General features: G+C 40.2%; 3 protein-coding genes across 5 annotated transcripts; 2 read left to right on the top strand and 1 right to left on the bottom strand.

Annotated features, from left to right (window-relative positions):
- Positions 1-11,149: 11,149 nt before the first annotated feature.
- On the top strand, positions 11,150-12,781 carry LOC117519418 (phospholipid phosphatase-related protein type 3-like). Its single transcript, XM_034180767.1, has 2 exons — positions 11,150-11,278; positions 12,521-12,781. The coding sequence occupies exons 1-2, from the start codon at positions 11,150-11,152 to the stop codon at positions 12,779-12,781; spliced, it is 390 nt and encodes a 129-aa protein (XP_034036658.1).
- A 13,858-nt stretch (positions 12,782-26,639) lies between these two features.
- LOC117518223 (phospholipid phosphatase-related protein type 3-like) lies at positions 26,640-83,666 on the top strand. Its single transcript, XM_034179295.1, has 7 exons — positions 26,640-26,730; positions 27,974-28,159; positions 45,894-46,020; positions 49,904-50,099; positions 81,309-81,366; positions 81,466-81,639; positions 81,975-83,666. The coding sequence occupies exons 1-7, from the start codon at positions 26,641-26,643 to the stop codon at positions 83,352-83,354; spliced, it is 2,211 nt and encodes a 736-aa protein (XP_034035186.1). The 5' UTR covers position 26,640; the 3' UTR covers positions 83,355-83,666.
- A 7,032-nt stretch (positions 83,667-90,698) lies between these two features.
- rtca (RNA 3'-terminal phosphate cyclase) lies at positions 90,699-107,205 on the bottom strand. Of its 3 annotated transcripts, none has more exons than XM_034179291.1 (11): positions 107,046-107,205; positions 106,838-106,938; positions 102,494-102,637; positions 102,095-102,218; positions 96,529-96,587; positions 96,305-96,446; positions 94,052-94,170; positions 93,837-93,895; positions 92,098-92,192; positions 91,916-92,020; positions 90,699-90,835 (listed from the first exon to the last, which is right to left on the bottom strand). In XM_034179291.1, the coding sequence occupies exons 1-11, from the start codon at positions 107,085-107,087 to the stop codon at positions 90,746-90,748; spliced, it is 1,080 nt and encodes a 359-aa protein (XP_034035182.1). In that variant the 5' UTR covers positions 107,088-107,205; the 3' UTR covers positions 90,699-90,745. The 3 variants fall into 3 exon arrangements, with proteins under 3 accessions (XP_034035182.1, XP_034035183.1, XP_034035185.1); XM_034179292.1 differs by having other exon boundaries at positions 96,305-96,451; positions 96,534-96,587; XM_034179294.1 differs by lacking the exon at positions 102,494-102,637.
- Between the last annotated feature and the right edge of the window lie 1,777 nt (positions 107,206-108,982).

Here is a 108,982-nt window from a genome sequence, read left to right as displayed (position 1 = left end):
TGTGTCTGTTACTGTGTGCCACTGTGTCTGTTACTGTGTTACTGTGTGTCTGTTACTGTGTGTGTCTGTTACTGTGTGCCACTGTGTCTGTTACTGTGTGTGTCTGTTACTGTGTGTTACTGTCTGTTACTGTGTGTGTCTGTTACTGTGTTACTGTCTGTTACTGTGTGTTACTGTGTGTGTCTGTTACTGTGTGTTACTGTCTGTTACTGTGTGTGTGTGTTACTGTGTCTGTTACTGTGTGTTACTGTCTGTTACTGTGTGTGTGTGTTACTGTGTCTGTTACTGTGTGTTACTGTGTGTTACTGTGTGTGTCTGTTACTGTGTCTGTTACTGTGTGTGTCTGTTACTGTGTGTTACTGTCTGTTACTGTGTGTGTCTGTTACTGTGTGCCACTGTGTCTGTTACTGTGTGTGTCTGTTACTGTGTGTGTCTGTTACTGTGTGTTACTGTCTGTTACTGTCTGTTACTGTGGGTGTCTGTTACTGTCTGTTACTGTGTGTGTCTGTTACTGTGTGTTTGTGTCTTACTGTGTGTTACTGTCTGTTACTGTGTGTGTTACTGTGTGCCACTGTGTCTGTTACTGTGTGTTACTGTGTGTCTGTTACTGTGTGTTACTGTCTGTTACTGTCTGTTACTGTCTGTTACTGTGTGTGTCTGTTACTGTCTGTTACTGTCTGTTACTGTCTGTTACTGTCTGTTACTGTGTGTGTCTGTTACTGTGTGTTACTGTCTGTTACTGTGTGTTGCTGTGTGTCTGTTACTGTGTGTTGCTGTGTGTCTGTTGCTGTGTGTTGCTGTCTGTTACTGTGTGTTGCTGTGTGTCTGTTACTGTGTGTTGCTGTGTGTCTGTTACTGTGTGTTGCTGTGTGTCTGTTGCTGTGTGTTGCTGTCTGTTACTGTGTGTTGCTGTGTGTCTGTTACTGTGTGTTGCGGTCTGTTAGTGTGTTGCTGTGTGTCTGTTACTGTGTGTTGCTGTGTGTCTGTTACTGTGTGTGTCTGTGTGTCTGTTACTGTGTGTGTCTGTCTGTTACTGTGTGTGTGTGTGTTGGTGTTGCTGTGTGTGTCTGTTACTGTGTTGCTGTGTGTCTGTTACTGTGTGTTGCTGTGTGTTGCTGTCTGTTACTGTGTGTTACTGTCTGTTACTGTGTGTTGCTGTGTGTCTGTTACTGTGTGTTGCTGTGTGTTGCTGTCTGTTACTGTGTGTTACTGTCTGTTACTGTGTGTTGCTGTGTGTCTGTTACTGTGTGTTGCTGTGTGTCTGTTGCTGTGTGTGTGTGTTGCTGTGTGTCTGTTACTGTGTGTTGCTGTGTGTCTGTTACTGTCTGCCACCGTGTCTGTTACTGTGTTGCTGTGTGTCTGTTACTGTGTGTGTCTGTTACTGTGTGTTACTGTCTGTTACTGTGTTGCTGTGTGTGTCTGTTACTGTGTGTTACTGTGTGTTGCTGTGTGTGTCTGTTGCTGTGTGTCTGTTACTGTGTGTTGCTGTCTGTTACTGTGTGTTACTGTCTGTTACTGTGTGTTACTGTCTGTTACTGTGTGTTGCTGTGTGTCTGTTACTGTGTGTTGCTGTGTGTTGCTGTGTGTGTCTGTTACTGTGTGTGTCTGTTACTGTGTGTTGCTGTGTGTCTGTTACTGTGTGTTGCTGTGTGTCTGTTACTGTGTGTTGCTGTGTGTTGCTGTTGCTGTGTGTGTCTGTTACTGTGTGTGTCTGTTACTGTGTGTTGCTGTGTTGCTGTGTGTGTCTGTTGCTGTGTGTTGCTGTGTGTGTGTGTTACTGTGTTACTCTGTGTGTTGCTGTGTGTGTGTGTTACTCTGTGTGTTACTCTGTGTGTTACTGTGTGTGTTGCTGTGTGTTGCTGTGTGTGTGTGTTACTCTGTGTGTTACTGTGTGTGTTGCTGTGTGTTGCTGTGTCTGTTACTGTGTTGCTGTCTGTTACTGTGTGTTGCTGTGTGTGTCTGTTACTGTGTTGCTGTCTGTTACTGTGTGTTGCTGTGTGTGTCTGTTACTGTGTGTTGCTGTCTGTTACTGTGTGTTGCTGTGTGTGTCTGTTACTGTGTGTTGCTGTCTGTTACTGTGTGTTGCTGTGTGTGTCTGTTACTGTGTGTTGCTGTCTGTTACTGTGTGTTGCTGTGTGTGTCTGTTACTGTGTGTTGCTGTCTGTTACTGTGTGTTGCTGTGTGTGTCTGTTACTGTGTGTTGCTGTCTGTTACTGTGTGTTGCTGTGTGTGTCTGTTACTGTGTGTTGCTGTCTGTTACTGTCTGTTGCTGTGTGTGTCTGTTACTGTCTGTTACTGTGTGTGTCTGTTACTGTGTGTTGCTGTCTGTTACTGTGTGTTGCTGTTACTGTGTGTTGCTGTGTGTGTCTGTTACTGTGTGTTGCTGTCTGTTACTGTGTGTTGCTGTCTGTTACTGTGTGTGTCTGTTGCTGTGTGTGTCTGTTACTGTGTGTGTCTGCCACTGTCTGTTGTGTGTGTGTGTTACTGTGTGTGTCTGCCACTGTCTGTTGTGTGTGTGTGTTACTGTGTGTCTGCCACTGTCTGTTGCTGTGTGTGTGTGTGTGTGTGTTACTGTGTGTGTCTGCCACTGTCTGTTGCTGTGTGTGTGTGTGTGTGTGTTACTGTGTGTGTCTGCCACTGTCTGTTGCTGTGTGTGTGTGTGTGTGTGTTACTGTGTGTGTCTGCCACTGTCTGTTGCTGTGTGTGTGTGTGTGTTACTGTGTGTGTCTGCCACTGTCTGTTGCTGTGTGTGTGTGTGTGTGTGTGTGTTACTGTGTGTGTCTGCCACTGTCTGTTGCTGTGTGTGTGTGTGTGTGTTACTGTCTGTTGCTGTGTGTGTGTGTGTGTGTGTTACTGTGTGTGTCTGCCACTGTCTGTTGCTGTGTGTGTGTGTGTGTGTTACTGTCTGTTGCTGTGTGTGTGTGTGTGTGTGTTACTGTGTGTGTCTGCCACTGTCTGTTGCTGTGTGTGTGTGTGTGTGTTACTGTGTGTGTCTGCCACTGTCTGTTGCTGTGTGTGTGTGTGTGTGTTACTGTGTGTCGCTGTGTGTGTGTGTTACTGTGTGTCGCTGTGTGTGTGTGTTACTGTCTGTCGCTGTGTCTGTTGCTGTGTGTGTGTGTTACTGTGTGTTGCTGTGTGTGTGTTACTGTGTGTCGCTGTGTGTGTGTGTTACTGTCTGTCACTGTGTCTGTTGCTGTGTGTGTGTGTTACTGTGTGTCGCTGTGTGTGTGTGTTACTGTGTGTCTGTTGCTGTGTGTCTGTTACTGTGTGTTGCTGTGTGTGTGTGTTACTGTTACTGTGTGTTGCTGTGTGTGTGTGTTACTGTCTGTCACTGTGTGTGTGTGTTACTGTCTGTCACTGTGTGTGTGTGTTACTGTCTGTCGCTGTGTGTGTGTTACTGTCTGTCACTGTGTCTGTTGCTGTGTGTGTGTTACTGTCTGTCACTGTGTCTGTTGCTGTGTGTGTCTGTTACTGTGTGTCGCTGTGTGTGTGTGTTACTGTCTGTCGCTGTGTGTGTGTGTTACTGTCTGTCGCTGTCTGTTGCTGTGTGTGTGTGTTACTGTGTGTCGCTGTGTGTGTGTGTTACTGTGTGTCGCTGTGTGTGTGTGTTACTGTGTGTCGCTGTGTGTGTGTGTTACTGTCTGTCGCTGTGTGTGTGTGTTACTGTCTGTCGCTGTCTGTTGCTGTGTGTGTTACTGTCTGTCGCTGTGTCTGTTGCTGTGTGTGTGTGTTACTGTCTGTCGCTGTGTGTGTGTGTTACTGTCTGTCGCTGTGTCTGTTGCTGTGTGTGTGTGTTACTGTCTGTCGCTGTGTGTGTGTGTTACTGTCTGTCGCTGTGTGTGTGTGTTACTGTCTGTCGCTGTGTCTGTCGCTGTGTGTGTGTGTTACTGTCTGTCGCTGTGTGTGTGTGTTACTGTCTGTTGCTGTGTGTGTGTGTTACTGTCTGTCGCTGTCTGTTGCTGTGTGTGTGTGTTACTGTCTGTTGCTGTGTGTGTGTTACTGTCTGTCGCTGTGTCTGTTGCTGTGTGTGTGTGTTACTGTCTGCCGCTGTGTCTGTTGCTGTGTGTGTGTGTTACTGTCTGCCGCTGTGTCTGTTGCTGTGTGTGTGTGTTACTGTCTGCCGCTGTGTCTGTTGCTGTGTGTGTGTGTGTGTGTGTGTGTGTTACTGTCTGTTGCTGTGTGTGTCTGTTACTGTGTGTGTGTGTGTGTTACTGTCTGTCACTGTCTGTTGCTGTGTGTGTGTCTGCCACTGTCTGTTGCTGTGTGTGTTTGTTACTGTGTGTGTTACTGTGTGTGTCTGTTACTGTCTGCCACTGTGCCTGTTGCTGTGTGTGTGTGTGTTACTGTCTGCCACTGTGTCTGTTGCTGTGTGTGTCTGTTACTGTGTGTTACTGTGTGTGTGTGTGTTACTGTCTGTCACTGTCTGTTGCTGTGTGTGTGTGTTACTCTGTCACTGTCTGTTGCTGTGTGTGTGTCTGCCACTGTCTGTTGCTGTGTGTGTGTGTTACTGTGTGTGTCTGTTACTGTCTGCCACTGTCTGTTGCTGTGTGTGTCTGTTACTGTCTGTCAGTGTCTGTTGCTGTGTGTGTCTGTTACTGTCTGTCACTGTGTCTGTTACTGTCACTGTCTGTTACTGTGTGTGTGTGTTACTGTCACTGTCTGTTGCTGTGTGTGTGTGTTACTGTGTGTGTGTGTTACTGTCTGTCACTGTCTGTTGCTGTGTGTGTCTGTTACTGTCTGCCACTGTGTCTGTTGCTGTGTGTGTGTGTTACTGTGTGTTGCTGTGTGTGTCTGTTACTGTCTGTCTGTGTCTGTTGCTGTGTGTGTGTGTTACTGTCTGTCGCTGTGTCTGTTGCTGTGTGTGTCTGTTACTGTCTGTCACTGTCTGTTGCTGTGTGTGTCTGTTACTGTGTGTGTGTGTGTGTGTGTCTGTTACTGTCTGTCACTGTGTCTGTTGCTGTGTGTGTCTGTTACTGTGTGTGTGTGTGTGTGTGTGTGTGTGTTACTGTCTGTCACTGTCTGTTGCTGTGTGTGTCTGTTACTGTGTGTTACTGTGTGTGTGTTACTGTCTGTCACTGTCTGTTGCTGTGTGTGTGTCTGCCACTGTCTGTTGCTGTGTGTGTGTTACTGTGTGTGTTACTGTGTGTGTCTGTTACTGTCTGTTACTGTGCGTGTTACTGTGTGTGTCTGTTACTGTCTGCCACTGTGCCTGTTGCTGTGTGTGTGTCTGTTACTGTCTGCCACTGTGCCTGTTGCTGTGTGTGTGTGTGTTACTGTCTGCCACTGTGTCTGTTGCTGTGTGTGTCTGTTACTGTGTTACTGTGTGTGTGTGTGTGTTACTGTCTGTCACTGTGTCTGTTGCTGTGTGTGTCTGTTACTGTGTGTTACTGTGTGTGTGTGTTACTGTGTGTGTCTGTTACTGTCTGCCACTGTCTGTTGCTGTGTGTGTGTGTTGCTGTGTGTGTGTTTTACTGTGTGTGTCTGTTACTGTCTGTCACTGTGTCTGTTGCTGTGTGTGTGTGTTACTGTCTGTCACTGTGTCTGTTGCTGTGTGTGTCTGTTACTGTCTGTCACTGTGTCTGTTGCTGTGTCTGTTACTGTGTGTTACTGTGTGTGTGTGTTACTGTCTGTCACTGTGTCTGTTGCTGTGTCTGTTACTGTGTGTTACTGTGTGTGTGTTACTGTCTGTCACTGTGTCTGTTGCTGTGTCTGTTACTGTGTGTTACTGTGTGTGTGTGTGTGTTACTGTCTGTCACTGTGTCTGTTGCTGTGTGTGTCTGTCACTGTGTCTGTTGCTGTGTGTGTCTGTTACTGTCTGCCACTGTGTCTGTTGCTGTGTGTGTGTGTTACTGTCTGTCACTGTGTCTGTTGCTGTGTGTGTGTTACTGTCTGCCACTGTGTCTTGCTGTGTGTGTGCGTGAGAGAGAGAGACCTTGATCACAGAGAAACTGGGGAGAGATGACATTTGCCGTTTGGTGTGTTTATGTATTTTGGGTCAAGGATGAATGTTACAAAAACGGCATGTTAATAAGACAAATATTTTTGGAGAAATTAGCTATGTTAGCTAACACCAGTGAACAATGGACATTGCGCTGTAATGCACTATGGGGGTTTGGGGGTTTTAAATGTTATTGTGGTTCATGTTAATTTAACATTGTTTAGTGTTATTGATTTATTGTTTTTGTAGTTTAATTGGTTTAGTCAGTTTAGTTAAGTGTCATGTTGCTGTTACCATGAGCGACATGATGTGTTGTGCGTTTGCTGCCACCGTCTCTGTTTGTAGGTGTGTAAAAATAAGTCTGCGTGATTTTATTTAGTAAGTTCAATGTAAGTACATAATACGAGCTTCGTGCCACACAGCGGCGCCATGCTCACCAACCGCTTCTGTAACGGCTTCACTTTGAAGCATGAACCAATGAAGCAGTGCTCCGACCCGCTGCTTCGTTGGTTCATTGCTTCGCTGCTCTTCAGAAGCAACAAGTCGGCTTCTTAACTCCTCTCAAAGCCATTTAAAGATGTCAATCGTGAGTCACTTTTGTGTGGATTAAAGTCTCTAACTGGGACTCTTGTCTTGTTGCAGTTAAGAAAAGAGAATCATTCTCTGTTCCGTTTTGCACAGGTCCAAACACTGCACGGTTCTCTGCCGAGTCACGTTTAGAGTCCGGCTGGAATTAATAACTTCAAAGTGAATCACGGTTTAAATGAAATGACACCTCTTACAAATGTTTTAATACAGACAAACTACAACAGACTAAAATGTTTTTCTTTTCCTCCTAAAATGAGACGTTCTGCGTTCTTTATGAATTACACTGATGTTGACGTGCAGCCGGCTGAGATCAGCTCAGAGATAAATTTGTGCCATTAATGTCTGAAAGGAAATGTTTTTGACAAAAACTACAGACTTTGTTTATTTCTATTTATGTCCAGAGATCAAGGATCCAGTGACCAATTTCATATTTATTTACTTTAAGACTCAATAAAATGTTGTTGACATAGAAAACCTGTAAAGTCTACTTTTGGTACACAGAAAATTCACAGGAGATATTGATAAGGGAATCGATAAGGAATCGGATCGATAAGCAGAATTGATAATGGCATTGATATCAATAAAATCTTATCAATACCCATCCCAAGACCTAAATGACATGGTGAGATGCTGAAGAGCTTCACTCATTTATGTCCGTGACACACATTATAATTGTAAATATGTTAAAAATTCATGGATGACACAAGAAAGTGAAAACATTTATTTCCATTGTGGTCCATTTAAAAATGTGTCTTTCCTGCAGTTCATGAACTCATCATTCACTTGTCTTCTTGGGTAACCATGGTTACCCAGTGAATTAATTTTTGACATTTGTTCATCAGTTTGGTGAAATTTTGTTTCTTTCAAGAGATTCACAAAGTGAGACAGTTAAAAAAAAATGTTTGACATCATTATGTTGTTTAACATCTCGACGGGATTCAGAACATCTCATCATCATATTTACATCAAAAACAAAAAAACCAACCATGTTCCAGTAAGAATGTGGTGGTTTATTTGTACTGAAGGATCAGGATGCCCAGAGAGAGTGTCAAATAAAAACTGGAACAGCAAACTGAGAAACATAATCAGGTACCTGGCATGAGGACAAACTGGACGTCCAACAATCCACATGGGAAGGACCACCAAAGATTGTTGAGAATGTGCGAGTGAAGATCCTGTGGGACACAGTGAGCCGACGGTCGGCCGTTTGGCCTCTCGCGAGTCGAGGACGCGGGTCGGATCAGTGTGTCCTGTGCTTTTTTTTTTTCTTTTCTTTTTTTTTGTGGCGTGGTACTTTACCTATGTTCAAATTATCAAAGTCAAATTATACAAAACATTGTTTTCTTTGGAAAATATTATGGAATGTGTCACAGTGGAAATTATATGTGAAAAAAAAAACATAATTGTGAGTTGTGTTTATAGAACTTTGGGATCAAATTTAAATATTTTTGTGGATAAATTAACTGAAATGTGCAACACAGTTAATAATAAGCTTTTATTTGCTTGTGGAGATTTTAATATTGATTTACTTAATCCTCATGGTCAGAAACATATAACAGATTCATAAACTCTGTGCTTTGTATGGGCTTGTTTCCAGTAATCACACTTCCAACTACAAATACATCAACACTTATCGACAATATATTAACAAATGTTACTGTAGGGAACTTAACAGGTGGACGACTCATTAGTGACATCATTGATCATTTACCGGTTTTCGTAGCTTTCAATTCATTTGATAAAAAGGAACAAAATGAAACAGTAAATTTTAAAAGGAAAATAACTTATGTTAGTATTAAGAACCTCAGAAGGGACTTAATGCATCATAATTGGTGTGATATTTATAGTGAGGATATTGACAAATCATATGAATGATTTATTTCCAACTTGTATGACAAACATTGCCTGTTTGTGCAATGAACATTATGCGATTGTGTAAGAAGCAGTTTTATTGCAATTTATTGGAAAAAATAAAACCAACACTAAATGCACTTGGAAGCTTTTAAATGAAATTATCCATCTTACTTTCATATTGATTCTGACAAAACTGTAAAAGAAAATAAAACTGTTGCTGATCATTTAAATGATTATTTCATTAATGTTGGTAAAAACTTAAAAATTAATTATATCCTCAAAAACATGCTCTCTGGACAACAGCAAAACAATTAATACAACTCTGGATTCAATGTATATTAAACAGAATAGATGAAATTGAAATTATTGACATAGTTCGCAAGTTAAAAGGGGGAGAAAAAATCAGTTGATAGTTACAACCTTGATATGTTCTTGATAAAAACCATTATTGATTGTATTGTTAAACCCTTGACTTATATTTGTAATTTGTCATTGATGAGCGAGAAATTTCCTTCTAAGATGAAAATAGCTAAGGTGATACCATTGTTCATATCTGGTGACAAATATGTTTTTTCAAACTACAGGCCAATCTTGTTACCACAGTTATCAAAAATTCTGGAAAAGATATTTGTAAAGAGGTAGAATGATTTCACAACTAAACAATGCATTCTTAGTGAAAGTGAACATCAGTATGGTTCTAGGAAAAATCACACTGCTTCATTGGCTTTGGTCGATTTTGTTGAACAGATTACAAATGCAATAGAGAAGAAGAAATACACTAGGATTTTTTTTTTTTTTTCTTTTTCGATTTGCAGGAAGCATTTGATACCATAGATCACACCTTACTATTGAATAAATTACAAGTACGGTATTAGAGGACTGGCCCTTGATTGGTAACTAGTTATTTAGAAGATAGGTACCAGTGTGTTCATTTTGGGGGGGATAAACTGAATTTTTGAGGATTTCATGTGGGGTTCCCCAAGGTTCAGTCCTTGAGCTGTTACTGTTTTTATTGTACATTAATGATATAGGTTTAGTTTCTAAGTTTGTGAGATGTATTTTGTTTGCTGATGATATGACTGTGTTTGGTAGTGTGGGTCATTTGGGACAGCTCCTGGACATGATGGACAGGGAACTACAAAAATTTAAACATTGGTTTGATTTAACTAAGTTATTGCTTCATTTGGGTAAAACCATGTGTATTATATTTGGAAATAAGCCCAGGAACTTAAGTAGAAATTTATTATTGAATGATGTTGAAATTGAACTGAAACTGAAACTAAGTTTCTTGGTGTTTTTATCAATGACAAATTAAGTTGGAAAACTCATATAAGTTATGTTAAATCCAAAATCTCATCGCGATTCTGTACAAAGTACAGTACCTCCTCCCCCAGCATTCGTTGGTTATGTTGTATCATTCTTTGCTTGTTCCATATATGACCTACTGCATTGAGGTTTGGAGAAATACATATAAAACAAATATAAATCCAATATTTCTGTTAAAAAGAAAGCTATAAGAGTTATAAGTAAAAAAAAAAAAACATATTGTGAGCCAACAAATCCACTGTTTGCTTGTCTACACATCTTGAAATTTTGGGACTTGGTTGATTATTTTACAATACAATTCATGTATGAAGTTAAAACGAACTCTTACCTCAACATGTCCAGGAGCTGTTTAAACTGAGGGAGTTCTGCTGTCACCTGAGAGGAAATTCAGTATTTGACTGTTTAAAGTTTTGTACTACTGTAAAAAGTCAGTGTGTCTGTTAAAGGGGTTAAAATCTGGAACAACTGCCCTGATAGTATTAAATTATCTGGTACTGTGTCTGGCCTGAAACGATCTTATAAAAATAATAAAATTGCTTATTATAGTACAATAAATTAGGTAAATTGTTTTTGTTTCTGTTTTATCTGTGTGTTATACTGCAGATTGTTCCGATATGTTAGATGATTTGGTCTATTGATTAATCTACAAACATTTGCTTGTCTTTTGTCCTTTTTCATTTTTTGTAGATGCTGTTATGAGTGTGTGTGTGTGGTATATAATATATATATATATATATATAGTATATATACTGAACAAAAACTATAAATGCAACACTTTGTTTTTGCTCCCATTTGTATGAGAGAATCAAAGATCTAAAACTTTTTCACATACACAATATCACCATTTCCCTCAAATATTGTTCACAAACCACGTCTAATCTGTGATAGTGAGCACTTCTCCTTTGCTGAGATAATCCACTCCCACTCACAGGTGTGCCATATCAAGATGCTGATTAGACACCTGATTAGTGCACAGGTGTGCCTTAGACTGCCCACAATAAAAGGCCACTCTGAAAGGTGGTTTGTGAACAATATTTTGAGGGAAATGGTGATATTGGTATGTGGAAAAAGATTAAGATCTTTGAGTTTATCTCATACAAAATGGGAGCAAAACCAAAAGTGTTGCGTTTATATTTTTGTTGAGTGTGTGTATATATATATATATATATATATATATACATATATATACGTGTGTGTGTGTGTATAACAACTCATAATAGTGTGTGGGGGGGGGGGCGTTTTAACCTTTGCTTCGGCCCACACCCTTTTGGGAATTTGTTTTTTGAAATTGTTTGAGGTTTTGTTTGCTTTTGTTTTTCTTTAAGTTTTGTGTGTGTCAAATAAAAATTCATAATTCAGTTCAGGACTCGAGCTTCAGACCGCGTGATGTCATGTTGTGACACCACATTGACAGTGTCTTTGATCTGTCACACGTTTCAGAAAATGACGAGTTCTTCTGTGTTCCAGGTGTTCAGGATGATGATGATGATGATGATGACCTCCACTGAGAAAATGAAGAAGAAACCCGTGAAGGACAGCATGACCCTGCTGCCATGTTTTTACTTTGTGGAGGTGAGAGATTGTTTCACGTCCTAACATTTCTCAGTCACGTGTGGGCTCGTGCTCAGAGGTACCACAAGGATTCAGCCATGGCAAGAGGTCCTCGAGCAGCTGGACCATTACCAGTGATGTTCTGTGTCCAGATCTGAGAGGAAATAGACATGAAGTTTGTGTTTGTTTGTCAAGGACAAAGAAGACGGACAGTACCCTGGAACATAAACATAGAGACCCAACGGAGCCAGAAGGGTCCACCTGAAGTTCCACAGAAGCAAACTGTGTTCTAGACTGTTCCTCATCAAAATGTTCCTCATTCAGGACTGGTGATCTGAGGGATCAGCTTCTGTGCTGGCACCCCATCAGAGGGGTTTCAGTAATGGATTCCAGACCAGGTGACTCATCACTTCCACACTCTGTGTCCTGGACCACAAGAATCCCCGACAGGAGGCACCGCTGAGTCCTGGCAAACAACAAAATGACAGTGAGACACGCACCGTTCTTCACCTTCCACACGCTTTTCAGGTTCAGATTGAACCTATGACCTTCTTTAAACACTCCACACATTTGAGTTCACAAAGCAGCTCTGTTCAGAACTGTTTTAATGAGACCAAGACACTGACACCAACCCTGACCACAAGATCTGTGTCTTCTAACAGATCAGAAATGTTCAAAGATGTCATCTGGAGTTTTTCCATCTTCATTACAGTGACAAATGGAACCGCGAATAAGTCAGTTCACTTTAAACATTTTGAATCCTGGTTTTATTTCTCAGAAGAGTTGCGTAAAATGCGTAGCTGAGATGGCGCTGGGACACCAGTGATTGACTCACCAGGAGACTCATGAGCCCTGAACACACGACCAAAAATATAAAAAAATCCTGTCCAAGATGTCTGCAAACTGGACTTGTTTAGTTACTTGAAGATGTTTTGCTCTTCATCCAGAAAAGTTTCATCACTTTTGAACTGAAGGCTGAGTCCAGAGCCCGCCACCCCCCCGTGTCCAAGGCTGAGTCCAGAGATCCTCCCCCCATGTCCAAGACTGAGTCCAGACCTTCTCGAGTATTGATCCAGTGTGTTGTCTCATCTCTATAGTTATTTATTGCTACATTGTGGCTGTTTTAGCTCAGAGAAATGTCACGATGGCAGATTAAGATGATCCGAGTCTGTTTCTCTGTGATACTGAGCCTGGTTGAGATGGATTTAGAGTCGAGGATTTGGAACTTCTCAGCAGCACCTGTTGTTGTTTTTGTGTCGGCAGCTGCCCATTGTGGCTTCTTCCATGGTGTCTCTCTACTTCCTGGAGCTGACAGACTTCGTACAGCCGGCTCAGGTCGGCTTTCGTTGCCATGACCGTGACCTCAGTATGCCCTACGTGGATGGAGGAGATGAGTTCATCCCCCTGCTGATGCTCCTGAGCCTCGCCTTTGCCGGACCTGCTGCCTCGGTAAGGAATGAAATGTCAGCATTCTCTCAGGAGAAGGATGAACACCTTCACTGGCACACAGCTGTCCCACACTGACAGCTGAACTCAAACACAACATGAGCACCTGATTGACTCCTTTAGGATAAAACTAGCCAATCAGAGTGCAGGAACTGACTTTTGTGCTGTAGTTATGCTGACGCTAAATATTCATGTTAACAACTTAATGCACTTTTGAAGTCACAGTAACATTGAGCACAAATGTCACCAATATTTACACTCACACTGTACATCTGAAAGTGTTATTGAAGTTATTGATGGTGCGCATGCTGTCCATCACACTGTGTCACGCTCAACGTCTGCACAGGTGCCGTTTTGTGGCGCATTTCAGATCTTATATTGGATTTTCTGCACTGATGGCGTTTTGTGATGCGTTTTAGATCTTATATTGGATTTTCTGCACTGATGGCATTTTGTGGCGTGTTTCAGATCTTATATTGGATTTTCTGGACTGATGGCGTTTTGTGGCGCATTTTAAGATCTTGTATTGGATTTTCTGCACTGATGCCGTTTTGTGATGCATTTCAGATCCTATATTGGATTTTCTGCACTGATGACGTTTTGTAGCGTGTTTCAGATTTTTTTCTTGGATTTTCTGGACTGATGTTGTTTTGTGGCGTGTTTCAGATCTTATATTGGATTTTCTGCACTGATGGCATTTTGTGGCGCGTTTCAGATCTTATATTGGATTTTCTGCACTGATGGCGTTTTGTGGTGCATTTCAGATGCTATATTGGATTTTCTGCACTGATGACGTTTTGTAGCGTGTTTCAGATTTTTTTCTTGGATTTTCTGGACTGATGTTGTTTTGTGGCGTGTTTCAGATCTTATATTAGATTTTCTGCACTGATGCCATTTTGTGGCACGTTTCAGATGTTATCTTTGATTTTCTGCACTGATGGCGTTTTGTGGCGTGTTTCAGATCTTTTCTTGGATTTTCTGCACTGATGGCGTTTTGTGCCGTGTTTCAGCTCTTATATTGGATTTTCTGCACTGATGGCGTTTTGTGACACGTTTCAGATCTTTTCTTTGATTTTCTCCTCTGATGGCGTTTTGTGGCGTGTTTCAGATCTTATATTGGATTTTCTGGAATTCTGAGGTTTTGTAACAAACTATTGTTTGTTAGCTAAACTGTCAGTCAGAGCTGCGTCAGTCACAGTCAGTCAGAGCTGCGTGTCGTCAGAGCGAGCTGCAAAAAGTTTGTACCTGAGTTTTCAGAGGTGGTGTTTGTAGTTGCCATCTGCCACGCCGGTGTTTGCCAACCCGGACAGTGGGAATATCACCTCAACCGGCAACTTAGCCCCGCGACTGGACAGCAACAACGTCCGAGGCCCAACGTGGTGAATTCACTGAGGCCGCGCGCTGCGTCATTAAAGCCGCGCGTCACGAGTGCCGCTTCCCCGAGGCCTCGTGCAGCCACCGCGGATCCATCAGCGCGGAAACACCGAGGCCGCGCGGCACCAGCGCAGTGCAGATCCATCCCGGTGACAAACAACGCAGGCTGTTAACATCGGCGATCGACAAGCTGCTCATAAGCCGACCATGGGGCCTAAGAAGGTTCTGACAGTGGAGGAAGGTGACGATATTAAAAAATCTCTGGACTTTTTATCAGAGGAGATTTTTGTTGTGAAGCAGCAACAGAAATCAATTATGGATCTGGTGGAGGAGGTGAAGGCATTACGGCTCCAGAATGCCGAGAAAGACCGGCATCTGGTGCAGCTGGAAAATAGAGTGGCTGAATTGGAGCAGTACACCAGAATTAACGACGTCATCATCACAGGTCTTCACATCAAACCACGGTCCTACGCACGGGCGGTAACAGATGAGAGCGGAGGGGAGCCCAGTGAACAGGAGGTCAGCTCTGTGGAAAAACAGGTTGCTGATTTCCTCCTATCTAAAGGTATAGAAATGGATTTAAACAACATTGAAGCGTGCCACCCTCTGCCCCGGAGAAATGACGGTGATAAACGAACCGTCATCATGAGATTCATCAACAGAAAACACAAAACAGCACTGTTAAAACAAGGAAGAAAACTGAAAGGGACAAATGTATTCATCAATGAACATCTCACCAAACGGAATGCCGACATCGCCAGGAAAGCACGCTTCTTAAAGAAACAGGGAAAAATCCAGCACACATGGACTTCAAACTGTAAAATATTCATCAAACTGAACGGATCACCAGAACAAGCAAAAGTCATGGCAATAAGGAACATCGAGGAGCTGGACAAATATGAACAATAGTGTTTCTTAAAGTGAGGATCTGGACAGATATGACCAATAAGGTATGAGGACACAAACACATCACAACACCATGACACAGACCAGAGGAACCTATTCATCTACTACCTATTCATCTACATCTGGAGACAAGAAGGATATAACTCAAAGGATTGCTGATCATGGAAAAGTAGAACTGAGAACATTTAAATACACAGACCACAATGTACTGGACTTGGAGCACGATATAGACCCGGACAATAATTTCTTCTCAAATATCAATGACAGTTGTTGCTATTATACAGATGAACAGTTTAATCGGATCATTAGAACGGATAACAAATGATCAATAATCCATTTCAACAGCAGAAGTCTATATGCAAACTTTAAACAACATTAAAGAATATTTAAGTCAGTTTAAAAAAATATTTAACATAATTGCTATATCAGAAACATGGATCAATGAAGATAAAGGAATGGATTTTGAACTGGATGGATATGAATTTATTGTGTAAACAGAAAGAATAAGAGTGGAGGAGGAGTGGCTGTGTATGTGGATAAGAACATGGATTATAAAATAGTAGACGATATGACAACTGTGATTGATAACTTATTAGAATGTATAACTATTGAAATATGTGAAGAAAAAAGCAAAATGTATTAGTCAGCTGTATATATAGAGCACCAGGATCTAGTATTGAAACATTCACTGACTGTATGGGAAAAATGTTCTCAAAAACTAATCAAAAAACTGTGTTCATTTGTGGTGACTTAAATATTGATCTGATCAATCCAAATAAGCATAAAATAACAGATGAATTTATCAGTATAATGTACAGTATGAGTTTTATATCCAAAAATCACCAGGCCAAGCAGAATTACATCCATAGTGCCACCTTAATTGATAATATATTCAGCAATGATATTGAGAATAACACTGTGAGTGGATTATTAATCAATGACATTAGTGATCATCTACCAGTTTTCATCGTTATAATAGAAACCATCGGCGGAATCAACAGAGGAGAAAATAAAATACAGGCGAGTGCGGACAGAGGAAAACATGAACACACTAAAGAAGGATTTACAGGAGCAAAACTGGGAAAAGGTATACAGTGAAAGTGATGTTGATAGTGCATATGAAACTTTTTTACAAATATTTACATCATTATATGATAAAAATTGTCCAATTAAAACAAGACTACAGAAAACAAAAAATCCAAGCTCGACCATGGATGACGAAAGGGTTACGAAATGCATTAATAAGAAAAATACACTGTATAGAGAATTCATAAAACTAAAGACTAAAGAGGCAGAAAATAGATATAAGAAATACAAAATAGATTAACTCATATTATACGGGTATGTAGAAGGAATAAAAAACAGAGTTACCCTCAGTATTTCATTGATAATAATGTCAAGAAGGAAAATAAGGATGAGGTAGTCAACGGTTTTAATAATTTTTTGTAAATATGGGACCAAGCTTGGCAGAAAAAAATTCCCGATTCCCAACCTGAGGATTGGGATAATAATCTCATAGAAAGAATCCCTGTTCATGTTCCTCACAGCAGTGGATGGAAAAGAAATTATAGACATGTGAATAATTGTAAATATAAAACATCTACTGATTTAAATGAAATTGATATGGTGGTGGTAAAACAGGTCATTGAATGGATTGTAGAACCATTAACATACATCTGTAACTTATCATTTCAAACCGGTAAATTTCCCAATCAAATGAAAATAGCTAAGGTTGTGCCGCTGTATAAGACTGGGGATAGACACCACTTCACAAATTATAGACCTGTTTCTTTGCTTCCACAATTTTCCAATTATTAGAAAAGTTATTCAATAATAGATTAGACAAATTCATAAATAAACATAAATTACTTACTGATAGTCAATATGGATTCAGAGCACATAGTTCAAACATCACTTGCATTAATAGAATCAGTTGAGATTACAAATGCCATAGACCACAAATTACATTCAGTTGGAATATTATAGACCTTAAAAAGGCTTTTGATACAATTAATCATGACATATTAATCAATAAACTTGAACAGTATGGGATTAGGGGGTTGGTGTTGCACTGGGTGAGAAGCTACTTAAGTAACAGAAAACAGTTGTGAAGTTGGGGGAATATACATCATCATGCTTGGACAATGCTTGTGGCGTCCCACAGGGGTCAGTATTGGGTCCAAAACTGTTTCTAATTTATATAATGATATTGTCAATGTTTTCCAAAATATTAAATTAGTATTATTTGCAGGATGACACGAGCATTTTTGTTCAGGGGGGGATTTGCAGGAGTTTACTGAGGAGGATTCAGTATAGAAATGGGAAAATTGAAATATATGGTTGACAGAAACAAATATCATTAAACTTAAGTAAAACAAAATACATGTTATTGGCTATTGTAATACAGCCTACGAGGTCAAGTTACAAGTCGAGGGGGTAGATATTGAAAGGGTACATGAAAATAAGTTTCTGGGAGTGATAATAGATGATAAGATAAACCTGGAAGACTCATATAAACATATACAAAGTAAAACTGTCAAGAAGCATTTCAGTTCTAACAAAGCAAAACATATTCTGGACCACAACTCACTCCGCATTCTTTACCTGCTCACTGGTTTTACCATATTTACAGTACTGTGCAGAGGTATGGGGTAATACTTATAAAGGTACAACACAATCACTATCAGTAATGCAGAAAGAGCTATAAGAATTATTCATAATACTGGCTATAGAGATCATACAAATCCACTATTTTACAATCCAAATTCTTAAAATTCACAGACGTGGTTCATTTTCAAACAGTACAAATCGTAGTATAACGCAATAAACAATTTACTTCCAGCAAATATAAAAATATGTTTTTAAACAGATCAGGGGATTACAGTCTGAGGGGGAAATTTAATTTAAAGCATCAGTGGGCACGAACAACATTAAAGGTTTCTGTATTTCTGTCTGTGGGTGAGGATGTGGAACAGATTGGGAGTGGGGCTCAAGCAATGTCCAAGCATGAAACAGTTCAAAACAGCGGTACAAAAATGTTTTTTTTTCTAGGTATAGGGAGGAGGAAGGGTAATGAGGGTTTAGGGTGTTTTTGTTTTTTGCTTCGGCTTGTAAATCTATAGTATTTGTATGTAAGTAGGTATGTGTAGGTGTATATTTATGTTTGTGTATATATATATGTGTATATGTATATATATATGTGTGTATATATGTTGAGATATATATATATATATATATATATGTGTGTGTGTATATATGTTGAGATATATATATATATATATATATATTGATATCGGTTTAGGTGTGTAGGAATCTATGTGTATATGTGGCAAAGGGTATTACTGGTTGTGGGGAAGAAGGGGTAGGGATAAATAAGCTGATGCTTCACCCTACCCCTTTTCGGACATGTTGGGTACACAGTAGGAACTTTTTTGTTGTTGTCTTTACTGATCTATCTTGTAATTGTTGTTGTATCAAATGTTCGAAATAAACAGTTTTCATTCATTCATTCATTCATTCCTTCTGCACTGATGGCATTTTGTGGCGCGTTTCAGATCTATATTGGATCAAGGCGAGTGAATTTGCCTCTTGCTTGCCTCTACTGGTGGTTGGCTCTCACTGCGGTATGTATCACTTCCTGTTCCGGAGCACAGCTGTTTTTTCTGTATCTGTAGCTGTTTAATCTGCGCAGTTAGATTGATCTAGTATCTAGATTACGATTTGTTTCCCAGTGTAATCTTTACGTGCCTTAACTAAAGCACTCCTTCTGCTGAATCACCTCTAAATTATTTACACATTATTCACTTTGCGTGTTTTAGGAATCCGCTAGGTTAGCGTAGCTACTAGCTCTTAGCCGATTTAGCATGGCGGCTTTCCTGTCTCTCCTGCACTTTTCTGCTCTGGGTGTGAAATGTTTAGTTATCCTCGGCCTCCTTTAGCAGTAACGGTACTTGTAATAAGTGTAGCTTATTCGTAGCTTTGGAGGCCAGGCTGGGCAAATTGGAGACTCGGCTCCGCACGTGGAAAATTCTACAGCTAGCCAGGCCCCTGTAGTCGGTGCGGACCAAGGTAGCTTAGCCGCCGTTAGTTACCCCTGGCAGATCCCAAGCAGCCGGGAAAGCAGGCCGACTGGGTGACTGTGAGGAGGAAGCATAGCCCTAAACAGAAGCCCCGGTACGCCGCAAACACGTTCACATTTCTAACCGTTTTTCCCCACTCTGACGACACACTCGCCCGAGGATCAAACTCTGGTTATTGGCGACTCTGTTTTGAGAAATGTGAAGTTCGCGACACAGCAACCTATAGTCAATTGTCTTACGGGGGCCAGAGCAGGCGACATTGAAGGAAATTTGAACCCTGCTGGCTAAGGCTAAGTGTAAATTTGGTAAGATTGTAATTCACGTCGGCCCAGTAATGACACCTGGTTACGCCAATCGGAGGTCACTAAAATTAACATTAAATCGGTGTGTAACTTTGCAAAAACAATGTCGGACTCTGTAGTTTTCTCTGGGGCCCCTCCCCAATCGGACCGGGAGAGTGACATGTTTAGCCCGCATGTTCTCCTTGAATTGCTGGCTGTCTGAGTGGTGTGCAAAAATGAGGTGGGCTTCATAGATAATTGGCAAAGCTTCTGGGGAAAACCTGGTCTTGTTAGGAGAGACGGCATCCATCCCACTTTAGAGGGAGCAGCTCTCATTTCTAGAAATCTGGCCAATTTTCTTAAATCCTCCAAACCGTGACTATCCAGGGTTGGGACCAGGAAGCACAGTTGTAGTCTTACACACCTCTCTGCAGCTTCTCTCCCCCTGCCATCCCTTCATTACCCCATCCCCGTAGAGACGGTGCCTGCTCCCAGACCACCAATAACCAGCAAAAATCTATTTAAGCATAAAAATTCAAAAGAAAAATAATACAGCACCTTCAACTGCACCACAGACTAAAACAGTTAAATGTGGTTATTAAACATTAGGTCTCTCTCTTCTAAGTCCTGTTGGTAAATGATTAATAATTGATCACATATTGATTTATTCTGCCTAACAGAAACCTGGTACAGCAGGATGAATATGTTAGTTTAAATGAGTCAACACCCCGAGTCACTAACTGTCAGAATGCTCATAGCACGGGCCGAGGAGGAGGATTAGCAGCAATCTTCCATTCCAGCTATTAATTAATCAAAAACCCAGACAGAGCTTTAATTCATTTGAAAGCTTGTCTCTTAGTCTTGTCCATCCAAATTGGAAGTCCCAAAAACCAGTTTTATTGTTATTATCTATCGTCCACCTGGTCGTTAGTTGAGTTCTCTGTGAATTTCAGACCTTTTGTCTGACTTAGTGCTTAGCTCAGATAAGATAATTATAGTGGGCGATTTAACATCCACACAGATGCTGAGAATGACAGCCTCAACACTGCATTTAATCTATTATTAGACTCTATTGGCTTTGCTCAAAAAGTAAATGAGTCCACCCACCACTTTAATCATATCTTAGATCTGTTCTGACTTATGGTATGGAAATAGAAGACTTAACAGTATTCCCTGAAAACTCCCTTCTGTCTGATCATTTTTATAACATTTACATTTACTCTGAGGACTACCCAGCAGTGGGGAATAAGTTTCATTACACTAGAAGTCTTTCAGAAAGCGCTGTAACTAGGTTTAAGGATATGATTCCTTCTTTATGTTCTCTAATGCCATATACCAACACAGTGCAGAGTAGCTACCTAAACTCTGTAAGGGAGATAGAGTATCTCATCAATAGTTTTACATCCTCATTGAAGACAACTTTGAATGCTGTAGCTCCTCTGAAAAAGAGAGCTTTAAATCAGAAGTGTCTGACTCCGTGGTAACTCACAAACTTGTAGCTAAAGAAGATAACCCTAAGTTGGAGAGGAAATGGCGTCTCACTAATTTAGAGATCTTCACTTAGCCTGGAAAAAGAGTCTGTTGCTCTATAAAAAAGCCCTCGTAAAGCTAGGACATCTTTCTACTCATCACTAATTGAAGAAAATAAGAACAACCCCAGGTTTCTTTTCAACTGTAGCCAGGCTGACAAAGAGTCAGAGCTCTATTGAGCTGAGTATTCCATTAACTTAACTAGTAATGACTTCATGACTTTCTTTGCTAACAAAATTTTAACTATTGAGAAAAAATTACTCATAACCATCCCAAAGACGTATCGTTATCTTGGCTGCTTTCAGTGATGCGGTATTTGGTTAGACTCTTTCTCTCGATTGTTCTGGTCTGTCACTGTGTCTGTTGCTGTGTGTGTGTGTTACTGTCTGCCACTGTGTCTGTTGCTGTGTGTGTGTGTTACTGTCTGTCACTGTGTCTGTTGCTGTGTGTGTGTTACTGTCTGCCACTGTGTCTTGCTGTGTGTGTGCGTGAGAGAGAGAGACCTTGATCACAGAGAAACTGGGGAGAGATGACATTTGCCGTGTGTGTCTGTATTTTGGGTCAAGGATGAATGTTACAAAAACGGCATGTTAATAGACAAATATTTTTGGAGAAATTAGCTATGTTAGCTAACACCAGTGAACAATGGACATTGCGCTGTAATGCACTATGGGGGTTTGGGGGTTTTAAATGTTATTGTGGTTCATGTTAATTTAACATTGTTTAGTGTTATTGATTTATTGTTTTTGTAGTTTAATTGGTTTAGTCATTAGTTTAGTTAAGTGTCATGTTGCTGTTACCATGAGCGACATGATGTGTTGTGCGTTTGCTGCCACCGTCTCTGTTTGTAGGTGTGTAAAAATAAGTCTGCGTGATTTTATTTAGTAAGTTCAATGTAAGTACATAATACGAGCTTCGTGCCACACAGCGGCGCCATGCTCACCAACCGCTTCTGTAACGGCTTCACTTTGAAGCATGAACCAATGAAGCAGTGCTCCGACCCGCTGCTTCGTTGGTTCATTGCTTCGCTGCTCTTCAGAAGCAACAAGTCGGCTTCTTAACTCCTCTCAAAGCCATTTAAAGATGTCAATCGTGAGTCACTTTTGTGTGGATTAAAGTCTCTAACTGGGACTCTTGTCTTGTTGCAGTTAAGAAAAGAGAATCATTCTCTGTTCCGTTTTGCACAGGTCCAAACACTGCACGGTTCTCTGCCGAGTCACGTTTAGAGTCCGGCTGGAATTAATAACTTCAAAGTGAATCACGGTTTAAATGAAATGACACCTCTTACAAATGTTTTAATACAGACAAACTACAACAGACTAAAATGTTTTTCTTTTCCTCCTAAAATGAGACGTTCTGCGTTCTTTATGAATTACACTGATGTTGACGTGCAGCCGGCTGAGATCAGCTCAGAGATAAATTTGTGCCATTAATGTCTGAAAGGAAATGTTTTTGACAAAAACTACAGACTCTGTTTACTTCTATTTATGTCCAGAGATCAAGGATCCAGTGACCAATTCATATTTATTTACTTTAAGACTCAATAAAAATGTTGTTGACATAGAAAACCGTAACGTCTACTTTTGGTACACAGAAAATTCACAGGAGATATGATAAGGGAATCGATAAGGAATCGGATCGATAAGCAGAATTGATAATGGCATTGATATCAATAAAATCTTATCAAGCCCATCCCCAAGACCTAACTAGACATGGTGAGATGCTGAAGAGCTTCACTTATTTTATGTCCGTGACCACATTAAATTGTAAATATGTTACAAATTCATGTGCTTGGACACACGGAAAGTGAAAACATTTATTTCCATTGTGGTCATTTAAACATGTGTCTTTCCTGCAGTTCATGAACTCACTCATTCACTTGTCTTCTTGGGTAACCAGGTTACCCCAGTGAATTAATTTTGACATTTGTTCATCAGTTTGGTGAAATTTTGTTTCTTTCAAGAGATTCACAAAGTGAGACAGTTAAAAAAAAATGTTTGACATCATTATGTTGTTTTAACATCTCGACGGGATTCAGAACATCTCATCATCATATTTACATCAAAACACAACAACCAACATGTTCAGTAAGAATGTGGTGGTTTTATTTGTACTGAAGGATCAGGATGCCAGAGAGAGTGTCAAATAAAAACTGGGAACAGCAAACTGAGAAACATAATCAGGTACCTGGCATGAGGACAAACTGGACGTCCAACAAATCCACATGGGAAGGACCACCAAAGATGTTGAGAATGTGCGAGTGAAGATCCTGTGGGACACAGTGAGCCGTCCGGTCGGCCGTTTGGCCTCTCGCGAGTCGAGGACGCGGGTCGGATCAGTGTGTCCTGTGCTTTTTTTTTTTTCTTTTCTTTTTTTTTTGTGGCGTGGTACTTACCTATGTTCAAATTATCAAAGTCAAATTATACAAAACATTGTTTTCTTTGGAAAATATTATGGAATGTGTCACAGTGGAAATTATATGTGAAAAAAAAACATAATTGTGAGTTGTGTTTATAGAACTTTGGGATCAAATTTAAATATTTTTGTGGATAAATTAACTGAAATGTGCAACACAGTTAATAATAAGCTTTTATTTGCTTGTGGAGATTTTAATATTGATTTACTTAATCCTCATGGTCAGAAACATATAACAGATTCATAAACTCTGTGCTTTGTATGGGCTTGTTTCCAGTAATCACACTTCCAACTACAAATACATCAACACTTATCGACAATATATTAACAAATGTTACTGTAGGGAACTTAACAGGTGGACGACTCATTAGTGACATCATTGATCATTTACCAGTTTTCGTAGCTTTCAATTCATTTGATAAAAAGGAACAAAATGAAACAGTAAATTTAAAAGGAAATAACTTATGTTAGTATTAAGAACCTCAGAAGGGACTTAATGCATCATAATTGGTGTGATATTTATAGTGAGGATATTGACAAATCATATGAATGATTTATTTCCAACTTGTATGACAAACATTGCCTGTTTGTGCAATGAACATTATGCGATTGTGTAAGAAGCAGTTTTATTGCAATTTATTGGAAAAAATAAACCAACACTAAATGCACTTGGAAGCTTTTAAATGAAATTATCCATCTTACTTTCATATTGATTCTGACAAAACTGTAAAAGAAATAAAACTGTTGCTGATCATTTAAATGATTATTTCATTAATGTTGGTAAAAACTTAAAAATTAATTATATCCTCAAAAACATGCTCTCGGACAACAGCAAAACAATTAATACAACTCTGGATTCAATGTATATTAAACAGAATAGATGAATTGAAATTATTGACATAGTTCGCAAGTTAAAAGGGGGAGAAAAAATCAGTTGATAGTTACAACCTTGATATGTTCTTGATAAAACCATTATTGATTGTATTGGTTAAACCCTTGACTTATATTTGTAATTTGTCATTGATGAGCGAGAAATTTCCTTCTAAGATGAAAATAGCTAAGGTGATACCATTGTTCATATCTGGTGACAAATATGTTTTTTCAAACTACAGGCCAATCTTGTTACCACAGTTATCAAAAATTCTGGAAAAGATATTTGTAAAGAGGTAGAATGATTTCACAACTAAACAATACATTCTTAGTGAAAGTGAACATCAGTATGGTTCTAGGAAAAATCACACTGCTTCATTGGCTTTGGTCGATTTTGTTGAACAGATTACAAATGCAATAGAGAAGAAGAAATACACTAGGATTTTTTTTTTTTTCTTTTTCGATTTGCAGGAAGCATTTGATACCATAGATCACACCTTACTATTGAATAAATTACAAGTACGGTATTAGAGGACTGGCCCTTGATTGGTAACTAGTATTTAGAAGATAGGTACCAGTGTGTTCATTTTGGGGGGGATAAACTGAATTTTTGAGGATTTCATGTGGGGTTCCCCAAGGTTCAGTCCTTGAGCTGTTACTGTTTTTATGTACATTAATGATATAGGTTTGGTTTCTAAGTTTGTGAGATGTATTTTGTTGCTGATGATATGACTGTGTTTGGTAGTGTGGGTCATTTGGGACAGCTCCTGGACATGATGGACAGGGAACTACAAAAATTTAAACATTGGTTTGATTTAACTAAGTTATTGCTTCATTTGGGTAAAACCATGTGTATTATATTTGGAAATAAGCCCAGGAACTTAAGTAGAAATTTATTATTGAATGATGTTGAAATTGAACTGAAACTGAAACTAAGTTTCTTGGTGTTTTTATCAATGACAAATTAAGTTGGAAAACTCATATAAGTTATGTTAAATCCAAAATCTCATCGCGATTCTGTACAAAGTACAGTACCTCCTCCCCCAGCATTCGTTGGTTATGTTGTATCATTCTTTGCTTGTTCCATATATGACCTACTGCATTGAGGTTTGGAGAAATACATATAAAACAAATATAAATCCAATATTTCTGTTAAAAAGAAAGCTATAAGAGTTATAAGTAAAAAAAAAAAAAACATATTGTGAGCCAACAAATCCACTGTTTGCTTGTCTACACATCTTGAAATTTTGGGACTTGGTTGATTATTTTACAATACAATTCATGTATGAAGTTAAAAACGAACTCTTACCTCAACATGTCCAGGAGCTGTTTAAACTGAGGGAGTTCTGCTGTCACCTGAGAGGAAATTCAGTATTTGACTGTTTAAAGTTTTGTACTACTGTAAAAGTCATTGTGTGTCTGTTAAAGGGGTTAAAATCTGGAACAACTGCCCTGATAGTATTAAATTATCTGGTACTGTGTCTGGCCTGAAACGATCTTATAAAAATAATAAAATTGCTTATTATAGTACAATAAATTAGGTAAATTGTTTTTGTTTCTGTTTTATCTGTGTGTTATACTGCAGATTGTTCCGATATGTTTAGATGATTTGGTCTATTGATTAATCTACAAAACATTTTGCTTGTCTTTTTGTCCTTTTCTTTTTTGTAGATGCTGTTATGAGTGTGTGTGTGTGTGTATATATATATATATATATATATATATATATATATATATATACTGAACAAAAATATAAATGCAACACTTTTGTTTTTGCTCCCATTTTGTATGAGATGAACTCAAAGATCTAAAACTTTTTCCACATACACAATATCACCATTTCCCTCAAATATTGTTCACAATACCAGTCTAAATCTGTGATAGTGAGCACTTCTCCTTTGCTGAGATAATCCATCCCACCTCACAGGTGTGCCATATCAAGATGCTGATTAGACACCATGATTAGTGCACAGGTGTGCCTTAGACTGCCCACAATAAAGGCCACTCTGAAAGGTGGTTTGTGAACAATATTTGAGGGAAATGGTGATATTGTGTATGTGGAAAAAGTTTAAGATCTTTGAGTTTATCTCATACAAAATGGGAGCAAAACCAAAAGTGTTGCGTTTATATTTTTGTTGAGTGTGTGTATATATATATATATATATATATATATATACATATATATACGTGTGTGTGTGTGTATAACAACTCATAATAGTGTGTGGGGGGGGGGGGCATTTTAACCTTTGCTTCGGCCCACACCCTTTTGGGAATTTGTTTTTTGAAATTGTTTGAGGTTTTGTTTGCTTTTGTTTTTCTTTAAGTTTTGTGTGTGTCAAATAAAAATTCATAATTCAGTTCAGGACTCGAGCTTCAGACCGCGTGATGTCATGTTGTGACACCACATTTGACAGTGTCTTTGATCTGTCACACGTTTCAGAAAATGACGAGTTCTTCTGTGTTCCAGGTGTTCAGGATGATGATGATGATGATGATGACCTCCACTGAGAAAATGAAGAAGAAACCCGTGAAGGACAGCATGACCCTGCTGCCATGTTTTTACTTTGTGGAGGTGAGAGATTGTTTCACGTCCTAACATTTCTCAGTCACGTGTGGGCTCGTGCTCAGAGGTACCACAAGGATTCAGCCATGGCAAGAGGTCCTCGAGCAGCTGGACCATTACCAGTGATGTTCTGTGTCCAGATCTGAGAGGAAATAGACATGAAGTTTGTGTTTGTTTGTCAAGGACAAAGAAGACGGACAGTACCCTGGAACATAAACATAGAGACCCAACGGAGCCAGAAGGGTCCACCTGAAGTTCCACAGAAGCAAACTGTGTTCTAGACTGTTCCTCATCAAAATGTTCCTCATTCAGGACTGGTGATCTGAGGGATCAGCTTCTGTGCTGGCACCCCATCAGAGGGGTTTCAGTAATGGATTCCAGACCAGGTGACTCATCACTTCCACACTCTGTGTCCTGGACCACAAGAATCCCCGACAGGAGGCACCGCTGAGTCCTGGCAAACAACAAAATGACAGTGAGACACGCACCGTTCTTCACCTTCCACACGCTTTTCAGGTTCAGATTGAACCTATGACCTTCTTTAAAACACTCCACACATTTGAGTTTCACAAAGCAGCTCTGTTCAGAACTGTTTTAATGAGACCAAGACACTGACACCAACCCTGACCACAAGATCTGTGTCTTCTAACAGATCAGAAATGTTCAAAGATGTCATCTGGAGTTTTTCCATCTTCATTACAGTGACAAATGGAACCGCGAATAAGTCAGTTCACTTTAAACATTTTGAATCCTGGTTTTATTTCTCAGAAGAGTTGCGTAAAATGCGTAGCTGAGATGGCGCTGGGACACCAGTGATTGACTCACCAGGAGACTCATGAGCCCTGAACACACGACCAAAAATATAAAAAAATCCTGTCCAAGATGTCTGCAAACTGGACTTGTTTAGTTACTTGAAGATGTTTTGCTCTTCATCCAGAAAAGTTTCATCACTTTTGAACTGAAGGCTGAGTCCAGAGCCGCCACCCCCCCGTGTCCAAGGCTGAGTCCAGAGATCCTCCCCCCATGTCCAAGACTGAGTCCAGACCTTCTCGAGTATTGATCCAGTGTGTTGTCTCATCTCTATAGTTATTTATTGCTACATTGTGGCTGTTTTAGCTCAGAGAAATGTCACGATGGCAGATTAAGATGATCCGAGTCTGTTTCTCTGTGATACTGAGCCTGGTTGAGATGGATTTAGAGTCGAGGATTTGGAACTTCTCAGCAGCACCTGTTGTTGTTTTTGTGTCGGCAGCTGCCCATTGTGGCTTCTTCCATGGTGTCTCTCTACTTCCTGGAGCTGACAGACTTCGTACAGCCGGCTCAGGTCGGCTTTCGTTGCCATGACCGTGACCTCAGTATGCCCTACGTGGATGGAGGAGATGAGTTCATCCCCCTGCTGATGCTCCTGAGCCTCGCCTTTGCCGGACCTGCTGCCTCGGTAAGGAATGAAATGTCAGCATTCTCTCAGGAGAAGGATGAACACCTTCACTGGCACACAGCTGTCCCACACTGACAGCTGAACTCAAACACAACATGAGCACCTGATTGACTCCTTTAGGATAAAACTAGCCAATCAGAGTGCAGGAACTGACTTTTGTGCTGTAGTTATGCTGACGCTAAATATTCATGTTAACAACTTAATGCACTTTTGAAGTCACAGTAACATTGAGCACAAATGTCACCAATATTTACACTCACACTGTACATCTGAAAGTGTTATTGAAGTTATTGATGGTGCGCATGCTGTCCATCACACTGTGTCACGCTCAACGTCTGCACAGGTGCCGTTTTGTGGCGCATTTCAGATCTTATATTGGATTTTCTGCACTGATGGCGTTTTGTGATGCGTTTTAGATCTTATATTGGATTTTCTGCACTGATGGCATTTTGTGGCGTGTTTCAGATCTTATATTGGATGTTCTGGACTGATGGCGTTTTGTGGCGCATTTTAAGATCTTGTATTGGATTTTCTGCACTGATGCCGTTTTGTGATGCATTTCAGATCCTATATTGGATTTTCTGCACTGATGACGTTTTGTAGCGTGTTTCAGATTTTTTTCTTGGATTTTCTGGACTGATGTTGTTTTGTGGCGTGTTTCAGATCTTATATTGGATTTTCTGCACTGATGGCATTTTGTGGCGCGTTTCAGATCTTATATTGGATTTTCTGCACTGATGGCGTTTTGTGGTGCATTTCAGATGCTATATTGGATTTTCTGCACTGATGACGTTTTGTAGCGTGTTTCAGATTTTTTTCTTGGATTTTCTGGACTGATGTTGTTTTGTGGCGTGTTTCAGATCTTATATTGGATTTTCTGCACTGATGGCGTTTTGTGGCGTGTTTTAGATCTTATATTAGATTTTCTGCACTGATGCCATTTTGTGGCACGTTTCAGATGTTATCTTTGATTTTCTGCACTGATGGCGTTTTGTGGCGTGTTTCAGATCTTTTCTTGGATTTTCTGCACTGATGGCGTTTTGTGCCGTGTTTCAGATCTTATATTGGATTTTCTGCACTGATGGCGTTTTGTGACACGTTTCAGATCTTTTCTTTGATTTTCTCCTCTGATGGCGTTTTGTGGCGTGTTTCAGATCTTATATTGGATTTTCTGGAATTCTGAGGTTTTGTAACAAACTATTGTTTGTTAGCTAAACTGTCAGTCAGAGCTGCGTCAGTCACAGTCAGTCAGAGCTGCGTGTGGTCAGAGCGAGCTGCAAAAAGTTTGTACCTGAGTTTTCAGAGGTGGTGTTTGTAGTTGCCATCTGCCACGCCGGTGTTTGCCAACCCGGACAGTGGGAATATCACCTCAACCGGCAACTTAGCCCCGCGACTGGACAGCAACAACGTCCGAGGCCCAACGTGGTGAATTCACTGAGGCCGCGCGCTGCGTCATTAAAGCCGCGCGTCACGAGTGCCGCTTCCCCGAGGCCTCGTGCAGCCACCGCGGATCCATCAGCGCGGAAACACCGAGGCCGCGCGGCACCAGCGCAGTGCAGATCCATCCCGGTGACAAACAACGCAGGCTGTTAACATCGGCGATCGACAAGCTGCTCATAAGCCGACCATGGGGCCTAAGAAGGTTCTGACAGCGGAGGAAGGTGACGATATTAAAAAATCTCTGGACTTTCTATCAGAGGAGATTTCTGTTGTGAAGCAGCAACAGAAATCAATTATGGATCTGGTGGAGGAGGTGAAGGCATTACGGCTCCAGAATGCCGAGAAAGACCGGCATCTGGTGCAGCTGGAAAATAGAGTGGCTGAATTGGAGCAGTACACCAGAATCAACGACGTCATCATCACAGGTCTTCACATCAAACCACGGTCCTACGCACGGGCGGTAACAGATGAGAGCGGAGGGGAGCCCAGTGAACAGGAGGTCAGCTCTGTGGAAAAACAGGTTGCTGATTTCCTCCTATCTAAAGGTATAGAAATGGATTTAAACAACATTGAAGCGTGCCACCCTCTGCCCCGGAGAAATGACGGTGATAAACGAACCGTCATCATGAGATTCATCAACAGAAAACACAAAACAGCACTGTTAAAACAAGGAAGAAAACTGAAAGGGACAAACGTATTCATCAATGAACATCTCACCAAACGGAATGCCGACATCGCCAGGAAAGCACGCTTCTTAAAGAAACAGGGAAAAATCCAGCACACATGGACTTCAAACTGTAAAATATTCATCAAACTGAACGGATCACCAGAACAAGCAAAAGTCATGGCAATAAGGAACATCGAGGAGCTGGACAAATATGAACAATAGTGTTTCTTAAAGCGAGGATCTGGACAAATATGACCAATAAGGTATGAGGACACAAACACATCACAACACCATGACACAGACCAGAGGAACCTATTCATCTACTACCTATTCATCTACATCTGGAGACAAGAAGGATATAACTCAAAGGATTGCTGATCATGGAAAAGTAGAACTGAGAACATTTAAATACACAGACCACAATGTACTGGACTTGGAGCACGATATAGACCCGGACAATAATTTCTTCTCAAATATCAATGACAGTTGTTGCTATTATACAGATGAACAGTTTAATCGGATCATTAGAACGGATAACAAATGATCAATAATCCATTTCAACAGCAGAAGTCTATATGCAAACTTTAACAACATTAAAGAATATTTAAGTCAGTTTAAAAAAATATTTAACATAATTGCTATATCAGAAACATGGATCAATGAAGATAAAGGAATGGATTTTGAACTGGATGGATATGAATTTAATTGTGTAAACAGAAAGAATAAGAGTGGAGGAGGAGTGGCTGTGTATGTGGATAAGAACATGGATTATAAAATAGTAGACGATATGACAACTGTGATTGATAACTTATTAGAATGTATAACTATTGAAATATGTGAAGAAAAAAGCAAAAATGTATTAGTCAGCTGTATATATAGAGCACCAGGATCTAGTATTGAAACATTCACTGACTGTATGGGAAAAATGTTCTCAAAAACTAATCAAAAAACTGTGTTCATTTGTGGTGACTTAAATATTGATCTGATCAATCCAAATAAGCATAAAATAACAGATGAATTTATCAGTATAATGTACAGTATGAGTTTATATCCAAAAATCACCAGGCCAAGCAGAATTACATCCCATAGTGCCACCTTAATTGATAATATATTCAGCAATGATATTGAGAATAACACTGTGAGTGGATTATTAATCAATGACATTAGTGATCATCTACCAGTTTTCATCGTTTATAATAGAAACCATCGGCGGAATCAGCCAGAGGAGAAAATAAAATACAGGCGAGTGCGGACAGAGGAAAACATGAACACACTAAAGAAGGATTTACAGGAGCAAAACTGGGAAAAGGTATACAGTGAAAGTGATGTTGATAGTGCATATGAAACTTTTTTACAAATATTTACATCATTATATGATAAAAATTGTCCAATTAAACAAGACTACAGAAAACAAAAAATCCAAGCTCGACCATGGATGACGAAAGGGTTACGAAATGCATGTAATAAGAAAAATACACTGTATAGAGAATTCATAAAACTAAAGACTAAAGAGGCAGAAAATAGATATAAGAAATACAAAAATAGATTAACTCATATTATACGGGTATGTAGGAAGGAATAAAAAACAGAGTTACCCTCAGTATTTCATTGATAATAATGTCAAGAAGGAAAATAAGGATGAGGTAGTCAACGGTTTTAATAATTTTTTTGTAAATATTGGACCAAGCTTGGCAGAAAAAATTCCCGATTCCCAACCTGAGGATTGGGATAATAATCTCATAGAAAGAAATCCCTGTTCAATGTTCCTCACAGCAGTGGATGGAAAAGAAATTATAGACATTGTGAATAATTGTAAATATAAAACATCTACCTGATTTAAATGAAATTGATATGGTGGTGGTAAAACAGGTCATTGAATGGATTGTAGAACCATTAACATACATCTGTAACTTATCATTTCAAACCGGTAAATTTCCCAATCAAATGAAAATAGCTAAGGTTGTGCCGCTGTATAAGACTGGGGATAGACACCACTTCACAAATTATAGACCTGTTTCTTTGCTTCCACAATTTTCCAAATTATTAGAAAAGTTATTCAATAATAGATTAGACAAATTCATAAATAAACATAAATTACTTACTGATAGTCAATATGGATTCAGAGCACATAGTTCAACATCACTTGCATTAATAGAATCAGTTGAGATTACAAATGCCATAGACCACAAATTACATTCAGTTGGAATATTTATAGACCTTAAAAAGGCTTTTGATACAATTAATCATGACATATTAATCAATAAACTTGAACAGTATGGGATTAGGGGGTTGGTGTTGCACTGGGTGAGAAGCTACTTAAGTAACAGAAAACAGTTTGTGAAGTTGGGGGAATATACATCATCATGCTTGGACAATGCTTGTGGCGTCCCACAGGGGTCAGTATTGGGTCCAAAACTGTTTCTAATTTATATAAATGATATTGTCAATGTTTCCAAAATATTAAAATTAGTATTATTTGCAGATGACACGAGCATTTTTTGTTCAGGGGGGGATTTGCAGGAGTTACTGAGGAGGATCAGTATAGAAATGGGAAAATTGAAAATATGGTTTGACAGAAACAAATTATCATTAAACTTAAGTAAAACAAAATACATGTTATTTGGCTATTGTAATACAGACATAGAGGTTCAGTTACAAGTCGAGGGGGTAGATATTGAAAGGGTACATGAAAATAAGTTTCTGGGGGTGATAATAGATGATAAGATAAACTGGAAGACTCATATAAAACATATACAAAGTAAACTGTCAAGAAGCATTTCAGTTCTAAACAAAGCAAAACATATTCTGGACCACAACTCACTCCGCATTCTTTACTGCTCACTGGTTTTACCATATTTACAGTACTGTGCAGAGGTATGGGGTAATACTTATAAAGGTACAACACAATCACTATCAGTAATGCAGAAAAGAGCTATAAGAATTATTCATAATACTGGCTATAGAGATCATACAAATCCACTATTTTTACAATCCAAATTCTTAAAATTCACAGACGTGGTTCATTTTCAAACAGTACAAATCGTGTATAAAGCAATAAACAATTTACTTCCAGCAAATATTAAAAATATGTTTTTTAACAGATCAGGGGATTACAGTCTGAGGGGGAAATTTAATTTAAAGCATCAGTGGGCACGAACAACATTAAAAGGTTTCTGTATTTCTGTCTGTGGGGTGAGGATGTGGAACAGATTGGGAGTGGGGCTCAAGCAATGTCCAAGCATGAACCAGTTCAAACAGCGGTACAAAAATGTTTTTTTCTAGGTATAGGGAGGAGGAAGGGTAATGAGGGTTAGGGTGTTTTTGTTTTTTGCTTCGGCTTGTAAATATATAGTATTTTGTATGTAAGTAGGTATGTGTAGGTGTATATTTATGTTTGTGTATATATATATGTGTATATGTATATATATATGTGTGTATATATGTTGAGATATATATATATATATATATATATATATATATATATATATATATATATATATATATATATATTGATATCGGTTTAGGTGTGTAGGAATCTATGTGTATATGTGGCAAAGGGTATTACTGGTTGTGGGGAAGAAGGGGTAGGGATAAATAAGCTGATGCTTCACCCTACCCCTTTTCGGACATGTTGGGTACACAGTAGGAACTTTTTTGTTGTTGTCTTTACTGATCTATCTTGTAATTGTTGTTGTATCAAATGTTCGAAATAAACAGTTTTCATTCATTCATTCATTCATTCCTTCTGCACTGATGGCATTTTGTGGCGCGTTTCAGATCTTATATTGGATCAAGGCGAGTGAATTTGCCTCTTGCTTGCCTCTACTGGTGGTTGGCTCTCACTGCGGTATTGTATCACTTCCTGTTCCGGAGCACAGCTGTGTTTTTCTGTATCTGTTAGCTGTTTAATCTGCGCAGTTAGATTGATCTAGTTATCTAGATTACGATTTGTTTCCCAGTGTAATCTTTACGTGCCTTAACTAAAGCACTCCTTCTGCTGAATCACCTCTAAATTATTTACACATTATTCACTTTGCGTGTTTTTAGGAATCCGCTAGGTTAGCGTAGCTACTAGCTCTTAGCCGATTTAGCATGGCGGCTTCTCCTGTCTCTCCTGCACTTTTCTGCTCTGGGTGTGAAATGTTTAGTTATTCCTCGGCCTCCTTTAGCAGTAACGGTACTTGTAATAAGTGTAGCTTATTCGTAGCTTTGGAGGCCAGGCTGGGCAAATTGGAGACTCGGCTCCGCACCGTGGAAAATTCTACAGCTAGCCAGGCCCCTGTAGTCGGTGCGGACCAAGGTAGCTTAGCCGCCGTTAGTTACCCCCTGGCAGATCCCAAGCAGCCGGGAAAGCAGGCCGACTGGGTGACTGTGAGGAGGAAGCATAGCCCTAAACAGAAGCCCCGTGTACACCGCCAACCCGTTCACATTTCTAACCGTTTTTCCCCACTCGACGACACACTCGCCGAGGATCAAACTCTGGTTATTGGCGACTCTGTTTTGAGAAATGTGAAGTTAGCGACACCAGCAACCATAGTCAATTGTCTTCCGGGGGCCAGAGCAGGCGACATTGAAGGAAATTTGAAACTGCTGGCTAAGGCTAAGTGTAAATTTGGTAAGATTGTAATTCACGTCGGCAGTAATGACACCTGGTTACGCCAATCGGAGGTCACTAAAATTAACATTAAATCGGTGTGTAACTTTGCAAAAACAATGTCGGACTCTGTAGTTTTCTCTGGGCCCCTCCCCAATCGGACCGGGAGTGACATGTTTAGCCGCATGTTCTCCTTGAATTGCTGGCTGTCTGAGTGGTGTGCAAAAAATGAGGTGGGCTTCATAGATAATTGGCAAAGCTTCTGGGGAAAACCTGGTCTTGTTAGGAGAGACGGCATCCATCCCACTTTAGAGGGAGCAGCTCTCATTTCTAGAAATCTGGCCAATTTTCTTAAATCCTCCAAACCGTGACTATCCAGGGTTGGGACCAGGAAGCAGAGTTGTAGTCTTACACACCTCTCTGCAGCTTCTCTCCCCCTGCCATCCCTTCATTACCCCATCCCCGTAGAGACGGTGCCTGCTCCCAGACCACCAATAACCAGCAAAAATCTATTTAAGCATAAAAATTCAAAAAGAAAAAATAATACAGCACCTTCAACTGCACCACAGACTAAAACAGTTAAATGTGGTCTATTAAACATTAGGTCTCTCTCTTCTAAGTCCCTGTTGGTAAATGATATAATAATTGATCAACATATTGATTTATTCTGCCTAACAGAAACCTGGTTACAGCAGGATGAATATGTTAGTTTAAATGAGTCAACACCCCCGAGTCACACTAACTGTCAGAATGCTCATAGCACGGGCCGAGGAGGAGGATTAGCAGCAATCTTCCATTCCAGCTTATTAATTAATCAAAAACCCAGACAGAGCTTTAATTCATTTGAAAGCTTGTCTCTTAGTCTTGTCCATCCAAATTGGAAGTCCCAAAAACCAGTTTTATTTGTTATTATCTATCGTCCACCTGGTCGTTAGTGTGAGTTTCTCTGTGAATTTTCAGACCTTTTGTCTGACTTAGTGCTTAGCTCAGATAAGATAATTATAGTGGGCGATTTTAACATCCACACAGATGCTGAGAATGACAGCCTCAACACTGCATTTAATCTATTATTAGACTCTATTGGCTTTGCTCAAAAAGTAAATGAGTCCACCCACCACTTTAATCATATCTTAGATCTTGTTCTGACTTATGGTATGGAAATAGAAGACTTAACAGTATTCCCTGAAAACTCCCTTCTGTCTGATCATTTCTTAATAACATTTACATTTACTCTGATGGACTACCCAGCAGTGGGGAATAAGTTTCATTACACTAGAAGTCTTTCAGAAAGCGCTGTAACTAGGTTTAAGGATATGATTCCTTCTTTATGTTCTCTAATGCCATATACCAACACAGTGCAGAGTAGCTACCTAAACTCTGTAAGGGAGATAGAGTATCTCATCAATAGTTTTACATCCTCATTGAAGACAACTTTGAATGCTGTAGCTCCTCTGAAAAAGAGAGCTTTAAATCAGAAGTGTCTGACTCCGTGGTATAACTCACAAACTTGTAGCTTAAAGCAGATAACCCATAAGTTGGAGAGGAAATGGCGTCTCACTAATTTAGAAGATCTTCACTTAGCCTGGAAAAAGAGTCTGTTGCTCTATAAAAAAGCCCTCCGTAAAGCTAGGACATCTTTCTACTCATCACTAATTGAAGAAAATAAGAACAACCCCAGGTTTCTTTTCAGCACTGTAGCCAGGCTGACAAAGAGTCAGAGCTCTATTGAGCTGAGTATTCCATTAACTTTAACTAGTAATGACTTCATGACTTTCTTTGCTAACAAAATTTTAACTATTAGAGAAAAAATTACTCATAACCATCCCAAAGACGTATCGTTATCTTTGGCTGCTTTCAGTGATGCCGGTATTTGGTTAGACTCTTTCTCTCCGATTGTTCTGTCTGAGTTATTTTCATTAGTTACTTCATCCAAACCATCAACATGTTTATTAGACCCCATTCCTACCAGGCTGCTCAAGGAAGCCCTACCATTATTTAATGCTTCGATCTTAAATATGATCAATCTATCTTTGTTAGTTGGCTATGTCCCACAGGCTTTTAAGGTGGCAGTAATTAAACCATTACTTAAAAAGCCATCACTTGACCCAGCTATCTTAGCTAATTATAGGCCAATCTCCAACCTTCCTTTTCTCTCAAAAATTCTTGAAAGGGTAGTTGTAAAACAGCTAACTGATCACCTGCAGAGGAATGGTCTATTTGAAGAGTTTCAGTCAGGTTTTAGAATTCATCATAGTACAGAAACAGCATTAGTGAAGGTTACAAATGATCTTCTTATGGCCTCGGACAGTGGACTCATCTCTGTGCTTGTTCTGTTGGACCTCAGTGCTGCTTTTGATACTGTTGACCATAACATTTTATTACAGAGATTAGAGCATGCCATAGGTATTAAAGGCACTGCGCTGCGGTGGTTTGAATCATATTTGTCTAATAGATTACAATTTGTTCATGTAAATGGGGAATCTTCTTCACAGACTAAAGTTAATTATGGAGTTCCACAAGGTTCTGTGCTAGGACCAATTTTATTCACTTTATACATGCTTCCCTTAGGCAGTATTATTAGACGGTATTGCTTAAATTTTCATTGTTACGCAGATGATACCCAGCTTTATCTATCCATGAAGCCAGAGGACACACACCAATTAGCTAAACTGCAGGATTGTCTTACAGACATAAAGACATGGATGACCTCTAATTTCCTGCTTTTAAACTCAGATAAAACTGAAGTTATTGTACTTGGCCCCACAAATCTTAGAAACATGGTGTCTAACCAGATCCTTACTCTGGATGGCATTACCCTGACCTCTAGTAATACTGTGAGAAATCTTGGAGTCATTTTGATCAGGATATGTCATTCAAAGCGCATATTAAACAAATATGTAGGACTGCTTTTTTGCATTTACGCAATATCTCTCAAATCAGAAAGGTCTTGTCTCAGAGCGATGTTGAAAAACTAATTCATGCATTTATTTCCTCTAGGCTGGACTATTGTAATTCATTATTATCAGGTTGTCCTAAAAGTTCCCTAAAAAAGCCTTCAGTTAATTCAAAATACTGCAGCTAGAGTACTGACGGGGACTAGAAGGAGAGAGCATATCTCACCCATATTGGCCTCTCTTCATTGGCTTCCTGTTAATTCTAGAATAGAATTTAAAATTCTTCTTCTTACTTATAAGGTTTTGAATAATCAGGTCCCATCTTATCTTAGGGACCTCGTAGTACCATATCACCCCAATAGAGCGCTTCGCTCTCAGACTGCAGGCTTACTTGTAGTTCCTAGGGTTTGTAAGAGTAGAATGGGAGGCAGAGCCTTCAGCTTTCAGGCTCCTCTCCTGTGGAACCAGCTCCCAATTCAGATCAGGGAGACAGACACCCTCTCTACTTTTAAGATTAGGCTTAAAACTTTCCTTTTTGCTAAAGCTTATACTTAGGGCTGGATCAGGTGACCCTGAACCATCCCTTAGTTATGCTGCTATAGACGTAGACTGCTGGGGGGTTCCCATGATGCACTGTTTCTTTCTCTTTTTGCTCTGTATGCACCACTCTGCATTTAATCATTAGTGATCGATCTCTGCTCCCCTCCACAGCATGTCTTTTTCCTGGTTCTCTCCCTCAGCCCCAACCAGTCCCAGCAGAAGACTGCCCCTCCCTGAGCCTGGTTCTGCTGGAGGTTTCTTCCTGTTAAAAGGGAGTTTTTCCTTCCCACTGTAGCCAAGTGCTTGCTCACAGGGGGTCGTTTTGACCGTTGGGGTTTTACATAATTATTGTATGGCCTTGCCTTACAATATAAAGCGCCTTGGGGCAACTGTTTTTTGTGATTTGGCGCTATATAAAAAAAATTGATTGATTGATTTTCTGGACTGATGGCGTTTTGTGGTGCATTTTAAGATTTTGTATTGGATTTTCTGCACTGATGGCGTTTTGTGGTGCATTTCAGATCCTATATTGGATTTTCTGCACTGATGACGTTTTGTAGTGTGTTTCAGATTTTTTTCTTGGATTTTCTGGACTGATGTTGTTTTGTGGCGTGTTTCAGATCTTATATTGGATTTTCTGGACTGATGGCGTTTTGTGGCGTGTTTTAGATCTTGTATTGGATTTTATGCACTGATGACGTTTTGTGACGTGTTTCAGATCTTTTCTTGGATTTTATGCACTGATGACGTTTTGTAGTGTGTTTCAGATTTTTTTCTTGGATTTTCTGGACTGATGTTGTTTTGTGGCGTGTTTCAGATCTTATATTGGATTTTCTGCACTGATGGCATTTGTGGCGTGTTTCAGATCTTATATTGGATTTTCTGCACTGATGGCGTTTTGTGACACGTTTCAGATCTTTTCTTTGATTTTCTCCTCTGATGGCGTTTTGTGGCGTGTTTCAGATCTTATATTGGATTTTCTGGACTGATGCCGTTTTGTGGTGTGTTTCACATCTTATATTGGATTTTCTGCACTGATGGCATTTTGTGCCGTGTTTCAGATCTTATGTTGGATTTTCTGCACTGATGGCGTTTTGTGACACGTTTCAGATCTTTTCTTTGATTTTCTCCTCTGATGGCGTTTTGTGGCGTGTTTCAGATCTTATATTGGATTTTCTGGACTGATGCCGCTTTGTGGCGTGTTTCACATCTTATATTGGATTTTCTGCACTGATGGCATTTTGTGGCGCGTTTCAGATCTTATATTGGATTTTCTGGACTGATGGCGTTTTGTGGTGCATTTTAAGATTTTGTATTGGATTTTCTGCACTGATGGCGTTTTGCGGTGCATTTCAGATCCTATATTGGATTTTCTGCACTGATGACGTTTTGTAGTGTGTTTCAGATTTTTTTTTCTTGGATTTTCTTGACTGATGTTGTTTTGTGGCGTGTTTCAGATCTTATATTGGATTTTCTGGACTGATGGCGTTTTGTGGCGCGTTTTAGATCTTGTATTGGATTTTATGCACTGATGACGTTTTGTGACGTGTTTCAGATCTTTTCTTGGATTTTCTGCACTGATGACGTTTTGTAGTGTGTTTCAGATTTTTTTTCTTGGATTTTCTGGACTGATGTTGTTTTGTGGCGTGTTTCAGATCTTATATTGGATTTTCTGCACTGATGGCATTTGTGGCGTGTTTCAGATCTTATATTGGATTTTCTGCACTGATGGCGTTTTGTGACACGTTTCAGATCTTTTCTTTGATTTTCTCCTGATGGCGTTTTGTGGCGTGTTTCAGATCTTATATTGGATTTTCTGGACTGATGCCGTTTTGTGGTGTGTTTCACATCTTATATTGGATTTTCTGCACTGATGGCATTTTGTGGCGCGTTTCAGATCTTATATTGGATTTTCTGGACTGATGACGTTTTGTAGTGTGTTTCAGATTTTTTTCTTGGATTTTCTGGACTGATGTTGTTTTGTGGCGTGTTTCAGATCTTATATTGGATTTTCTGCACTGATGGCATTTGTGGCGTGTTTCAGATCTTATATTCATTTTCTGCACTGATGTTGTGTTGTGGCGTGTTTCAGATGTTTTCTTGGATTTTCTGCACTGATGGCGTTTTGTGGCGTGTTTCAGATATTATATTGGATTTTCTGGACTGATGGCATTTTGTGGCACATTTCAGATCTCATATTGGATTTTCTGCACTGATGACGTTTTGTTGCGTGTTTCAGATTTTTTTCGTGGATTTTCTGCATTGATGGTGTTTTGTGGTGTGTTTCAGATTTTTTCATGGATTTTCTGGACTGATGCCATTTTGTGGCGCGTTTCAGATCTTATATTGGATTTTCTGCACTGATGACGTTTTGTGGCGCGTTTCAAATCTTTTCTTGGATCTTATGCACTGATGACGTTTTGTGGTTCGTTTCAGATCTTATATTGGATTTTCTGCACTGATGCCATTTTGTGGCGCGTTTCAGATCTTATATTGGATTTTCTGCACTGATGGTGTTTTGTGACACGTGTCAGATCCTATCTTTGAGTTTCTGCATTGATGCCATTTTGTGGCACGTTTCAGATCCTATCTTTGATTTTCTGGACTGATGGCGTTTTGTGGCGTGTTTCAGATCTTATATTGAATTTTCTGCACTGATGGTGTTTTGTGGCGTGTTTTAGATCTTGTATTGGATTTATTGCACTGATGACGTTTTGTGACATGTTTCAGATCTTTTCTTGGATTTTCTGCATTGATGGCATTTTGTGGCACGTTTCAGATTTTGTATTGGATTTTCTGCACTGATGGCGTTTTGTGGCGCGTTTCAGATCTTATGTTAGATTTTCTGGACTGATGGCGTTTTGTGGCATGTTTCAGATCTTATATCGTATTTTCTGCACTGATGACGTTTTGTGGCGTGTTTCAGATTTTTTCTTAGATTTTCTGGACTGATGGCGTTTTGTGCCATGTTTTAGATCTTATCTTGGATTTTCTGCACTGATGACGTTTTGTGATTCTTTTCAGATGTTATCTTTGATTTTCTGGACTGATGGCGTTTTGTGGCGCGTTTCAGATCTTTTCTTGGATTTTCTGCACTGATGGCGTTTTGTGGCGCATTTCAGATATTATTATCTCCGATTGTTCTGTCTGAGTTATTTTCATTAGTTACTTCATCCAAACCATCAACATGTTTATTAGACCCCATTCCTACCAGGCTGCTCAAGGAAGCCCTACCATTAATTAATGCTTCGATCTTAAATATGATCAATCTATCTTTATTAGTTGGCTATGTACCACAGGCTTTTAAGGTGGCAGTAATTAAACCATTACTTAAAAAGCCATCACTTGACCCAGCTATCTTAGCTAATTATAGGCCAATCTCCAACCTTCCTTTTCTCTCAAAAATTCTTGAAAGGGTAGTTGTAAAACAGCTAACTGATCATCTGCAGAGGAATGGTCTATTTGAAGAGTTTCAGTCAGGGTTTAGAATTCATCATAGTACAGAAACAGCATTAGTGAAGGTTGTTACAAATGATCTTCTTATGGCCTCGGACAGTGGACTCATCTCTGTGCTTGTTCTGTTAGACCTCAGTGCTGCTTTTGATACTGTTGACCATAAAATTGTATTACAGAGATTAGAGCATGCCATAGGTATTAAAGGCACTGCGCTGCGGTGGTTTGAATCATATTTGTCTAATAGATTACAATTTGTTCATGTAAATGGGGAATCTTCTTCACAGACTAAAGTTAATTATGGAGTTCCACAAGGTTCTGTGCTAGGACCAATTTTATTCACTTTATACATGCTTCCCTTAGGCAGTATTATTAGACGGTATTGCTTAAATTTTCATTGTTACGCAGATGATACCCAGCTTTATCTATCCATGAAGCCAGAGGACACACACCAATTAGCTAAACTGCAGGATTGTCTTACAGACATAAAGACATGGATGACCTCTAATTTCCTGCTTTTAAACTCAGATAAAACTGAAGTTATTGTACTTGGCCCCACAAATCTTAGAAACATGGTGTCTAACCAGATCCTTACTCTGGATGGCATTACCCTGACCTCTAGTAATACTGTGAGAAATCTTGGAGTCATTTTTGATCAGGATATGTCATTCAAAGCGCATATTAAACAAATATGTAGGACTGCTTTTTTGCATTTACGCAATATCTCTAAAATCAGAAAGGTCTTGTCTCAGAGTGATGCTGAAAAACTAATTCATGCATTTATTTCCTCTAGACTGGACTATTGTAATTCATTATTATCAGGTTGTCCTAAAAGTTCCCTAAAAAGCCTTCAGTTAATTCAAAATGCTGCAGCTAGAGTACTGACGAGGACTAGAAGGAGAGAGCATATCTCACCCATATTGGCCTCTCTTCATTGGCTTCCTGTTAATTCTAGAATAGAATTTAAAATTCTTCTTCTTACTTATAAGGTTTTGAATAATCAGGTCCCATCTTATCTTAGGGACCTCGTAGTACCATATCACCCCAATAGAGCGCTTCGCTCTCAGACTGCAGGCTTACTTGTAGTTCCTAGGGTTTGTAAGAGTAGAATGGGAGGCAGAGCCTTCAGCTTTCAGGCTCCTCTCCTGTGGAACCAGCTCCCAATTCAGATCAGGGAGACAGACACCCTCTCTACTTTTAAGATTAGGCTTAAAACTTTCCTTTTTGCTAAAGCTTATAGTTAGGGCTGGATCAGGTAACCCTGAACCATCCCTTAGTTATGCTGCTATAGACGTAGACTGCTGGGGGGTTCCCATGATGCACTGTTTCTTTCTCTTTTTGCTCTGTATGCACCACTCTGCATTTAATCATTAGTGATCGATCTCTGCTTCCCTCCACAACATGTCTTTTTCCTGGTTCTCTCCCTCAGCCCCAACCAGTCCCAGCAGAAGACTGCCCCTCCCTGAGCCTGGTTCTGCTGGAGGTTTCTTCCTGTTAAAAGGGAGTTTTTCCTTCCCACTGTAGCCAAGTGCTTGCTCACAGGGGGTCGTTTTGACCGTTGGGGTTTTACATAATTATTGTATGGCCTTGCCTTACAATATAAAGCGCCTTGGGGCAACTGTTTGTTGTGATTTGGCGCTATATAAAAAAAAAATTGATTGGTTTAATTACTGCCACCTTAAAAGCCTGTGGTACATAGCCAACTAACAAAGATAGATTGATCATATTTAAGATCGAAGCATTAAATAATGGTAGGGCTTCCTTGAGCAGCCTGGTAGGAATGGGGTCTAATAAACATGTTGATGGTTTGGATGAAGTAACTAATGAAAATAACTCAGACAGAACAATCGGAGAGAAAGAGTCTAACCAAATACCGGCATCACTGAAAGCAGCCAAAGATAACGATACGTCTTTGGGATGGTTATGAGTAATTTTTTCTCTAATAGTTAAAATTTTGTTAGCAAAGAAAGTCATGAAGTCATTACTAGTTAAAGTTAATGGAATACTCAGCTCAATAGAGCTCTGACTCTTGTCAGCCTGGCTACAGTGCTGAAAAGAAACCTGGGGTTGTTCTTATTTTCTTCAATTAGTGATGAGTAGAAAGATGTCCTAGCTTTACGGAGGGCTTTTTTTATAGAGCAACAGACTCTTTTTCCAGGCTAAGTGAAGATCTTCTAAATTAGTGAGACGCCATTTCCTCTCCAACTTACGGGTTATCTGCTTTAAGCTACGAGTTTGTGAGTTATACCACGGAGTCAGGCACTTCTGATTTAAAGCTCTCTTTTTTAGAGGAGCTACAGCATCCAAAGTTGTCTTCAATGAGGATGTAAAACTATTGACAAGATACTCTATCTCACTTACAGAGTTTAGGTAGCTACTCTGCACTGTGTTGGTATATGGCATTAGAGAACATAAAGAAGGAATCATATCCTTAAACCTAGTTACAGCGCTTTCTGAAAGACTTCTAGTGTAATGAAACTTATTCCCCACTGCTGGGTAGTCCATCAGAGTAAATGTAAATGTTATTAAGAAATGATCAGACAGAAGGGAGTTTTCAGGGAATACTGTTAAGTCTTCTATTTCCATACCATAAGTCAGAACAAGATCTAAGATATGATTAAAGTGGTGGGTGGACTCATTTACTTTTTGAGCAAAGCCAATAGAGTCTAATAATAGATTAAATGCAGTGTTGAGGCTGTCATTCTCAGCATCTGTGTGGATGTTAAAATCACCCACTATAATGATCTTATCTGAGCTAAGCACTAAGTCAGACAAAAGGTCTGAAAATTCACAGAGAAACTCACAGTAACGACCAGGTGGACGATAGATAATAACAAATAAAACTGGTTTTTGGGACTTCCAATTTGGATGGACAAGACTAAGAGTCAAGCTTTCAAATGAATTAAAGCTCTGTCTGGGTTTTGATTAATTAATAAGCTGGAATGGAAGATTGCTGCTAATCCTCCGCCCCGGCCCGTGCTACGAGCATTCTGACAGTTAGTGTGACTCGGGGGTGTTGACTCATTTAAACTAACATATTCATCCTGCTGTAACCAGGTTTCTGTAAGGCAGAATAAATCAATATGTTGATCAATTATTATATCATTTACCAACAGGGACTTAGAAGAGAGAGACCTAATGTTTAATAGACCACATTTAACTGTTTTAGTCTGTGGTGCAGTTGAAGGTGCTATATTATTTTTTCTTTTTGAATTTTTATGCTTAAATAGATTTTTGCTGGTTATTGGTAGTCTGGGAGCAGGCACCGTCTCTACGGGGATGGGGTAATGAGGGGATGGCAGGGGGAGAGAAGCTGCAGAGAGGTGTGTAAGACTACAACTCTGATGCTGTTTTGTGGTGCATTTCAGATCTTATATTGGATTTTCTGCACTGATGGCATTTGTAGCGTGTTTCAGATCTTATATTCATTTTCTGCACTGATGTTGTGGCGTGTTTCAGATCTTTTCTTGGATTTTCTGCACTGATGGCGCTTTGTGGCGCGTTTTAGATATTATATTGGATTTTCTGGACTGATGGCATTTTGTGGCACATTTCAGATCTCATATTGGATTTTCTGCACTGATGACGTTTTGTGGCGTGTTTCAGATTTTTTTCGTGGATTTTCTGCATTGATGGTGTTTTGTGGTGTGTTTCAGATTTTTTCTTGGATTTTCTGGACTGATGGCGTTTTGTGGCACATTTCAGATCTTACATTGGATTTTCTGCACTGATGACATTTTGTGGCGCGTTTCAAATCTTTTCTTGGATCTTCTGCACTGATGACGTTTTGTGGCGCGTTTCAGATCTTATATTGGATTTTCTGCACTGATGGTGTTTTGTGACACGTGTCAGATCCTATCTTTGATTTTCTGCACTGATGCCGTTTTGTGGTGCATTTCAGATCCTATCTTTAATTTTCTGCACTGATGCCATTTTGTGGCACATTTCAAATCTTTTCTTGGATCTTCTGCACTGATGGTGTTTTGTGGCGTGTTTCAGATCTTTTCTTGGATTTTCTGCACTGATGGCGTTTTGTGGCGTGTTTCAGATCTTATATTGGATTTTCTGGACTGATGGTGTTTTGTGGCGTGTTTCAGATCTTTTCTTGGATTTTCTGCAGTGATGGTGTTTTGTGGCATTTTTCAGATCATGCTGGTTGAGGGTTTGATCTACTGCATGCAGTCCAGACTCAAGCTTCGTCGAAATGAAGGAAGCATCAATGCAGGCGGCTGCAACTTCAACTCCTTTCTGCGCAGGACTGTCCGCTTTGTAGGTAAGACTGAAGCCAGATTTAGACAACCATGATGTTTTTGAGTTTGTTGTTAAGGTTGAAGCTTACCAATCCGTAGAGCAAGTACACAGGTGACAGTGGTAAGAAAAACTCCCTCTGATGATATTGAGGAAGAAACCTCAAGCAGACCAGACTCAGAGGGGTGACCCACTAACAGTTGCAAGGTTTTTGCAAAGTTTTACAATACTGAAGAAACAGACAACAGGAAGTCAAAACAGCATCTGCTTCAGGCATGACATCTCACGGTCAGTCCAGCATCCCATTGTCCACTGATGCCTATCCTGTGCAGTGCCCTCTGTACCTTGGACAGAGAGAAAAAGAGCAGAATCAGTTGGCCGGAAAAACTACATCTAAGGTAAAATTCATCAGCAGTAAATCGACAGGTGATCGCCAGCTGCTTGCCCTAAGCTTCACTAACACAACCAGAATTTAGATAAAGTTGAGGCTGAGACCTGTTCCATTATAAATAAAATGAAATTAAAAGGATAGAAAGCATAGTAACATACTATGCCAGTATGCTAGCCATACAAAAGGAAAAATAAGTGCGTCTTAAGTCTGGACTTGAAAGTCTCCACAGAATCTGTTTTATTGATGCAGGGAGATCATTCTACAGAACAGGGACATGACAAGAGAAAGCTCTGTGACTCAGACTTTTTATTTACCCTAGGGACACAAAGTAGTCCTGCACCCTGAGAACGGAAAGCCTGGGCCGGTACATAAGGTTTAATTAGGTCAGCTAGGTAGGGAGGTGCCAGTCCGTGAACAGTTTTATAGGCTAGTTGCAGAACCTTAAAATCTGATCTCACTGGGACAGGAAGCCAGTGAAAAAGTCTGACAGCAGCATTTTGAACCAATTGGAGAGCCCTAATGCTGGACTGTGGTAAACCAGAAAATAGAACATTGCAGTAGTCCAATCTAGAACAGACAAATGCATGAATTATGGTCTCAGCATCAGCCATAGACAGGATGGGACGAGTCTTCACTATATTTTGCAGGTGGAAGAAAGCAGTCCTCGTAATATTTCTAGAGTATGGGCCAGGTGGCCTACATACGATCTTTATTCTTCTGACCTTGGCTATACGTAGTATCATGGGCAGAGCAGAGAACCAGATGTTCAAACTAATTATATTTGTGACCCTCAACAGCTAATAAGCTAAACCTAGATTTATAAATGAGAGCAAGACCCCCGCCTTGCTTCGCATCACGAGGGACGTGACTAAATGTGTATGCCGGTGGGCAGGGCTCATTTCAGGGGAGGACAGCAATAGGTTTTAGCCAGGTTTCACATAAACCAATCATGTCTAAGTGATGATCCATAATTAGACCATTAATCAACAGTTCTCTAATCACCCCCTCCATGGCCTTCTGTAAAGTCTTAATGTTACCTTCCCTGTAGAGTTCTATCTATGTTTGCAAATAAGAAGGTGAAGGCCACCCGCCATCAGCAAGCAACGGCGACCCCAAAAAGAAGGCCAGTTATCAATGAACCTAAAGCCTTGCTGACTACAAAATTACGCCAGCCTCCTATTCAATGACGTCATCCTGCTAAACGCCTCATCATTACCCCAGGAGGGGAGGGGACCAGAGACTATTAAGGCCCCATTAAAAAAACATTGGCTTATTCACCTTGACATCAGAAAAAAGTGATGAGGGAGGGGGGATTCTTTTTTTCTATCTTTCTATCTTTATATTTTTTTTTATTTTTAGTTTTCTTTGATCTAAGAGAGAAGGAATTTCTTCAAAAGAAGATGTGAAATTTCAGCTACAGGTTGCCAGAAAGTGCACAGAATAGAACGTGTCAGCACAGAGCTACAACACCCTGAGGAAAAACTCTGCATCTGTTGTATTTAGCATCCAAGGTACCTCCACTGTCGAGTAGCAAGTTTTGGACCCGGCTCAGTAAATTTTGGCATGTTCAACCAAAGCATGTCACCACCTAGCAGACATGCCAATTCTTGCACCACCTATAGCACCGTCAATGAAATTTGCAAAAAAATAAAACAATAATAATAATAATAATAAAATAATTGATGTGGGCTGATTTTGGCATGTGGATAGGGATGATAAACTCATGTTTTTTATGGGGTCTAATTAATGCCGATATATTTTCCTGCAAGGTCATAAGTCCTTTCTATGTCCATTTTTGTGACCTCCAAGTGTCTCATCCTAATATCATTGACGCCGACATAAACAACTATGTGGCTATATTTAGGTTCATGTTCCTTTGGTGGACTATTCTTGTGCAACGTCAGCCTCCTAAGGTTTATTTGTTTATTTATTTGGATCCTCATTAGCTGCAGCAAAGCTGCAGCTACTCTTCCTGGGGTCCACACAAGTTTCAAACACAAACCAAAATACATTGAAAAATATATATAAAAAGACAAAAAAAGAGGAAGGAAAAAAAAAAACAAATTCCAATCAAATTAAATTAATCATCACACATGGTCAGTCTATATACACACAAAAAACATGTCTATACATGATCAAAGGTGAGAGGCAATGTCTCCAGGAATACATTTAATGTCAGCTGGTGTTTGTAATCTAACTTTGTGGGTGATAGAATCCCCTATCACTAACACATGGCGTTTTGGCCTGGAGAAAGGGGTAGAAGTCACCTGTGGACTTGGAAGACTATCAACAGGCATGTCAAAGGCTAAAAACTGTTCACAGTTTGCAGTGGCGACTGTGATTCGGGTTCCACAACTGGGCACCAGGCCCTACGTGACTTCTTCTGCCTAACAACAGTCCAAAAACCATTGTCTTTAGCTGGCGTTGTTAAGCTAATGTTAACGGACGTGCTAGCCGGCCTGACACTGAGTGCCCATAACATCTAACTCCACTGAAATAAGAAGCCACTCTAGCTTACAGACACGGCTCCCAGAAAGAGCCACCCTATCTGTAAGCATCGTGTAAGATTAATGGAAAGAGTAATGTAATGTAATGTGATACAGTAGATCTGTCTGAGGCAGGTCTCAAAAACTGTGCCCGTGCAAGAAGGAGACGAGTGAAGGAAGCCACCAAGACTCCACCGAGTCTTGGTGGAGAACTGTGCACAGTGCAGCTTTTGTTTGTTGCATCAACTAACCCTAACCCCAAGACGAGTGCTGTAATGTCCTTTAGGCCAGATATCTGCAAGGGTTGGATGTGCCATTGTTTAAACTAAACGGTGAAGAACTGAAAGAAGCGGACTCCTGTAGACACCTGGGACACATAGTCAGTAATGACCTAAGTGATGACCTTGATACAGACAGACAATGCAGGCAGCCACATGCTCACGCAGGTTCCATATGTGTCATCTTGATGTTAAATGAACCTTGTTTTGTTCATCCTGCTCTCCTGTGGACACAACTCAACTTTGGTGGAACTTCAAGAAATCATCTATAAATAAACTGTGTGATCATAACGTTATTTTAAAAGATTCAAATATGAGAGTAGAAGTCGACTGTGCACAGTCTGTGACACACAGTGATGTCAGGCTGTGATCAGGAATCTGGTCTGTGGGTTCCTGCAGAGTCTAGATGAGTCTGTGAGTCCCATCATATGTGGTGTTCTTCACCCAGCTTCACATACAGGTCCAGGATCAGGACCCGCTGGTTACCAATGTTACATACAAACCTCACTGTACAAGTCTGTACATATCATGTATCTATGTACTCTCCAGTCTGGAATAAAGTCATTGTTATTGTTATTAGGTGGACTGAATTATAACTTAAAAATAATTATGGTAGCAATTTTTTTTAAACTTTAACATCACATTCAGACTGATGTTTGTCTTGAAATGTTCAGGTTTGATCGGTCACAGAGATTCTGTCGCTCACATTGATTGATTTAAGACTTGAGAGTGGTACATGTGCGCCCCCTGCAGGTGTGCATGTGTTTGGACTGTGTGCCACAGCCCTGGTGACGGACATCATTCAGCTCGCCACGGGTTACCACGCCCCGTTCTTCCTCACAGTCTGCAAACCAAACTACACTCTGGCCGGTGTCTCCTGTGACAAAAACCTGTACATAACCAAAGACATCTGCTCCGGACACGACCAGCACGCCATCATGGCCGCCAGGTAGGAACCCCACACCTCTCAGCCCATAGTTTAAGACCCAAAATGTTGCCGGGTTCCAGCCGTGACCCTGGTGGCACGGTGGGCTCCTCTCTGAATCTGTGTGTTGTTGGTGCAGCAGCACAGTGCAGCTGTGATGTCGTGTTGATTCTGCGTCCCGTGAACGCGGACGAAGTACTGTAGAGAAAAAAGCATCATGTGAAGAAGAGACACAGCAGGATGCTCACACGTGGACGTTTTGTGTTTCTGCAGTGTTTTTTTCATGCACGTCTTTAGCTGGACTCCCTTCAACAGTTTCTTCTTTTTAACTGTGTTTTACTTTTGCACAAATGACAGCATCCAATAAAACCTCACTCTGTACAGATTTGAAATCACTGTACACAGTGTGGCCATTTGTACTTGGCCACATGGTGTGTGCAGCCAGTACACTCTGAGTGCGCGTCCCAAGCCCGGATAAATGAGGACGGTTGTGTCAGGAAGGACATCCGGAATAAAACATAGCAAAGTAAAGATGCAGACCACAATTGAATTTCCATACCGGATCGGTCCAGATCCAGGTTAAAAACAGCCACTACCGGAGCCATTGGCCAACAGGGTGCCGGCAGAAATTGGGCTACTGCTGGGCGAAGAAGAAGAAGAGGAGGAGAATGTGTCCACAGACAGCAGGAGGAGAGGAAAACTAGAAGGTTGGAAGAGAGAGTGGGGACTTTGAATGTTGGCACTTTGACTGGTAAAGGGAGAGACCTGGCTGATATGATGGAGAGGAGAAAGGTAGACATATTGTGTGTTCAAGAGTTCAAGTGGAAGGGAAGTAAGAGCAGGAGCATCGGCAGTGGGTACAAGTTATATCATGGTGAGGACAGGAAGAGAAATGATGTTGGGGTCATTTTAAAGGAAGAGTATGTTAAGTGTGTTGGAGGTTAAGCGAATTGAAGGGGTGATGATGAATATCATCATTGCATATGCCCCACAGGTAGGTTGTAAGATGAAGGAGAAAGAAGATTTCTGGAGTGTGTTAGATGAGGTGGTGGAGAGTGAACCCAAGCATGAAAGAGTGGTGATAGGAGCAGACTTCAATGGGCATGTTGGTGAAGGGAACAGAGGTGATGAGGAAGTAATGGGTAGATATGGTATCAAGGATAGGAATGGGGAAGGACAGATGGTAGTTGATTTTGCAAAAAGGATGGAAATGGCTGTGGTGAATGCCTACTTTAAGAAAAGGGAGGAGCACAGGGTGACATATGATCACAATCACTTGTGTTTGTAAGTGTACATATGTAAATAACTGTAAATATTACACCAGCTGTTTTTCATGTGTGTAGTTGTATCCAGATGTTATGAGTTTCAGATCAAAGCCTGATTAATATCGATCAAATCATGATTAAGTTCCTGCGGTGTGCAGGTGGTGCGCCTTTCCAGGTATTTAATTCAAATTCCTGTTGGGAAGGTGTAGTGACACGGACCCACAACAGGGGGCATAAAATGAACAGGCAATGGATAAGCCAAACAGTAACAATTTAATGTTGTGAAGTGCACAACGGAATACAGACAAATACGGTTTTAGTACCACAGACAATTATAAGTAGAGTGACGTGTGGGCAGGCTTGAGGATAGGAGACGTCCGTCCAGAATCGAGCTGGACCCCACACGGCCCTCACTGCCAACGGGTCTGAAGAACACCGGAGCCGCCAAGTCCTGGATCCCCAGGTGGCCACCGTCTCCAGCTGTCAGACCTGGTACTGCTGGCAGAGAACAGAAACAGTATTGATGAGTGTGAGTTCGCACACTCAGTAATCCCGCAGATTGTGTTCGTTAGGGAGGGAGCACCTCCACCTCCAGTCACACACTCGTGCAGCTCCTGTCTAACCACTTATCTGGTTGGGGTGTGAAACAAAGCCGTTGCTGTTCACACCAAACGCCAATCCCACAGATAAGGCAACACCACAGGAAAACGGCTGCAAAAAGAGTTCAGACTATGACACAGTTTTAGATACAGCAGAGAATTACCTCTTCTGGTGGCTGATTTCTCAGTGAGGAGGTGGAGTAGCAGTCCGGCCTTTATGGTGATGGGTTGGATGAGTGACAGCTGGTGCTGATGATGTGTGACAGCTGTCACTCCCAGTGGCTCCGACGCCCTCTCGTGCTTGAAGCCCGCACTTCAAGCAGGGTGCCATCTGGTGGTGATGGGCCAGCAGTACCTCCTCTTCAGCGGCCCACACAACAGTTCCATCTTTAATAATGTAATAAAAATGTAAACATCCACATAACAATGTACAGTGATGAAAGTGGCCCTTAGAAAAAAACCCCTGAAATTATTTTTCATGACTTTGGGGCTGCGGGGGTGGGGGGTACTACATGCGATCAATAAACTAAATGAGAGCTCTTTGTCAGTCCCATTTTCTTGCTCATTTTAGTCATAAAAAGCAGATTTCCTCATATTGTCAAGATGACAGAACTGTAACACACAGAGTGGATTAGAACACGGTGTTACTAATATTTAATAAAAGCACAGATTCCCGTTGGACTCTTACTGTTCTCTCTCTACATCTGACTTCAGAAAGTTGTGCTTTTAGCACAAATAATTTTAAATAAACTTTAATTCAAGTAAAAGCTGCACCTCCTCTTCGTTAAGTCACCAATATAACCTTTAGTTCTCAGAACACTGATTTGGGTTTAAATCAGATTCTTATTCACTTCTGTAAGTGGTTTTTCCATCCAGTGCCGACATCAGCGTTTCTGGGAAACTCACAACTTCAGTGTCGCACAAAACGACACGCAAACATTTTTTACATCAATGTCTGTCTTTTGGAGTGTGTTAAATATTGATCACATTTTAATTCACATGAATATTTCACATCCATGTAACAGAAGAAACCATAAAATGCAGATTTAGCAGGTTAACACATCATGTTTCCATGGAGACGGTTTGAAGTCAGTTCAGTTTGAAACATGATATAAAAATAAAACCCTGATCGGGAACGTTCATTTTCCTGTATAAACGATGATTTTAAAGGAAGTCTGCCGGCGTTTTGGTCCTTTGGCGCGAACCAGCTTCATGTGAATTTATTCCTGATGAACTTTAAGTCATCTTCCTGCAGCAGAACAACGTTTCATCCATTTGCTTGCTGTTTCAGCCCAGCACGGAGTTCACTGTAAAATCTGGAACAGCACCTCTCATTGGCTGCTGTGTGGGTGGGCAGCGGTCTCAGATCCGGACGTTAAAATGTGAGACTGAATGTCCACTGTGGCGTCTCGGAGACGTTTCCAAACTGTTTTACAAACACCAACATCATGAAGTCAGACCAAAGAAACAAAAATAACCCCGAAACATTCATCACTAGTCACATGACACAACCAACCAATGGGAGGCCAGCATCGTGCACTGCTTTGTGCCAAGCCTTGTGATTGGCTGCCAGGTCCAGTAAACATCCAAATGGACGACAGGAACAACTGTGACAACATTTTGCTTCAATCGATGCTTGATTTTGTGAGAAATTTCAACATTTTCTCCCCAGAAACTGGAATTCCATGAATTTCTGGAAAACTTTCATCACTGAATGTAAACCGTCCACATAATAATGTCAACTGTTCCCTGGGCGTGTCACAATACATGTGTTTGTATTGAAATGTAGAGCACACACCCACGGCACATTGTGCACAGAAACACAGTATGATTCTACACACGTCAATCACTGACATCCACAGACTGTCCATCACTCGAGTTTCATGCTCTGTGCAGGAGGCGTGGCCAGTGGCCACACCCCTCAGTCTGCCATGTATGTTTGAGGTGAAAAGAGGAAACAGTGAGCCGGGAAGTCAAAGCAAGCAACTGGATTATTCCATTCAGAAACTTTGGAAGCATGAGTGAAATTGGTTTATTATCTTGCCAAAATGATGTTTTGTGGGATATGTTACCGAATGTGTGTGTGTTTGTTTGTAATCATTGCATTTTTCACCTTTAACTCGCTATGCAGCACACAGTTTACATCAAAGACTCTTGCAACTTCACATATAGCATGTCAAAGGTCAAGGTCACAGGAAGGTCAAAGACTAAAATCACTAAAACAACTTTGCTGGTCGCAAAAAAGCCCCAATTTTTTTTTGGGGGGGGGGGGGTTTAGTGTTTGACCTTCCTGTGACCTTGTCCTATGACCTTTTTGTGTGCTGAAAGGTATCCTCCTATGGCTGCTATATTTGAATTGACAAGAATCTGCAATGATGATTTGCATGGTTTTTCACACGAAAATGATTTTTGTACATTTTTTCATCTTGATGTCACTAAATGATGTCATAACTTGAAACCTTTGCTATATTATGGATCCTCTCATCAAGCCCTTTAATTTGGTGTATTACACGACTCATGTTGTAGGTCTTTGGAGCAGGTCTGTGGGTTGACTATGACTGTTCTCACCATCCTTTGCTTCAGTTTATCTGAGATTTTTCTTGGTCTGCCACTTTGGGCCTTAACTAGTACTGTGCCTGTGGTCTTCCATTTCCTCACTATCTTCCTCACAGTGGAAACTGACAGCTGAAATCTCTGAGATAGCTTTTTGTATCCTTCCCCTAAACCATGATGTTGAACAATCTTTGTTTTCAGGTAATTTGAAAGTTGTTTAGAGGCTCCCATGTTGCCACTCATTAGAAGAGATGCAAAGAGGGGAAACATTTTCAAATGGCCAACTTAAATACCCTTTCTCATGACTGGATGCACCTGTGTAAGGAGGTCAAGGGTCAATGAGCTTACCAAACCAATTTTGTGTTCCAATAATTAGTGCTAAATGTATTCAAATCAATAAAATTACAAGGGTGCCCAAATTTATGCACCTGCCTAATTTTGTTTAAAAAATTATTGCACACTTTCTGTAAATACTAGAAACTTCATTTCACTTCTCAAATATCAGTGTTTTTCTGCTATATGATATATTTCAGTGAAATTTCTGATCCAGACAACCAATGATTTTTATAGGAAAATCAAGACAATTATCAGGGGTGCCCAAACATTTGCATACAACTGTATGTGGACTATTCACATAATTATTTATATAATTTACATTATTATGTGGACGATTCACATTATGTGGATGATTCACATTATTATATGGATGATTCCCATTATTAGGTGAACTGTTCACATTATTAAATATGTATGTGATTCACATTATTATGTGTACGATTCACATTATTATGTATATGATTCACATTATTATGTATATGATTCACATTATTATGTGGACGATTCACATTATGTGGACGATTCACATTATGTGGACGATTCACATTATGTGGACGATTCACATTATTATGGATATGATTCATATCATTATATGGATGATACATATTATTATGTATATGAGTCACATTATTATGTGGACGATTTACATTATTGTGTGTATGATTCCCATTGTTATGTGTACTATTCACATTATTATGGTTATGATTCACATTATTATATGGATGATTCCCATTATTAGGTGAACTGTTCACATTATTACATATGTATGTGATTCACATTATTATGGATATGATTCACATCATTATATGGATGATACACATTATTATGTGGATGATTCACATTGTTATGTGTACGATTCACATCATTATATGGATGATACACGTTGTTATGTGGACGATTCACATTATGTGTACGATTCACATTGTTATGGATATGATTCACATCATTATATGGATGATACACATTATGTGGATGATTCACATTGTTATGTGTACGATTCACATTGTTATGGATATGATTCACATCATTATATGGATGATACACATTATGTGGATGATTCACATTGTTATGTGGATGATTCACATTATTATGTGGATGATTCACATTGTTATGTGGATGATTCACATTGTTATGTGTACTATTCACATTATTATGGATATGATTCACATCATTATGTGGATGATACACATTATGTGGATGATTCACATTATGGATATGATTCACATCATTATATGGATGATACACATTATTATGTGGATGACTCACATTATTATGTGTAGGATTCACATTATTATGTATGTGATTCACATTATTATGGATGTGATTCACATTGTTATGTGTACTATTCTTCATTATTATGTATGTGATTCACATTATTATGTGGGCAATTCACATTATTTTGTGGATGATTCACATTGTTATGTGTACGATTCACATTATGTGGATGATTCATATCATTATATGGATGATACACATTATTATGTGGATGATTCACATTATTATGTGGATGATTCACATTGTTATGTGTACGATTCACATTATGTGGATGATTCATATCATTATATGGATGATACACATTATGTGGATGATTCACATTATTATGTGGATGATTCACATTGTTACGTGTACGATTCACATTGTTACGTGTACGATTCACATTGTTACGTGTACGATTCACATTGTTACGTGTACAATTCATATTGTTACGTGTACAATTCACATTGTTATGGATATGATTCACATCATTATATGGATGATACACATGTGGATGATTCACATTATTATGGATGTGATTCACATTATTATGTGTAGGATTCACATTATTATGTCGGCAATTGACTTTATTATGTGTAGGATTCACATTATTATGGATGTGATTCAATCAATCAATCAATTTTTTTATATAGCGCCAAATCACAACAAACAGTTGCCCCAAGGCGCTTTATATTGTAAGGCAAGGCCATACAATAATTATGTAAAACCCCAACGGTCAAAACGACCCCCTGTGAGCAAGCACTTGGCTACAGTGGGAAGGAAAAACTCCCTTTTAACAGGAAGAAACCTCCAGCAGAACCAGGCTCAGGGAGGGGCAGTCTTCTGCTGGGACTGGTTGGGGCTGAGGGAGAGAACCAGGAAAAAGACATGCTGTGGAGGGGAGCAGAGATCGATCACTAATGATTAAATGCAGAGTGGTGCATACAGAGCAAAAAGAGAAAGAAACCCCCCAGCAGTCTACGTCTATAGCAGCATAACTAAGGGATGGTTCAGGGTCACCTGATCCAGCCCTAACTATAAGCTTTAGCAAAAAGGAAAGTTTTAAGCCTAATCTTAAAAGTAGAGAGGGTGTCTGTTTCCCTGATCTGAATTGGGAGCTGGTTCCTACACATAATAAAGTGAATTGCCGACATAATAATGTGAATCGTCCACATAATAATGTGAATCACATCCATAATAATGTGAATTGCCGACATAATAATGTGAATCGTCCACAAAATAATGTGAATCACATCCATAATAATGTGAATTGCCGACATAATAATGTGAATCGTCCACAAAATAATGTGAATCACATCCATAATAATGTGAATCCTACACATAATGTGAATCGTCCACATTATTATGGATGTGATTCACATTATTATGTGGACGATTCACATTATTATGTCGGCAATTCACTTTATTATGTGTAGGATTCACATTATTATGGATGTGATTCACATTATTATGTGGACGATTCACATTATTATGTCGGCAATTCACTTTATTATGTGTAGGATTCGCATTATTATGTGTAGGATTCACATTATTATGTCGGCAATTCACTTTATTATGTGTAGGATTCACTTTATTATGTGTAGGATTCACATTATGTCGGCAATTCACTTTATTATGTGTAGGATTCACATTATTATGGATGTGATTCACATTATTTTATGGACGATTCACATTATTATGTCGGCAATTCACATTATTACGGATGTGATTCACATTATTATGTGGACGATTCACATTATTATGTCGGCAATTCACTTTATTATGTGTAGGATTCACATTATTATGGATGTGATTCACATTATTATGTGGACGATTCACATTATTATGTGTAGGATTCACATTATTATGGATGTGATTCACATTATTTTATGGACGATTCACATTATTATGTCCGCAATTCACATTATTATGGATGTGATTCACATTATTATGTGGACGATTCACATTATTATGTCGGCAATTCACTTTATTATGTGTAGGATTCACATTATTATGGATGTGATTCACATTATTATGTGTAGGATTCACATTATTATGTGTAGGATTCACATTATTATGTGTAGGATTCACATTATTATGTGTAGGATTCACATTATTATGTGTAGGATTCACATTATTATGTGTAGGATTCACATTATTATGTGTAGGATTCACATTATTTTATGGATGTGATTCACATTATTTTGTGGACGATTCACATTATTATGTCGGCAATTCACTTTATTATGTGTAGGATTCACATTATTATGGATGTGATTCACATTATTATGTCGGCAATTCACATTATTATGGATGTGATTCACATTATTATGTGTAGGATTCACATTATTATGTGTAGGATTCACATTATTATGTGTAGGATTCACATTATTATGTGTAGGATTCACATTATTTTATGGATGTGATTCACATTATTTTGTGGACGATTCACATTATTATGTCGGCAATTCACTTTATTATGTGTAGGATTCGCATTATTATGTGTAGGATTCACATTATTATGTCGGCAATTCACATTATTATGGATGTGATTCACATTATTATGGATGTGATTCACATTATTATGGATGTGATTCACATTATTATGGATGTGATTCACATTGTTATGGATGTAATTCACATTATTTTGTGGACGATTCACATTATTATGTCGGCAATTCACTTTATTATGTGTAGGATTCGCATTATTATGTGTAGGATTCACATTATTATGTCGGCAATTCACATTATTATGGATGTGATTCACATTATTATGGATGTGATTCACATTATTATGGATGTGATTCACATTATTATGGATGTGATTCACATTGTTATGGATGTGATTCACATTATTATGTGGACGATTTACGTTATTATGGATATGATTCACATTATTATGTGGACGATTTACATTGCTAAATGATTAAAACAACACTAGAAGCACTCAGAGTGCAAACCTCCGCCAAGGCCATGGGGTCACCGACGCCATAACATCTACACGCCGTGGAATCATTGAACCTAAAAAAGTCTAACAGTGATGTTTGCTCAGTAGTAAAAAAGTTTCATCTGCTGTGACTGGATAGCATTTATCCTTAGCGCTTGGCATCACAGTTTATTGCAACTTGCACCTTTCCCAGAAGCTACTGTCATCTGAGCACTGATATTGATATTGCATGTACTTATAGACAAAAACAAATAAGAGACAACATTCAATTTATTAATCAACTAAACTGCAAATATATGAATATATATACTGACCCTAAAGACATTCCCTCCTTGGCACAGTGATCTATTTCTTTGTCTCTTTTTCTAAAATTGTATATAATAATCATTAGATTATTAATATATAAACGAAAATAAATGTAAGAAGTATTACAATTTGAAAACAAATGCACCCGAACGTGATGACAGCTGCAACTGCTTAATGCTAACTTTTAACATTGAAAATGCCATAGACATGCTAAAGCGTTAGCATCGGGATCCGGATCACCACTAAAATTTAATCACTTGTTCCTCTTGTCATTTCCAACCACGCCACAAAATTTCAACAAAAATAAATTTAAGAAATATTACAATTTGAAAACAAATGCACCCGGACGTGATGACAGCTGCAACTGCTTAATGCTAACTTTTAACATTGAAAATGACATAGACATGCGGATCGTAATCTGGATCACCACTAAAATTTAATCACTTGTTCCTCTTGTCATTTCCAACCACTCCACAAAATTTCATCAAAATCCGTTCAAAATGTTTTGAGTTATCCTGCTGACAGACAGACAGACAAACAAATGCAACCGAAAACATAACCTCCTTGGCGGAGGTAATAAAGAAAACATGGAAAATACTGAATAGTATCATAGCAAATAAACCCAAATCAAAGAATTACCCAAATTACTTTACTTATAATAACAAAGATGAATATAACATGAACCAAGTAGTGCATAGTTTCAATTAATTTTTTGCTAATGTTGGTCCAGATCTGGCAGCTGACATCCCTTACCAAAAATAGTACTGATAAGTATATAAAAAGTAAACTAGAAGTATACTTGAAACATACTTACATATACTACTTTTTGGTAAGGGATTCCACACAGCCCAAGAGGAAAATCACCAATTAATTGATAGAAATCCACATACAATGTTCCTTGGCCCAGTTGATGAAAGGGAAATTATTAAAGTAGTTCATACATGTAAAAGCAAAAAGTCAGCTGATCATAATGACGTACATATGTCCTTAGTAAAGCAATTAATTACTGAAATCGCCAAACAATTAACAAATATGTTTAATACATCATTTCAAACTGGAATTGTCCCAAATGGTATGAAAAAAGCAAAAGTGATACCTTTATTCAAATCTGGTGACAAACATCTTTTTACTAATTACAGGCCTGTGTCTTTATTGTCACAGTTTTCAAAGATATTGGAAAAACTTTACAACAGCAGGTTGCTTGATGACTGTCAGTATGGTTTTAGAGCAAAAAGGTCCACTGCACTGGCACTGGCAATTGAAGAGATCAATAAACATGTGGACCAAAGGGAAATAGTTTTAGGTTTATTTATTGACCCAAGAAAGGCTTTTGACACAATCAATCACAATATATTATTTCAAAAGATGGAACTGTATGGGATCAGAGGAGTGGCTCTGAATTGAAACCAGAAGCAGTTTGTTAAACTCGGGGACTGCTGTTCTTCATATCTGGACATCGTTTGTGGGGTTCCCCAGGGTTCTGTGTTGGGACCAAAGTTATTTATTTTATACATTAACGATTTATGTACATTTTTGGATGTGTTCATAGCAGTTCTCTTTGCAGATTACAAAAACCTGTTTTGTTCAGGAGATAATTTGCAACAATTATTATCTGATTTAGGATTGGAAAAGATAAAGTTGAAGAGTTGGTTTGATATTAACAAACTGTCATTAAATTGGTCTAAAACTAAAATAATGTTATTTTGAAATCATAAAAAAGAAGCACAAATACAGTTAAATACAGAAGGGTAAACAGAATGTGTCAAAGAGAACAAGTTGTTAGGTGTGATTATTGATGAAAGAATCAACTGGAAAGCTCATATTCAGCATATTCAAAAGAAAGTATCAAAAAGTATTGCAGTTTTAAATAACTATAATAACTGTAAAACCACAGTGCAACCATTATTCATCCTTCAAAAAAGACCATTACGAACAATCCACAATACAGGGTATCGGGACCATACCAACCCATTGTTCATTAAATCGAAAACATTAAAACTCTATGATATGATAACATCCAAGACTGTTCAGTTGATGTACAAAGTGAAAAATAAGCAATTGCCATTTAGAATTCAAGATTTTTTTTTTGTTTTTTTGTTTTACGCAAAGAGAAGGAATATATAATTTAAGGGGTTTGTGTATCATTTTAAAATTGCGGGTGCTCGGACAACCAGGAAATGCTTCTGTGTCTCCATTTGTGGCTCCAAAAAATGGAATAATCTACCTGAGGAACTCAAACGATGTCCAAATATTAACCGGTTCAAATATTTACATAAAGAAATGGTGTTCTCTGGATATGTATCTGATGAAATAGGTTGAGTTTGTGTGTTGTATGAAGAATCTGCTACACTTGAATCCTTACTACTGAAAATGTACGGTGGTAACGAGCACGTAATAGGAGCTGTTTGGGAAATATGTGACTTCGCTTGAGATTTTGTTTGGAAATGTTCGTTCATGATCAGGCACATAGCCTGGTTTAATTTGAATGTACGGAGCGGTGTTGGCATTGATAAGCGTTGCTTCTGCCTACACCAGGGGTGGCCAAGTTCGGTCCTCGAGAGCCACCTTCCTGACACTCTTAGTTGTCTCCCTGCTCCAACACACCTGAATCCAAAGAAAGACTCAGTCTTTCATTGGATTTCATTGTCAGGAAGGTGGCTCTCGAGGACCGAACTTGGCCACCCCTGGCCTTCACCTTTTGGGCGCTATGTACATTGTTTTCTTTTTTTTCTTTTAACTACTTTGTCGATGAATTTTATTTGTGTACAAGTGATTTTTGTTAAACATATGTGTGCCTAATAAATTCAATTCAATTCAAATACTATTCACATTATTATGGATATGATACACATCATTATATGGATGATACACATTATGTGGACGATTCACATTATTATGTGGACAATTCACATTGTTATGTGGACGATTCACATTATGTGGACGATTCACATTATTATGTGGATGATTCACATTATTATGGATATGACTCACATTGTTATGTATGTGATTCGCATTATTATGCGTACTATTCACATTATTATGTGGACTATTCACATTGTGTGGACGATTCACATTATTATGTATATGATTCACATTATTATGTGTACTATTCACATTGTTATGTGTACTATTCACATTGTTATGTATATGATTCACATTATTATGTATATGATTCACATTATTATGTGTACTGTTCAGATTATTATGTATATTATTCACATTATTATGTGGATGATTTACATTATTATGGATATGATTCACGTTATTATGTGTATGATTCACACTGTTATATGTACTATTCACATTACCATGTATATGATTCACATTATTATGTGGGGAATTCACATTATTATGTGGACTACTCACATTATGTATATGATTCACATTATTATGTGGACGATTCACATTACTTGGATGATTCATATCATTATGTATATGATTCACATTGTTATGTGGACGATTCACATTATTATGTATATGATTCACATTATTATGGACGATTCACATTATTATGTGGACTATTCACATTGTGTGGACGATTCACATTATTATGGACGATTCACATTATTATGTGGACTATTCACATTGTGTGGACGATTCACATTATTATGTATATGATTCACATTATTATGAGGACAATTCACATTATTATGTGTACTATTCACATTATGTATATGATTCACATTATTATGTATATGATTCACATTATTATGTGTACTGTTCAGATTATTATGTATATTATTCACATTATTATGGACGATTCACATTATTATGTGGACTATTCACATTGTGTGGACGATTCACATTATTATGGACGATTCACATTATTATGTGGACTATTCACATTGTGTGGACGATTCACATTATTATGTATATGATTCACATTATTATGAGGACAATTCACATTATTATGTGTACTATTCACATTGTTATGTATATGATTCACATTATTATGTATATGATTCACATTATTGTGTACTGTTCAGATTATTATGTATATGATTCACATTATTATGGACGATTCACATTATTATGTGGACTATTCACATTGTGTGGACGATTCACATTATTATGTATATGATTCACATTATTATGAGGACAATTCACATTATGTGTACTATTCACATTGTTATGTATATGATTCACATTATTATGTATATGATTCACATTATTATGTGTACTGTTCAGATTATTATGTATATTATTCACATTATTATGTGGATGATTTACATTATTATGGATATGATTCACGTTATTATGTGTATGATTCACACTGTTATATGTACTATTCACATTACCATGTATATGATTCACATTATTATGTGGGGAATTCACATTATTATGTGGACTACTCACATTATGTATATGATTCACATTATTATGTGGACGATTCACATTACTTGGATGATTCATATCATTATGTATATGATTCACATTGTTATGTGGACGATTCACATTATTATGTATATGATTCACATTATTATGGACGATTCACATTATTATGGACGATTCACATTACCTGGACGATTCACATCATTATGTATAGGATTCACATTATGTGTACTATTCAGATTATCATGTATATGATTCACATTATTAAGCAGACCATTTACATTATTAAGTGAACTATTCACATTATTATGCGGACGATTAACAGAATTATGCAGACCATTCACATTATTATGTGGACCATTCACATTATTATGTGGACCATATGTGGACCATTCACATTATTATGCGGACGATTAACATTATTATGCGGACGATTAACAGAATTATGCGGACCATTCACATTATTATGTGGACCATTCACATTATCATGCGGCCCATTCACATTATTATGAGGCCCATTCACATTATTATGCGGACGATTTACATTATTATGCGTACTATTCACATTATTATGAGGCCCATTCACATTATTATGTCGCCCATTCACATTATTATGCGGACGATTTACATTATTATGCGTACTATTCACATTATTATGCGGACCATTCACGTTATTATGCGTACTATTCACATTATTATGTCGCGCATTCACATTATTATGTCGCCCATTCACATTATTATGCGGACGATTTACATTATTTTGCGTACTATTCACATTATTATGCGGACCATTCACATTATTATGCGGACCATTCACATTATTCTGTAGAGGATTTACATCATTATGTGAACTATTCACATTATGTTGAGGATTCACATTGTTATGTTGACCCATTCACGTTATTATGCGGACGATTCACATTATTATGTGGACGATTCACCTTATGTACCATTCACATTATTAAGCAGACGATTCACATTATTATGCGGACGATTCACATTATTATGCGGACGATTCACATTATTATGCGGACGATTCACATTATTATGCGGACGATTCACATTATTATGCGGACGATTCACATTATTATGCGGACGATTCACATTATTATGCGGACGATTCACGTTATTATGCGGACGATTCACGTTATTATGCGGACGATTCACGTTATTATGCGGACGATTCACGTTATTATGCGGACCATTCACGTTATTATGCGGACCATTCACGTTATTATGCGGACCATTCACGTTATTATGCGGACCATTCACGTTATTATGCGGACCATTCACATTATTATGTCGCCCATTCACATTATTATGCGTACTATTCACATTATTATGCGGACCATTCACATTATTATGCGGACCATTCACATTATTCTGTAGAGGATTTACATCATTATGTGAACTATTCACATTATGTTGACAATTCACATTGTTATGTTGACCCATTCACGTTATTATGCGGACGATTCACATTATTATGTGGACGATTCACCTTGTTATGTACCATTCACATTATTAAGCAGACGATTCACATTATTATGCGGACGATTCACATTATTATGCGGACGATTTACATTATTAAGCGGACGATTTACATTATGCGGACGATTTACATTATTATGCGGACGATTTACACTATTATGCGGACGATTTACACTATTAAGCGGACGATTTACATTATTAAGCGGACGATTTACATTATTTAGTGGACGATTTACATTATTATGCGGACGATTTACATTATTAAGTGAACCATTCACATTATTATGTATAGGATTCACATTATTATGTGGACGATTCACATTATTATGTGGACGATTCACATTATTATGTGGACGATTCACATTATTATGTGGACGATTTACATTATTAAGCGGACGATTTACATTATTAAGCGGACGATTTACATTATTATGCGGACCATTCACATTATTATGCGGACCATTCACATTATTATGCGGACCATTCACATTATTATGCGGACGATTCACATTATTATGCGGACGATTTACATTATTAAGCGGACCATTCACATTATTATGCGTACTATTCACATTATTATGCGGACCATTCACATTATTATGCGTACTATTCACATTATTATGCGGACCATTCACATTATTATGCGGACGATTCACATTATTATGTGGACGATTTACATTATTAAGCGGACGATTTACATTATTAAGTGAACCATTCACATTATTATGCGGACGATTCACATTATTATGCGGACGATTCACATTATTATGCGGACGATTCACATTATTATGCGGACGATTCACATTATTATGCGGACGATTTACATTATTATGCGGACCATTCACATTATTATGCGTACTATTCACATTATTATGCGGACCATTCACATTATTATGCGTACTATTCACATTATTATGCGGACCATTCACATTATTATGCGGACGATTCACATTATTATGCGGACGATTCACATTATTATGCGGACGATTTACATTATTAAGCGGACGATTTACATTATTAAGTGAACCATTCACATTATTATGCGGACGATTCACATTATTATGCGGACGATTCACATTATTATGCGGACGATTCACATTATTATGCGGACGATTTACATTATTAAGCGGACGATTTACATTATTAAGCGAACCATTCACATTATTATGTATAGGATTCACATTATTATGTGGACGATTCACATTATTATGTGGACGATTCACATTATTATGTGGACGATTTACATTATTATGTGGACAATTTACATTATTAAGCGGACGATTTACATTATTAAGTGAACCATTCACATTATTATGTATAGGATTCACATTATTATGCGGACGATTTACATTATTAAGCGGACCATTCACATTATTATGCGTACTATTCACATTATTATGCGGACCATTCACATTATTATGCGTACTATTCACATTATTATGCGGACCATTCACATTATTATGCGGACGATTCACATTATTATGTGGACGATTTACATTATTAAGCGGACGATTTACATTATTAAGTGAACCATTCACATTATTATGCGGACGATTCACATTATTATGCGGACGATTCACATTGTTATGCGGACAATTTACATTATTATGCGGACCATTCACATTATTATGCGTACTATTCACATTATTATGCGGACCATTCACATTATTATGCGTACTATTCACATTATTATGCGGACCATTCACATTATTATGCGGACGATTCACATTATTATGTGGACGATTTACATTATTAAGCGGACGATTTACATTATTAAGTGAACCATTCACATTATTATGCGGACGATTCACATTATTATGCGGACGATTCACATTATTATGCGGACGATTCACATTATTATGCGGACGATTTACATTATTAAGCGAACCATTCACATTATTATGTATAGGATTCACATTATTATGTGGACGATTCACATTATTATGCGTACTATTCACATTATTATGCGGACCATTCACATTATTATGCGGACGATTCACATTATTATGTGGACGATTTACATTATTAAGCGGACGATTTACATTATTAAGTGAACCATTCACATTATTATGCGGACGATTCACATTATTATGCGGACGATTCACATTATTATGCGGACGATTTACATTATTAAGCGAACCATTCACATTATTATGTATAGGATTCACATTATTATGTGGACGATTCACATTATTATGTGGACAATTTACATTATTATGTGGACGATTTACATTATTATGTGGACAATTTACATTATTAAGCGGACGATTTACATTATTAAGTGAACCATTCACATTATTATGCGGACGATTTACTTTTTTTTTTTTTTTGGAACAAGTGTTTATTATTCAACTTCGTTTAAAGCTTTACAACGTATAATGTTTACTTATATAACACAGAACAGAGCACACACACACATACACACACACAGAAAAAAAAAATGAAAAAATGAACAAGAATCAGAACAAAGAAAATCTTGGCAAATTTGTACATTTCAAATTGTTACTTTTGGTATCTAATGTATAGTATTTATAGTGTTGGAAAGAATATATACATTTCCTTCTTTTTCTGCTCTACTCCACCTCACAATCTGTATTTATATCCAGTCATAGTATGTTATCAGTGGTTTCCATCTCTTTCTAAATAGGCCCATAGTGACATTTAATCCTGCTGTTATTTTCTCCATTTTGTAAACGTCCAACATCCTATCTTTCCAATGATTTGTTGTAGGTGGATCAGGTTTATACCAAAATATAGTTATCATTTTCTTAGCCACCAGTATCATTATCTTGAAAAGATACAGTTTTTCTTTAGCTAATAGGTCCCCCGGGAGCAATCCAAAAACAAAAACAAGGGGATTCCAGTCAATATAGATTTGTAAAATATTTGAAATTAATTCCTTGATTCCCTCCCAAAATATTTTAAGTTTTGGACAATCCCAGAAAATATGAGTGTGATCGCCAATTTGTCCACAGTTTCTCCAGCATAAGTTTGTTTTTGATTTATTAAATTTGAAAGTGGTAGCAGGTGTCTTAAAATATCGAGTGTTTATTTTCCATAAAAACTCTTTCCATGTTGGGCTATTTGTCAGTTTGTGTCCACCTTCACAAATTTGTTCCCATTCTTGATCTTCAATTATTATGTTCATTTCCAATTCCCACTTTTCTTTTATCTCTAAAGAGTTCTCATATTTCTTTGTAGACTTTTGTATAGATTTGATATCATTTTATCATATTGTTTATGCTTGAGTGTATTAATGAATAGCATTTCCAAATGTGTAGGTTGTTTATTAAGAAGAGACCATTCTTTATGGGACATTAAATAACTTCTCAATTGCAGGAATCTATAAAAATCTATTGATGCTAAGCCATATTTTTCCTGGCATTGACTAAATGATCCTAGTATCTCCCCTTTAAATAAATCATTAATGAAAATTAAATTCTTATTTTCCCAGTTTTTGAACCTCTGATCTTGTTGCCCTGGTATGAAATCTAAAATATCTGTAATTTTCATGGCTCTGGATATTGACTGGGGGGCTTTAATCTTTTTCCTAACAGTATTTAGAACTCTGTGAGTGCACTTCATGTAATTATTTGAGATTTTAAATTTGTTCCATATCTCATTTGAGCAGAATATTAAAGATTGTAATGGGATTTTGGGACAATAACTTTGTTCTAATGTCAGCCATTGCGTTTCTTTTTGTTTTAACCATTCCATTGCTCCATTTAGTTGTGCTGCCCAGTAGTATAATTTCAAATTTGGTAAATTAAGACCTCCACAAGCTTTACTGCTGGACAGTAAAGGGAATTTGATTCTAGCCTTTCTTTTTTGCCATATAAATGTAGAAATCATTTTTTGCATTTTATTAAATTCGGTTTCTGGGATCCAGATAGGGATAGATGAAAATAAATATAACAGCCTGGGAACAATATTCATTCTAATTGTTTCAATCCTCCCGAAGAGGGAAAGAGGTAAAATTGTCCACCTGTCTAAATCTTTTTGAATTTGATCGAGTAGTTTTCCATAATTTTCTTTGTATAATTGGGAACTGTCTTTGGTAACATTTATTCCCAAGTATCGAAAACCATTGTGTGACCAATTGAATTTAACTTTTTTAGAGAGTTCTATAGGCCAATTCCCTGTTAACATCATTGCTTCAGAGTTCAGTTCATTTATTTTATATCCCGAAATGATGCTAAAGTCATGTAAACAGTCTAGAAGTTTTGGTTTTGAGGTCATTGGGTCTCTAATGTATAGTATTATGTCATCTGCATATAGTGACAGTTTGTGGGTCCTTATATGATCTGGTATACCTAGAATTGAAGATACGCTTCTAATTAATTCTGCCAGGGGTTCTATACTAATAGCAAATAGAATTGGAGATAAGCAGCAGCCTTGACGGGTACCTCTTTTCAAAGGGAAACTTTCCGACAAGTGCCCATTAACACGAACTCTTGAAGTAGGGTTGGAATATAACACTTCAAACCAACTGATGAAATTTTCATCAAAACCCATTTCCCCTAGAACAGGGGTGGGCATCGAGGGCCGAGACACTGCAGGTTTTCCATGCAACCATTCATCTCAGCAGGTGGGTTGCTGATGAGCTTCTCCTCTGAACACAAACACCTGGTTGTCAATGAAATCACCTGCTGAGACACCTGATCATTAATGAAATCACCTGCTGAGGTGACTGGTTGCACGGAAAACCTGCAGTGTCTCGGCCCTTTATGGCACATGATTGCCCACCCCTGCCCTAGAACATGCTTTAAAAACATCCAGTCCACTCGGTCAAATGCCTTCTCGGCATCGAGGCCAAGAAGCATTGATGGATGTGAACTTTGCTGTTCTGTTAATATTATATTAAGGGTGCGTCTGATATTATTTATTCCAAATCTTTTTGGTATAAATCCTGTCTGGTCTGGGTTAATAAGTTTATTAATGATTTTTTGAAGTCTTTTAGACAAAATGGAGCTTAAGATTTTAACATCATTACAGAGGAGACTTATTGGTCTGTATGAGGCACATTGTGTGGGATCTTTACCGTCCTCATATATTACTGAGATGATTGCTTCTGCCCAGGTTTTTGGTGGCTCTTTGACATTTAAGGCATAATTACATACCCTTTGTAGGAGAGGGACAAGTTCCGTTTGAAAACATTTATAAAATTCCCCGGGGAATCCATCCACACCAGGTGATTTATTATTTTTTAACTTCCCTATGATGGATTTTATTTCTTCTTTTGTAATGGGAACTACTAATCCTTTTGCCTCATTTTTGTCTAGTTTAGTAAGATTAATTTGCTGTAAAAATTGTTTAATTTTTCCTGGTTTATTGGGGATAGCTGTAGAATCATACAATTCTTTATAATATTCAGAAAATGCATTTGCTATCTCACTTGGTTGAGATATATATTTTTTTTGATTTGGGGCATGCTACTTTTTGAACAATTCGACTAGCCTGTGCTTTTCTTAATTGAAATGCGAGTAATCTGCTTGCTTTATTTCCTTGTTCGTAATATTTCTGATTAGAAAAGCGTAAAGCCCCCTCCACCTTGTGTGTGAGTAGGTCATTCAGATTTTGTCTACATTTTTTTAATTCTTGTAAAACCATATCCTTATTTGTTCTTTTATGTTCTATTTCTAGTATTTCAATCTGTTCTTCTAATCTTATTTGGTTCCTCTCACGCTCCTTCTTAAGTTTAGAGGAGAATGAGATAATTTTACCCCTCAAGACTGCTTTTGCTGTGTCCCATAGAGTTGAAGGTGAAGTTGCCTCATTGTCATTAGTTTCCAAAAAATAATTCAATTTCTCTTTTATATATTGAACTGCCTCTGGATTATTTAGAAGTGATACATTTAGTCTCCATAGTTTTAAAGGTTTGTCTTGATCCAAGTTTAAGGACATTAAAACTGGTCTGTGGTCTGAAAGCGTTTGTGGTTCAATATGGCAATCTTTTATTATATGAGCTATTTGTTTAGAAACACATAGAAAGGCAATTCTTGAATGACTTTTATGAACATTTGAAAAGTAGGTATAATCTCTGACCTTTGGATTTTTTACCCGCCATATGTCAACTAATCCCAATTCTTTCAACAGATTGTTCAATGCCCTAGCTTTGGATAGTTGGTATTTTTGTTCTAATGGAAATTTATCTATGTAGTGGTTTAAAACACAGTTAAAGTCTCCTCCTAGTATTATTGGTCCTTTTGAATTCATCGCTAAAATTTGAGCTATTTGTCGAAAAAAAATTGGGTTGTCCTCGTTTGGGGCATATATGTTCATAATTGTTAGAGTTATTCCACCAATTGAACCAATAATAATTATCCAGCGTCTGTTTTTATCCTTCATAATTTTTTCCGAAACCAGCCATAAAGATTTGTGGCATAGTATAGTAACACCCCTTTTTTTTGTAATTTTCATATGAAGCGCTAAATACCTGTCCCACCCAGTCCTTTTTCAATTTTGCATGCTCTGCCTCATTTAAATGAGTTTCTTGTAGTAACGCGATTGAACAACTTAACCTCTTTAATTGGGCCAAGATCTTCTTTCTGTTTATGACGTGATTTAAACCATTTATATTATAACTTACTATCTTCAACACTGTCATTATGAAGTAAGAGTGGGTTTACCATACACTGCATCTCTCCTGGGTGCCTCAGCATCATTCCAAGCCACATTGACAATCATTTTCAATTTACCAAGAAAGAAAAACATTGAACAAGTTGAACCTTCAAAAAGAACCTTAAAGAAAAACTTCCAAAAATACAGTTTGCTGTCCCGATATGGGACAACAAATTCCTGATGTAAACTAGGCAGGGAGGCCTGGCTCCCTGGATAAAATACACAAAGATGTGTGAGCAGCATTCCACATTCTTCCCGACCTAATGCTGCTTTGAATGCCCGGGTTTAGACAGATATTCCCTTCGTTACACTCCGACTTATGGCTTAAAAAATGTTAATTGTTTCTCAGCCTACGTGTTCTCTTATTCTTATATTGATATGCATATATATATATATATATATATATATATATATATATATATATGCACACACACATACATACATGCATACATACTTACACTTACACATTCCTACACACGTACGCATATGAGTATTCACATGCACATATGTACCCACACAGACATATACACGCTTCTGGATACATATACACTCATACATTCTCACATATATGCAACTACATTTTTTTTTTTCTCTTTCCTCCCCTTTCTTCTTTCTTTGTAACTTCTGTAGTTCCAATAGTTCAAGGGGGATGTAGAAATCTTGTCTTCATTTTAGACCTCCTCAGAGTAGGTCACAGGTTTTATGATGGCTCTAATGTCCTCTGTGTTCAGCATTTGTCCAGACTTTTTCTGCCAGCCCCGAGTTTGCCAGCCATCCTGTAACAGTTCTCTCTAGAAGATCCCTCTCATCCACCTCTACCGTAATCCCCAGCTCTCTTAGAGTAGGTTGGGCGTCCAGGAGGGAAGGGAAGATTTTGATACCAGTCTCCAGGAATAGCTTCAGTTGGGCTGGGTATGGTGATTGTGCCTTTATTTTACGCTCCTTGAGTTTTTTGATCACCTCACGCACTTGTTTCCTTTTCCTTTGCACCTCTGGAGAAAAATCGTGGTCAAAAAAGACCTTTTTCCCATTGAATTCAACATTCTGTTGCTCCCAGGCCTGTCGCAACACTGCCTGTTTCACACTGAAATCTACAAACTGAACTATAATGGACCTCGATGGTGCCGTCGGTTTTGGCTTAGACACTGTAGACCTGTGTGCTCGCTCGATGCGAATATCGGTGTCTTCAGGTAAGTTTAGTTTCGACTTGAGAAATTGAGTGATGAATGGTATCATCTCTTTTCCTTCTGAATCTTCTTTTATCCCATGAAGTCTTATGTTGTTTTTGCGCATTCTGTCCTCCAGTTCATCTTGCTTTGCAGTTAGCTTAGCATCTTTTTTAAGCAGGTATGCTAACACTTTTTCCTGTCGTGTGTCTCGATCTTCATTGTTGCTTACCCTGGTTTCCGCAACTTCGATTCTTTTTTCCAGTGTATCAGTTCTTTTGTTGATTTCTCCTATTGTCATCTCCATGCACGTTTGAGACTCCTTAATATCTCGTTGAGCATTTCCAGACTCCTCTCAGAATTTACGAAGCTCCATGAGCAACAGGTTTTCGGCCCCGGCTTCGGCTTGTGTTAGGCTAGCATCTAGCATTAGCTGCTTTTGCGTCATTTTCTTGTCTTCACTTTTCCCCATTTTAGCATCTTTCTTGCTCGTTCGTTGTCCAGTAGCCATTCTTGTAGGTTCTTTTATTTTCATTCAGTTAAATCGATATTACAGGAAGCGGACGTCCACGATTTACATTTTTAAGTGAACCATTCACATTATTATGCGGACGATTAACATTATTATGCGGAACATTCACATTATTAAGCGGACGATTTACATTTTTAAATGAACCATTCACATTATTATGCGGACGATTTACATTTTTAAGTGAACCATTCACATTATTATGCGGACGATTTACATTTTTAAGTGAACCATTCACATTATTATGCGGACGATTTACATTTTTAAGTGAACCATTCACATTATTATGCGGACGATTAACATTATTATGCGGAACATTCACATTATTAAGCGGACGATTTACATTTTTAAGTGAACCATTCACATTATTATGCGGACGATTTACATTTTTAAGTGAACCATTCACATTATTATGCGGACGATTTACATTTTTAAGTGAACCATTCACATTATTATGCGGACGATTTACATTTTTAAGTGAACCATTCACATTATTATGCGGACGATTAACATTATTATGCGGACCATTCACATTATTAAGCGGACGATTTACATTTTTAAGTGAACCATTCACATTATTATGCGGACGATTAACATTTTTAAGTGAACCATTCACATTATTATGCGGACGATTAACATTATTATGCGGACCATTCACATTATTAAGCGGACGATTAACATTTTTAAATGAACCATTCACATTATTATGCGGACGATTTACATTTTTAAGTGAACCATTCACATTATTATGCGGACGATTAACATTATTATGCGGAACATTCACATTATTAAGCGGACGATTTACATTTTTAAATGAACCATTCACATTATTATGCGGACGATTTACATTTTTAAGTGAACCATTCACATTATTATGCGGACGATTTACATTTTTAAGTGAACCATTCACATTATTATGCGGACGATTTACATTTTTAAGTGAACCATTCACATTATTATGCGGACGATTAACATTATTATGCGGAACATTCACATTATTAAGCGGACGATTTACATTTTTAAGTGAACCATTCACATTATTATGCGGACGATTTACATTTTTAAGTGAACCATTCACATTATTATGCGGACGATTTACATTTTTAAGTGAACCATTCACATTATTATGCGGACGATTTACATTTTTAAGTGAACCATTCACATTATTATGCGGACGATTAACATTATTATGCGGACCATTCACATTATTAAGCGGACGATTTACATTTTTAAGTGAACCATTCACATTATTATGCGGACGATTAACATTATTATGCGGAACATTCACATTATTAAGCGGACGATTTACATTTTTAAGTGAACCATTCACATTATTATGCGGACGATTTACATTTTTAAGTGAACCATTCACATTATTATGCGGACGATTAACATTATTATGCGGAACATTCACATTATTAAGCGGACGATTTACATTTTTAAGTGAACCATTCACATTATTATGCGGACGATTTACATTTTTAAGTGAACCATTCACATTATTATGCGGACGATTAACATTATTATGCGGACCATTCACATTATTAAGCGGACGATTAACATTATTATGTGGACCATTCACATTATTATATGGACCATTCACATTATTATGTGGACCATTCACATTATTATGCGGACGATTAACATTATTAAGTGGACCATTCACATTATTAAGCGGACGATTTACATTTTTAAGTGAACCATTCACATTATTATGCGGACGATTAACATTATTATGCGGACCATTCACATTATTAAGCGGACGATTAACATTATTATGCGGACCATTCACATTATTACGCGGACGATTTACATTTTTAAGTGAACCATTCACATTATTATGCGGACGATTTACATTTTTAAGTGAACCATTCACATTATTATGCGGACGATTAACATTATTATGCGGACCATTCACATTATTAAGCGGACGATTAACATTATTATGTGGACCATTCACATTATTATGTGGACCATTCACATTATTATATGGACCATTCACATTATTATGTGGACCATTCACATTATTATGCGGACGATTAACATTATTAAGTGGACCATTCACATTATTAAGCGGACGATTTACATTTTTAAGTGAACCATTCACATTATTATGCGGACGATTAACATTATTATGCGGACCATTCACATTATTAAGCGGACGATTTACATTTTTAAGTGAACCATTCACATTATTATGCGGACGATTCACATTATTATGCAGACCATTCACATTATTAAGCGGACGATTTACATTTTTAAGTGCACCATTCACATTATTATGCGGACGATTAACATTATTATGCGGAACATTCACATTATTAAGCGGACGATTTACATTTTTAAGTGAACCATTCACATTATTAAGCGGACGATTAACATTATTATGTGGACCATTCACATTATTATGCGGACGATTAACATTATTAAGTGAACCATTCACATTATTAAGCGGACGATTTACATTTTTAAGTGAACCATTCACATTATTAAGCGGTCGATTTACGTTTTTAAGCGAACCATTCACATTATTATGCGGACGATTAACATTATTATGTGGACCATTCACATTATTAAGTGAACCATTCACATTATTATGCGGACGTTTCACATTATTTAGTGAACCATTCACATTATTAAGTGGACGATTTACATTATTAAGTGAACCATTCACATTATTATGCGGACGATTAACATTATTATGTGTACAATTCACATTATTATGTGGACGATTAGCATTATTAAGTGGACCATTCACATTATTAAGTGGACCATTCACATTATTATGTGGACGATTAGCATTATTAAGCGGATGATGTACATTATTACGTGAACGATTCACAATATTATGCAGAGATTAACATTATTATGTGGACCACTCACGTTATTAAGTGAACCTCTCACATTATTAAGCGGACGTTTCACATTATTTAGTGAACCATTCACATTATTATGCAGACGATTAACATTATTAAGTGAACCATTCACATTATTATGCGGATGATTAACATTATTATGTGGACCATTCACATTATTAAGTGAACCATTCACATTATTATGCGGACGTTTCACATTATTAAGTGAACCATTCACATTATTATGCGGACGATTAACATTATTATGTGTACAATTCACATTATTATGTGGACGATTAGCATTATTAAGTGGACCATTCACATTATTATGTGGACGATTAGCATTATTAAGCGGATGATGTACATTATTACGTGAACGATTCACAATATTATGCAGAGATTAACATTATTATGTGGACCACTCACGTTATTAAGTGAACCTCTCACATTATTAAGCGGACGTTTCACATTATTTAGTGAACCATTCACATTATTATGCAGACGATTAACATTATTAAGTGAACCATTCACATTATTATGCGGATGATTAACATTATTATGTGGACCATTCACATTATTATGCAGACGATTAACATTATTAAGTGAACCATTCACATTATTATGCGGCTGATTAACATTATTATGTGGACCATTCACATTATTAAGTGAACCATTCACATTATTATGCGGACGATTAACATTATTAAGTGAACCATTCACATTATTATGCGGATGATTAACATTATTATGTGGACCATTCACATTATTAAGTGAACCATTCACATTATTAAGCGGACGATTTACATTTTTAAGTGAACCATTCACATTATTATGCGGACGATTAACATTATTATGTGGACCATTCACATTATTAAGTGAACCATTCACATTATTATGCGGACGTTTCACATTATTTAGTGAACCATTCACATTATTAAGTGGACGATTTACATTATTAAGTGAACCATTCACATTATTATGCAGACGATTAACATTATTATGTGTACAATTCACATTATTATGTGGACGATTAGCATTATTAAGTGGACCATTCACATTATTAAGTGGACCATTCACATTATTAAGTGGACCATTCACATTATTATGTGGACGATTAGCATTATTAAGCGGATGATGTACATTATTACGTGAACGATTCACAATATTATGCAGAGATTAACATTATTATGTGGACCACTCACGTTATTAAGTGAACCTCTCACATTATTAAGCGGACGTTTCACATTATTTAGTGAACCATTCACATTATTATGCAGACGATTAACATTATTAAGTGAACCATTCACATTATTATGCGGATGATTAACATTATTATGTGGACCATTCACATTATTAAGTGAACCATTCACATTATTATGCGGACGTTTCACATTATTTAGTGAACCATTCACATTATTAAGTGGACGATTTACATTATTAAGTGAACCATTCACATTATTATGCGGACGATTAACATTATTATGTGTACAATTCACATTATTATGTGGACGATTAGCATTATTAAGTGGACCATTCACATTATTAAGTGGACCATTCACATTATTATGTGGACGATTAGCATTATTAAGCGGATGATGTACATTATTACGTGAACGATTCACAATATTATGCAGAGATTAACATTATTATGTGGACCACTCACGTTATTAAGTGAACCTCTCACATTATTAAGCGGACGTTTCACATTATTTAGTGAACCATTCACATTATTATGCAGACGATTAACATTATTAAGTGAACCATTCACATTATTATGCGGATGATTAACATTATTATGTGGACCATTCACATTATTAAGTGAACCATTCACATTATTATGCGGACGTTTCACATTATTAAGTGAACCATTCACATTATTATGCGGACGATTAACATTATTATGTGTACAATTCACATTATTATGTGGACGATTAGCATTATTAAGTGGACCATTCACATTATTATGTGGACGATTAGCATTATTAAGCGGATGATGTACATTATTACGTGAACGATTCACAATATTATGCAGAGATTAACATTATTATGTGGACCACTCACGTTATTAAGTGAACCTCTCACATTATTAAGCGGACGTTTCACATTATTTAGTGAACCATTCACATTATTATGCAGACGATTAACATTATTAAGTGAACCATTCACATTATTATGCGGATGATTAACATTATTATGTGGACCATTCACATTATTATGCAGACGATTAACATTATTAAGTGAACCATTCACATTATTATGCGGCTGATTAACATTATTATGTGGACCATTCACATTATTAAGTGAACCATTCACATTATTATGCGGACGATTAACATTATTAAGTGAACCATTCACATTATTATGCGGATGATTAACATTATTATGTGGACCATTCACATTATTAAGTGAACCATTCACATTATTAAGCGGACGATTTACATTTTTAAGTGAACCATTCACATTATTATGCGGACGATTAACATTATTATGTGGACCATTCACATTATTAAGTGAACCATTCACATTATTATGCGGACGTTTCACATTATTTAGTGAACCATTCACATTATTAAGTGGACGATTTACATTATTAAGTGAACCATTCACATTATTATGCAGACGATTAACATTATTATGTGTACAATTCACATTATTATGTGGACGATTAGCATTATTAAGTGGACCATTCACATTATTAAGTGGACCATTCACATTATTAAGTGGACCATTCACATTATTATGTGGACGATTAGCATTATTAAGCGGATGATGTACATTATTACGTGAACGATTCACAATATTATGCAGAGATTAACATTATTATGTGGACCACTCACGTTATTAAGTGAACCTCTCACATTATTAAGCGGACGTTTCACATTATTTAGTGAACCATTCACATTATTATGCAGACGATTAACATTATTAAGTGAACCATTCACATTATTATGCGGATGATTAACATTATTATGTGGACCATTCACATTATTAAGTGAACCATTCACATTATTATGCGGACGTTTCACATTATTTAGTGAACCATTCACATTATTAAGTGGACGATTTACATTATTAAGTGAACCATTCACATTATTATGCGGACGATTAACATTATTATGTGTACAATTCACATTATTATGTGGACGATTAGCATTATTAAGTGGACCATTCACATTATTATGTGGACGATTAGCATTATTAAGCGGATGATGTACATTATTACGTGAACGATTCACAATATTATGCAGAGATTAACATTATTATGTGGACCACTCACGTTATTAAGTGAACCTCTCACATTATTAAGCGGACGTTTCACATTATTTAGTGAACCATTCACATTATTATGCAGACGATTAACATTATTAAGTGAACCATTCACATTATTATGCGGATGATTAACATTATTATGCGGACAATTAACATTATTAAGTGAACCATTCACATCATTATGCGGACGATTAACATTATTAAGTGAACCATTCACATTATTATGCGGATGATTAACATTATTATGTGGACGATTAACATTATTAAGCGGACGATTAACATTATTAAGCGGACGATTAACATTATTAAGCGGACGATTAACATTATTAAGCGGACGATTTACATTATTAAGCGGACGATTCACATTATTATGCAGACGATTAACATTATTATGTCGACCATTCACATTATTAAGTGAACCATTCACATTATTATGCAGACGATTAACATTATTATGTCGACCATTCACATTTTTAAGTGGACTATTTACATTATTAAGTGAACCATTCACATTATTAAGTGAACCATTCACATTATTAAGTGGACTATTCACATTATTAAGTGAACCATTCACATTATTAAGTGAACCATTCACATTATTAAGTGGACTATTTACATTATTAAGTGAACCATTCACATTATTAAGTGAACCATTCACATTATTAAGTGGACTATTTACATTATTAAGTGAACCATTCACATTATTAAGTGGACTATTTACATTATTAAGTGAACCATTCACATTATTAAGTGAACCATTCACATTATTAAGTGGACTATTTACATTATTAAGTGAACCATTCACATTATTAAGTGAACCATTCACATTATTAAGTGGACTATTTACATTATTAAGTGAACCATTCACATTATTAAGTGAACCATTCACATTATTAAGTGGACTATTTACATTATTAAGTGAACCATTCACATTATTAAGTGGACTATTTACATTATTAAGTGAACCATTCACATTATTAAGTGAACCATTCACATTATTAAGTGGACTATTTACATTATTAAGTGAACCATTCACATTATTAAGTGAACCATTCACATTATTAAGTGGACTATTTACATTATTAAGTGAACCATTCACATTATTAAGTGAACCATTCACATTATTAAGTGGACTATTTACATTATTAAGTGAACCATTCACATTATTAAGTGGACTATTTACATTATTAAGTGAACCATTCACATTATTAAGTGAACCATTCACATTATTAAGTGGACTATTTACATTATTAAGTGGACTATTTACATTATTAAGTGAACCATTCACATTATTAAGTGAACCATTCACATTATTAAGTGAACCATTCACATTATTAAGTGAACCATTCACATTATTATTCTGACCATTCATGTAATCCTGGCCGGCACAGTTCCTTTGTGTTCACAAGTGTCGAACGCTCCAGATTCTCTTCTTCTTTCCAACCTGGTTGTGATTATAATCAATCAGAGGTTGACAGTGATGTTGACGAGCCATCAGGTCGAAGTGGAACATGAACATTTTTGATTAAACATTATTTTGTTTGTGGGATGAGAACTAGCTGACCTGAAGACCTTCAGCTCGTCAGTAACAGACGAGCGTGAAGCATCATGGGACGCTCCCGTTTTCTAATACCGTGATGCTGTTTTTATCACCGCTACCATGACAACAGGGTGGTCTCATGTCTTATATGTCTGTTTTTTCTTTACAGGAAAACCTTCCCTTCCCAGCATGCAACTCTGTCTGCTTTCGCTGCCGTCTACGTGTCTGTGAGTCCAAATTAATCATCAGTTCACATCATCAGAACAGTATCAATGCAGAAAGTCCTCCAGATAACAGATGTTTCTGTCTGTCTGTCTTCTTTCCAGATGTATTTTAATTCGACCATCTCTGACAGCACCAAGCTGTTGAAGCCTGTGCTGGTCTTCTTGTTTGCCATTGCAGCGGCATTGACAGGTTTGACGCAGATCACACAGTATCGCAGCCACCCCATCGACGTCTATGTGGGGTTCCTCATCGGAGCGTTCATCGCTGCATACTTGGTGAGAAATTCCGTGTCCAGGTCTGATCCCTGTCACAGTTCAGAACTTTAGGCAGAGCAGGTCTGTGAGTTTGGGGCAGGTCTGTGAGGGTGGTGTGAGGGTGGGGCGTGTGTATGAAATCACAGCAGGTCTGTGAGGGCGGGGCAGGTCTGAGAGTCTGTGTTTTTAGCATCTGGAGTTTACGTGACGTGCAGGAAGCTGGAATCATGTTGTCCAGTGTCAAAATAAAATGTCCTGGTCGATTATATTTGGTTTATGAGGTAGAAGAATCTTTGCATTTATTCAGATTCTGGGGCGTTTTGGGGGGACATGATGTCATGTTGTTTCTCCTGCAGGCGTTTCACGCTGTGGCTAACTTCAAGTCTGTCAGTGATCCAGCTCCGGTTCCATCCCCTTCACCCCTGAAGGAAGATCCACTGCGAGCGCTCACCGAGCGAGGCCACGAGTCCGTCTACAACAAGGGTCCGGCTTCAGCTTCAGAAAGCAATGACGAAATTGCAGCAGCTCCGTCTCCATCTTTGAACCAGCTGGAGGAACTGGGCGGTGCCCTGAAGAGGGAGAAGGTCTCCATGGGGAGCCTGAAGAGGGCCAGTGTGGACGTGGAGCTGTTGGCACCTCGTAGCCCAATGGGAAAGGAGACCATGCTGACCTTCAGCAACACGGTGCCACGAGCTAGCATGAATATAAACGGGGGGCTTGGCACCGGTGAGGACACAGAGGATCTCATCCAGCCTGTTCAACCAGTCCAGGCCACCCAACCTGCCCAGCGGCGTTTGAAGGCTGTCCAGATTCCCATGGATCCTGTGTGCTCTCAGCAGCTGGTGTCAGAGTGGAAACAGAAGTCCATGGAAATGAGAGCACTAAATGTTCGGGACGACTCAGAGCGGGATGCCAGCGAGGACGGCTCTGAAGTTGGATCTGTTGGAACAGAAGACGGAGTGTCTCATGTCCCAATATACACAGCTGGTGTGCAGTCAGGGAGGATAGTTGCTAATCACAATCCCTCTCCACCCCCAGGAGGTGCCAGAGCAGTGGCAACTCCACGACCGCCACAGATCCCTGAAGCAGGTCCTCCACCAGTTTCTCCAAAAAGTGCACTGACACGTGCAAAGTGGTTGGCCATTCGAGAGAAGGTGAGTGGAGACGAGTCCGTCCGCGGTGGTGTCAACCAGCCACGGCTTATGCAGGTCATCGCCATGTCCAAGCAGCAAGGCTTATTGCCGACTTCACCCTCATGCGACGTGTCCAAGTCCTCTGAGACCACCTCGGCTGGCTCCTCTGCTGCTAACTCTCCACACTACTTCCCCAAACAGCAGCAGGATGGGTTGGGTTTCTGCACCGTAGGTGTCTATGCTCCCCATCATCTTCTCCAGCATTCAGCCCTTCCTCAAACATCACAACTTGCTAAAAATGGTAACCCACGGGAGTGGGCAGGAATTGACCAGAGAGAGACCTACGACCTCAACAGCATCAACCAAGGAGATCCGGCAGCACGAAACAGCAGCTTTCGCCTGCAGCGATCTGCTTCACCTTGTTCCTCCACCAACCTGGAGGTCATCCCAAATGCTGTTCATCCCCAGCAGGCAATCTCAGGAGATGGACAACGCAGGGAAATGGCCATGAGACGTAAGACAGCCCTGGATCGAGAGATTCGTAACCAGACTGAGCAGGAGAACTACTACAAGAGTTTGCAAGGACGAAGGTTTAAGGATTAGTATCTCAGTAGGTGAAGACTGAAGCCAGACTTTGAGTCTCATTACAAACAGGATGTGGTCACGTTTCTTTGCATCTCATTGACTTCTTGAGCTGAAGAAAATGTTTCCATGTGACCAAGAAAAACACTCGACAGGAAGGACAAATCTCAGAGAAAAGTCCTGATGTTTGTCTTCACAAAAGACCTTCAGAAACAAATTGGTTCCTAAATTTCTAAATTGGCTCCTCCCACATACTGAACTCAGCAAAGTTCTGGAATGTTCTGTGATGTACTCTGATGTTGGTGTTCAAACTGCGTGTGATCCTTTCACCTCATATTACCACTGTTCTTTCCCTCAGAGTTTTCTGAGGTAACGTCGTCATTTGTGATGTTGTTTTGTCTTTGTGGTGAATAAAGAAAAGCAGCAGAAAGAAAAGAATTGAACTTTAACTCAGAACTGTTCAATGGGCTTTGGAGACGGAGCTGATTATAAGGCTCCACCCACAGCAGGAAGATTTAGCGGCACTCAGGTTGGAAGCTCCGCCGTCTTCTTCCTAACCTGACTCTTAACGTGACCTCAGAGTGAATCATGTTGGACATTGTGTAAAATTAGATTCTGTCACGACTCCAGACCCTCGAGTGTCGCTGACATGAAGAAAAGATTCTGAGATTCTTCAGAAAGCACAAATTTAAAATTTTTACAAATTTAGCACATATTTGTGACATTTATCGTCTTGTTACACGTTAAACAGCCACCCAAAAGCATGTTCTTCATCTTCATCATCTTCTTTCTCTTTGTGAGCTGCAGTAAACTTCATGTGTTTGTGCTTCAACCAGGGGGAGTACACAACCAAAAACACAAACAAACCACTTTTGTCAGTTTTTGTGCTGCAAAAAATAATAATACAACGCTGGAGCAGGCTGTTGCCATGGAAACCGGTGTTTAAAAAATGCCTTTTGAAAGAATTTGTTCTCAGATTAAATGATGTTTGAAAAATTTAACATAAAATATTTTAAGGGTATTTAAAAAAAGACAAAATTTGAATTGAATCTAATTTATTCTTCTGAAAAATGTAAAGTGCAATAAAATATAGACAGAGATGAAAAAGGCATTTGGATTGTGTTCTGAATCGTTCCTCAGCAGGAGCCGCGAACAGAATCTATAAAACCATCGTTTAGAACCATTGGGATTTGAGCGCGTGCAAAGGCATCGGCCTTCATAGATCGTACACAAATGACACAAAGTTATTCTGACTCTGTAAATTATTGCAGAATTTATGATGTGGATGAAAAACAATCTCATTCCTGAATCCTCACTCCTTTCAGCTCATCGATTCACAGTATTTTAACGATAACAGAAAACATCAAAGATAAAGAAGAACGTGTCAATTTCTGGATATTTTCTCACTTTAATCATCAGGTTTATTCAACTGAGATTTCCAACATAAAGCAGTGTCTCTTTTCTACCACCAGGTGGCGTGCCTGCAGTCATCCAGTTTATATTATTAGCTATAAACTGACAAATCGCACACTTTGGTTATGAATTAAGTCAGAGTGCAAAGCCAACATGGACATCTGTCTGCAAGCCGTACGACTGCCGACACGTCGCTAACTGATGTGACGGTGAAGACGACCCCAGCGTGTGTTTATGTGCTTCATTCTGATTGGTCAGAACCATGTGACTTTGATCTTACGTAAGGACATCGCATATCACAGTGAAATGGGCAGGGATAATCTGTGGAACTAACTGACCCCTTTCCATTCTGGGTGTGATTACCCATAATGCATCACACTACACCCTTTTTTTGGGAAACCGGCTGCAGACTCAAACTAAAGCAAGAACGCTCAAAATCTATTTTAAAAACACTGTAAACATCCCTGTTTTGATGTCCCACGCACGCTACAGCAGTTATTTGGATGAAGCAACATTTGCTCACTACAAGGTGAAATTAAAGGTGTTTGATATCGATCCGTACGATGTAGAAGCTTGCGACCAGTGTTTGGAATTTTTTCTCATGGCAATGTTTTGAAAGTGATGATTTTTGCAGACGATGTTCAACAGACTGTTGTTACATTTTTAGTGTGTATGCTCAGTAGTGTGTAAATCTCTCGTGACTAAGCGTGAGCTCCCACCGCCGCTGTTAGCTTGGGGAGCTTTAAGTGCCTATTCCTCCAAAAGACGTATGCGTAACGGCTCTCGCACCTTATTCTGCAGGGTGCTGTTCTACTGTGATCGCCCACAATCCAAAAAAGGGCTAAAATAGGATGAAACTGGTCAATCCGGCTTTATTCCTAGCAGACCTGGCAACCTGCCTGAAAACAAAAGTAAAGAACTGCACCCTTGACCACAAGTTCCCCAGCTTACAGCGTGCGTTTTACTGTTTCTAAAGGCTTGAAACATACTGAGTTGGTGTTTTCTGGAGCAGTAAACTTTAATGTTCTAATTCTTACTGTTGTAATATTGAATTATTTTCACAAATAATGCACAGGATTAGAGCTGATGGTCCCAATGTTCAGTACTAAATATTGTCACATCTGGGACACGTTTAAGGGACTTAAAGTTACATGTGTTTGTCCCAGTGTTATACATATATTCAGTCATGGAACGTACGCCCGCGTTAAAGGCTCAACTCCCGTTGGAGTTCTACACGAGGGACTGACAGGGCGCCAAACAACGTAACAACGGCCTGTTTTATATCCTCAACATAGATTACAAGATCAAATAAATCTGGGGGGGGTGTGCTACAACTTTGTTGTTTTAAATAAACTGCTGTGTGTATGTTTTTATTATTTTGATGAAATTTGATGTTTAAGGACTGGGCTCTGCCACAGACCTGTTAGCCGAGTTTGCGGCGCCTTCAGTACGCTATGTACTGAAATTCCAAGAAAAATTCCAAGGTATCTCTAAAACTATTAGAACACACTAAATTATTTGTACAAATGTTTCTGATGACCACAAATTAAAATCAGGGTCCACAAAATGCAACAGTAAATGGAGACAAATGGCCAAAGATCACTATTTGTAGAGCTCACAATCCCTGTGTTACTTCATCTGATGTTACTTTACTCCATCCACAATTATCCACCAAAGCACTCAGAGACACTTTGTAAAGCCATTTGCTTTAGTCAGGGCTGAAATTAGTTCCGCGAGCTAACCACAGCTGGCATTGCTAGCATGAATGCTATTCCACTTTTTTCTCTTTGATTGCTGACTGTCGGGGTGCCCAAAATCTTTGTGATGTCTGCGTGTTCAGCGTTTGTACACCTGAACACCAAGCATAATCGAACCATCATCTCACTTTAGCGGTAACTGGCGCTTCATGGCTCACGCTCACTCTACGTTTGCATTTTCTGCCTGACAGTATGACATATGCTAGGAATCATGGGTAACCACACCCAGAATGGAAAGGGGTCTATTATTGCACACAAAACTGTAAATTATTCAGGAGCATTACCAGTCGTGTAGTAGCCCGATGTTAGCTGACAACCACATGCACGTTAGCCTCTGACATGCTAACCGGCATAACGACTCTGCAAGCTCACATCACAGCCGCTAACCAGCTAATATGTTATTAATTATGGAAGTGAATGTGTTTGTACTTTTGTAAATCGCCAGTAAGTCGTATCCGTGTGTGTTTGAGGCAGTTTGTTGACCAGTTTAGATCCACAGACGACACATCAGAAAGTGTCGCTGAGAATTTCAGCATCAAATTTCACCAAATTTCAGCTTTCCCCAAAAATCTTCAGATAAAATTTTCAGCCAGAATGCAGTTAATCAAAGTATAAAAATGTGCAAATTATGTCAACTTGGGGATGAAAATATAAATAAAACAGTAAAAAAAAAAAAAAGAAGTGAAAGTATTTTTGCATCATGAAAAATCAGAAGAAATGAAACTGACATTTAAAATCAAACAGAAATTACACGTGTTGTTTTATGTCCGTTTTAGCCTCTACATGCTAATGATGGACGTGCGCGTTACACTGTATCAGCTCCTCAAACCTCTCAGCCCACAATCCTAATCCACACGAGGCCTTTACAAGTGTTGGTAATATCTGTGCTAATTCCTTATTTTATGTTATCAAGTATTTGCTTTTGTTATCTGTTTAAAAGTGTCTGGAACCTGGTTCTAACTGGTTCAAGGTCTCAACAGAAGAGTTGAGTTCCACTTCCATCATGCATGTGCAGGTTTCAGATAAAGGGAGGGCTCCCCTCTGTCTGTGGGGAGCCAGTAAGATTAGGTGTGTGTGACTAAACCCCTCCCACTGTACCGCCTACATTGTCTTGTATAAAAGCATGATGTTTGAGGTCTTTTCAGGAAATGGAGTCCGTGTGCGGGCTCCATTTCTGGGGACTCCGGCCTGGTTTTCAGCGTGACATTTAATAAATTCAACCTGAGGAATATATCGATTTCGTTCTTTTTAAGGGGCAGTATATTACAAAAAGAACCTGGAGGAATTACACAAGAAACATGAAAATCAAAAGTTCATTGAGATTTGTCGTGACTCACAGCCACTGCGTGCTAATGCTAACATGTTAGCACCGTGTCAGCGATAGATATGTTTAGTTTTAATGATTGAACACAGAATAAGTTTCATATTTTCTCGTGATGGTTCTGATGGACTTTGCTCCATGTGTCCAGTTCTGAACCTGCTTTTCCTCGTTTTTCATCCTTCCTGTTTTTTCATCTTCATCCTCTCTTCAAACCATCTCAAACCTCTTTCCTGGCTTTTGTTCTCTGATTCTCTCAGTTTGTTTTCTGCTCACTTCTTTAACTCCACACGTGTCTCCCTCTCCTGCACTCCCTTCACCGCCCATGTCTCAGGTCTGATAAACCCGACCTTTATACCCCCTCACACTGACACTAATGAAGCTGAATCAGCCTGAATGGGCAAAAAAGCGGTAATTCAAGATGTAGTCGGGGGACAAATGTTCGGCCAGCTGTGTACGAATCCCGTGCGAATACCCAGAATGTGGGCCGAAGCCACCTCGACTGATTCGTGCATATTCGGAGTGCAGCAGCTCCCTCTCTGTCTCTCTCGCGTGGCAGTTGATCAAGCAGTACTCAATGCGGACACTGGATGGTGCGCCAGTGTCCCGCCTTTCAATACTGTCCACTGTTACGATAGGTTTGATCTGACCACAGTCCATGCCCAGGTGGGTGGTTCCCGCCTCATCCATGTTGCATTGAGGGGCCTCACGCGACATTCGGCTTGCATTCAGCCCCCACTTGGGACATTGTGGGGGCATTCAGGTGCATTTTGGCTCATCCGTGCCACATCCAGGGAATTCGGCCGGGTTCTGTATTTTGGCCATAGCGGTATGTCGTCCGACCCCTTCAGGTGTTTTGAATGCTGAGACCGCAGTCAGACTACACTTTGACAACTGTTTGAGCTTTTTCGAACACACATTATTTGGGTGCATGTGCACTACATTTGGCCTGGTCGCGCAAATGTGCACAACTGTGTGGGTCGCACTCAGATTAGCTGTCCGAGGTGTTCAAATGCGCCGCGACTTTGGCCAAATGGCAGTCAAGTTTTCATTCGGTAGGCATTTGGCCTCTAGTGTGATGGGGATTCTAACATTCGGGGCGGTTGCACGACTCTGCCCGCCTCTTTGACTACTCTGCGAATGCTGACATTTCTGATTGACACTCGAGTGTGGTTCGTCCTCATTTGTGTTAAGTGTGACAGGCCTTTAACCCTTACTCCACATGACAAACGCGCTCCTGATCCCGTATTCTGGTCCTTCCAGACTTCATGCTAAAATGATGCTGGTAGATACTAGCGTAGCAACATGCTTATATTTTTGCGATAGGTTGCAGAAAACACGACTTGTGAATGTGGAAAAAGTTTCCACAAACAATCAGACTCATGTTGTTGCTGTTTCAGTCATCCAAAAGTGCAGTTTTACGTCGGCGACGTGACGTCTGTGCCATTTGTCGCGTGATGTCATGAGTGGGTGTTTCCATGGAGACGCGCCTGTAGGCCGTTCCTGCTCAGAGTTAATGGACATGTTAGCGTTCTTTTGGTCAGTTTGGGTTAGAACAACTAAAAATCGTGAGTTGAAAACCACACCAATAAAATAACATCAAATCCGAGCAGTAAACGGTCGTTAGTATCTGCTTCCTGTTTGAATTGATTTTGAAAATCTGAACGAACCGACTGGTTGACTAAAATAAAAGTAGTCAACAGGTTAGCTGCAGTAGTTAGCTGTAGTCATCCAAACCTCACTACGGACCATCTTTACGTGAGTGTTGCTATGACAACGCCACCCTCCTGCTGACATTGTGTTGGACATTTTGACCTGCCGATGGCACTATCAGAACCAAGGACGGCCCAAAGTGATCATCAGGGAGTGTGTGAATAATCAGATATTGATGAGCCAATAATCACTTTGCCCCTGGTGTTTGTCTTGCATGCCTTAGCATGAAGTGCGACTCGATCGTCTGAATGTCAAACACTCGAAGCTGTTCGAGTCTGTTTTGTGGCAGAAATGTAAAAAGAAAAAGTGCTGCATGCTCTGTGGTTGTCATGGTGATCTAACATTGATTAAAAGCTGTTGTGCCGAGACGCTGCTGCTGGAGCGTTTTTATTTCATCTTTTCTTCCTGTCAGTGTTTTTCTGATTGACAGATTGGAGGCCTGTGAGGCGTTCAGGAGCCGACAGAGTGTTGGACACATCAGGCTCACGGACTCTGACAATTGAACCCACTGAAGCTGCACCTTCACACTCAAGTGTGCAGTTTCCATGGCAACAGCATTATTGCTGATGCTCAGATAAGGCACTTTAGTGCAATGTGATTGGATGTTTGCAGATAATGCCCCGCCCCCTTTCATTGTGTTCTTATGAGCGTGCACACGCACACAACTGTCGGGGAGGGGCAAGCTTCTTTATTTCTAGTAGGTGATCCAGTAGTTGGTGTTTCCATGGTAACAGTAGAAAGGAATGTATTCCTTACAGATGTGAATGCAGCGCCCCCTGCAGGCTGTAGTGGCTCACATTATGCAAATGACAAAAAATAATCTTGCACTTTTGCTTCCTTGAACACATTAAGCTGGCCCCTCCCACATCCTCATTACCATATGAATAAAGAGTGGAGGAGCTCACGGGTCAGGTGACAAAACCTCTGCATCGTCTGACATTTGTCCAGTGAGACGGACAGAGACAAAGTCTCGTTTGACAAAAGGAAACAATCCACATTAAAGATGACTTCTGCTGCTGGAAACAAACTTGGTATTCATTACTGTCCAGCGCCAACGTCCACTAGGTGTCGCTGTGCTACAGTCAAATGTAATGAAATGAAGGAAACTTTAAAAAAGGAAAATAACACACAGCAGGTGAGCGATGCAATGTTTTATTGTTCCAGAGTTACACAGACTGACAGCATCGGCCACGACGGCGTCCTGCAGCAGCTTACAGGTTGGCGTTTGTCGCTCCCGATCCTTCACATTCAATGATGTTAACGTTCGGCTCGTCGTCACACTTTGATATTGTGAACTTTGCCTGAATGGACAAAATAAATAAATAAATAGTCAGAAAACAGAGATATTATGAGGATGGCTTTCTTCCACCTGTGAAATATAGTGAAGATTTGTCCCATCCTGTCTATGGCTGATGCTGAGACGCTGATTCATGCATTTGTCTCTTCTAGATTGGACTACTGCAGTGTTCTATTTTCTGGTTTACTGCAGTCCAGCATTAGGGCTCTCCAGTTGGTTCAAAATGCTGCAGCCAGACTTCAGCAGCCAGACTTGAGATCAGATTTTAAGGTTCTGCTACTCGTCTATAAAATTATTCATGGACTGGCACCTCCCTACCTAGCTGACCTAATTAAACCTTACGTACCGGCCCGGGCTTTGCGTTCTCAGGGTGCAGGACTACTTTGTGTCCCTAAGGTGAATAAGAAGTCTGCGGGTCACAGAGCTTTCTCTTATCGTGCCCCTGTTCTGTGGAATGATCTCCCTGCGTCAATAAAACAGTCAGATTCTGTAGAGACTTTCAAGTCCAGACTTAAGACACACTTATTTTCCCTTTCATATGGCTAGCATACTGGTACAGTATGTTACTATGCTTTTTACTCTTTAATTCATTTATTAGTAATTGGAGCGTGCCGCGGCCTCAACTTTATCTAAATTCTGGGTCTTTTAGTGAAGTTTAGGGCTAGTGGCCGGCGATCACCTTAGTATTTCTCTGTTTTTCTTGTTGTTTAATGCTGGCAAATTATACAGTATTTCTTGTCTTTCTGATGCCTGATTGTTTCTCCCTGTTTAAGGGGCAGCTCCATCCAGAGATGGGTGTAGTGGCTGTTTCTGTAACTCTCCTGTCACCAACATTTCCTGTATATTCGTTTTGTGATTTTTTTTTTTTTTTTTTTTATATATAATCTGTGTCTGTATCATGACCCAAGCAGATGGTCACTCCTCTGAGTCTGGTCTGCTTGAGGTTGGGGTTGCTAAGGTTAGACCTTACTTCTGTGAAGCGCCTTAAGGCAACTTTGTTACGATTTGCCGCTATATCAATGAAAATAAACTGAACTGAGAAAAAAAGAACTTTATGCTTTAACAGCTAAAAACATCTGCTGACCTTCGTTAGAGTCTCTGACACATGAATCGCCGTCTGCGTGTGCAGCGTCACTGGACCAGTTTTGACCCGAGATGTTCCCTTTGCCAGCGCCATGAAAATGATAAGCTGTGGATGAGGAGGGGTCAAAAGTCAGGAGGCTGCCGATGACCACCAGGTGTCAGGTAGTGGGTGTGGCCTCTTACCTGGTCCTGGAGAAAGTCGTCCACACAGCCGTTATGTCTGATGTTCCTCAGCAACATCTCAGCCGCGTCGATGCCCACTTTGTCTGCGCTCACACCTGTCAGCAACGATCACCCATCAATAAAACACGCCCGTCGGCAACGATCACCCATCAATAAAACACGCCCGTCGGCAACGATCACCCGTCAATAAAACACGCCCGTTGGCAACAATCACCCGTCAATAAAACACGCCCGTCAGTAAAACATTCTGTAGCCTCTTGTCAGCCAGAGCTCCAGCGTGACCCTTTCACAATAAACCAATTTACTGTGTTCTGACATTAAAAGGCTTTTATTGTGAAACACATTCAGGAACATCAGTGTTCGCAGCAGGTGCTAACTGGCTAAAATTTGTCCAAACATTTTTTCTGAACTATAGGTCCGGCCGCACCTTGTCGATTTAGCCAGCATTTGCCAATCATATTAAAAAACACTGGAATTAAGTTCAATAAGTTAAGGAAGTTTTTTTTATAAGTTAAGCGCACGTTGAGACACACTGAAGCGCGCTGATGTTCGTCCTGATAATCTGAGCTCCTCAAAAAAAAAAAATGAACATGCTGAAAATTTTCAACACATGACAACTTAAGTCCTGCACATGTTGGACATAAGTTGTAGGTAAGTTATGTGATTGCTGACACACGTTTCTTGTAATTTACCCATAAGTCTAAATCCGTCCATTAATGCTGGTCACTGATTGGCTGAAAGGTGCGTCCTCATTCAGAACGATTGTTTGATTCACACACTGAGTAAATCTGACCTGTTCATTTCAGTCCAGTTCACCATCACAGACGGACATGAATCCACATAAAGTTCCTGATTTCAGAAAATGACATCGTGGTTGGAAACAGCGTTTTAAAGCAAGTCCCTCTGTGGTTTTTCTGCTCCAGGTGCGTTTCTCATGTTGGTGTCGCACTCTGATCACACAGAACGCTGTGATGATTTAAACTTTTAAAGCGCCGTCGGTCTGTGTGATCATCAGATGACCTGATCGATCGATCAGGGTGATCACGCCTGATTAATGCGCTGTTAAACATTTAAAGCGCCGTCGTTGTCGGCGATCACCACACAGACAGATCACACAGCACTCGACTGGTGCTTTAAAAGTTTAAATCATCAGTGTTTCATTATTCAGGTCTGTGATCAGCTGACCTGATCAGGTCAGCTGATCAGGAAGCCAGTCCACTCATCAACATTCTGTACACAATGAAAATGATCCACAAGATAAAAAAAAATGAAAATAAAAAAATAATGTTAAATTACTCTGTTTCTGACCCGCACCACACCGTGCAATACTGACCCGAACCAGTGGATTGAAACAGGGCTGTCGGCAGACGCTGGTTAATCGTTAAGGTGTGACAGCTGCATTAATTTATTAGATGTACACTAGAGTTTTTAATACAGCCAGCATACGCAGGCTAAATCGTCAAGGTGTGACAGGGCCTTACACGACTGATCGAGTCATCTGTCTCAGAGACTGTGTCTAAAAATGTCCTGAGTGGTTGACATGATATTTGTGACTTAAAGCTGAAAGTCAACACAACAAAAACATCTCTCGTGTTCCACGTGAACTCCTTGTGGAGACAAAGACCTCATAAACCCGTCACTGTCCAAATACTTATGGACCAGACTGGAAAGACGAGTAGAGAATGAACTCTCAGGTTTCTGCTGCCCCCTGCTGGTTCTTACCTGCATGTTGCGCTCACCTTTCTTTCCCAGAGCCGAACCAGCCAACAGGCAGCCTGTGGACGACTCTGCGATGATTCTGAAACAGGCGGGATTAGAACCCAACAAATACCGTGAGCCACGGGAACAGCCGTCTCTGAGTGCATAACACTCAGTGTGACCTTCATTCTCAATCAAGCTCTGTTTTTTTTTGTGACAGGATGTGAATGCAGCATGGCGGCAAGCTGAGGCTTACATGATGCCGTTGCCGTTTCCGTGGGCGTTCTGCTCCTGAACGGGTTGGATGTTGATGTACAGGTCTTTAATGTCCTTCCTGATGGTCCGGACAGCTGCAGACGACATGTCTCTAGCCAGCTGAGGACACACAAGTCAAACAGCATAAACAACTTCCTGTCCATTTTACACCAACAAAAAGCAGCCCTCATAGAGCCCCAAAAACACGCTATGTCCCCCGACAAGGCTTCCCCAACACACCCAGAGGGACAGGTGTCCTTGTTGCCTAAGGCAACAAAACACATCCAAGGAGTTTTCCGGGAATCAGTACCAGAGTATAGAGCAGCTCCTCCTCTTCTTTCTGGTCTTCCTGTGCGAGTGTTTCAGAGGCCGCGTGAAGCACCCACCTCTGATCCCCGGAGTACACCCTGCACCCGTCTCTGATCCCTTGGAGGACACCCTGCACCCGTCTCTGATCCCTTGGAGGACACCCTGCACCCGTCTCTGATCCCTTGGAGGACACCCTGCACCCGTCTCTGATCCCTTGGAGGACACCCTGCACCCGTCTCTGATCCCTTGGAGGACACCCTGCACCCGTCTCTGATCCCTTGGAGGACACCCTGCACCCGTCTCTGATCCCTTGGAGGACACCCTGCACCCGTCTCTGATCCGCTGGAGGACACCCTGCACCCGTCTCTGATCCGCTGGAGGACACCCTGCACCCGTCTCTGATCCGCTGGAGGACACCCTGCACCCGTCTCTGTTCCCTTGGAGGACACCCTGCACTCGTCTCTGATCCCTTGGAGTACACCCTGCACACGCCTCTGATCCCTGGAGGACACCCTGCACCCGCCTGATCCCTGGAGGACTCCCTGCACCCGTCTCGGATCCCTGGAGGACACCGTGCACACACCTGTGACCCATGGAGGACACCCTGCACCCGTCTCTGATCCCTGGAGGACACCCTGCACCCGTCTCTGATCCCTGGAGGACACCCTGCACCCGTCTCAGATCCCTGGAGGACACCCTGCACCCGTCTCAGATCCCTGGAGGACACCCTGCACCCGTCTCAGATCCCTGGAGGACACCCTGCACCCGCCTCTGACCCATGGAGGACACCCTGCACCCACCTCTGATCCCTGGAAGACACCCTGCACCCACCTCTGATCCCTGGAGGACACCCTGCACCCGCCTCTGACCCCTGGAGGACACCCTGCACCCGCCTCTGACCCCTGGAGGACACCCTGCACCCACCTCTGATCCCTGGAAGACACCCTGCACCCACCTCTGATCCCTGGAAGACACCCTGCACCCGCCTCTGATCCCTGGAAGACGCCCTGCACCCGCCTCTGACCCATGGAGGACACCCTGCACCCGTCTCTGATCCCTGGAGGACACCCTGCACCCACCTCTGATCCCTGGAAGACGCCCTGCACCCGCCTCTGATCCCTGGAAGACACCCTGCACCCGCCTCTGATCCCTGGAAGACACCCTGCACCCATCTCTGATCCCTGGAAGACGCCCTGCACCCGCCTCTGATCCCTGGAAGACACCCTGCACCCATCTCTGATCCCTGGAGGACACCCTGCACCTGTCTCTGATCCCTGGAGGACACCATGCACCTGTCTCTATTCCACTCCTCTTGCAGGAGGTCTAGACTGTCTCCTCCAGGAAATATTTGAAAGGCACAAGGTGCCAAATCCAGAGAAAAAAAGCTGACATTAATTCAGTCTGAAGTCTCACGGTGCCAAACCTCGAGGTGTGACATAGGAGGTCTAGACTGGAGGGTCTCGAACTCTGTTCCTGGACAGCACCTGGCCCACATGGGTCTCAGGCCTATCTGGTTAATTAACTGGTGTTTCCCAGCTCCTGACTGGCTGACTTAATTGGCTGTGGGTGGAGTAACTCTCCAGGAGGAGAGTTTGAGACCCCCGGTCTCGACCTTCCCCAGCCCATGAAAGTGAGACCTCTGCTGTCAGCAGGGAGACTGTCTCTTTATGATGCGTTACCCTGGAGACAAACCCCCTCTGATCTGTCCATCAGTGTTTCTGTTTCTACTGATGTTTTTCCAGACGGGATAAAATCTTTACCGTGTGCCCCAGAACCAGGACAGAACAGTGCATTCAGACGGGACTAAAATCACAGGGACAATGTCCAAGTTAAACGAATCCCCTCACAATCAAACTTAGACTTGTGAACAAGTTGAGTAGTCTTTGAACTCTCTGAGCTTTACACTGAAGATCGCAACAATGGAAATGAATTTTAAGAACTTTACTCTGAAGGGTAAGGCTCCTGCCACGAAGGCTTTGCCGTAGATTTTGGTGATGTCTCCTCTGTCCATCAGGGTGACGGGCAACAGCTCTTTGACCGGGTGGACCTTCACCAACACTTCACCTCCACCTCTGGGGAAGTAGCCTCTGAAGAGAAGAACCAAAGAAGGGTGACTGAGAGGAAGAAGCTTCCAGACCAAACATCAGTCCTGCAGAAATGGCGCCTCACCTCATTCGGACATCACAGTCAAAACGGATGCCAAACTTCTCCACAAGAGGCTTAAAGACCTGAAGAAAACAAATGAGACTCTCACAGTCCAAAGGCCTGAGATCGGTTCACCTGAACCCGCTGGCATCACGCGCAACGCCCTGCCCAGTGTCACACGAAGTAAACACACTCATCGTCTGCTTACAACACCTGCATGAACCTTTCATCCGTTTTCTCAACCTGCATGTTCCAGTTCAGGCTCACGGGGGGGTGGAGCCTATCCCAGTTGTTGCTGTTGTCATCGTCGTCATCCATTCAGCTGCTGCCATTTTGTTTGGGGTCGCCACAGTGGATACAGCCAGATCCAGATCTATTTATTTTCATTTATATAGCGCCAAATCACAACAGAGTTGCCTCAAGGTGCTTCACACAAGTAAGCTCTAACCTTACTAACCCAAAGAGCAACAGTGGTAAGAAAAACTCCCTCTAAGGAAGAAACCTCAAGCAGACCAGACTCAAAGGGGTGACCCTCTGCTTGGGCCATGATACAGACACAAATTACAGAACAATTCACAAAACAAATATACAGGAAATGCTGTTGGTGCACAGGACAGGAGGGTCTCCAGCACAAATGCCATACCCATCTCTGGATGGAGCTGCACCTTAAACAGAGAGAAAAAACAGAATCAGGCATCAGAAAGACAAGAAATACAGTATAATTTGTCAGCATTAAACAACAAGAAAAACAGAAGAAATACTAAGGTGATCGCCGACCACTAGCCCTAAACTTCACTAAAAGACCCAGAATTTAGGTAAAGTTGAGGCCGCGGCACGCTCCGTTTACTAATAAAATGAATTAAAAGAGTAAAAAGCGTAAAACAAAACTGTACCAGTATGCTGCCATATGAAAGGGAAAATAAGTGCATTTTAAGTCTGGACTTGAAAGTCTCCACAGAATCTGACTGTTTTATTGACACAGGAAGATCATTCCACAGAACAGGGGCACGATAAGAGAAAGCTCTGTGACCCACAGACTTCTTATTCACCTTAGGGACACAAAGTAGTCCTGCACCCTGAGAATGCAGAGCCCGGCCAGTACATAGGGTTTAATTAGGTCAGCTAGGTAGGGAGATGCCAGTCCGTGAACAATTTTATAGGTTAGTAGCAGAACCTTAAAATCTGATCTCACTGGGACAGGAAGCCAGTGAAGAGACGCCAAAATGGGTGTAATGTGGTCAAACTTTCTGCTTTGTGTCAAAAGTCTGGCAGCAGCAGTTTGAACCAATTGGAGAGCCCTAATGCTGGACTGCGGTAAACCAGAAAAATAGAACATTGCAGTAGTCCAATCTAGAAGAGATAAACGCATGAATCAGGGTCTCAGCATCAGCCATAGACAGGATGGGACCAATCTTAGCTATATTTCACAGGTGGAAGACAGCAGTCCTTGTAATATCTCTAATGTGTGTGATATCTCTAATTTCTAGACATCCAACTTCTCACTGCTGCAAGGCAATCTTCTAAGGATTTTATGTGAACGAGATTACCAGGTTCAAGGTTCAAAAGGTTTATTGTCATATGTACAGTAAGAAACGTATTTCCCTGTGCAATGAAATTCTCTTCTTTGCTGCTCTCACCGGGTGTCTATAATAATAGTCAAAATAGGCAAAAAAAAAAAAAAGCATTAAAAGCATTAAGCATTAAAAAGTAAAGTAACAATAAAGGTGCAGTTACAGTATGAAGTGAAATGAAATAATGTGCAAATAGCAAGATTCAAGTATTAACAGTTAACAGTAAAGTAACAGTAAGGTGCAGTAACAGTGTGAAGTGACCCCAGGGGGTCTGCTCAGCAGTTATCGGCAATGTATAACTGAGTATCATCAGCATACCAGCGAAAGGTAATCCCAAAACACTGCAATATGTGCCCAAGGGGTGCTATATAAAGGGAGAAAAGCAGGGGGGCCTAAGACAGACCCCTGTGGAACCCCACATTTCATGTCACTAAGGTTAGAGGTAGTGTTATTGTACAAAACACAGTGAGAACAGTGAGTTTTACGCCAGATGCCCTTCCTGACGCAACTCTATATGTGATGAGACGGACTGATCTGCACACAGACAGATCAGTCCTCCGTGACAGTTTGTCACACATTCAACCAGGAAACAGGTTTGTTGTCCGTTTTCTGAGAACTGTGACGAATAATAATGAGTTTATTCTGTTGCTTGAAAATGTTTGCTGGTGGTTCCTGTGGTGAGCTTGTTCAAGTTACGTCGCTCAGTGACTGATTGTCAAAATGAAACAACATTCACCACCTTAAGTGTAAATTCTATCTCATGGGCTATGTGGCTGCATCCTTCAAAGGTTGCATGTGCCATTGTGGCTCAGCCGACTCGGTCGTCACATTTGAAACGCTCCTTTGAATTTTTCACAGTTTCCCCTGAAAATGAAGCCCAACGGAATCCAAAGAGTGCGAAGAGACATTGCATGATTTTTTTTCTAAGACAACGTTATTGGTAATTATTATCACTTTACCGGGGTGTTGCTGGGCCGGTATCATAGATTGACGTCGACGCTACCTGGCTGTACCCGCCCGCTGTGCGTAAACAAATGATGTCCAAGAACTGTCCGCAGAGGGAGGAAAAAAACTGTCCGCAGAGGAAAAGATGAGAAGGCGAGAAGTGTGTTTTGGTCCCAATATGGATATTCCGGACGATTTTCTCATGGATAGTATGACAACGAACAGCAGCTAAAGCAGCCAGCTTGATGAGGACGCACTGCCGAATTTGGAGAGCAGCACGCGCGCCAGCCAACACGACAAAAGTTAAGTGAGCCAACTTTTTATGTACGCGTTACGTGTTATGTATCTCAGTAAAAGTGATAATAATGCAAATAATATGCTTTTGTAGGGCGGTATGCATGTTCAGAGGCCCGACGTTCACGCCCAGTCACCCAAAATGACAGATATTTGCCTGAGTTAGAGGAGGGTGAATATCTGTCATTTTGGGCGACTAGTGAGAAAAAATTATTTCAGTGTCTATATGATATAAATAAGTCATGTTCACTACACCAGGGGTCTTCAAAGTGTGGGAGAGTAACCCCCCCCCCAACACACATACAATTTCAACATGTTTGTGTGTTTTTTTTTATTCTTTTACATCTTAAACACATTTTTAAAGTATTTGTTTTTAAGGAACTGTCTATGCATTTACACATTTTACAGCCTTTGAACATTTTAAACATGTTTTAAAAGAACTTTCTATTCTTCTATTTTTATCTTTTGTGATATTTTAAACATCGTTTTTTAAAAACATTTAAACATCTCTGTGTTTTTAAAAGTCTTTAGCATAACTAACATTTTAACATAAATAATAAGGGATGGCTATTCGCCCGATTGACGTTTCAAATCTTGCAAAACCTCGGAGAGGTCGCTGCGCTGTGAGATCTCAGTAACATTGAGAACTGCATTGAGATGCTCTGATCATGCTGCACTTTAACCGCTGCACACGGACAACACCATTAACATCGCAACATAAAACTATTTTTATATTGTGCCTGAAACTCTGGTGAATATATTCTCTGGGTTTATAGATGTTGTTATTGTGTTTGTTTTATGTAAACGTGAGAATCACAGTCTGTCTCTCTGTTATTTTCAATGGGAGCTGCTGTGAGCTACAATCGCTTCCTGATCATGTCGTTCTGGGGGAAAGTGAAGTTTGCTCTTTAACGTCTTGATTATTGTTCTTTACAACACTGTTTGTCCTCTTTGTTCCAGACTAATATATATAATATGTCTGAAATTCAGTTTGCTTTTATTAAATTCCACGCAGATTAAACGTAACAGACACGGATTATTTGTTATAATTGTTTTAGCAAGTTTTCAGGGTATCATGCAGCAGTCTCTTATTAACATGACGAAAAGCATAAAAAATTACATTTTTGTAGTATAATATTAATTTACAATTATCATCATGTGGATTCTCTATGTTGTTTGACTGCAGTGACTCTCTGGCACACAAGGGATTATGGGACACGTCAAAAGGGCGAACAGATATGATTTTAATCGTTTTCGATGTCATTATCGATTACGCTTATCGATCCGATTCCTTATCGATACCTCTTGCAAATTTTCTGTGTACTAAAAGGAGACTTTACAGATTTTCTATGTCAACAACATTTTATTGAGTCTTAAAGTAAATAAATATGAAATTGGTCACTGGATCCTTGATCTCTGGACATAAATAGAAATAAAATCTAGTTTTTCTCAAAAATAAATTTAATGGCACAAATTTAACTCCGTACCTCTGAGCTGAGCTCAGCCAGCTGCAAGTCAACATCAGTGTAATTCATAAAGAACGCAGGACATCTCATTTTGGGAGGAAAAAAAAAATTTTTTAGTCTGTTGTAGTTTGTTGTCTGTGTTCCAACGTTTGGAAAGAGGTGTCATTTGATTTAAACGATGATTCACTTTGAAGTTATTAATTCCAGCTGGACTCTAAATAGTAAATGGACTGCATTTATATAGCACTTTTCCATCTGCATCAGATGCTCAAAGCGCTTTACAATAATGCCTCACATTCACCCCCGATGTGAGGGTGCTGCCATACAAGGCACTCACTACACATCAGGAGCAACTGGATTAAGGGCTTTACCCAAGGGCCCTTAGTGATTTTCCAGTCAGGCTGGGATTTGAACCGAGGATCTTCTGGTCTCAAGCTCAACACTTAACCATGAGGCCATCACCTTCCGCACTCTAACTTGTCTCAGCAGAGAGCAGCGCAGCATTTGGATCTAGCGAATGGAACGGAGGATGATTCTTGTTCCTAGCTCACAAGACAAGAGTCCCAGTTAGTGACTTTAATCCACACAAAAGTGACTCACGACTGACATCTTTAAATGGCTTTGAGAGAACTTAAGAAGCGGACTTGTCACTTCTGAAAAACAGCGGGTCGGAGCACTCCTTCATTGGTTCATGCTTCAAAGCGGAGCCGTTACAGAAGCAGTTGATTACAGAGCCGCTGCAGAGTCTGTAATCAATGTAGAGAAATGATCATTTTCACAACAAATACCCTCAAAAACAACGGCCGCTCTGAAGGACCGATAAGGGAATCGTTAAGCGAAGAGACTATTGATGTCGATGGATTGAATCAGTTCTTTATGATTTGAGAAAAGAACCAGTATATGATGTCCCCCCCCCCCGCGCGCAAGGGATGGGTCACAGCCTCACAGTTTGAAAACCACTGAACTAGACATGCAGAACACTGATGACACAATAGCACAATGCTGTGTGGACCAGACCGACAGATTTCAGAACTCTTTGTTCCAGCCTCTGTAGTCCTCGAAGACCTGATCTTTGTAGGACGCAGCCTTACAAGGATGCAGCCACAAACTCCTCCAGCAGCAGATCAAAAAGGCCAGCTGCTCTTAATGAAGCTTCCAGATGTCTCCACCAGAGGGAGACAAACAGTTACACATGGCTCTGCAACAATGAGGGAAACAATCTCTCTGACAGAGTGAACAGCAGTAATATGAGGAGAGAGGATCACACATCCTGTCCGACGCCATCAGGCCCCAGTGTGTGCTGGGCTCGCGTACCGAGACCGTGTAGTCGATCTGTGGCGCCATCTCAGCGTTAGTCCCTCCCTTCAGACACAGCTGTGATGAGGCCTTGGCAAAAATGGCGCACGGCAGAGCCACCTGGAGCAACAGACACACACTCCTGACACACACACACACACACACACACACACACACACACAGAGTTACGATTCATCATTTCAGACAAACTGTTGGCTGCTCGTCTCAAACTGCATTCAGCCAAACAACAACATGTCTGTGTCGTATCGATGCAGCGCCATGCCATCAGTGGTTCTGATCCGATCAGCTCTCTGAGGCACGGCCACAGGACCCGGTCTGACTGAAAGGAATCTGGATCCAACTTGGGTCTTGTGTGAGGTTCGTGTTGTCCATGTGGACTCATGAGGACTGTCTCACCCTGCTGTCTGTGTGTCGGCAGTGTGGTTTCCAGACTGGATCGGTCCTGGACTCAGGCTGATATCTGTGGATCCAATGGCGGCTCCCTGCAGACTGGCTGAGCACAAATCCGAGACCAGCTGCAGTCCACTCAGGTGCTGTGGTCTGAAAACAAACACACACACACACACACTGTAACAAGATACAAGAGCACACCTGCTTCTGGACGACACATTTTAACTGAAGGTCTGATCATCGGGTCAGCGTGTTCCAGACACACGATCCAGGTGCTCGGACACAAATCTCGTGAGAGCCAGTCTCCATCAGTATGGACCAACATGTCACTTCAGCTTACACAGGAAGTGTTTGGATTAAAACTAAATTGGATTAAACTACACTCGACATGATTGCACCACCTGTGTTAAAACACGCCCCCCAAATCACAGTCACCTTGGTTCAATGATTACCTGCATGACCTCAAGCATAAGGCAAGAGGTCTAGAATGGTAATGGTGTAGTTCAAAACTACAAGTATTCCACCTTGCGTGGTGTGATGCTATCTTAGGCCGGGTTCACATGGCAGGATAATTAGGCCGATATCAGACCCGATCTTCTCCTGTCAACCTTAAGGACGCCCCGACAATCGTGATGACGTCAAAGATAATCTTATCAGATATTCCTGTCATGTGTGGTGTGTTCAGAGCGCTCTGATCTGCTCGGAAGGACATCAGGATGCTCCGATTGCAAATTGGGGATATTCAACATGTTGGATTTTTTTGGCCCGATATCACAGTGTGTGTTCTGTCCTCTGACCACAAACGAGCAGCCTGCTGAATGTGATGTGCAACCAATCAGAAAGTGAGGTGACGGATGCACGGAGCAGAAAATAAAATCAAAACAGCTGTTCTGACTTACCAGAAAGTCCGGTGGTCGCGCTGTCTCCACTCCTTTAAAGAACACCTTTTCTTTTTCTTTTTGTATCGTTTTTTCCCCGTTTTAAATAGTCCACAAAGTACCTCCGTCTGTTTACTATGAAGTCACATTTAATCTCGAGAGATTTTGCAAGATTTCCTGTCTGAACTGTAAATGTTCATGTGTGAAATCTGTTTGTGTGTGGGTTAGTAAGGTTTGACCTTACTTGTATGAAGCGCCTTGAGGCAAGTCTGTTGTGATGTGGCGCTACATAAATGAAAATAAATTGAAATTGAGGATGTGGGACACATGTAGGGGCGGGGTTCTAGACCCCTCCCTGTTCCACGTACACAGAGTACTCATCAAAAGTAAACGTGAACACTGTGGGCTATTCAGGGACGTCCTGAGAACTGCGCTGTGCAGCAGCAGAAACTCTGAATTCTGGGGTTCCTCAGGGCTGTGTTCTGGCTCAGACAACGTTCAGTGCGTGCACAGACTGGGTGTTTGCAGGCTGGTGAGGATGTTGATTTTTTTCGGATGATGCTGTGATCTGACCCAGACTGCAGTGTCTGGTAGAGCCGGCGATTAAACGATGTCAAGCGTGGGTTGTGATAATGTGGATTTTGGTGATAAACCTTGTACGGTTTTACTCTTTGGACTGATCTGTCCTCTCACTTTGTTTTATTTACGCGGTGCCAGCAGAGCGAGTAGTGAGACGGCGCTTCTGCTGCTCCACTATGAAAACCACATTAACGCTCTCCATCGCTTTAAATCGACGACAAATGTATTTTATTTGCAGAGACCTCATGAGTCGTTTCATCAGCTCAGCAACAACAGCCAGCGTCTGCTGTCCGGTCTGTCTGGAGGTGGAAGAAGAACGAGACGGCACCTCAGCCTTCAAGCCTCGATCCACCATCAAAAACACACACCAACCCTCCACAAATGGTTTTCGGTTTCAGAGTGCAAAAAAATTCAGTCTGTCTCGATTCGTGGTCTGCACAGAGCAGCCACAGACTAATACAGTGCATCTACGAGCTATCAGGCTGTGGGAGGTGGTGAACTTTACTGATACTTTCTGGGAATCTCTCTGTTGTGCACAGCCCCTGAACTGGGACACAGCCTCAGAAGGTTCCCGCCCCTGAACTGAGACACAGCCTCAGTCGGTTCCCGCCCCTGAACTGGGACACAGCCTCAGAAGGTTCCCGCCCCTGAACTGAGACACAGCCTCAGAAGGTTCCCGCCCCTGAACTGAGACACAGCCTCAGAAGGTTCCCGCCCCTGAACTGGGACACAGCCTCAGAAGGTTCCCGCCCCTGAACTGGGACACAGCCTCAGAAGGTTCCCGCCCCTGAACTGAGACACAGCCTCAGTCGGTTCCCGCCCCTGAACTGAGACACAGCCTCAGTCGGTTCCCGCCCCTGAACTGGGACACAGCCTCAGAAGGTTCCCGCCCCTGAACTGAGACACAGCCTCAGAAGGTTCCCGCCCCTGAACTGGGACACAGCCTCAGTTGGTTCCCGCCCCTGAACTGGGACACAGCCTCAGAAGGTTCCCGCCCCTGAACTGGGACACAGCCTCAGTCGGTTCCCGCCCATGAACTGGGACACAGCCTCAGAAGGTTCCTGCCCCTGAACTGAGACACAGCCTCAGTCGGTTCCCGCCCCTGAACTGGGACACAGCCTCAGTCGGTTCCCGCCCCTGAACTGGGACACAGCCTCAGTCGGTTCCCGCCCCTGAACTGAGACACAGCCTCAGTCGGTTCCCGCCCCTGAACTGGGACACAGCCTCAGAAGGTTCCCGCCCCTGAACTGGGACACAGCCTCAGAAGGTTCCCGCCCCTGAACTGGGACACAGCCTCAGTCGGTTCCCGCCCATGAACTGGGACACAGCCTCAGTCGGTTCCCGCCCCTGAACTGAGACACAGCCTCAGAAGGTTCCCGCCCCTGAACTGAGACACAGCCTCAGAAGGTTCCCGCCCCTGAACTGGGACACAGCCTCAGTCGGTTCCCGCCCATGAACTGGGACACAGCCTCAGAAGGTTCCCGCCCCTGAACTGGGACACAGCCTCAGAAGGTTCCCGCCCCTGAACTGGGACACAGCCTCAGTCGGTTCCCGCCCCTGAACTGGGACACAGCCTCAGTCGGTTCCCGCCCCTGAACTGGGACACAGCCTCAGAAGGTTCCCGCCCCTGAACTGGGACACAGCCTCAGAAGGTTCCCGCCCCTGAACTGGGACACAGCCTCAGTCGGTTCCCGCCCCTGAACTGGGACACAGCCTCAGTCGGTTCCCGCCCCTGAACTGGGACACAGCCTCAGAAGGTTCCCGCCCCTGAACTGGGACACAGCCTCAGTCGGTTCCCGCCCCTGAACTGGGACACAGCCTCAGTCGGTTCCCGCCCCTGAACTGGGACACAGCCTCAGTCGGTTCCCGCCCCTGAACTGGGACACAGCCTCAGAAGGTTCCCGCCCCTGAACTGGGACACAGCCTCAGTCGGTTCCCGCCCCTGAACTGGGACACAGCCTCAGAAGGTTCCCGCCCCTGAACTGGGACACAGCCTCAGAAGGTTCCCGCCCCTGAACTGGGACACAGCCTCAGAAGGTTCCCGCCCCTGAACTGGGACACAGCCTCAGTCGGTTCCCGCCCCTGAACTGGGACACAGCCTCAGTCGGTTCCCGCCCCTGAACTGGGACACAGCCTCAGAAGGTTCCCGCCCCTGAACTGGGACACAGCCTCAGTCGGTTCCCGCCCCTGAACTGGGACACAGCCTCAGTCGGTTCCCGCCCCTGAACTGGGACACAGCCTCAGTCGGTTCCCGCCCCTGAACTGGGACACAGCCTCAGAAGGTTCCCGCCCCTGAACTGGGACACAGCCTCAGAAGGTTCCCGCCCCTGAACTGGGACACAGCCTCAGTCGGTTCCCGCCCCTGAACTGGGACACAGCCTCAGTCGGTTCCCGCCCCTGAACTGAGACACAGCCTCAGAAGGTTCCCGCCCCTGAACTGGGACACAGCCTCAGTCGGTTCCCGCCCATGAACTGGGACACAGCCTCAGAAGGTTCCCGCCCCTGAACTGGGACACAGCCTCAGAAGGTTCCCGCCCCTGAACTGGGACACAGCCTCAGTCGGTTCCCGCCCCTGAACTGGGACACAGCCTCAGAAGGTTCCCGCCCCTGAACTGGGACACAGCCTCAGTCGGTTCCCGCCCCTGAACTGGGACACAGCCTCAGAAGGTTCCCGCCCCTGAACTGAGACAGCCTGTGATCCAGCTAAATGGGCGGGGCTAGATTTGTGACGTCATAAGCGTATGTGGGTGACCTAAACTGAGTTTAGAAACTGAAATATGAGCCGCTCTGTGATTGGCTGCACCGCTTCAGGCTGGTTTACCTTTAATGTCTGAATCCTGATTGGAGAAGCGCGTGACGTCACGGCGGGGCTAAGGTTAGCCTGATGACGTACCTGAGACCAGGAGTACTCCTGCCGGCTCGGATTTTGCAGATCTTGATGATGGTTCCGGTAATGCAGCTGAGTGCGGCGGACACTCTGAGAATCTGTCCGCCCTGTGGAGAACCGGTACCGCGAAGAAACAGGACACAGAACTTTTAGCTCCTGTTAGCATGTTCACACCGCTCAGACAGTCCTGTGTTAAATTATCGTCTTTACTCACCCCCTCCATCACACTGCCGTCGATCTCCACCAAAGAGTTCATTGTCACAAAGAAACGGTTTAGTTTTCACTGTTTAAACACGCAATCGGGTTCTTTTTTGCTGCAACTCCTCCTGGTCAAGTTATCACGAAAAATCCCGGAGATAACTGATGAAAGACCTTCAAAATAAAAGCGACAATGACAATGTATTTTATCATGCTATCCTCTGCAATGGTTGTTTTATGTATTTTAAGGTATATCTACTTTTAATGCCAAATAAATGTAATTGAATTAATGTATTTAATGTAGTTAGAAAGGACCCATCAACTAACCCTTTATTTCATCAACACTGACTGAGTCTGAAACCACACAGTGGTTTGAATGTGGAAAAACTTCATTTCAGAATGGTGCAAAAATTTTCCTTAATTTTGTGAAATGAGGTTAAATGGGAACTGAAGAGTTTGCCTTCAGAAAAGTTCAAAGGAACATCATTGAAAATGTGTTAACTTGTAACAACGCTGACCTTTCATAAATAGACTTCAGGAGTCATTGGGTTACAAATATGCTGACCCTGGTCCAATTCCGGTCACACTCCATCTGCATGGTGTCAGGCCTCTGCTGGAGAATTGGCATGAGGTGGACTGGGGTCCAGTCCAGGGGGCGTGGTGGCCTCTCAGCTGCTTCATTCGCCCTATTGAGGTTTCAGATCCCGCAAAATCTTGCAAAACTGGAGAGGTCGCTGCTCTTGTGAGATGTTGTTAACATTGAAAACTACATTGAAACACTCTGATCAGGCTGCACTTTAACCGCTGCACACGGACAACAGCATTAACATCGCAACATAAAACTCTTTGTATATTGTGGCTAAAACTCTGGTGAATATATTCTCTGGGTTTTAGACATTATTGTGTTTATGTAAACATGCCAGAAGCTCTGGTTGTTTCTCAGTTATTTTCAGTGGAAATCGCTGAACAGGAAGCAGTGGCACGGTGGACCTTCTTGTGCCTCACAACAAGATCAATTTCCGACCTTTCTGTGTGGAGTTTGCATGTTCTCCCTGTGTCTGCATGGGTTTCTTCTGGGCACTCCAGTTTCCTCCCACAATCAAAAACACACTTAGTTAGGGTCTGCTCCTTTCTCTGCCCCTGAGCAAGGCAGTGTCAACATTTGGAGTCAGTCCCTGGAACTGGACTGTGGCTGCCCAGTGCCCCTAGTGGTTGGATTGTGGCCAACTGTAATTAGGATGGTTAAATGCAGAAGACAAGTTTATATATATACGTATGTATGTATGTATGTAGCAGTGGCGGTCCTAGCCTGTTTGGCGCCCTGGGCGAGCAACCCCACCGGCACCGGCGCCCTGCCCCAATGCAATCTCGGCAGCAGGGCATACTGCGCTACTCCACTTGGGGGGATAATAATCGCCCTCTGCCTGCTATGTGGTGCATGTATCTTCCTGCCATTGTCTGACAGACAGGTTTTAACCGGAGGATCCCCCACCATCACAGGCACAATCAGAATTTCTTTTCAATTTTTATTTGAAAAAATGTGGAAGAAACTTAAATATTACTATAAACATAACAAAGAAACAAACTGTAATACTGGGTAAGTTAAAGTACAACACACAAATAAGAAAATAAATAATGTAGAAATAAATACAAAAAATAAATAAAATACAAATATTACTGTAAACAAACATATCAAGACAAAAATAAATTGTAATACTGTGTAAGTTAAAAGTATAAAATACAAATAAAAAATAAATACTGTATCCTTCATTAATAATAATTCAATAAGAGATAATGATTCAATAAGAGACTACTAACACACTATAACTTTTCAAACAAGAAATACAAAATAAAATGTACAAATGAACATTGTAGAAAACCTATTTGCTGGTACTGTACTTTGAACAACAAGATATAGTTTAATGTGCACATCAACTGTCACCTACATGTTGA

This window comes from Thalassophryne amazonica, chromosome 10 (genome assembly GCF_902500255.1).
Source record: "Thalassophryne amazonica chromosome 10, fThaAma1.1, whole genome shotgun sequence".
Taxonomy (NCBI): Eukaryota; Metazoa; Chordata; class Actinopteri; order Batrachoidiformes; family Batrachoididae; genus Thalassophryne; species Thalassophryne amazonica.
The sequence above is the reverse complement of the archived record's forward strand: the minus strand, read 5'-3'. Positions and strand labels throughout refer to the sequence as shown.

Bases quoted from the DNA above. Each gene is read 5' to 3' on its own strand.
- LOC117519418 (XM_034180767.1), top strand. From the start codon at position 11,150: ATGACGAGTTCTTCTGTGTTCCAGGTGTTCAGGATGATGATGATGATG. The intron at 11,279-12,520 runs GTGAGAGATTGT...TTGTGTCGGCAG, and splicing joins CATGTTTTTACTTTGTGGAG to CTGCCCATTGTGGCTTCTTC.
- LOC117518223 (XM_034179295.1), top strand. From the start codon at position 26,641: ATGATGATGATGATGACCTCCACTGAGAAAATGAAGAAGAAACCCGTG. The intron at 26,731-27,973 runs GTGAGAGATTGT...TTGTGTCGGCAG, and splicing joins CATGTTTTTACTTTGTGGAG to CTGCCCATTGTGGCTTCTTC. The intron at 46,021-49,903 runs GTAAGACTGAAG...CGCCCCCTGCAG, and splicing joins CAGGACTGTCCGCTTTGTAG to GTGTGCATGTGTTTGGACTG.
- rtca (XM_034179291.1), bottom strand. From the start codon at position 107,087: ATGAACTCTTTGGTGGAGATCGACGGCAGTGTGATGGAGGGG. The intron at 102,638-106,837 runs GTACGTCATCAG...GTTTGTTTTCAG, and splicing joins AGGAGTACTCCTGGTCTCAG to ACCACAGCACCTGAGTGGAC. The intron at 92,021-92,097 runs GTAAGAGGCCAC...CCTCATCCACAG, and splicing joins ACGACTTTCTCCAGGACCAG to CTTATCATTTTCATGGCGCT.